We start from the raw sequence: 132,007 nt of genomic DNA on the forward strand, positions 1-132,007 counted from the left end.
TGGGGTTTTAGTTTCTTTGTGGAGATAAACACGAATGCTGCTTAAAACTGGACAAGCCGGAAAATGTAGCCGTACACCAAAGCTAAGTGAGCTGGAAAACCTTTGATGACATTTTAAATATTGGCGTGTACTGACAAAATTGAAGCCGTGTTAGAAAAAATCTGTGAACACTGGTGACGATAAATAATTTTGATAATTATCATTATCAATCCATTTGGTTGAAAAAAAAACCTCTTGTCGGTTTTTTTGGGAAGTTCTTGGATTTAAAGGAACACCGGTTAACAACGCATGTTAAGAGAAGATGGTCTAGTCGAGATCTGAACCTAGATCGGATGATTCTGTGTGGTTGAGTCGTGCGTTATCGAACTGCACCACTTGACTAGCCCAAACAGCAAGACGCGAAAAACAAACAAGATGTACCGCTTGGTGCAACAACCCGAATAGTAGAGTTTTTAGTGTGTGGCGCGTTTAAGTGAACCGTGTTAATCTTAGTTTAATTACTATTGACAAACATTGTGTTGTGCGGGCGAGTGAAAGTGCAAATAAGGTCTTTTTGTATCTTGTTTTTTGTGGTTTTGAAACTATTAACCATGGAAACGCTGGCGGAAACGAGTCTTCCGGCAGGATTACGACGCACGGAACCTTCCTCCCTAATTCCGACCTCGCCAGATGGTGAACAATCGCCACAAAACAGTAACCCCGGCTCGGTACTGGCCAATATCATCGGTACCAGTCCGGGGGGTAGCAGCAGTGCGCACAACCTGCTCGAGGATCATTCACAGTCGTCGCAGGAGGATAGTGGCAGTATGGTCAGTCCAGTGCCGCATCCCGAACCGGAGGAAACGATCGAAAACATTGAGAAGGAACTGAGCGAATCGTGCGTGGATACAGATTCACAACCGGCGTTGGATACTGGTCATGGGAAACGGACCACTGCAACGGCCGAACAAGGAGCAGCAGCATCAACATCCTCCCCAACTACATCTGCTACTGGTGGAAAAGCAAGTGATGCCAACGGGCGGTCGACTGTTGCTATTGGAATGAGTGCAACGGCCACGGCGGGTACGACATCATCCGCAGTGTCAAACGGTAGAAGCTTACCGAAGGTGACACCGAGTGGTGGTAAACCGATGGCGATGCGTAACTTTGACCGCAAGATGAATAAGGCTCGGGGGCGACCGAAACGCAAAGCAATTGTAGCCTTGTATCAAAGTCAGGTGAGTTGAAAAGCAAGCCGTTTAAATTAGAAATTACCCCATTACTAAAAAATATCCTTCAGAAATTTGAAATTTGTCTTCAAATGCCAAGACAATTATCTTCATAGTGTAATCTTTATTGTTTTAGGTCTGCTGTAATAAGATATTGCTCAAATCTACCTATTACAATATTCCATACCTAGTCGATAGATAAATATCGCAGCGAAATACACAAAGCCATAAGGATCAAGAAGCCGAAGCGATTTGCACCAAGAAGTTAAGCTTGAAACATTTTTGTTTATCGTGTCACTAAAGAACATCATCGAGAGAATGAAGCCTTGCGATGCATTACTATGCAAGTTAACATGTTCAACGCCGCATCACCTAAATTTGGGTGAAGCTCTGGATTGCATTGAAGATTTTGACACGGCGTTGAAAAGGTTAAGGATATATTGGACATACCCTGATGATTATACGACACTAAAAATAAATACTCATGTTCATAGAAGTGATCATTGATCACTTGAATCATTGAATGATTGGTAGAAAATCAATTAATTGTAGGATAGTTTATTTGCTTTGTTTCAAACCTTCAAACTATATCAAAGTAAGAACATTATTAGACCAATCAATACCACTCCACTCAAGCAACTTTTAAATGTTTTTCAGATAATTTTTCTTTACATCAAGACTAAAAGATTTTTTCTGCTTTGGATGTAAATAACATCCCACTGGAATATCTATTATTTTGGATTCGTTATGTTCCACCGCTTGTTACCATTCATCTCTGATTAATTGATATATTTCGTAACGGCGTCGGTCTTCACACGACAGGACCAGCATATCGGAGGATCAGAATATCCAGCTTCGGTTACATAAAGCCAAAGAAAGCCAGAAATGGCAGGAACAACTTGGGATTGTTGACCGGTAAAAAGATGTTCTGATTAATGTTCTGATTTCCTTGATCGTTAGACGCGACAGTACAATTAGGTACTCGTCCAGAATGGATAGTTGCGTAAGTGATATGCGAAAATTATAATTCGCTTGTTCTATTTATTGCAAATATAATGTGCTTCTTAAATTACGTAAACCACTGCCACTCAATTTAGTATCCATCATTTTCACACTCTACCAAATTTTCCGCTACGCAACCCTTCTTAGCATCATCCCAACGATGTCCTTCGGGGCAGCTGAACAATTCTACACATCCCCACCGACAGCCAAAGTATTTACCGCAGTCGCGCGGATGTGCCCAATAGGCGGCCTCCTGCTCTTCGGTAATGGTCGGACAGTTGGGATGAATTTTCTGTTCCGGTTCAACGACTGCCGGTGTTTCGCTCGGAACAGCCGATGGAGCGCCCGAACCGGAACAGTCCACATTTTCCGGATAATCACACACGCTGATCGCGGTATTGAAATTCAACCCAGCGGGACACACAATCTCGAACGCAACACCATTATCACACATGTAGTACTTTGAACATTCCGTTTCATGACGGAACATCACTGGATAGTATCCGTTTCTGGTGGGACACTTAGGGTGATTACGGATTACTCGTTTCGCATTCTGACAGACGTGACAAGACGATGGCGAGACACCACCGTGACTGCCACCAGTAGACCCGGCGGAAGATTCGGTGCTCATTGCGGGTCCGGAACAGTCCACGTTCCGCGGATAGTCGCAAACATTTAGCCGTGTGTTGAAGTGTAATCCTGCTGGACACTGAATGAGATAAGCTGTGCCGTGATCACACTGGTAGAATTGCGTACAATCCTTAACGTTCCGGAACATCGTTGGATAGTATCCGTTGGTTCTCGGACAGTTAGCATGTCGTGGGATGGATTGCTTAGCCTTGCGGCAAATATTGCACGTTCGGTTCTGTCCTGCTCCACTAGCTCGCGGAATCTCGTAGTTATTGTCGCTGGGATTCACACCCGAACAATGCACCTTGGAGGCCTGTTCACATACTTTGGTGTCCTCGTTGAATGCTAGTCCTTCGGAGCACAGGAACTCGTATGCGGTACCCCGATTGCACTCGTAGAACTTACCACAGTCTTGGCCATCGCGGAAGTACTTCGGAGATCCGTTCCGTGAAGTACAGTGCGAATGGGACTGGATCTGGTTTCCAGTGCGATAACCGCATCTGTTACATGAGTCTCGAAGATCCGATCCGGAAGCCAGCGTTACCAACACCAGCAGAAGTATTATGGACCAAGCTAAACAAGAAAAGGAGGAGGATGAATATTCTATCACACAAATTATGCTACAAAGCTCTTTTACCTGGAATCATCTTGGGATTGGTTTTAGGACAAGTGACTACTGCGAGTGTTGAGCCGAGGAAGTGTTCTGTTATGGAATTGGAACGGTTGTTATTTATATGCAGTCTCGAGCCACTGCAGTCAATACCGCTTTGCAAGGTGACCTGATATGTTTGGTACTCTAAATAATTTCAACTACCACTGTAACACCTTCACGTGTCGCTAGCTTTCGCTCTACAATCCACTGCACGTGTGGTCGGATGGCTTTGATGCTTTAATCCCGCTACCATTGGTGGGTTCAATTAGTAGCCATTTTCCGACAGCGTGTCCTGTTCAAGTGCCTTCAACAGTAGTTCCTATCATCGATTGTTCTCTAATATAAAGGCCGCTACTGATCACGCTTTGGCCATAAATCGAAGACACTTAGTAAGACGCGGTTCGTTCATATTTGATTACCTACAGCAGATCATGGATTGTAAGATCACTCTTTTCTGGTTATTAACGGTGTAAATTAATACGTTACGATCGTATCCTTTCCAGTAACAGCTGTATTTTCACTGGTTGTATTATGCTTGGGTTCGGTAACGGCTACCGATCAAGTAGAATCCCGTGCGAATGCCCCGAACTGGCTCGCGGTAGTTCCAAACCATTGGATGTGCGCCGGACACAATGCACCGGTGTTCTTCCCGCACGATACGGATTGTTCCCGCTACTATGAGTGTGTTTGCGAAGATGCGTATGAGTATGCGTGCGCCAAGGGATTACGCTTCAACTCGCAAACGCTGCACTGTGATCAATCGGATCGAGTAGCTTGCCAGGTTGAGGATGGAGATGCATCGATTGCTCATCCATCGGTTAATACGGAAGGTTCCATTGAGCAACCGGCAATCGATCCACGCTGCCCATCGCTGGAAGCGACCAAATATTGGTCCGATGAAAGCAACTGCTCGAAGTACTATCAATGCGTCCGTGGGGAGGTTAAGGAGTTGCAGTGTCCCGAATCGTTGGTGTGGGATAATGCAGCGAAGAAGTGTAACGCACCTAACCCGAACAAGTGCTGTGCGCCCGTCCCATCGGCACCAACTCTGCAGGAACAATCTGTGAGCCTGTGGGATCGGTTCCAATCATGGATGGGATAAGCGTGGATTAACGGTGAAACGGGACGCGTATCAATTCGTCAATAAAAAGACTAAACAATTAACGTCAATTCTCAACAGCATTTGTGGTGAACACGTTCCGTTAGGGAAGCAAAAGAAATAACGTTATATGAGCTGGTTTTACCTATCTGATAATCGCTTCTGTGCCGTGCGGCAAGCTTATCTGCTTTACAATGTGAGCATGACTACTTGAGAGGATACTCGAACTGCACTTTTCGACCGCAAATCTTTTGTAACCGCAGCAGATCCAACTGGCTTCCAAGAATGACGAGCTCTCGGTGGAGTGAACTAATATTGTGGTCAGTATGTGTATGCCACTGCTTGATTGAGTCTGATTATTTGCGTATTGTTTTCAATCTTGGGGAAGTATTTTGTTTGCCCTTTTGGTTTAAAAGATGTTACAGCACATACTATTTCGTCACTGACTGCAATATAGGTTTTTGAGGTCTATAGAACCGGCCGCAATCGGTAAATGCTGACATACAGAAGCTCTAATTTAGTATTTATTTTAAAGTTGACTGACAATACAATTTTTTTCTGAAAAATTTCGCTTTGACAATGAATAATCGCTAAATCGAGGTTTTTGATTCATAATCATAATTAAACAATGTATTACTCCTTTAGTACGGAAGTAAAACCACTTTGAAAATTTCATCAAATGTTAGTCGAAGGTTTCTAACCTCTAAAATTAGGATAAATAGAAGTAGTAGTAGTAGCTGGCCACACATTCGGTGCCGGTGGGATTACTGGGCAGCATGGTGAGTTGCCATAAATATCACACTGCTTTTGTACATCGTTCCAGTATAACCCGCCCGGACATTGGAAGTTTTGGACGCAGTTTTCCAGGCAGCCCAGATACCTGGAGCAGTCGGAGTGATCTGCCCAGTAGTTTGGTTGTGTGGCGCCAAATGGTGGACAGTTTGGCATTGGTGTCACTTCCGATTGTGGTGGACGATAGGTGGTAGTAGCATCCGACGCCGGATTGGGAGTTGTTGTGGAATCATCCGGCGTTGCCGTTGTTGGGGTATTCGGTGTAGGATTAGGAGTTGTTGTGGAATCATCCGGCGTTGTATAAGAAGTTGGTGTTGAAGGAAGATCCGGCGTTGGATAAGGAGTTGTAGTTGTAGTAGTAACAACCGTCGGTGGAGGAGCAGAAGTTGGTGTTGTTGGAGGATTCGTAGGAACAGTCTCAGGAGTTGTTGGTGTTGTGTTAGGCGTGGTCGTCGTACTGGTCACTAGCGATGTTGTGGGAGGGTTCGTTGTGGTACCCGATGACTGAGGCTCGCACTGAGCATTTGCAGGATAATCACACACATCGATTTTGCTGTTGAAATGCAATCCCCGCGCACACTCGAACTCCCAAGCATCTTTCTGTTTGCACTCGTAGAATCTGCTGCAGTTCGTTGGATGCACAAAATATACCGGCCTTGGTCCCTCGTGCTCGGGACAATTCGGATGGTTAGGGATCCGGTCGCCCGGGTGTGCTAGAATGCTGACAATCAGCACTAAACCTAGCGTTATGTATTTCATTCGAGGTTCTGGAGGAGATAATAAAATTGATAGAATTCATCACTATTTTCCTATAGTTATACGCACTACTGCTCACGAGACCTAAGGTTATGCAGTAATTATAAGGAAACGTACCGATCATGATCTTGATCACGTTTAAACTACACACGATCACCGTAAACTGCGTACTGATACTAAACCCGATAGTGTTCTAGAGATATTTATAGTTCCATTGCCCACTGGCCATTAAAACCGTACCGATATGATGTACTCCGTATCTCGAGTGGTATGAACAGCCAATAGGAAATTAATTGTCAGGCTAATCTATGATGTTACCACTGCTTATCAAAAGGGGATTCCACCGGTATAAAAAGAATATCATTAGTACAATGATTGGACCAAGTGATGATAAATGTTTGCGCATCCTTGCAAATGTGGAAAGTGCACCAACAGATTTGTGAGGTTATATCAGCTGCGTTACGCTTAAGAGCGAGGTCTTATCGGTGCGTTCCTAATCGAATTCTCTCCATTGTTAGAATAGTGAGTTATGATTTTATGGCCAAGGATGACAGAGATTTTTTGTCGTTTTGAAGTGTTCACTTCAGCGTGTAAGTGAAGGTAACGTAATGCTGATATTTAATCCCATTACGCTGCATCGCAACATCGTTCGATACAGTTCATCATCTTCAAACCCGATCGTTCAAGAATGTGCTGATCATGGCCATCTGCTGCCTCACATAAGTGTTGTGTTTGTTTTGGAAGAAACATTGTATTGAAAATCTTGAACCACACAGTTGCGTGAATTGCTGATCTATTTGTTTGTTAAATCTATTTTTTTGTTTTCAGATAAGTGAAAATAAAATCGGCATTAAGCTGTGTATAAAGAAAGCATCTGATGCAACAGTACAACCAAAGAAACCGATCCGCAAGCGTGCCCGTAAACCCAAGAGCCTTAACGAGGATAGCTCGGATGAGACGTCACCGGAGAAGCGAAACCGTCGCAGCGAGAAGCCGCGGAAAACGAACAACAACACCGAGAAGCGAAGTGCTGAGGAGGACTATAAGCCACCGGAAGATCAAAGTGTTTGGGCGAACGAAGTACCGGATCCGGTACTGCATGCGGTAAGAAAATGAAAACAATAATGAAACATCGATAGCGTTATTAATGCTTTTTCGTTTGAATTTTGCTATCAATTAGATCTTCAAAAACGTTGTCCAGGATGAGGGAAGCTTACCCACACTGCTACGTCTGTCGAGAGTTTGCTCGAGCTGGTACAAAATGTCGCAGAAACCTTCCTTATGGCGAACCGTTGATCTTGGCACGTGGACGAAAGATCGGTTCAAAACGGAGCCGAAGCTAAAATGGCTTATCGAGAACCGTCTTAAGCAGGCGACCGAAGTGGGTTTGGGTAAGCGTGAATGAACGTTACAGCCTAAGCAACTCGCCCTAATGTCTACTTTCTCGTCTACAGCAAACTGGAAGGTAACGAATGTGCAATGTGTGCTGGATAAGCTACTCGAGGCAGCGCCCGGGCTTGTCAGCATAACGCTCACCGGCTGGAAGGCGTTATCCTCCGATCATCTGCTTTTTCTAGTGCAAAACTTTAAAAATCTACAAAGTCTCGATCTCAGCTCAATCAATGTAAGAGATGTGAACTCCTATATATCGTTGATCAATATTGATCGTTTTTGTTTTCCCATTTCTCCGTACACAGGCTGAAGTAAACGCCAATAAAACGGCTGTTGGCCAAACGTCCTTGTGCAATGCCATTACGGAAATGGGAAGCAGGCTTACTCATCTTCATTTGGCCCACAATCGGCTCGGTGGTATCCCGCAAATTGTGAAAGCCCTCTCGGTAAGTGTGTCAAGTGTGGGTGCTTAAAGTGATTTCAGTGATTGTTCACGATTGCGTTGCCTACGTATACGTGTTGTGCCTTGATGTGAAAATGTTAATGTTTTATTTTTTCGTTTATGGCATCATTTAGACGAACTGTCCGAATCTGGTGCTGCTGGATCTGTCCAACGTCAACACGGTTGCCATATCGCACGGTATACTGCATATCGAGCAGCTTCAGCACGGCTGCCAGAAGCTGAAAGTACTCCGGATAACGAACTCACACATCAACCTTAGCACCGCATCGTTACAGGAGCAGGTATGTAGTCTTTCAAACCTTCAGTTGTAGAATAAAGTGTCATCTATATCCTATACCGTTCTTTGTTCATTACAGATGGAATCACCAGGTTTCCCCGAACTAGAAGAGCTTTCTGTTGCCTCGCTCGCGGATGAAGCGCGTCTATTTAATGACGAGTTTCTGCAGCGCATTCTTAAAACCAGTACAAAGCTGACGCTACTAGACGTCCGTGGTTGCGCCCGCCTTACGCACGACAGTCTCATTCGGTTGCCGACCTGGGATTTGAAGCATCTCTTCCTATCTGGATGTTCCATCAACCGAGACATGGGGTAGGCAGTGATCGAATTAGTAACTGATCGTATTGGTTTAACACAACCTTGGTATATTTTTTCTCTATCTCCTACCGTGCAGGGCTGGCCTAGAGTTAATTGCATCGAAATGGGCGCACAGTTTAATCGAGTTCGATCTGGCATGGGCAAGCGCCACCAAACCGCTGGACGATGCACTAAAAGCCCTCGCGGACAAGGGTTCCGAATCGCCATTGAAGTGAGTTGGTGTTACAAAGAAAAATGTTCCGGCGCAACGTTCGCTTGTCCGAACGATCTTTTTGTGGATTTCCTTGTTTGCTGGTACGATATAGAAGCCGTTAACACGCATTACCCCTTATGTTCACAGGTACCTCAACCTCTGCGGATCATCGGTTTCATTGGAAGCGGTAAAGGAGGTGCTTGCAAACTGTCCACACATTAACGCCATCAATCTCGCCTCGTGCCGGGGGCTGCCGCGCGGTGTCAAGCGATTACTGCAGGGCGCACAGGAAATTGCGGAACTGCGAGAAAACCTGGGCGTTACGTTGAAGGGTGCATCATCGCAAACTTCCTCCTCTCCAAGCGACACCTAAGCGTCCTTTCTCCAGCCCACCCCAGCCAACGTGTGAGTGCCCTGTTATGCCCTGTTAATTTGGGGGGTGTGCCGAATGATGGCGAATCGATTTGCACATATAACCTACTCGTAAGGCAATTGTGTGATAGGCAAATGGCAACAGGGATTTCCGATTTGCACATCGAACACAATCGGTGGGGTTTGCGCGTGGACAAAGTAACCAAACTCCCAGTTCGTGGCATTAGGAGAAGGTAACAACAGCAGTAACAATAGTGGTACTAAGGGTAGGAGTAGTAGCAATAGTAATAGTAAATAGTACCACCCCTTCCCGCGGTTGTCTTTCGTTGCTAGAAGCGCGACCTCATTGTTGGCATTTTGTAACATAATCATGCGCACGAACGTGTGCACCATTTGTTTGTAATTTTCTTTCTAGCCGCACTAGGGAATGGCAGGAAAGGCGCCATTATTATTTTGTGCTAGTTGCCGCTCGTCTGGACAAGCTGGAAAGACAAACCTTGTTAAACTTTGCTACCTTTACTGCACGTTTCACGTCTCACGCACGCAGATGCATATCGTCTGGCGTGTAAGTCGATTGTGTAATTTCCAAACGTTTACAGCTTCTTCGACAGATTGTACCTTGTTTATTTTTATATTTGTTTTTGGAACGCAGTACCTATTTCGGGCCATTTTCTTTGTAATCGCCACTTATTACCATACAAAATTGTACGCTCAAACCGATCTCAACCGACGTTAAAATTCATCGTTTTTTTATTGTGTTATAGAAGATGCAAACTGTGTTAAAAAATAGGCTTTTATAGGCAGACGCGAACAAAAGATTCTAAACAAAACCGTACATACAAAAACCTAACAAAAATCAGTGTAGATATTAAAAAGATATTGTCGCGCATACCTACGTTACAAATTCGGGAACGATGTCAGACCTCTACCTGGAATCTGTTGGGTTCGTACCATCATCGTAAAACGTATTTTAAACGTTCGCGTTAAAGGATATACGGCCGCTAATGAATTCCCCTCGACCTCGACAAACAAAAGTCTTCAGAGTCCGGTGCCGTATGGTGGTCAGTCCTTCACGAAGCGTTTGCATCGATGTGTGTGGTACCTCTTTTGTATGTTCTCCTATGATCTCTTCTCATAATTCCATCCCCACACTGTGCCTCAACGATACTTTTAAGAATCTCTTTACAAAATCTTTCATACCCTTTTTGTTTCGCTAATTTATTACGTGTTTGTATTTGAAATTATTGTTTGTTTTAATATTATGTTGTTGTTTTCTGTTTTGTTCAATAATGTGTATTAATTGTATCATAATACGAATTGTGTTTTTTGCAAAATGCAACAGCCACTACTTGTTGCGTGTCTATACCTAACCATTCCTGAAGGACGTCCAACCGGTGCCAATGCGATATTTTATCTTAAAATTCTACAAAACGTGCAAATGTTTTAGATATTCAAATTACTTACGCTTCGTGAAGGATGGAATCATATGTGCGATGGGAGGAAATTCAACGCTCAGTAACACAATGTTGCAATATACCTTGTCCTGTGAACGTAGTAATGCCCACAGTAAATGCATCATTTTTGCGTTAGGCTCGCTTATATCAGTTAGCAAATTGACGCGCGTGCAAAGGGAGTCTTTGAAGGAATAGTTTTGTAAACAATAGCATGAGAATGAGCTATAAATCGTTTATAGAGAAAGCATAAAGAATGTACCACATTAAATCTGGCTGGGTAAAATTAATAGCTGATCCCTGGGATTAGCGGCATTACGAAGTTACGAACACTGAGAGTACTTCCACCCTTCAAACTCTCTTTTAAAATCAATCAACAACAATAAGCGTATATGTGCGGACATTTTACATAACACTCGAACGACCAAGCTGTTGCCACATGCAACTTGCATCGCATCGCTTCCAAATGGTGGTTTAGAAGCATCCACCTGGAGCGATGCAATCAATTATTTGTTGCGGCCCGTTTAAATGTGGTACATTCTTTAAATTAATAAGAGGTAAAAATTGTTATTACAAAGTGATTGTAGTATTCATCTTCAGGCGGTCAAAGTGGGCACAAAACGATGAAAAGATTTTGTGTGAGAAATAGAAGAAAAAAATAGAAGAGATAGCAACAAAAAAACAACTCTGAACAAACGAAAAAGGCAATAGTGGATAAGCAAAAAGGTTTACATTCTTTTCGTAAAGTGAAACAAATAAATTTATAACGTTTTTTGCAACACCAGTGCAAAAACTAAACAAACAAAAACAAAGAGAAATGCGAAATGCACGATGAGTGAAACAAAAGGAAAGCCCTACCCCTAACAACAACAAGGTATTGAAGGCAGGAATCGAATAGCGCGCATTTTCGTAATACCGGAAATACCCACCACGATTCAACACCTTTCCCAAAATGTGCGATATAAAATGACAAAAATACGTAGGAACAAACCAAGTGTAGAGTGTAGCTAAAACTTTTCGTCCCCTGTTTTTTCTCCCTGATCGACCTCCCCTCCCCCCTGCGCCCTCTATTTGTAAACCTTCTCCTTCTCCATTCCCGTTTTTTACGACCGGAGTCAACGTGTTACAAAACCAGGTTCGCGCTCCGCGTTCGTTAACGTTGTAATTTATTTTGTTGGCTGCGCACCGGTGGCAATATTCTAACTACTAAGTATCATCATAAGTGCTTAAAAGCTAAGCGATACGTGGACGAGATAAAAAAAAAACGAAAAAAAGCTAAAGAAACAAACATGAACATGAATGAAGGATCAAAGTTTTCTTTGTTAGTAGTGTGTTTGTTGTTGCAGAAAATGGAAGAATCAAACAAAACATAAACATAAGGAAGGAGGTGAGGAAAATCCACATTCACACACACACAAACCTTTTGGCAAGTACTTTACGTGAAAAAGAAGTGAAAACAACAATATTAAACAGAAATAAGAAACAAACACACATCTTCCCCAGATGGCGACAATGAGAAAACAAAACATGTCCATCGGCGTATGTGAAAGGTATGCAAAACCACATGTATTAGAGAAAGAATAGAAGTGAATTTGTAAAAAAAAAACAACCAGTCACAAAACAGCAAACGAACATGAGTAGACAAGAAAGGATAACAAACGATTGGGCGCATTGGCGCAAAGGAAACCCAAGGCGAAACCAACAAATGTAAGCAAACAAAAACAATTCCCCACTTGTAAAGTGCGTGCGAGCATGTGTGTGTGTGAAAGAGAGAGAAAGAGAGAGAGAGAGAGAGAGAGAGAGAGAGAGAGAGAGAGGCGAAACAAGTGTATCAGGAAAGAGTTAAAAACAAAACAAAAAAAAACGGTTGCGAGAAAATTATATTATTATTATTATTATGATAATTATTAGCATAGTTTCGTTTAGACTTATTGGAAAAAATATATTATTGAATAAATGTGTTTTATACAAAGCGAACCCACGAATGAACCGAACCGGCTGTGTTGTGTACGGACACAATGTAATGCGCTCGAAATGGATGACTCGAGAAAAATTGCAAACACAGTCTCAGGTATGTACTTAATTTAAAAAAGTTTTATTTATCCTGTTAATCGCTCTTTCCAGTCAAGCGCATTTTAATAAAATCTAATCGAACGGTGCCCTTTGCAAGCTCCATCACAAACGATAGGTTGCACTAACAGCGTTTTCGTTTTCTGTCTCTTTTAGGGGAGTTTTTTCCTCACTCGATCGACGATCGATCGCCGATCGCCACGACACGGTATCAATAAATATGCACTGCCCATATTGGTGACAAATGCTTTGAAAGAGAAAAAAAGGCAGTCGATGGAAGGTTTGTTTCTCGTCAAACCTTGGCGTCGTCGTGTGCGTGCTGTGGCCGTGATCCGTTTTGATGAATTCGCGATAGGTTTTCCGCCTACCGATATAAAATGGTAAAAAAGTGGCTCACGAAGGACGACGTTGGGTTGACGAGCGAGAGAAATGGGGACCTGGCTTAAATGCGCAGGTTCGGGTTGCTGTACTTCACGTACTTCAGCAGCGCATCGTTCTCTTCGCACACCCACGGCTTCACATGGTGGCAGGCGACATCATGCCAGTGGACACCGTCATCGTAGAAGTTGTTCAAGATGGCCAAACAGTTCTCCGATGCACCGCCCTGGATCAGTTCGCGGTTGTCCGGCTGTGGTTTGCCGATGCCGCCACCCTCGGACCAATCGTTCTGGTTGCGCACCGTCGTTGGGGCGAGCTTCTGCAGCTCGGCCGTCCAGAACCATCCGTTTACGTTCGTCGGCTGCAGATCGGGACGGTCGCATCCCTTGAAGTCACACAGCCGCCCGCTGGTCCAGATGTACTTTTGCTGATGGGGTAAAAACATTCGAATGGAAGGGATTAGTTTAGGCACAATTCATTATTGTCTTTAGATTAGATATTCGATAGCTTATTAATTATTAGGACATCAATTATTTTTGCAAGACGAAATCAAAATTCTCTCAAAAGCTTTCTCTTTTCACACATTTTAAATGCTTCCCAACATGACGGAAGGAAGAGTCAGTCGGGAGAGTTTTGTACAGAATCAATTCCGGTGTACAAAAAGTTCAACAAAAAGGTTGACTATGTAAAATCAACTAATGTTGTCGTCTACCTCAACATATTCCAGTTCAACTGCCAAAGAGTCCAGCAATAGCCATATTGATCAACTGCCAGATAGTACTGATCGACGCTATCGCTTTTTCAATTTCCAAATTTGTTCTGATATTTACAGGGGTTTTAAACTTAGCTGACAAAGTTAGATCCTAGAAATCTCCTAGACGTAGATCTGAGTTCCTACCCATAGATATTATTAATAATTTATTCAACTACAGTGCGATACATTCGTTTAGTCGCACCCCCATATTTTATAAGCTTCTCAGCGAAATGTTCATATCCGGAGCATCTTATCTGCTAGATATCTACAAGACTGATTTCGAACACTCACTGAATTGAGTAATTCGTGGATTACCCGTATGATTTAGCTGTTTTCTGGCAGGATAATGCCATACTTCATACATCACACCATTCAAAGGCATGGTTGAAGTCAAAAGAAACGAATGTTCATGAAGGGCCAGCTTGCAGCTAGGATTGTGACCCTATCAAGAATCTTTGGAGAATAATGGCATGCAAGTTTTATGCCTCCTGGGGACCTCTAAGACCTCTAAGTTTGCGTAAGGAAATGCTAATAACAAATCCGCTCTCAAACATTCAAAACCCCTGGTTCCGTAATGTTCCAATCCCAATTATTATTCCTATCTTTGGAGTAATTAAAAACGAAAAGAGAAATTACCAAATACTAAATAATATAAATTCAAGTCAGTTTCACTGTTTTTTTCTTGGACTTTTTTGGCGCTGTGGCTAAACGAATGCAACGCCCTTTTTTTAAGGTTTTTGTGATTTAAACTTGCTAGAGCAAGCTGTTGTTAAAGGATTTTTTTTAATAATATGACTTTGAAAAGTTAGCAAACTTATAGAAAAGTTAAATTCAATCGGACATCATTTTACTGAGAAACATATCAATATATGCATACAATAATGCATCGCATTGTAGTGCAACTTGTATAGTTCCACCTTTACCACTTGATCCAGAAAACACCCCATTTATACAACGCAGAGCTTATGCAAATGCTGTCGTGATCATATTATCAAGTTCCGTTCTTTAGCAACACATTTATTGCTCTCGGTCTTGAGAGGATGATGCTTTAATGTTCGTGAGCCATTTAACCAAACATGACCGCTTTCGTCCAACAGTTACGCCCAATAATCTCCTTTGCCTCCCATAGGGATTATCTTCCTTGCATACTCTGCCTGGCGGCCAATATAACGATGCGCTACAACAACGGCAACGTTTCTTTTTTTTTGCAAACTGGTAATTAACTCACTCACTAGCCAATGCCCATAACGCCCCTTGCGAATTGTTTGGCCACTAATCTTCCCATTACATTACACTTTTCGTCGCTCAGTGGCGCTGTGGAAGGAATCGACTGTAAAGTGGTCAAACCATCATCAACAGCAACGGCAGCAAAAAAAAAACGCATCTTCACATTCCCAACCAAGTCTTCTTGGGCGAATGAGTCGTCACCCTGCTCGCCCTCTCTGTGGATTGTCGTTAAACTAAACCGATCGGCATTCCCTGGTCGAAACACACCTTGCGGCCATCGGAGTAACGGAGTAACATTAATCCAGTTGGATGATCGGGGATGGTGCGGCGCATCTTCGCGGCCTGTTTGCATCTGCCGGACGAAAACGAAAGTTTTTCCACCGGCATCTCTGGCGGTGGACACGCCTTTCCGCCTTGTGTCCCTTCCCTACTTCCTCGCGCAGTAACAAGCTGCATGATTTTCATGAGCTCATAATTATCATCTCGCCCGGTTTTGGGTTGCGTCATCGGCCAGTCGGTCGGTCAGTCAGTCAGTCAGACTGAAGAAATTTCACAACACGCGTGTGTGTGTGTGTGTGTTGTGATCGTTTCCGCCATTGGCCGTACTGGTACCGGTGGCCTGGATTAGTGTCATCGTTGGAATGTGCGTTTTATTGATATGTTGTTCCACTCCCTTCGATGTGTTTTTCTTCACAAACACAATCCCTTTTTGTTGTGGCCACCAGGGGGTGGCATTCGCTCCACGGGCTCGTCGATTTCCAGTGAAGCACCAGGGAGGTAATGGAGGTGGTAATGGTTTATCGAGCGCGATCGATGCTGTGTGATGCGTAGGCAAATAGAGAAGGTTCGAAGTATAAATAAAAATCGTTTTTCTACCGTGCACGCAGGAGGGGGGTTTTGAAGTGTGCTTATCCGCACTGTAAGATGAATGGTGGCCCAACACAACACAAGCCAGCAAGGAAACATTTAACGTAACGGTCGTGCAACAAGTGTGTGAGGCGTGTGAAAATTGACGAATAATAATAGGGGTTGCTTCCTTCTTTATCGTTGCATGGTTGTGTTGCAAATATTGGCCCGGTGCCACATTGATAAGATTATGTTTTGTAGGAGAAATATTAAATGGCGAAGGCAGGAGTTTTCTTTTAAATAATAAACTTTAAATAGTTTAGTCCGAAAATACGGCATTGCCGTCATAATATAATTTAAATAAAAAATAAATAGTTTAGTCCCATATGTTGCAGACATGGGTCACAGTTTGATCAAGGTCTGTGGTCAAAGAGACAACTTTGGATTAAGTTATATCAACTATTTGAGCTAATCGTATCTTTCGCATTTTACTACTACTCCTAACAATAAGTAGTTGGAATAACTTTAGTAAACTTAAGTACAACAATATTTGGAACCCTGTAACCTGTAACCCTGGAATATTCAAGAAACTTATGAGGATTGATCATGATCATCATGATTCGCTTGATCATTCACTAATGCCAATATCAATGACTTTTTTTGGAAATACTCATTACGCTCATCATGAATTCTAGGAGCAAGATGGCCAGAAGGATTTTTAGCCCTGTATGTGTGAGAGGACAATGGAGGATTCGCTACAACTACGAACTGCACGATGAATTTACTGTCGTACAGCAGACTCATCAGGTTTCGATGGGATGGTCACGTCGTGAGAATGCCACCGGACGACCCAGCCTGTAAAGTCCTTTTAGGTCGTCCCCATGGAAAGAGGAGACGTGATAAACCCAAATTGAGATGGACTGATGGCATAATTTTTACGAAATATTAAGTATCTTTATAAAGTTTTTTTTTCGTTAGAACGGCCTGGCCGTATCGACTTATTTTACCACGTAGCCGGATAGTCAGTCCTTGCTACGGGGGATTGGTCCGGATGGGATTTTGGTCCGGGCCGTTCGTGTGAAGACCGGCTCCGCTACCATCATGCCACCAAAAGGCCGCCCCAAAGTCGAGTATTTTTATAAAGTTTTTTATTTGAAGAAATATTTTAAACGATTCCGAGAACTCGACAACGGAAAAAGACTGGATGTTGATCAAACTTTCATCCAATCGATCATTTCATTTTTATTATTTAGTTGTTAGTAGAGAGTAGAATCTTTGATTATTTGTTTTTTGAAATCTTTACACCAATTGTTCAATTGTTTTCATTTTTAATTCTATTGTTTCCAGTTAGGATCTTGTTTTGCAAAAGAAAGTAAAAGTTGTTACATTTGCCATAAAAATTCAATTTTTTTAATGCATATCTTCAATTAATTGCAACAGAAGAAATTCTCATAAACTCTTCAAACAGAACAATGAACTCAATGTAAGCCGTTATTTAAGAATATTATTAAATTAAACAATTACCCTATAAACTTAACGCATCATCATCCTCATCAATTCCAATTATAAACTTAGAAGCTTTGTTCGTTTTGGCTTAAGGGTAGTTCTATTTATAAATTTTTTAAATCGCATAAACCTTTCTTACAGATACTCGGTTAGATACGATCCTTAAAAGGTTATGAAGGGATCGGGACTCCAGACGAGAATCGATCCATGACCTTTCAATGATTAGACCCAATGCTAACCATCGGTCTGCCTTCGTAACCCAAGCAAGCTCATTGCATGCACATAAAAATGCACACACTCATTAAATATAAAGTAACCATTCGAATTTAAAAAAAACCGCACAACATGAAACAACGGCAAAACATATGGAAACATAATTGTTTAACATGTTACGAAAACTCCCGGACACGAAACGACTAAAAGGAAACGCAGGGTAAATGAACAGATGTTTAAAGCAATTTACAAACTAGAAAAAAGGGAAGAAAAAAATCACCAAAATCTCACAACCAACAAAACTGTCCCGATTACGTCGAGCATGAATAAGCGATTAGCTTGCCAAAGACAATCCAAGCAACACTGTTGTTGTTTGTCATGAATATGCAAGCCGTGCGAAAGAGAAATAAAGCTCCACTTGTCATAATTTACTGACCAAACCCCCGCAGCCTACCACAGCGGACATCGGAATCGAATTGTGTATTTGCGGGAATTCGCACAATCGTCTCGTTGAACAACCAAAAAAAAGAAGAAACTAAATCGAAAATCATGTTCCCGCCATCGAAGGAGGCCAGACCGAGGGGGTGGAAATATCTGCCCCCGCCTATTGAACCGGTTTAAGGGAAAGTGGCCAAAGTTATGATAATGATGGTTGGTGATGATGAGGTCAAAAATTACACAGTCCTTACGTGCCGGTTCGTGTTTTGCTGAGGGTGTTGCAAGAATTGGCCGCCATGCGCGTGCGGGTGCGCGCCAAATCGTCGCTTTCACTGGTGCACCCATCTTCCTTTTATTAAACCGTACGCAGTTATGCGGTTCCCGGTGTCTTCGGAGGGTGAAGTTAAGCCAAAAATAGTTACTCATTAAAACAACAGCACCGTCGCTAACGAAGCAATCGGGCAGGGAATCAGGGGAGAAACAAGGCAGGAAGTGACAAATTTATTATCCTTACGGTAGACAGCAGGCCTGCCGGCATACAGGGTGGAGCCACCCGAACGGGTGCATCACTGCAGTTCCGTTTTTGCTTTATCTTGCGTCGTTGAGGTAAAATAAAGGAAGAAAAAAAGTGAAAGCCAACCTGAACCTTCCGAGTGGAATGACGACCTTCCGCAATACGCACCTAAACTAACATGAGCAAAAACTAGTAACGCACAGCCCCATAGAGAGACGTGTGGCACACATTGTTTGGTAGGTTGTTGTTTGAAGACAGAAAGACCGATGCATCGTTGCCGCGACGTTGGATGCATACCGATGTGTGACATCATCACTGCGGAGGGAAACCTTACGGAGGCGTGCAGACGTGCAGAATGCAGATGAGCTTGCGGATGATCAGTATGCGTACGCATGGTCTCCCAGTTCCGGCCCAGCGTTCGGTTAGTGGTTTGTGAAAATTATGTACAAAAACAAACCGCGGTGAAGCAGTACGAATTAATTAAGATGACTTAGTGAGTAAGATTACTTACTTAGTCAAAATATTCCAAATTTATGTTGCATATATTTGAAGCTTATAGCTTCAACAACTCATGCTAAAAATTCCTCATTAGTACTTACTGACAATTAACGAATTTAAATGCCATGATTATACATATTGCCAAGCATAATGAATTATTAATGAAACGCGTTGTTCTTAAAACAGCAGTTTGCAAATCTGTATCCAGAAATCCTTGAACACCTGAGAACAGACACTCCTTAGACAATTTACTAGTATTTGACATGACATCTGACATTTGACATCCTTTTATAGCCGGATTGATTTCTTTACTGTTTTGCAGCCACAGAACACTGACAAGTTATCCGTTGAATATCGATTTTCCGTTACTCTAAACATCCGCCGTTGTGATTTAATTCCGAATCAACATATGAACATTTGAATACAAAAAAAAAATTCAATAATTTCTGAAGAACCAAAAACGGGTAATGCTTTTAAATCCCTATAGTGCCCTTTTAAAACCCCTATGAGACGATCATGACTTTTCTTAAAATTGTTCTTGAGTTTCTATACTTTCTTGTAAAAATAGTCTTAATCCGATAGTTACGGTATTTTCCATATAGAAATTCATCACAAAATTGGCATTGTTCCCGAGTTTCCTAGTATATATCACCCCTTAAAATAGAGCAAAAATATTCAAAATAATTGCTTATAAGCTGTTTTTGGTGCAGTTTGTAGTCATGGATTGGATGATGACGGCGCTCGACTGCAGCAGGCCATGACCGAGCGAAGCGGTTGTAGCGCCTGCTAAGTTAAAACCATGCCGTCGGTGCAGGTGTGACATAATTAATGAACTTTTGACTATTAAAAATAGCTACCCATATGTATGGCGCCATTTTTATTAGACATTCCTTGCCAAAAACCGCTCCAACCTCTATGCTAATGAGTTGTGCGGTGCCATCATATGCAACTCCCCGAAAGAGCTCCCTATCGAACGGTCAGTTTCAACGTTTTGTTTTCCGTGTGACGCAATGTGAGTGCCGATAGTGTGAGTGCCCCCACCCCAAACAGAAACACGATCCCCATCGCGTATCATCGCGATCGGAGCTTCCGGAGGTGGGAACAGCAGCGTTGTGCATCAAGTACACCGATCGGCATGATAAGATCTGCATCAAATGTCAGATACGACACTGACCAACCAGCCGGAAGCAACAATGGGCCAATGAAATTGTGATTTATCGATGACAGTTGAAACGATTCGGCCCGAAACCCTCCGGGCATCCCAAGGCTTCGGAGCCGATCTTCTTCCGGGTCCAGAACTACATGCAATTTCAACGCACGTGTGTGACGGTCTGGTTCGGTGTAATGCAGCAGATATAACTTACCCGTCCTTCCACGATTCTCTGCTTGATCCACTCATTTTCCGGGCTCGTCTCAACGGACACACTGTCCATGCAGCGCTGGCGGCAGAAATTTCTCGCATCTAGCCAATCCTTCTCCACGCCCCGTAGTGTTGGATCGCGCCAGGAGAAGAAGTAGCTGAAGGGAGGGACAGATAAAAAATGGTGTTGAAAACACATCCGATGATACAATCGATTGAATTGCGAACAGGTCAGAGGTGAAAAGTGCAATTTGCTGATGGCACTCCGTGGCGGGTAGAATAAATTGATCATTCAGATGTTGTGAAGTAAATTTACTGTTTAAAAGGTTAAAGAAATTATTTAAGTTTCTCTTTTTAATACCATTTGCTTGTTTTTTTAATGCTGAAATGTTCATTTATGTAGTTTATTACCCACCCTCCAGTAACAACATGAGGATATTCAACACAACAAATGGATAAAATTGAATTTGAAATGCGTCGATATCAAATTATGTTTATCTTAAAGTTAAATACAAAATGAATCCAACTATAAGCAATTTTTCAAACTGCATGAAATATATTAAGTTCTATTAGAAATACTAACTTTAAGAGTTAGTTAGACTGTATCAAAAACGGTACCGTCATCGGAAAGCGTCTAGTAGCTTGTTTGTTATTCAGAGTTTCAAGCAAGTTTGGCAAATCGCTCAATTATGAGAGTTATTTGAAATTGCTCTTCAACATTTCAGCTTTTTATCGGTACAACAACTCCAAGAGGTCTAGAGGCCTGCCATTTCAGGCTTTCTTTAACTTTGTTTATCCGTTGCTGGATAGTCAGTCCTGCAAACGAAACTTCTGTTCGTTTAACTCTAACTAATTTATTGTCCGTTGACAGATCTCTTCATAAGCTCTTATTTCTTATCATTCTTCATTATTATTAACGCTATGCTGTTACTATATCACTTCAGAATTTACCTTATTAGTTACCAACGTTTCATTGACTGCAGCAGCTTGTATTTGATTATATAATAAGTAAGCGTTTATTTAAAATAAACAAGAACATCTTGACTTATTCAAATTCAGAATGAGAATTTTACAGACAAATCAGTTCACAGGTTCTATAAATTCAAACAATCGTTAAAAAATCAAACAGTTCTAATAGTAAGTGCACTACTGTTACGGAAATCATACTGCTATAAAACAGCGTAACTATTTCAAAAGGATTGTTACATCTGTTCTCATAACACACAGACGATGGCAAGACCATGATCAATGTTTCATATTTACCTCACTGTTTATCCAACAGCGTAACATAAAACCCTTTAAAAGCCCATCGCCTGAAGATGGACCTCACCTCAAATGTCAATAAACCTATCCCGCCAGCTCCATCAGTTCTCTCGCTCCATCGCTTACACAACGCCACGGTCCGAGAACCAGGTTTATTGATGCGGACCCAGAGACCGCCGAGTGTTCAAGTGATTTAACATGTTATTCAAAGGCAACGGGGCAACCCATTACCATTTCCTTCGCTTGCTGGCATTGAACTTGCTGTGCTGGTCGACCAGAGGGGCCACCGTTTACCATCACAACAGGTTCTAGGAGCCGTAAGGTATGCGTGGAGAAAGTAGCTCAAGATTCTGATCGATCGGACAGCCTCACGCTCTGCGGTATGATCATGTGTTCAAGCTAACAAGAATTAAACTATATTCTGTTGCGGATGGGATGTTAGTATTACGATCTTCACTAGCACTTTTTTTAAAAAATGTAAAAAAGTACGTTGTATTTGATAGCAGATGAGATAATATTAGCCTTTTTACGTATAAAAAACTACCCCACCGCGGCGGTTACATGCGTATCAGCAAATTTTCTCACATAAAACTTTCCGAGTGACATTTTGCGAGCTGGTAAACAATGATAACAATCTCATTGAAAAGCACCAAACCGGGGAAGCGCGTGCGGGTTAAAGACGTGAAAAACGTGCAATTAAGAAATGCGAGAGAGCGCAAAAAAAAATCAACAACACCCGGCGCTTGAGAAAAACAAACCACCTCACCATTCCCATTTTGGCTGCGATCGTCCATTCTGTAGGTGATCGTAACGAAATTCTCACGATCACGGTTGGATGAGGTTGTTGTTGTTGTTATTGTTTTCTTATGTCTCTTCACTTTCCGTACTATTTCTTGCCGTTACCATTCCGATCGCTTTTCACTTCTCCCCCCCGCGGTACGCTGGTGGGGGTGGAAAAACAAAACCCGCGCACACGCTCTTACCGCATAATGTACGCGGCGGTACGGACGTACATTGCGCAAGCGGGAAGGAAATTTATTAGGATAAGGCGGTCGGGTGTTGCGATGCTGGTGCTTGGAGCCAGCAAACAAAAACAAAACCATCCGAAAATTCGCTTTAAATCCTGTGTTTGAGGAACACTTTCTCCGAAACAGCGGCTTCGCAAAACAACGGCCAGGTTCGTCGCCTGGCGTTGAAGTCTTTTGTTTTTAAACGGACGCGCGCGACTGCTTACCCTTTGCCGTCCGGTGCACGCTCGTGGATGATGCGGCTGGCGCACAGGGCTGGATTGGGTGCATCGAGGGTTCTGCCGTTCGGGAACTGGGCGGCCGTAAGACCGACGAGGGCAACCGCCATCAGCACGAACTGCTTCATCGTGATTCACGGTGATTTGCTGGTGATTTTATTTGGAAATGCAATTTTCTGCTATTGGCACCGTTCACCAAGGTGTATCGATGTAGAACGAGAATCGAAAACGAAAACAAAAATACGAAAAATTAAGATCGAAGCAACGTACTTTATAAATTATCACACCGCGGCGACATTCTACTGTTTCAAGTAGGCCATAGAGTTCACTGAATTTCTACAAAATTTGGTGAAAATAAACTACAACCAAAACAAATCACTTCACAATTGCCACAATCGCCACAATGATAAACATCGAACGGGGTGTTTCACATCTTCTTCTCTCTACTTCACAACGTACCTTCCACTTGGCGGCACGATCCAGCGCAAACTGAGCTGAACGTACCCCACAAACCTTTATTTATAGAGAAGAATCGTCGCGGCCGTCCGGTGTCGGTGGTACACACGATGAACCACACCGGCAAGTAACGGAATGGAGGAGGGAGAGCCAAACGAAGGAGAAGAAAACGCAGACACGAGACATCGCGGTACAGGGACGCGGTATGGTCGCTGGCACCAGCCTGGGATACGGGATGGAGACAAGATGGACTTCGGAACGCGTAAGACAATGAAGGCCCCGGCGAAGACGACTCCGCTCGATGGTGTCTGTGTTTTGATCCGGCTTTCCCGGTTATATGGTGCGCCCGGCCGATGATGCTGTTCCGTTTGGTGGTTAGAGTTTTATTTGCCTCCAAACCGATGCCGATCGTTCCATCAATAATAATGTTTCAAAACCGAACCGAGCGGGGCAAGATGCGAACTCAATTGTATTTGTAAAAAGCTACAGCTACTTCCAACACTAACAGCAATCCATACGATCAAGCGTGAAAGCATAAATTGATAAGCAAATGAATCATTAATTTCTATTTCCCAAAACACACCCCCGAATGGCACGATACTTTGCAGTCGGTAACGGAAACTGGCCAAAGTAATGGGTCAAATAAAACAAATGACACCGTCGTTTACCACTCGGCGCTTTACCAGGCAAATGATGCGAATAAATGGTGACTCAACGCAGGGGTGTGTATGGGATGATAGCGATAGCCACGGCACGGTTGGAGGATTTTCACATTTTATTAGATGTTCAATTAACGCGCATGTTTAACACATTTTGCAGTCCGTTGCCTACTTCCGAACCCTCGTTGAAAGTAAAAGTTGCTAAGCGGAACCAGCCATACATTGTTGGAAGGGCGCTGTTTTTGTTGATATGAAGCGATAAGTTAGATAAAATGGAACATATATGAAGATTTTGTTTGTCTGAAGTTTGAATAGATTAGTCTTGAAAACAATAAAAAAATGGGATTATTGAAATGAAATCTCACCTGTGCCCTATATTTAAAAACGATAATAAAAAAATACTAACGTTATGCATTAACATTTACAAAATGCAACATATAAAAACAACTAAAAAAAATTATGAAAAACAGAAATTAAATAAGGATACGAGAAAATATATTTTTCATTATTTCTCATTATTATAACATAATAATAAAAAAATGGTCTGAAGAAATAAATAAACGTAATCAAAAATTAAATAACCCAAGATTGAAACAAATTAAAGTTAAAACAATGAAACAAATATGCAAAAGGGATGAAAATTTCGCAATTTATAAAATAAACAAAGGAATTGGGAAATGTAAATCAAAAAAATCACAAAACAAGGGAAAGGAAAAGAAGAAGAGTTTATAAAAATGATAAGTGATTACAGACTGACAAGAGACATTAAATGAAACTAAAAGAACATTTTCCGAAGTTATTTTACGAATTTAAAAAAGTTATTCAAAAGTTAGAAAATTATTCCGAAAAACTTTAATCGTTATCAAACACCCATAAACAAAACACAACATTTTCCTAATAGAATTCTTTCCCGTCATCAAGGTTTATACGTTCGTCTCATTTATCACTGTTCTGCTCAAGTAAACTCACACCTAAGCATGCTCGTCGTAACCTCCATCAGCAAACAATTGACAACCTAACGAAGTTTCTAGCGTCCTCATCTAACAAGGGACCAATTTCCGTCCAGCAAACCTCCTCCAGAAAAAAAAATGAATGCTATTCTTCCCGTCATGATGAAGCGTGTGATCGCTATCTGTGACGGATGATCGCCCTTCGACCGTTCGATCAACAATGCGCCATGGGATTCCTTTTGTTTTGACCCGATCTATCGTGGCACTGTCGAAGATGCACCATCACCCGGGTTGAACTTTGACGTAATCTGCAGTCGTCCATCATCGGCGGCAGTCCTGCTAACCTGTTTCCATTTCCCGGGCGTACGTTTCCTGTGCCCTAGATGACGCGTTTACCTTGAAAAGCTGCGGCAAGGCATGGCTATAAACATGAGTATCACGCTGCGTTTGATTCTTGTCATGCAATGAAGGAAGATTTCACTTTCCCCCTTTTTTCGTCGTCTAGACGCATGGCATTACGGAAGAATTCAACCTCGACCGTACTGTGGTGCATTTGAGTCGTTCTGTTTCGTGAAGAGACGTGAAAAAGAATTCATCAAAGGAGAAGAAAGTTTTGAAAAAATACATAAAAACACCCCACACTCACACACACGTGTGTTGTATAACTGGTCAAATATTGCAGACGTAAGAGACGAGGGAGACACAACGAAAGAAACAAACACATCGAGTGTGATCTGCTTTCGGCGCTCTGGGGCAGTCCATCAATCTGAGATCAGCCGGACGTCAGCGGGAGTTGCCCATTCCGCACGATCAAGGTGTGAATTAATGAAGGCAACATAGCCTCGATGTAGAGATAATTGCAAGGATAACAAGATGAAGCTGAAGCCAAACTCAGCCATCCGCAACAAAAAAGGTGGCCAACCATCCCGTTGGAAGCCGGAAGCTCCCAAAAACTTCCCAAAGTTCATTCCATTTCGTACCGATGTAGATGTGCCTTTTTTGTGCTCTCCAGGCCTGAAATTGGATTTCAGCTTGTCGGACGATCCTTGACGATGTGGTCGGAATATATTGTCAACCGTAGGCAGTAGGGTAGCAGAAGAAAAGACAAAAAAATGCAACACACTATCGTAATCGACTATGGAACCGAACCGACCAGCTGGCTGGGAATCGAGACACATCCTCGCCCCGGACGGACGAACACCACATTATCATTTAAAAGCATCGGTACGAACGAAACGCCCAGCGGCCCCGTTATCCAGGTGAAAGTGGATACAAATATTTAAATCACACCATGGCGTCTTGGCGTATTGGCGTGCTGGGGAAGACGATGGGACGGAAGATTGGAGGTAGTGTACGTTACGGTATCGCCAAATATTCGCGTTCCATCCCATCGTTCCCAACGATCGACCCACCCGACACACCTGACGTCCTGTCGGTAATGAAACGCTTCGGCAGATGGTTGGCACCATGAGCGCACGATACGCAAACACTCCAGCCGATGTAACGAAGTGCGACCGTGCAATTTTCCACCTTCTTCACAGTGTCTTTACAGTGGCTTTTGGGTGGCCTGAAGGAAGGGAAGTGACGAGAGGATGCTATTTTTAATGAAGAAAAAATTACTATTTGTATGAAAATTGCTTCAAAGATCGTATGTTTTTTTTTCGTTCCAACATGGCTTGGTTGTGATTTATATTTACTTTTGTTTTATAATCAAGTGTAGGTGCTTTATTTAATTGCATTTACACATTTATTTACATTTCACACATTTATTTTTTGTTTTTAATGTTCAAATAGGCTCATGACAAATGTTTGTTATGAAGTTGATAGTAAAAAAAGTGTAATTTAAATTTTCCCTAACACAAACGAATAGTACTACAAAAAAGTAAGAGAAATAAGTTTTAAATAAAGTCATGGATTCAAGTAATTGTAGAAAACACTGCTCTACAAAACTAAAATAGAAAAAACAGAATAAAAAATTTAAAAAAATATTCACAAAATAGTAATAAATAATGAAAAAAAACATAAAATTACGTTGAAAACCTAACAAAATGCGTTAAACTGACATTTAAAAAGAGAAAAATGAAGTTCAAACAAAAGTGTGACAAAAAAAATAACAAAAGAGGAAAAACAGATAAGCAAATAACGCATAATGGACGGAACAATCGTTTTGAATTCAAAAGAGTAAAAGAAAACATAAGATGCGATAAGAATCATCATCAAATTATAGGAAATAAACCGATCAAATTAATCAATCAAATCCAATCAGGCGAATTAAAAACAAAAAAAAACAAAAAATAATTTAAAGATAAGAGAAGCCAAAGTCAAAGTTAAGCTCAATTTGGAATAATTATTAATAGTAATCCTATTAAAAGAAAATACAACTATGATAATGTGCAGTTATATCTTTAATCGTGATAAATTCTTTCGTTTTACTGTTGAAACTTAGCGCCCTGTGATATCTTGTCACAAGTTATTCATATTAATGCAAGTTAAAAATAACCTCTCGGAATTATTATGCTTGTCTCTCCTTTAGCATAACGGTTCATGGTTTGTTTGAAGGAATTCAAAGGACGTTCTTTGCCGAAGAAAGTTAGCCCACACAATGCCATACCTTCTTTTTGTTTTGTTTGTTTCAGTGAACAGTCCGATGTGTGGAGTATAGGAATATTAAAAAATCCCATTAATAAACGGTTGTATTTCATGCAAATCCTATAATCTTGCGCTCGATCAGCGCTCCAGTGGAGTAGGTCGAACCGGCAATCATTGGTCACCTCTAGCGACTCGCACAACCAGTCCGTGTTCCAATCTGTGCGCCATGATCGACAAGCCTGATCGGCAAGCACGCACACCCGTCGATATGTGTTTAATAACACCGTTTGGGACATCTTCCCGGGGAGAAGATCACATTTCCGCATTGTTGGTGCTATTTTCTCTTCCCGCAACAAAACGGAAGCCTCCACCTTATGCGCGGAGGAGACCTTGCCAAAGGAGAGGGAAGTTTTACAAGTTTCCCACCTTCGATTATCTTCCGAGCGTGGCGTACCGGCCCACACGACGAAGGTGACTATCGATCGGATCGATAAGCGCGTTGGTTTCATTCCGGGTATGTGGGGAATCGTATGCAGGAACACCGTTTTGTAATCGTTCGCCTTTCTGTGCCATGCAGATGCGCACGATGCGACTTGCAGCAGCAGTCGAAAGATGGACTGGTCGGCTTGGGGGGTAGTTCCGAGTAGAAACCTGTTCATCCTACGGGGTAGCTAACACTTACATCATGTAGGTCAATATTATGATCTAAGGGCGATGTATTGTCCAACACTGCCTTTACACTGTGATACACTTAGATATTCTTGAACGAAATGGTGTCAAGGTAAAAGGATGGGCGATGGTCACAAAAGTACCGTGCAAGCCCCTGGCCTTACCGACCATTCTGGTTGCATTGGAAACTTCTCCAAACCTTCCTAACCTCTAAACAATACCATTTTGCCATTTGTCATCGCGCAACTCTACCGCGCACCACCACAAAACGATCTTCACGCTCGCTGATATGCATGCATCATGCGTGATGGCGCTGCATCGCACCAAACGCACCGAAATGCATCAAATTCCGTGTCGCGCGACGAAGGTGCGTGTTTGCTGTTCCGTCACGTACCCAAGCGCGTTTGTGTGTCCGTTTTTTCTCGAATAAATATTATTCCACTCACCCCTGCCACGACTTTCGCCCATCGTAGCACTGAGGATGTGCAGAGTGGGTAATAGCTCATCGCAATCGGATCGTCCTCGAAACGTTTGTGTCCGGTACGCACGTTTGTTCCGCACCCGTTCCTTCAACCGCCGGGAATCCCCGTACCCTTAACGGTCAACATCCGTCCGGGCTATGATTTATGTAAATCGGTAAACTGGAGTTGCATAACGATTGGTTCGAAACTTCGACGCTGCTCGCGGTGCGCGATGCTTCGATTCCAATTAATGCAGCGCATATTACATGCGACACCCTGGGCGCACGCGTGAAGGCCGGCTTTTGGCCAAAAACAAGAAATTGGGGAACGCTTCCGAGGATGGTAATGTCGCGTGGTGGCAAATTTGGCGACGATTTTTTCCCGATCGGAGCGTGACACAGTTTCGATCCGGGAATGGGGAAGGTTTTGAGCTGATTTTTGGATGAGCCAAAAAATTTGCAACACAATTACCATGCGGGGTATCGCACAATGGCATTTCGGTTTTATGGCGCACGTTCTTTTTTGTGATCTTCTGTAGCATTTTGGTGAGCTGATCATGTAATGTTTAATCCGTATACAACGAGTGGAAACGTATAATTCCTTGCAAGATTCTCGTGATCGTCGAATTAGTTGATCGAACGAAATGTTATGATGGATTTTAAATTTATTATACAAAAAAATATCAGTAATTTTTAAATATAAATTGCATTTTCTCGGTTAGTTATAGTTAAAATTCGTTCTTCATCTACTCTTGGAACTATGCACTTTATACTTCGTAAATTTTGAGGCGTGATTAATTAAGAATAAATATGATGTTCCCTTATTGTAGTAATACACTAAAAATTTGCAGTTCAAAATGCTTATTACCTTCTTGTAACTGTCATTTCAAACCAACTGGTATAAACGGCAAATGTCAAAGCATCAATCAATATGGCGTCTGCCCACATGAGCTAACCTGTCATTTCCCAGGCTGTGCTGTCATTAAACGACGCAGTGAAAAATAATGCAATAAGCTTTATTTTTACCCAGTGAAACATTTGCTTCATTTTCACTGTATTCTGTGTTTCAGATCAATCCTTTACCATCATCCGTTGGCAAAGAGTGCTGGAAATCGCATACGTACAAAGTTATCCCAAAATTACCCACCCACGATGGGTATTCGCAAGTGCATCGTACCGCAGTGCCCGTCTACGTCGGCACGCGCGGAAGATCGTGGCGTAACGTACCACAAAATACCTTACCTGGATGATATGCAGCGCCTCTGGATTGCTGCATGCCACCTGCCGGATGACTATGTCGCCACGAAAGCATCGAACGTGTGCAGCCGGCACTTCCGGAAGGCAGATTTTCAGGATTTCAAGGGCAAAAAGTATGTGCTGAAGTTTGGTGTTGTCCCCACAATTTTTGACTGGACCATCGCGAAACCATCGGGTGATGATGCTACTGCCGGCAAGAGTACGCCGAAAGCGGCGAAAACGTCGAAAGCAAAAGATGACCCCGCAAAGGGACAGAAGGCGGATAAGCTTAACGAAGAAGTACCGCACGAAACAGGCGACAAAGATGAAAATATTGTGCTGAAAGAAGACACCAAGGTAACGGCGCTGATGAAAAATGAACAGACACAGAAGGTGCCTACAACAACGCCTGCTAAGAAAAGGTCTACTCCTGCATCGTCGAAACGCCCTAACAGTAGTAAGAAAGTTCCCTCAACACCAGCAAAGCAAGCGCGCATCGAAACGGTTGCATCATCCCCCAAGAAACAAACACCGAAGAAAGGATCAGCGGAATCGAAGCAGGCGGTTGCTAGCGATACGCAACTTAGTCCTGCTTCCGAAGAACACGAACCGGGTGGTGGAGTACCGGAAAAAGCAATCGATTTTACACCGGGAACAAAGATTGAGGCCCAAGATTTTAGTGGCACATGGCACGCGGCCAAACTGCTCGAAGTCGACACGGAGGACCGCGAGGTGTTGGTGCAGTTCGACAAGACGGACAAAATTAAATCGACCACACTGGAGGAATGGATATCGATGGATAGCGTGCGGTTGCGCCCGATTTCAAACACAAACTTTAGCGTAGGTGAAAAGGTGTTTGCTCGGTGGAGCGATTCGCGAAAATTTAAGGCCACCATTAAAAGCATTGTAGAGAACAATATGTACGAGGTGGTGTTTGATGATGGGTTTGCGAAGATCTGCAAATCGACGCACATTAGTCGCATCAAGCGGTCCGAGGATGCTAAGGCGGAGACAGCAGAAAAGGAGCAGGATGGTGGTGATATTTTACCGGATGCAACAATAAAGACGGAACCGATTGGACCGAGCGAGAACACTGACGCTGGTGTGAGTGCACTGTTGTCACTGAATCAGCTTCGTATTGCGCAGGTGACGAAATTGAGCGAATTGCCGGAAATTCCTCAAAACGGTGAATGGTGTTGCCACTGGATGAATGATTATCCGGTGGGGGAACCGTCCGAGGTGGATCTACCGGGCGGGAGAGTTTACACCGTGATCGTACCCGATTGGCGCATGCCAGAAGGATGGATAAAGCACATCTTTCAGCGTATCACAACGTACGGCAAGATGGACGTACTGCTGGTTAGTCCCACTGGGAAGGTGCTTCGATCGCGGCAGGAAGTAAAAACGTACCTGGAAGAAATAGGCGAAATGTACGATCCGAACAAGTATGACTTCGGGCTGCACATGAAGCGTTCGAAACAATTGGGATGCATTCACTACACCCAGGAGTACAAGGATAGTTTCTTCCCAAAACCATCACAGGAACCGTTGCTGCTCAACACCGAGGTAAACATTGGCTCGGTAAAGGTGAAGATCATTGACAATTTGTTTCAGTGTCCGGAGCAGGATTGTTTGAAAACGTTCCGAAAGGAGAACCATCTTCAAATACACATCAAGCACTACCACAAGGAGCTAGCGAAGGGTTTGGGTGACATTCCGAACATGCAAGATCTGGCGGCCCTTCGTACACCGATCGAGCTGCTTGAATCACCGAAACCGGTCAGTCGTAAATCGCATGCTGCTTCTACCCCGAAAGTGACAGCACCACCGGTAGTCGTGAAGGTAGAAAAGATGGATGAGGATGAAATGGTTGCTCCATCGGAAACCGTGGTGGAAAGTACGGTTGTAGTTGAAAACAAACCAGCTAAGGAAGATGGCTTGAAATCTCCCAAATATATAAAGCAGGAGATTGATAATAAACCAGCTACTGATAAGATCGAAGCAAAAGTACCTTTAGACGTGGAACCATCCGTTGCACAAGAAACGGTTGCCGACGTTAGTACGCCTTCCACGTCAACTTCAACCTCGGCCACCACCAAATCAAAGCCACCAAGTAAAGTAACAAAAATTAAGCTTTTCGCACAGAAAAAGACACCTGGGGACGTGAAGAAGATCCGACACGGATTGGTGACGAAGAAGAAATCGTCAAGATCGAAGAAATCGAAACGATCGAGACCAGCGCGACGATCAACGACGGCGGCACCGAACCGATCCGCCCCAGTAGTGCGTGCGACAGATACGAGCATGGGTTCGTACTCGTTCGGCAACTACAGTGGTGCGTTCCACAATGAGATGAGCGGTGGATTTTACGACGAATCCATTAATGCCAGTGTGGGTGGATCTACAACCGGGATAGTTGATGAGAATGGTGAAGTCATTAAGATCGTACGCATGCGAAAGGAGGAAATCATCAACTGTCTGTGCAAGGTGACGGAGGAGGACGGCCTGATGGTACAGTGTGAGATGTGTCTCTGCTGGCAGCACGCCATCTGTCAGAACATTCGCAACAGTAGCGAGGTGCCGGAAACGTACGTGTGTAGCATCTGTCGCTATCCTTATATGGGCCGCGCTTCTAAGCGCTACGCCCACGATCAGGACTGGATGTACGAAGGGAAGCTTCCGGTGGCAAAGTATCATGCGGCTAACTCGAAACACGTTCAGCGATTCGATATACTGAAGAATTCACACACACTGACGGGCAATCTGCTCGACCTGAAGCGCTTCATGCACAGTTTGCAGATGAAAATCAACATTGCGGAGAAGAAGGATCACCCGAAAATGTATCTGTGGTCCAAGAAGTGGGAGAAAAGTCCACCACGTGGAGATGGCAATAGCAGTATGGGGACGGCAGGCGACAAGCAGCAACACGGTGACGGCGGAGATCAGCAACAGATGCCTCAGATTCCGGTACCGGAAGCACCGATCGATCCGGCCGAATGCCAGGCCATTCTGCTGGACCACATCCAGAAGCAGCAAAACGATGCGATGGGACGATTGCAAGCGATTGAAGCACAGATAATAGGTATGATTGGTGTTAAGCTATTACTGAAAGCCATTATGATTCTGATGTCGTTTACTTCTTTGTAGGATTGGAAGCTTATGATGAAAAGGCGGACCTGTTGGAATCTCCCACTGCAAAGAACTATCCGAAAACGAAGCAAACCATCCACATGCTGCTGAACGATTTGCTGAAGATGAAGAAGATTGCCGAAATTCATTCGGATTTGCATAGTCTTACGCTGCAGTGAGCTGTTTGAGGAAGATGCAGCGAAGACAACTTTCATATAATCTACTTAACGTTTAACGCATTTTACATGAATTATGGTTACAATTTAGTTATAGTAAGTATAGCTACCCGTGCGCTGATACAGAATGTATAGCTGCACGAGCACAATTTAACAAGAAAGTTTGCTTATTCGAAGCTCTTTCTTCTGTTCCATTTTAAGAAGCAATTTAGTGTCGGTTTTAGAAGGTTTTTTTTTTAATTAGTTTGTATTGTTTTGAAGGATCGGTTGTGTTCGAATCCCACACGGTACAACAAACTAATCAGCAGGTTCAGGAAAGAACGAGTATTGGTTTAGAGTTGAATAGGAAGGGTTTTATTATTTGAAACGAAATGAAATGTAAAGGAAGCAATTTATTTTTACGTTTCGAATGTAATATAACAACAATATTCGAGAGGCTAGAGACAAACTCTAGCAATACAAATGTTGCTAGTTTTAGAACAATTTTCTATGCTGTTGATTAATTTCTGTCTTATAATATCCGAAATATTTTGCACTTTTGAATAATGAAATAATCTATTCACCTTCTATTTACTCCTAGTCATCCCTTCACATATCCTCACACAAATCAAAAACACAATCATTCTGTAGAAGGATCTTTCAAGCCGTCTGCTTCACTACTTGCTATCCTATTTAGGCAGGTATACTCATGATGCTGTATCTCTTCTACCGGGTCTGCAGGATTGCAAACATTGTTTTATAATATTATTATATTTGGCGCTATTGGTCTTATTCTTGACGAAATGACTATTTGTGTAATATATTCATATGGCATAACAGCCAAAACAACGCACAAGTTACCAAAATCTGCTATATCAATACATACAGTTGTTGACTTAAAATAGTAATGAAATGAAATACATGTACGTTTTGCAGGTAACGTGTTTTAGCGCTGCGGTTGCACGAGGCAAGCTTTTATTTGAAAGAAAGGAGTGCACTGCCCTATTACACAGGCAGGTATACTCATGATGCTGTAACTCTTCTACCGGGTCTGCAGGATTGCAAACATTCTTTGATAATATTATTCCATTTGGCCCTATTGGTCTTATTCTTGACGAAATGACTATTTGTGTAATATATTCATATGGCATGACAGCCAAAACAACGCACAAGTTACCAACATGAGCTACAGCAATGCACACAGGTGTTGACTTAAAATAGTAATGAAATGAAATACATGTACGTTTTGCAGGTAGCGTGTTTTAGCGCTGCGGTTGCACGAGGCAAGCTTTTATTTGAAAGAAAGGAGTGCACTGCCCTATTACACAGGCAGGTATACTCATGATGCTGTCTCTTCCAATGGGTCTGCAGGATTGCAAACATTCTTTGATAATATCATTCCATTTGGCCCTATTGGTCTTATTCTTGACGAAATGACTATTTGTGTAATATATTCATATGGCATGACAGCCAAAACAACGCACAAGTTACCAACATGAGCTACAGCAATGCACACAGGTGTTGACTTAAAATAGTAATGAAATGAAATACATGTACGTTTTGCAGGTAGCGTGTTTTAGCGCTGCGGTTGCACGAGGCAAGCTTTTATTTGAAAGAAAGGAGTGCACTGCCCTATTACACAGGCAGGTATACTCATGATGCTGTCTCTTCCAATGGGTCTGCAGGATTGCAAACATTCTTTGATAATATCATTCCATTTGGCCCTATTGGTCTTATTCTTGACGAAATGACTATTTGTGTAATACAGGAACGATGACACACCTGTTTTACTTCGGTCTGCAAAACATTAAACATTTTCTAATCCTCGGTTAGTTGATAACACATCATGGATATGTTTCTAACCTATTCCGAACCTGCCGATTCGATGCAGTTTTTCGAAGGAGAAAGGTTTTCCAGAAAGGTTCGAAGGAGAAAGTCAGATGGTAAAATGGCATCATCGGAAGCGTTTACCGTATCTGAAACGATTCACAAATATCGCACTGTGTTTATCTAAAACAATATAAAGAAAACACTTTTTGCGTGGCCGAGGTCAAAGGTGATAAATACAGGCACTCCCCGAGATACGCTATTATAGCGGACCGCTATAACCCGGGAAAAACCGCGTATCTCGAATTTACGCGTAAGTCGAATCCTGGTGCGATTTCGTTTATACCTCAAAGTCACCGAGACGACTTCCTTCTCTGCATTTAATTTATGCAGCGAATCAGGCGATTTTTAAAAACATTGCATTCAATTAAGTTAAAAACAAATGTTTTATGTGACATAGAAGGTATTTTCGACCAATTTTTCACCAATTTGCTTAAATTTTGTGCTATAAACTAGCTCATCTGTCAAGTTTTCAAAAACCGTGTATCTCCGAATCCGCGTATCCCGGAGACTGCATGTACATCAAAACGATTACCGGGTTGTACACCATCAATTTTGCGCATTTAACGCGGTTTGATGATGAAGAAATACAACAGCAATACGTTTTCCACTTCATTACACCATTGTTGCTTTTCTTGATCTACAGTCGTCTTCCAAACAACACTTTTCAATGACACGGTTGCAGATCCTTTCCATGTCAGCACAAAGCGCAAATATTTGACAGCTGACTGATTGCGCTTGGTGTAAAGTGAGCTTAATACCACTGGTGGTGAAGTGGTGCGTGGTGAATTACGACGCCGCTCATATATACGAATTCTGACTTCTAGGTTCATTCATTATCGGTCCGTTGTTTGCCGGTGCGGTACGGCAGCAGCAGCAGCAGCAGCAGCAAAACAATTCAGGCCAGCCAGCGGTGTCCGAATCCAATTATGCTGAATAATCAAATAATGTAGTGAGAAAACATAGGTGCCATGCCGGGCTGTGTATACATCTGTATGCGTTCCAAGTGATTGTGTTGTGTATTGAGTAGCATCGTCGCATCAGCTGTGATTTGTTGTGAAATTGTTGAACACACGAAAAAAAAAACAACAGGGAAGCAAACTAGCAATAACGTGGAGAGTGGATAAAATCTTTTTTCGTACGTGCGTTAGCATTCGTTCCCGCATTACGCCGATCGCGATTAGCGTTTGATAGGTGAGTTTGGGTGGAAACATGTGGATGTAAAAGTGTATCGTTGAGGAAATTACACGACAAAATGAACGTGCCCTAATCGGCGCCATCGGAAACCGAACCGAAAGTTAGTGTGTCAAACCGGAAAAAAAGCTAAAAAAGGGAAAGCGATCGCATTTGTTCTAGAACTATCCATTGCCGACAGCGTTGCTGAAGTTCGGATGTATCTTTTGAAGGGGACAAAACAAGCCAAAAAATGTTTCAACCGTAACGTTGGCAACAGCTTAGAACGTGTGTCCTGCGGTACAATACATTGGATACACCATTACGCGGTGCGGCGTCGCTCGTTAATCGCTTGGGAATGTGGCGGCGTCTTTCATTTGCCGGACTTTAACCTAACTTACCTGTGCCTCGGACGTAAAACACACACACTTCTGTCAGCCCGGTAAATACCAGCCCGGTGGTTTCCAACCCCTAAGCTCGTTCCGATCGGAAGTGGCACTGCACTAGAGGCGATGTACGGAAATCAAAGGAATCCCCAGTTTTAGTTTGTTTTGTGGTACGTTAGCGTGAGAATATAAAGATAGATCGGCGGAGCTGTGTTTGTACGTGCGAAATTGAGGACAATGTACGTACGGCGTGTGTGTAATTCGCTAGTGCAGTTCAACCGAGCATGTATTACATAAATACACTCGCAGATGTAAAAAGGGCTGATAAAAAGGGAAGCTCTTCTAATCGGTCGGTTAAAGAGCAACATTTTCTACAGTAGCATTTCAAGGCCTACTCACTAGCTACGAATCATTAAACAAAGTATCAGCTTCTTGGATCTTGTGGCAGACGTTGATGATCTTGTCATCAGTCGCGATCGTTGTTGATGCATGGGAACTTCCTACCATCTCCAATAATTCACACCATGTGTTTTTGCTGGTCAAGCGCAAGTCATGCCACAAGCGTACGATCCATTTGTACCGTATCCGTCAACAGTTTCATCGTTTATACGCCCTCCAGGCCAGTCTGCTCGGAACAGGTGTGCTGGAGGCGATGATATTGAATAATGTTTCCCTAATGGCCCTTTTGGTGTTTGCAATTATACATCGTTTGAATAGTGCGATACAAACACCGTATCGAACAACGTGAAGGGAAGAACTTCCAATCCAGTGTTGTCAAACTCATGCTAGCGATGGTGGTTTGACTCAAATTGTGCAAAATTTTGACAGAACTGACTATCTCGTTACGGGTTAATAATGTCGAAGAAATCCAAACCTGACTGGCTTAGACCTCTTTAGGAAGTTGTGCCGATAAAGAGGCAGAGAAGGACGGCCAGACCAAATGGCCATTAAGTGTAACTGATGCATGATGGGAGACATTTCCTTCTCCAAACCGGCGAAGAGTCCCTTAGCCTTCGAGTGTACTCGGTTGATTTTTTTTTGTAAATTAGTCCAGTAAAGGTTTTAGTATGTCAAGTGACAAAGTAGAATGGAATACTCTTTGGAATGCTTTTCTAATTTATATGAAGAAATTGTCAAATATTGCATTTTTTGGAGAGTTGCTTTTTTAATAATAATAAGTAATTATTTGGAGAGTTTTGTGGGAGAGGTAGGCACGATAATCTCTATGTTTTCTATGCGGCCGCGGGTGACATCGAGGGACCACGACCACCAATAACCTACACTAACTGCAAAGCCCTAAGAGCCCAATTGCAAAGAGGGCCTAACTGCCACTATCCAAAGATCATGGATCTCCAAGGAGCCTTCTCTGCTAGTGGAGATATTCGGTCAGGCATTTGTGCAAGGGCAATGGATGCTATACGTACTCTATGCGCTGACGGGCGACAGTGCCTGATCGGTATTCTACATCCATTCAAAAAAATCCACAACCCGAGAAAGAATCTTTTGTCGATGGATGAGTTTGACATCTCTGACCCTAAAACGTGACTGATGTATTGCAAGCCAGGTACGATGAAAAGCATGGAGAGCTAACAGTACTACCGCTGTATTGCTATTCTTTCCGGTGGCAATTTATGAAATCATGTGATGTGAAGCGTGGCGCTCAGATTATGAGGGAAATAAAGCTTGCTTTCGTTATTGTACCACTGATAGAATGTATACGTACATTGATTAGGTGAAAGCTTCTTACTATTTTAGGTACATTGCTAGTCTCCATCAGATCTTTCAGTGGAAAAATATGAAATATTTTATTCCGAACCATCTTCATTTCTTGCGTTTACACGCGTTTTGTGTATATACTAATGATGTTAGGAAAGAGGAAAAAATAGGAAACTGTCCTTCCTTTTGTCATGGCCAAAGATTGCAAACCATTTCCGATTCTCTCGTATGATACTCTTCCTATCGATTTGGCCTGCTCGTTGAGAGCGGAACAGTATGATAATGTGTCCTCAAACAAACGAATCAGCAATTAAAGTCTACCACATTTGCCACGAAGCTTCCTGCTTCCGAGTGAATATTTGCATTAAATGATAAACTAACACTTGTGCTAGCCTAGCAGCGACATACTTTTGGGACACTTGAAACCCCACATCGGAACTTGTTTACTAGACCGTGCGATTGCTTCCTTTCTGCATCGGATTTGCTGACCTTTTGTCTGTTGGACTTCCTGTAATATTATTTTGATAATGTCTTTTTTACTTTCGTACAATTAAACTGTCTAGAGCGTTTGCTATAAAAAGTCCATGGCTCACAATACACAATCCCAGTTTGATCCCACCAACAACAAGTTAAGCTCATTGATGATTTTATTCAATCTTTTTGTACTACTCAAACATTTTTGTTGTAAATTATTTATTTTTCTTGAAAAGAATGAGATCAAAATGTAATATTTGCTATTTGTGGAATAACTGAACGAAAAAAATTATAAAGACGACATCTTCACACAAAATCTTCCCGGGATTGATTTGCGGTTCTCTAATGCCAATGCGTTGATACTCTGGATGCTCGTCAATCTACAGATGATTGAAATTTAAATTGCCACAACAACAATAAACCATCGGCGCGGGAACCCGCAGTTCTCTCGCGCACGCCACATTAATTGGTTCAAACCTGCCAACGCTTGTGGAATGCGGCAGATGACACAATGATACAGTGTTGAATCTTATGCCTTGCACACATAATCAACGAATGCAACGAACCGAATGCATGCAAGCCCCACAGAACTAGGCACAGAATGTGCAAGTGCGTGGCAAATCGAACGAGGTCGAAACCGTAAAACGTGTACCGTAAGCGCAAATGTTGTTAAAACGATACGTTATCATAGGTGGTGTTTTCCAGCTATAATGCCCAACACATTTACAGTTCCATTTTGGCACGCTTCTCCCACGTCTAGATAACGAGATAACTGTAGCCGGTGCCCTGTATATATCATGATCATATAACACGGAAAGCACCCAGCGTGTGGCGATGGAATGATCAGGTAGCTCTCTAATTGTTACCACAGCCGAAACCATCCCATTCCGTATCGGAACATTCAGGGGGATGTTGGGGGTTGTTGGCAGGTGTTGTCTCAATATTCTGGAATAATCGTTTCCATAATCAGGCGAGACGCTTTATCAGCTTCGGCAGTCGAAAGTAATCAGCCTGGAGTCAATGCGTACGGGAGTCAACATTTAGATGTGAAGATGATGCAAATTTCGAGGGCTCCTCGTCCATGTGTTGGTGTCCAGAGTTGGTAGCATAAGTGCACGATAGTTCTAGAACGTAACCTTAAAACAATAAACATGTCACGGCATGGTGACACCCGATCAACGATAAATGTATCGCGCACAATTATTGAGGCTGTTGCAAACAGTGATGAAATTCGGCCGGAAGTTAATGTTGTGTAACGCCAATCTTTGACGAGCACGTTTTGACGATCGTTGATGTGAGACGAGCCTTTTTAGTGGGTTCATTTATTGGACAGAAGAGTGGTGGCGCTTACTAGTAAAATTCGGAAATATCTTTTCAAAGGTTTGATTGCTGATAAGATCGCTCAGTTCATTGAAGAAAAATGTCTCCGCAGTACGATTGTTTTGTTTTCGCACTAAGCCAACAATTGGTCAGAACAATTGAGATTCGTATCAGGAAGTTTAATCTTTTGATACTTCATGAGGACTTCAGCACTTCAAGTCACTCGAGATGGTTCTTTATTATGCACGTGAAATTGCACCCTATTTGACAATGATGTTTACCGAAGTCCTGTTCGGTCCTGTGTTCTGAAGTCCTGAGCCACACTACACACCTGGAAGAATGCGTACGTCTAAACGACCCTAAACAGCGAACAGCGAACAGCGCTCGTAGAGCGGGAAAGTTTGTTCAGCCATTAGAAATATGATCCATCGACAGGGCCCAGGGTGGTCGGATCGGCGAATTATCAGTGTGCGGAAGTACTCGTACGAACTAGACGAAGCACCCTTATCTCGACCGCCGGATGAGCAAAAAAAAAACCGAGAGTAAAAGAAAATCGTTAATGAGTTATGCCATTTTGACCTCCACCTACTCTCGGTCGGCGGACTTTTGGTTCATTTGCGACAAATTGGGATTAATTAGTAGGAGTATGATTAATTTTAACAGCTGCGTTCACACTAGCCACTTAACCCCACCCTCGGACCCGGTAGGATCGTGTCGCTTCGTGTCATTATCAGTCGGATTCCAAAAAAAACCTCAATCTTGCAATGAATGCTCATCCGGAGTATAATCAGCAAGAGGTATTAAGCCCCATGTGGTAGGGATATGATGTTATGCTATGCCCTGGTTTGCATTATGTGTGGATCTTGCATCAGGCAATCGTGTTGATACACACTACACACGCAAAGGAGCACGAGATAAGCATGATAATATACGGAGGAGTGCCTACCAGGGGGTGGACGTTACGTTTTTAGTTTGTTTGTTCTGCAATTTAATAGGACGACGGTTAGATTATAGCAAACCATGAGATAATGAGATTTGCATTCCACTGCTACTTGTGTTATAATTGTGTGTTGGTTGATAACACCTTTTAAAATTTATGCGTTCTCATATCCGGTAATCCCGGATTTTCATGTGGACACAACTAAAGCCGTCTAAAATAACTTTCGTTAGTAAGTGAGCATCTTGTGTAAAGATCTACTATTAGACTATGTCTAATATTCATTAATGATGTACTAGACCCAGTTTTAGCATTTGTTTTGATAGTAAGTTTGAAACTTCTCCATAGTTAAGTGATCGTTTAGTGACGTTGACCCATCACCCAGAATTGGTACCTAATTTGAGCTGGTCCAAGCGATCCTTAACCTTCAGTGTACTTGGTTGGACGCTTATGCACTAGTCCGTGCAATGGCAGATCAAGGTCCTAGGAGGCTCTGAGCAGAATGTTAGTTAGAACTCCTTCACCAGTAACAACAATCGAATGACTGTATACTCATTCGAGGTCTCTTAAACGGCGGGCCCTTAGCCAGATAGCAATAGAACATTCAATTTATTGGCCAAAAAGCTGGAAGTCATTTAAGCTGACAAACTAACGATCAGTATCTGCCTAGTCTGTGCATCTCTTGATCCATTAGAATATCCGCTTACTTTGATTGATGTTTGCGAATAAAACGAAAACAACAACCCACATGATACAAATACGACAGAATTAAGCCGAAACATTCAACTAAAATGCTATAACTCTATGCACTGTCCCTTGGGCAGATAATCCATCCCAGGTTGCACTCGTCTATCGATGTATCATATTTCACTTACACTACCCCTTTTATCGATTGTTATTCAGGCAAGGTGGGGAGTTTTTTTTAAATACTTAAACACAGTTACAAACCTATAAATCTATTTAAAGAACAGAACCCCATTTCGTTCGCTCTTCCGACAGGGAAACCGTCCTTTCCGGGGTAGGATCACTAATCGATTTAAAGTCGACGATAACATGCAGACAAATGGACGGTGCACTTGTTTCGTTTCGTGCCGCCAATGTTGAGGTTATGCCGCCTTTAGTTCGCGCTGGGGTCACATCAATCATCCAATGCTTGGAAGGGGGGGAGTGTTGTACATCGACATTGTTGTTAGTGTGGAAACTTTGCCCAAATGCAAAGTTCTCTCTCTGTGTGTGTGTAGAGGTCTTTTCAGGTGCCCCAAAAAAAAAAGCACTCCCACTAGCGTAAACTTTGAAACACTACACGTGCACTTCGATGGCCTCTGTAGTGTGGTACAGATGATTCCATCGCTCAATGAAACATGAATCAGCAGCATACAGCTGTGAACCGTTGCAGGGTAAAAACCCTTCGGGATTTAACGCTTAGCGGATTGATTGTCGTGCGGCGATAAGCGGATTTTACACACCATAAGACAAATCCATTAATTCGAAGTAGTATTTATCAGTATACTCAGTTTTCGTGAAGAGTGCATCCAACGGATCTGGCCTATTGCGGTGAAGTGGCTCCCTTTGGTTGGCTCATTTATTCAAATGGAATCAAGATGAATCACGGTCCCAAGTGTTGTCCCGCTATGTCTATAGTGTAAAGTGAGTTGCTACCTTGCCCTCTCGTCTAAGTACTCCGGAAGTACTCGAACGCGTTGCATTTCTTCCAGAGCGAGGCTTCTGTTTCTTGATGTAAGCTTACGACTTACATAGAACTGATTACATAGCCGGCAATCGAGCACGTGACCGAGACACAAATACCCAACCTTCTTCACGTCTGCAGGCACCTTCTATACACGACGTCTGATGGACAGGGTTGCGTCGCGGGCAAGGATCTTGCGTGTATGGAGATTGGGTTTTTAAAGAAAAAGGTTCTTTGGAGTTTGCGTTTCGTGCAGCGAAAGAGGATCACAGAGCAACGCTAAGCTGGTCTATAGAACAAACGAAACGAGCGTTCGATAGACCGTGAACGGCTTTTTCCAAAGGGTTTTGGTTTCGGTTTGGACAGTAGACGACGGCCTGTACACAACCGCAAAAAACGGAAGCAAAAAGTGAAGTTTCCGCACGAATAAACACACACCATACGTCGTCCGTAGTCGTTTGTGTACGTGCTCCAAACTAGCGGTCGGTGGAACCTTCACCTTAATTTTGACCTTCAGAATCAGCCGGTCTGCGATCGGTTCTGGCGGTGGTCCCGGCAGCAAGTTTGTTTACATTTGTTTTTATAGCTGTTTGTACTCAGTTGCACAATATAGGACGATAAAATGTGTTTATTTTTTAAAAGTTCACTTGCTTAAGCTTTTCAACGGTTTCTGTAGGTTCTTTCTCTATCCCGCACTGTTAGTGAATCACATTTACACGAGATAACCCAGGATGGCCTCTCGTGTTTCATATCAAAGTTCTACAACACATGGTGCACACACCAGTTATTCGTTTATTTTTGTGGAGAAAGAATGCATCCTCGGTAGCTTATCATCATCTGTGCGTTGTTTGTTAATGTTGCACTTGTTCGCCGCCCTATCAGTGTCTCCATACATTCCCCGTTCACATTATCAGCGGGTGTATTTTAGTGCGTGCATGATTCAACAAATATCACTGACGATTCTTGTTTTGTTTTTTTTTTTCTCACTGCCACAGCCACATAAACTCTTCCCCGCGATGGAAGCACAAAAGCGAAAAGACCGGGACCCGTGCCCGAGACAAAAGGCCAACTTTCTCTCCTACATCATATTTGGCTGGACGATACCGATCTTTTTCAAGGGCTACAAGAAGGAACTGAACACGGACGATCTGTATCAACCGTTGCGCGAACACAAATCCGACGGGCTCGGAAATCGGTTGTGCGAGGCATGGGAAAACGAACAGAAGCAGGCACGGTTGAAAAACAGAAAACCGAAACTGTTGCGCGCAGGATTCCGCGTGTTTGGGTGGGAAATTGCATTGCTGGGCTTGGTGCTTTTAACGCTGGAGATGCTCTTCAAGTAAGTAGAACGATTGTTTGCGCTGTAGGAGCTCTTAATTAACCGGTCTGTTTTGTATTTGCAGAGTAACGCAGCCATTTTTCCTGGGCAAACTGGTCGCATACTATTCCCGACAGTCCGGCGATCTTACGGAAGCGTATCTGTATGCGGGTGCGGTTGTACTGTGCAGTGCGATCAACGTTCTGTTTATTCACCCGTACATGCTGTCCCAATTGCACCTTGGCATGAAGTTACGTGTGGCTGCATGCAGCATGATCTACCGCAAGTCACTTCGGTTGAGTAAGACGGCTCTCGGTGACACGACGGCCGGGCAGGTTGTGAATCTGCTTTCGAATGACGTGGGTCGGTTGGATTTGGCCGTACTGTTTGTGCATTATCTGTGGATTGGACCACTGGAGACGCTGGTTGTAACGTACCTGATGTACCGGGAGATCGGCTATTCGGCCGTGTACGGTGTGTTGTTTTTGCTACTGTTTATACCGCTGCAGGCGTACCTGGGTAAGAAGACGTCGGAACTGCGATTGCGTACGGCACTGCGCACGGACGAGCGTGTGCGGTTGATGAACGAGATCATTCAGGGTATTCAGGTGATCAAGATGTACACGTGGGAGAAACCTTTCGCCGCGTTGGTAGCGATGGCAAGAAAGTAAGTGTTATTTATAAGAATTTATTAAGGTTAATGGCGAATTACTCAATATCCATTATTGTTATGTTCTCTTGCAGGAAGGAAATCAAAGTGATTCGCTACGTATCATACATCCGTGGTATTCTGCTGTCCTTCATCATGTTTACGACACGCGTATCGATCTTCCTCAGTCTGGTTGCATATGCACTTGCGGGTCAAGTTGTGACTGCGGAGAAAGCCTTCGCCATCACGGCCTATTACAACATTCTCCGTACAACGATGACCATCTTCTTCCCGCAAGGTATCGGTCAATTCGCGGAAGCGCTCGTGTCCGTACGCCGTATTCAGAAATTCATGCAATACGAGGAAATTGAGGCTGCGGAAGGCGTCTCAATGGTGGCGGTTGATGGAAAGGATGTATCGTCGTCATCGTCCGATCTGGAGGAGAAACCAAACTCGGACCCATTGGCGTTACCCAACAGCAAACTGATCCGCCACTCGGAATCGGACGGTTTGAAGGAAAGTGCGTTAAGCAATCATCTGTCCGATGCCGGTGTGATTGTGGAGAAAGCGGTAGCACGCTGGGACTCTAAAGCGACCGAGTACACGTTGGACGGGGTGGATTTGCACGTACAGCCTGGCACACTGGTAGCCGTCATTGGACCGGTTGGTGCGGGCAAATCCAGTTTGATCCATGCGATCCTTGGCGAGTTGCCGCTGGAGTCTGGCAGCATAAAGGTGAACGGAGATGTCTCTTACGCTTCGCAGGAACCGTGGCTCTTCTCCGGTACGGTGCGTCAGAACATTCTTTTCGGTTTACCGATGGAACGCGAACGCTACAAGCAGGTGGTAAAGACGTGCGCACTCGAGCGTGATTTTCATCTGTTTTCGGACGGCGATAAAACGATCGTCGGTGAACGTGGGGTTTCGCTGTCCGGTGGGCAGAAGGCACGCATCAGTCTCGCCCGTGCCGTCTACCGGCGGGCGGAAGTTTACCTGCTGGACGATCCACTGAGCGCGGTTGATTCGCACGTTGGCCGACATCTGTTTGACCACTGCATGCGCGACTATCTGCGGGGCAAGATCGTGATACTGGTTACGCACCAGCTGCAGTATCTGCAGAACGCGGATCAGATTGTCGTGATGATGCACGGCCGGGTGGAAGCGGTCGGGACGTACGATAAACTGCGCGAAAGTGGGCAGGACTTTGCCCAGCTACTGGCGGCACCATCGGGCAAGGAGGACGATAGTACCGATACGGAGTCGATCAAGCGATCGGGCAGTCTGTACAAGCGGCAGAACAGTGAATCAAGCATGGACTCGGCAGTGGCCGATGGTGATGGACCGGAAACGAAAGCGATGGAGGAACGGCAAAAGGAAGGCTCGATTGGATATGATGTGTATCGGGCGTACTTTAGGGCGAGTGGCGGCAACGTGGTGGTGCTGTTGATTCTGTTTATGTTTTTGCTGTCACAGCTAAGCGCTTCCGGGGGTGATTATTTTCTTACCTATTGGGTGAACAAAGCAGAAGAAAGGGCTCCAGCCGTTAGTGAGGAAAGTCGCGCAATGTTTAGTGCGTTGAGCAACGGGACGGATGAGGATGGATTCAATGCTACGACCACGTTCGAACCGCCAACGACGCCCGCGACAACAGTGGGTGGTATTGCCATGTTCTTTACCGCAATTCGGCAAATGTTTGCCACAGGAGATGAGGACGAGGATCGGTATATTGACATTTACATCTTCACAGCGCTAACGGTCGCCACGGTTGTGATAACACTCACGCGAAGCATGTTTTTCTTCCGGGTAGGTGGTGATTTTGCACTGCGTCCGTTTTTTCTCTTCTTTTTATTTTATTAATCGATCAATGTTTCTTTGCAGACGGCAATGAAAGCTTCTCGCAAGCTCCACGACGCAATGTTCAATGGTATCACGCGTGCTTCGATGTACTTCTTTAACACGAATCCGTCCGGCCGTATCCTGAATCGCTTCTCGAAAGATATGGGCCAAATTGATGAGTACTTACCGAGTGTGACGGTGGACGTAATACAGATTTTTCTTTCCCTGATCGGTATCGTGGTCGTGGTAGCGATCGTCAACCCGTACAATCTCATCCCGACGGTCATAATTGGAATTATATTTTACTTTATGCGCGCCTTCTATCTACTCACATCACGCAACATTAAGCGAGTAGAAGCAATTAGTACGTATTATGTTTCTTAAAATTGTTTTCTAACAACAAAGAGCTGTTCGAATTTTAAAACTTTTTTTTCCATTTTACAGCACGATCTCCGATCTACTCTCATCTCTCCGCATCGCTTTCCGGTCTATCGACAATCCGTGCCTTCGGTGCGGAAAAAGTACTCGTGCATGAGTTCGACTCACACCAGGACCTGCACAGTTCCGCCTTCTATCTGTTCATCTCGACATCGCGCGCTTTCGGCTTCTATCTGGATGTGTTCTGTGTGATCTACATCGCGATCGTCACGCTAACGTTCTTCATTCGTGGCGATAGTGGCGGTAACGTGGGTTTGGCCATAACGCAAGCGCTCGGTATGACCGGTATGGTGCAATGGGGAATGCGGCAATCGGCTGAGCTCGAGAACACGATGACGTCCGTCGAGCGGGTGGTAGAATACGATAACGTTGATCCAGAACCGGCGCTGGAAGCACCGGTCGACAAGAAACCCCCGAAAGAGTGGCCCCAGGAGGGACGGATTCGTTTCGAGAAGGTAACGCTACGCTACAGCCCCGAGTCCGACAGCGATCTGGTGCTGCGTGATTTGGAATTTGAAATTGAGCCACGTGAAAAGATTGGCATCGTGGGGCGAACGGGCGCGGGCAAATCATCCCTGATCAGTGCACTGTTCCGGCTGTCGTACAACGGTGGTTCGATATTGATCGATGCGCGCGACACGAACCAAATGGGTCTGCACGATTTGCGTGCGAAGCTTTCGATCATACCACAGGAACCGGTGCTGTTCTCGGGCACGCTGCGCTACAATCTCGATCCGTTCGATGAGTACCCGGACGAGAAGCTGTGGCGTGCGCTGAAGGAGGTAAAGCTAGAGGAGGCAGTAAACGAGCTGCCGTCCGGATTGTCGTCGAAGATTAACGAGGGAGGCAGTAACTTTAGCGTCGGTCAGCGGCAGCTCGTCTGCCTGGCACGGGCCATTCTGCGCGAGAACAAAATTCTGGTAATGGACGAAGCGACGGCCAATGTCGATCCGCAAACGGATAAGCTGATCCAGCAGACTATTCGGGAGAAATTCAACGACTGTACAGTATTGACGATAGCCCACCGTTTGAACACCGTTATGGATTCAGATAAGGTAAGTGTGAGATGCGACCGGTACATGTATGTGCAGTACTGTTATTCTTAATTAATCTCCTGAGAAGATGATTTTTCAGAGATTTTAGATTTTTTTTCATTTAAATTCTCTGAATCTGAATTATAATTCCCCAACACTATTATACACCTATTGACGAGTCTCTCTATTAATATCTCTTTCCGTGTGTGCAGGTACTTGTTATGGACGCTGGTCGTTGTGTTGAGTTCGGTACGCCGTACGAGCTGTTAACCACCGAAGGTGGCCCCAAAGTTTTCTACGGAATGGTAAAACAGACGGGCAAGAGTACATTCAACACACTGCTTAAGATCGCCGAGGAGGTAAGAAGGGATTGAATTTCAACGCATTGCATTTTTATTGAAAAAAAACCCTCATTCGTTCTCTTCCACAGTCTCACAATCAGAAGCTTAAACCAATAAAGGAGGCTGAAGCAACATAATAGATTCCTGCATCGTACCGGTGCCATCAGTAGCGATAGTTCGTAAGATGTATACAAGTTCCCAACGTGCGAATCTCTTACAAGTACCCGTAACGATTGTGGAGCGTTAATATGTGGTGCTCACCGGGAGGCGTGTGTTAATACCTCGTGCTTAAAAAGTGGCCTTTACTTAAAGTAATAAGTAATCATTTCGAACAAAATCTGTCCTTAGTGTAGTTATCGTGTAAGCAAACACGTCCTCATCTAGGTGGCACATGCTGATTATTAGGTGTATTTGTAAGCTAAGCAATATGGTTTGTGCATATGGTAGTTGTTTTAAATTGTTAAGTGGATGGTAGCAGGAAACTCCTTAGACACATCCGGATCTTAGATGCAGCCTTACTATTGCACGCAGAAACTGATTTAAGAAAGCAGTTACTACTGAAAGTTTATTGTGTCGAGCGTTTGAGATATTTGTATTTAAAAGTGTAAAAGAAACAAAAGGTGCCGGATGTGTTGTGTTGGCTGTATTTTTTTTTGCGTGTGTAGTTTTGTTCACTCATTTGGTGCCTTCAGCAACACGTCTCAGCGAACACCGTAGAATTAGTGCTTAAGTTATTCGATCTATGTGCGAAGCAGCAACAACAAAAAAACAAAAACACAGTAGCAAACGAGCGGACATGTTCCAATGATCAAATAAATCATATTTACACAGCTCATTGCTGGCAATCCCAGCAAACGGAGCGAGTGGCGAAGCGGTTATAACCACAGGTGCCCTCAAAATGTAGTTCTGTTTGCATCAACATTCCGAAAAGTGGTATATTAGTATGTTAATGAAAGCAAACTGTGTAGGTAGCAGCATAAAATAAGGCTTCGTCACACCACGGTGTAACAAAATGTTGATAAATATCGTGGCGCATTGAACATTGAAGCGTGTTAAAGATAGCATTATTATATACTTCAACTATTTTGCAATATAGCAGACGAAAGAAATAGCATTACAATTAGTGATTGTGTGCGGGATATGTTGAAGATGTTTTCAAGCATTTATGTAGCTTTTATTAAGCGGAAGTAGAATCGACTAGTTTGTGGCCAAACTACACCTTTATATACTCCATGTTTGAGATGAAGTTGGCTTAGGTAGAAACTATTTCCTGCTTAATATTTTAAATACCTATCGAAAGCCTCAATAGAACCCAATTTTGACGAGATACACCAAAGAGCCCAAATTTACGACGCTATTAATGTTGATGAAATGTTTACATCCGTCCTTGAAGCTGGAGCTTGAAGGAAATGTGCCGTTACTAATAGTCCATGTCCGTAAGCTTCGAGTTCGGATCGCACAGTGACGTAAAACGTCGCCTTTACGTCCCGTCAAACATATCCCAACCGTTTTGCGCGTTTTGTACTTTAATGAGACAGTTTATGCGTACATTGACTTGTTTCTTGTGCGCTTTTACGTACACACACTTGAGAATATCCTTGAGCGGAAGATTTATAATGTGCCCTTCCTGTTTGGAAGCTGCTTCTTCTGGTGCGGTGCGAATTCTCGATATGTGTGAACCACTATTATTAACCACTCGGAACGAGCTTGAAATAGAAACTGGCCCGCAAACCCGCAATTGATTACCGACGCGGCGGAAGTTCGATCGCACATGCCTAAACCAATTTCGCGAATGACACAATGTTTATGCGCGTATTTGATTCACAGACACGCGTGAGATGTGAACTCGATTTGTGAAAAGCAAAAAAACGGAACCAGCATGACCTTAAAGCCCGGCTTCCCTTTCACTTCATCTCTTCCATCCACTTCCGAAGGGGGGGGGGAGCGTTTCGTTTCATGACCCCGCTTGTTGTCACTCCGTTATGCTACCGAAAGTGTGAAGTTGGTTATTTTTTGTGTGTGCAATTGCCCCACTCGGCAGTTATGGCACACGGTGGTTGGTGGGCTATAGGAATTTTTGTTGAGGTAGTGTCAAGCAGCTGGGTAATCTGGAGGTTGTTTACATCGATACATGTGCGAAGATAATTAGGCAGGGGCAAGGTGGACACGAACACGACACAGAATGAATTACAAATCGGAACAAGATTTCGCCGACATGTTCGATAAGCTTGCTCATGTCTTGATCTATTCATGTGAAATGTTTCACATGTTACAACAAACATTTTGTTTGTTTCACATCTCCTTCTGATCGTTTTTGTTTCGTTCATGATGTGTTAACCATCAAGTCATCTTTGAAATTTGCTTTCTTTTAATTATCGCACATGTCGGCTCGCTTAAAGGCGTGCGCATTATTGTAATGGGTGATTTATTGTAAAGTGCCGCCACACAAAGAACAGGTTACAATACTGTGATAATTTTAATTGTTCTATCTTACGCTGGTACCAATGACGTCACTGCGTTTTAAATAAAACTCAAAAACCTTTCGATTCCCAAAGAATCGCGGAGTCTCGTTCGGACACACCCAGCCAGAATATGTTCTCACAGGTACGAGAAGCATGTCCATCGTAACCGACAGCGAAACGGCTTCGGTCAGAATGGCGAATCAAGTTGATGGACATAATTGCTGTGTAATTATAACCATTACGCGTTCGCTGTAAGCTATGCTGCGCTGTTTCGGCTTAATCATATTCAGTTAAGGTGAACATATTAATTACATTTTATTTTTTTCTCCTTCTTTATCGCTACAGGTGCAGCCATCAGTTTAACAGTGTTGTGTCATTTTGGCAAGCTTCTACTCTCTTCCTGGTTTTTTGAACGACGGTGGAGGGAAAAAATGCAGATCGTTTCCTTTATTTGCAAGCAAAACACCGCCGATGGTCAATGTCAATGTTGTAGCGCGTCAACTGCGACGACATCTGGGCAGTTCAGTCAACTCGGCAGATACCGGTGAGTCACACAAGTTTTGGGACGCTCATAACATACCGCAGCTAATTCAAATTTTCCTGCCCACTTTCAGACGAACTTCCAGACGAAATGGATGGTTCGGTTTTGGGAAGTTCAAAGCCGCAGGAAATATCCAACCGCAGCAACCGGTCCATGCTGAACGATCGCAGGTACTTTAGACCGATCAACAACAACACCGGTTGGTGGAACAACTGCAATAGTGCGGGAAATACGCGTTGCCCTCTTCCCGGCGTTTTTAATGGCAGGTGAGTGTGGAATGTTGCTGTTGGGGCTGGAGCGCATTAAAAAGGGCTGCCACCGTGTGAATTGATAAGAAATGTATCGACCTTGAAGAGCTTTTTACGACAAAGAGCCAGTTGGCTTGCGAGGATAGAGTGATCTGCAATTAATGTGTTTTGCGATCGTTTAACGATTTACATCTTTGTCGTTTTGTTGTTTCCTCCAATGTAGAACTATGTTGTATGCTTTTGCAGATGTAAGAGGCCCTCAAAGGTGAAGGTACTTGAAGAGATACGGCACATAAAGAGCTGCACCATAATGGTTACAATCATTCAAATTCTTTTCAATCAAATCAATTACCTCGTCAATGTGTTCTCGTAAATGGGGTTTTATCATTAATTTTACATAAAGCTGTACGCCTGCACTTTATGAAGGCGTAGTAAAGCTTGTGCGGTGTAAAACAAACGCACTCGGCTCGATGCCGTTTAATATCGGTTTCATACCGGAAAATGGCAGTTTCTTCTCTCTAGCCAATAATTGCATCTGGTCACTCGACTCGTCTGGATCAACACTGTTTAGCGGGTTATTATGCGAAAGGTGGGTTAAGAGCATGACAGTGAGGAAAAAAAATCTATTTATATGACCCAGCGTATATAATCATAAAACGATCAGCCTGGTATTGACACTTTACGAGCATATTCGAGTTTAATCGGATTCGTGTGATTGTACGATCTTGCGGGTGCTTTGGAATGTTAAAGCTGTTAATGTACTTTATGCTTGGCAGCATCGGCAATAGTTTGCGGATTTGTGCAAACGACCTTGGTTTACGGTAATGTTTTCGTTGAAAGGTAGGAAGTTGGTGCGTGGCCAGGATTAGAAATGAAATTGCACAGCACGGCAAACAGTGGAGAGGGTGAGATCCTGTTACCTTAATGGCGATGATTTATTCGAACAGAAGAGGGTGACTCGTGAGGTGCGGTGACCCATTTAACAATCAGTCAGATTAAATCGATTATGATTATGGATCTCGTTTCCGTGTTTTGCTTTTTGAGATGTAGCACCACCAGATTAGGCGCCTAATCACTGTGTAATGATCCGAAGGTGAAGGTAGCACCGAAATGAATCAACCTAATAGTTTCAGTCATCCGGAATGCCTTGGGGCTTGGGCTTCGTGATTGCACAAAGGATTGTGTTGGGTGCCCCGAAAGGGATGTCGAAATCCGCATTTAGTTTGACAGCATTTAAAAAGCCTCGGGAGTTTCGAATGGGAATGCATTGCTGGTGGCATAAAGTGTAGCAATTTACGACGCTATTGTCGGCCATACGCACTTTAATGAGACGAACACGTCTTGCACGCATTGTAGTGATCTTTGCATCACTGCGCTCTGGGCACACTCACTGTTTGCCGGGCGCATAATGAGTGGACTTCCTGGTGTGATTTCACCTCGGGTTTATCAATTCTAAAAAAATAACAACCACCCCCTCCTGACGATCTTACAAAGCTCTAATCGTCTGTTGTACGGGGGTGTCACGGTGAAACTGTCCCATTATGTAAATAGCGCACATGAAAAATTACACACAATCAAATTAAACGAACACACGCATAAACCAAACCTTTTAACTGGTAAGCCTCATGCATCGACTTTAAATCGAGCACCGAGTCGGCGAGCTCGCATAAAGATATCATTCTACGTCTACTGGTTCTACTGCTACCCAGCGGGGCGGCAAAATTAGTGTCCGCGGACGAAGTAAGTGGCATTAATAATTCTTCGATAGTGGGTGAGTAGGGTAGATTAAAAAAAAGCGACACCCCTCGGCCACCAGGATATGTAAATAGCTTCCAGCGAATCGTACTACCACCTGTTGGCGGATATCGATCGGCCACCGCGATCGAACGCGATCACTTCCAGCCCAGGGTGAGACACTTGCACAGTGCACTCTCCGGAGTGGCGGAGTTCCATATTGAACCACTTCTACTTGCATTAAGATGTCATCGAACGGACACGGCTAAGATGTAGTGCGGTCCGTGTAAACTCGGAACATCGCGATCGAGGGAACACCCCTTTTGCTTGTTGTCAAATATATCACCGAGAGTGGACACAATTTCTGGGGATTTTTTACAATGCTAATTGTCACGCGGTGTGACGCACGAATTAACAATTAACAAGTCCACACCTCGGTAAACCAGAAATCTGATTAGACGTGGTGGATTAACTGTGTGCAGCGTGTCCATAGATAGCCCATCGTTTGCTTACAGTTTGGGAATTCCAGCAAGTGGAAGAAGATGTTGCAAAAGTTTCCAGAGATTAAAAGCATCATCTTTGATATGTCTACTTAGAAGCTGGAATGTTGGGAATGATGGGATGAGTCAATTATTATTCCATCTTCTTGAGTAATGTAATGTTTGTATTATGAACTCTGTAAAGTCCAGGTTTTGCTATGAAAGATTCTTCTTTATCGACATAACAACCTCAAGAGGTCTAGGCCTGCCATTTCTGATATTCTGTGACTTAATTTACCCGTAGTCGGAAAGTGGTCTATGAAAGATTGGTCGAGATCAAACCACATCGTTCGGTATATTAGACCCATTTTCGACTCTCAACACTAGTTCTCTAGTTCCAACAGATTTCTTTGCAGAATCAACATTGCTTGGGGCTGCTTACAAGAAGCATCTCAATCAGAAGTATTTATGCGTGCCTTTAAGAAAAACACAATGGATTCGACTATTAAAAGGTGTTCTGATTAAAAGCTGTACTAATCAAACAAAACACAACGATTACGATGATCTCTACTTGAAGGACTTAGAATAAGGCGCCAACCAATTCTTCATGATCTTAAAACCTTTAGCCTTAGAGTGAAGAAGATCACACACAACCTTCATTCGGTGCACATCGCTTCGCCCAGCACGAAACAAAACGATTCAAATTAGACACAGTTTTGATTCTAATTAGCCTAATTCTTTGTGAAGCCTCCAAATTGGATATTAATGTCTTCGCGTATTTTACCTGGTAGCGATAGTTTCGATCTCGGATTCTGGCTGGACGATCGCGCTAACTTAACTGGCTGATAGAGCCTAGCGTACGTGAGGTTCGTGCGATCTATTAAAGCTCTACCGCCCGCAAGACCGGACCGGCGTGCGGGATGAGTGAGCTCGCTCAATTAAGCACAGTTCCCACCGGTGGGACGGAGTAGCTTATCGCATTCTTAGCATCAGCGCGCGCAAATCATTTGTCAGCACGGGTGGGCAAAACTTATGACAAACAGCAAACTGCTTGAAGGCTATCAAATCGTCCAACAAGCGTCGGTTGTAGAGCAACATAAAAAAAACACACACAGACTCGTGCCCGAAGGACGCCAGCAGTACGAGAAGGTTGCATCGTAATTTCCGTTGGCGGAGATTTACGTTGTCAGGGATGGTGTAATAAAAGGGAAGGAAGGATTCCGGCTTGCTTTAAAGTGACCACAGTTTTTGGGACCTACACGGGCGGTGGTCCGTTGACCTCCGCAAACCAAAAATTGATCACAATTATCGTGTACTGCGCCGTAACTCTAGAGGCGCGTGTCGCATGAAGACTCAAGCACAACAAATCTTGGGGGAAAATCCGGTAATTCGATTGTGGCCACACAGGACACAGGAAGCGAAGGAGAGCATTAGGTTCCACACCATTATCCACGCGGGGGAATTTCTTGGAGGATAATGGTAAGCGTGAGAAGATTAATCATCCGTGTCCGTACGTCCGTGGCGCGCAGGTTGGTCGACCCTTCGCTTTTCGGCTAGCGGACCTAACCGAACCGCTCAAGCGCAGGTGGCGCGCGCCTCGTACACCTTTTGCGCCGGCAGTGGGTGGTAGTGGTACCGAACATTGTGCGGTTCGGTCGCGTAACCGGCGCATTCTGGTTTTTCCAGCGCGACCGAACCGCACGACAAAACCAGCCCAACAACATATAAATACGAGCCACCGGAGGCTGCGATCGGTTAGTCTCTTTGCTCACCCGAACAGGGCACGTACGGTAACGCACAACATCGAGAGCGGGCGGTCTCTGTGTCACGTCTGGCGGGGTGTTGTAGTTGTGTTTTTATCATTCGGGGGTTTTTGTTTTTTGGGGTAGCAAGGTGTGATCGGTGATCCATTGAAGATAGTTACCTCCCGCGGAACGTGAAACCAGTGCGTCTGGTCGGTTAGCGCGTGCGAGTTACAGCGGACTACAAGCCGAACGCGAGAGTGTAGAAAAAGAGACTTGTTCAGGTGTTTACAAATCATACAGCCTCTACGGAGTGTGGCCCAAAGCGTACAGTGAATCGTGTCGAAACGGATTGGGGTCACACAGCAAATCGAAAGAAGCGAGAATAAAACGAACAGCACACAACAATGGTACCCTGCAGTAGTAGCCGTCGTGTGTTCCCAGGTGTTTTAGTAGCAGTGTAAGTGTATAAGGGGGGCCATTGATGATGGGGCTTTGCAAATGAATAGAATTTGAGGGTTTTCCAGTGGTACGCCGGTGCGTACGTGCACGTCGGAAATGGAGTCAAGCACAGCAGCAGCATCATGCGCGTATGTGCTGTGGCGAACGCACTCGCGAATGTTTGGAGAGATCGACGGGTGATCAACGGTGGAGGCGGGATTTTTGAATGCCGTGCGTTGACCATGATCTCTCGTGATCTTGTCTTGCAGGTTTCGTGTTAAAGCGCACTTTTGGTTATTGATTTATGAAGCAAGAAACAGACAACAACGCATACAAAAATTCGATAAATTATAGTCACGCTAAAGTGCGCTAAATGCCTTGCGTTTTATCTGGTTTGAAGTTCTAAATAGACATTAAAATATCTGCTGCAATAATGCTTCAATCGGAACACACACTCTCATTGAATTTCAAATCGAAGTGCAGTCGGTGTTTATTGTGGTTTTATTAGCAGTCGGAATCATTGAAGCGTGAATCCAACCGCCCAACGTCCGCAAACTTCGTAAATGATTTAATTCCCGATACAAAAAATAAAACCACCCCAAAACAGCACACCTTTGATCCGGCGACCAAACATTCGGCTCGGTGCGGTTCCGTCCGAGAGTGTGTTTGCCTTTCACCGATAAGTTAAAAGCAAAGCGAAAACAGAATGTCTCCCATTATTGGAGTGTAATATTCCACTGCGATGAATATAAGCAAGGGGGACTTCCTGCGGAGAGTTGCTTTGAGATATTGAGGATTTCTTAATTGAGTTCCGATACACACAAACTGAGGGATTCCCCGATCGTCTCAGAAGTATGTGATCTTGTGTGTTGGTCTTTAATTAGTCTCCTCCAGACGATCAGCGGCTATTACTATGTTGTCTTAACGGACATTTTAACAACCGCGCAAGCGAAGAGGAGTAAACAAATCAATTACCGATCCGATGCGAGCGATCTGTGGATTAAACAAAAAAAACGGAATTCCCCACTTTCGACCTTACGCTACACATTAATCGGTGATGGAAATTGCAGATACAGGTGACATCTTATAGCGTAAAGCCTTCCGTCAAATGGGGTTGAGCCGTAGAATAAATGTGTCTCACCTCCACCGCACCACTGGTGGACGGCACTCCGCTTCACATCAGATGTCAGGTTCAGGGTCCGCGTAACATAGGCGCGAAGCAACCCATTAGGAGGCTTTGTCACCTTGCCCAAGGTTTAGCATGCGGATGGTGGAATTCGACGAGCTTCCCGGCCCCAGCCCCGTCCACATATACCTGCCACCATTCCTAACACCACACAATGTTGTGCAAACATGTAAGCAGACCAATTGGTACAGCAATCGATTGCATGTTTTTGCTTTATTCAATTATACGTCCAACCCCTCGCTCCCGTTCCATTAATCACTTACCAAGGCAAGGTGGGTTAGGGGTGCGCCCGGAGGGGGGGCTTGTGGTGCTGCCAGCAAGGTGAGAAGTAATTCAATTGCGAAAACCCTGATACCGGACCGGACGTTTTGTGGAGAAACGATAATCAATAATTACCGATCGGTGTAATTGGTATCGATTGGATTTTTCGACACAAGCGTACGAATGGATTTTTGGTGCAAACGGCTTTAATGAACCATCTTTGAAGCATGATGAGAAGCGAAATAAATATTATGATGGATTATTTAGGTGGCAGATTACGGCAGATACGTTAGTAAAAAAAGGAGTAAGAATTTTTTGTCGTTTCGAGAATGATTATGATTAAGGTGCATATTTAAACAGCTTGCCCCGGGCTTCGTGAAGTTCAAGCAGCTATCGAGTGGTTGTTTTGTTGCACGAAAAGACATAAAAATATGCCAATAATCTTAACCAAACCGAACAGGTTTCGACTCACCTTGCGTTGATGGTGTTACATCTCGGACGCAAAAGCAGGTTATGTCGATATACCGCAAGGTAAAAATCATGTAGATCATAAATTGAAAACTGTTCTGTTACTGATGTACTTGGTTAAGTTTATCGCGGACATGTTTTTTTTCTGAAGTACGAAATTTAAAGCTGACTGGCTTAAATGTTGCTCAATGATATTTTGAACAAGTTTTCAAAAAAAAAGACACTAAAATTAATGATTTTTTTCCGTTTTTTGCATACTTGTATAAAAAGCAAACAGCATCATTAAGACATAACAATGTGAGAACTAAATTCACTTTTAATCTCACAAAAAATCACATTTTTAGCACCTTAAGCTATCGACATCGCGACGTCTGTGTTCGCGAATTAACACCCGTAAGAGTGACCTACTAAAGAAGAGATTGAGGTTAACAAAAAAAATAATCACATCATACACGTTCAATACCTACCGGATACTGCTGACCCTCCTGTTGCATCATCCCTAACGATCAAAAACACGCGTACGATCGTGATCGTGGTTAAACGACATTAAGTTACATAAACATGAAAGATGGCAATCTCAGCTCATGTCTAATTAGGAATGCTCTAGACAGTTGATCGTGATGCTTTCTGGTAGTTATTGAGTGACTTTAATGGGAAGCATCTTCAGAAGGAATGTCGGCTGTCTATAATTGTCCATAATGTCGTCCTATTAGAGAAGTGAATTTAAAAGATGTGCTTTAAGGAATTTTTTTGTACTTAAACTTCAAGAGATCAGTGTATAAATCTAATATATAGACTTCATGATGTAAATATCGCACACAAACCTTTTTAAATTGGCGATCATCCATCCTTTGAGCTACTACCAACAAGGAACCATTAACCAACGATCGATCATGCTGAAGCTGACAGCAACCTTCTGTGCGATAATTTAATTTAGAACGCGTCACTCATCGCTTGTCCAACGCACTTGCTATTACTGTCCACTCCAGCAGCAACCTGTTGTGACTGGTAGTACCTTTATCAATTATTCCCCAGTAGGACAAAGATTTAATGAAACAGCTACTGACGGTACACCTGTTACCACCCAGCAAGTGGTCTACGAAACCCGCTTGGTCAAACGGATAACCTGTGGAGTTTGGGTTGATTTGGTTTTTAAATTTATCGCTAACCACCCGCTCACGCAATACGGGTATCTAAACGCACCCGCTCCACAACAGTGTACGGGAGGGAATGCAAATGTTGTTCAACAGACTCTGTAGCCCCAATATTCGCACCGATCCGGTCCCAGGAGACAACCGAGGATACAACTTAACGCTCAGATCTCTCATGTGCCGGGCCCGGAAGGTTTTTGCGTGAGTAATTTTATTGGCCCCCATGCGGACCCGGCCTAGTCTTCTAGTGTACCGGATCGATAATTGATCGGTTGACAGCGTTTAGTAGGCGCAGGTGGCAATTAACGCGCTTGTCAAACGGACGGATAGATGTTTTGTTTGTTTTGTGCTGCGTTTAGAAGGGCCTGCTATCTGCTAGGCCAGACACTTCAATCTCGTTAACCTGCCCTGTCGTTAGTGGCTGTTGCATGCATGCACTTTAACATACGCTTCCGCTTTTACATTCCACTCCACAACACAGACTCGCCCTGATTGCGCTGACGCCGGCAGTAGAGGGCAGATTTGCGAGACGCTTTCCGTCCGATTTTCGCTTCGGAGTTGGCAGCTCCGCGTACCAGATCGAGGGCGGTTGGAATGCAAGCGGCAAGGGTGAATCAATCTGGGACCGGATGACGCACCGACATCCGGAAAAGATTGCAGACGAAAGCAATGGAGACGTTAGCTCGGATAGCTATCACAATGTAAGTATGCGGCTCTTTCTGCGGTGTGATGCAATTCAATCGGAAATTTAATTCTGAATTCTCACGATGCACACACAGTGGCGGAGAGACGTCCAGATGGTGCGGGAGCTTGGGGTGGATGTGTATCGGTTTTCACTCTCCTGGCCGCGTATCTTGCCGAACGGGTTCCTGAACAGTGTCAGCAAGGCGGGCATCGCTTATTACAGCAATCTGATCGACGAGCTCATCAAGTACAACATTACACCCATGGTGACGCTTTACCACTGGGATCTTCCGCATCGTTTCCAGCAGCTGGGCGGTTGGAACAATCCCGAAATCATCGGATACTTCCAGGAGTACGCTAAAGTTGCGTTTGAGCAGTTTGGTGATCGGGTAAAGATTTGGACTACCATCAACGAACCGTGGCATGTGTGTGAGCATGGCTACGGTGTGGACTTTATGGCGCCAGCCCTGAACTATCCGGGCATTGCATCGTACCTGTGTGGACACAATCTGCTGAAGGCCCATGCCGAAACGGTTCACATGTATCGAAGAATCTTCCAACCGAAGCAGCAGGGCAAGATTGGTATTACGCTCGACACATCCTGGCCAGAACCGGCCACCAACAGTGAGGACGATCGTATGGCTTCGGAAATTGCGGCCCAATTCTATGTAAGTAGTCAACCAATCCTACTCCTCTCACTAGCTCAGAACAGAATGTGTTAAATTGCCCATTCTTTCGACTACAGGTTGGCTGGTTCGGACATCCAATCTTCTCCGAGACGGGCAACTATCCGCAGATTATGATCGATCGCGTTGGTGCGATGAGTCGTCAGCAGGGCTACACCAAGTCACGACTGCCAACCTTCACCAAGGAGGAGATCGAACGCATCAAGGGTACGGCGGACTTCTTCGGCATTAACTCGTACACGAGCGTGCTGGTGCGGAAAAACGATCGCAACAATTCGGCCAACTTCCCGGTGCCGTCCTTCAACCACGATATGGGCGTGGTAGAGTCCGTCGATCCTGAATGGCCAAAGAGTGGTTCCTTCTGGTTGCATGTAAGTAGCTCCGAGTAGATCCAAACCGTAGTGCTGATTACTTGCGATGGTGGGCTTTGGTTGCGAGTGAAGGCCCACGGCTTGTAAGATTAATGACTGCAATTAGTTTGCAACTCGCCCCACGTATAATGAACCGGACACCGGAGTGACATTGTTTGTTTGCATGGAGGGCTTGGGTAATGTGGCACATACCGATCATATCTAACTCGACATCATTTTTGCCGTTTGTGCTGCATCCGGTAGGTTGTACCGTCCGGCATGAACAAGCTTCTGAACTGGATTCGGCGCGAGTACAGCAATCCGACGGTGTACATTACGGAGAACGGTGTGAGCGATCTTGGCGGGACGAACGATGTGAAGCGTATCGACTACTTCAACTCGTACCTGGAGGCCGTGATGGATGCGTTGGAAGATGGCTGCAACATTCAGATGTACATTGCTTGGAGTCTCATGGATAGCTTCGAATGGAAGGCTGGCTACACGTAAGTATTCCCCTACCGGGGTTTTTTCCCCATCTTTGTGGTCCAGCTCAGTTAACATCTGGTTTTCTCTGCGGTTCTTACAGCGAAAAGTTTGGCCTGTACCATGTCGACTTTAGCAGCCCAAACAGGACACGCACACCGAAAGCCTCCGCCAAGGTGTACGCCAACATCGTCCGCACGCATCAGATCGATTGGAGCTTCCGGCCTACGCCGGAGGTGTTCATTCTACCGCCGTCCCCGTACCAGTCGAGCAGCAATCGGTTGAGCATTACGGTACCGGTGGTGTGCTTGCTGGTGGCCTCCATTGGTGCGCTAGTCAAAGTTCTGTGCTGCTAACGCAGACGCGCGTTAAACGATCTCCCCAGCCCCGGATGGATGTGGAAGCGATGGTACTTGTAAGAGATTTATTTATGAACCCCCGCGTACGTGCAACGTGCGACTCATTGTGCCTTGTGAGATAATTAGATAGGGTATAAAACGCTAGACTATTGATAACGAAAATGCTACCAATAAAGACGTGAAAGTATTACACATCTGTGTGCGCCGGGTCGTTCTTATCGCAAGATTACCCTCAGGTCGTTGCTTCAATGCATCAGCGGAATTGTGCCAATGTGCACCGGTGCGGAGCAGGGACAGCTGACAGCGCCGTGCTTTAATTATTCAAAAACCAAAGTTGACAAATTAGAGATGCGATACGAGGCACTCACCCCAACGTGAGGTGGCACCCTGCGGTGATGGCACTCTGATGCCATCAAGCGTCAGGTGGATTTTTTGTTATTGATGGGTGTTCTTGATAACGATTACTTAATAGCGACTCGAGAGGCATCGGTCGGTGGTGGTGTGTTGTCGGACAGACAGAGAGAGGATGTTCTACTAAATAACCGGACAGCCTTCAAACCGCTATCGTTTGCATATAAAAATCGCGAGAGTTCCAGTAGCAGATCGCAATCGTCGCTGGAAGACGTACGGCGCTGAACCGTGATCAACGATGAAACGAATCGGTGTGGTGATTATGCTACTCACGTGTGTAATCAAATAGTGTTCGCTGGGTGGTTAAGAAAGGTGCTTACCGTTGTGAATTATGTTTTGTTACGGTTTACTTACAGCAACTTGCTGTTGGTGGTGGTGGTGGCTGTAACGGCGGAGCGCCAATTTCCCGCACACTTCCAGTTTGGAGTTGCCACCTCTTCGTACCAAATCGAGGGCGGCTGGAATGAGGACGGCAAGGGAGAATCGATTTGGGATCGGTTAACGCACGAAAAGCCGGACAAAATTGCAGATCAATCGAATGGTGATATTGCGTGTGACAGTTACCATCAGGTGGGGTCAATGCGTGTTTACCATTTGTGGTACTGTTTGGGCTGTCAGCTAGCTGTCATTGTGCTTTTTATTTCCAGTGGCAACGTGATGTGGAGATGGTGCGTGAACTTGGGGTGGATTACTATCGATTCTCGTTCGCTTGGGCCCGTATTATGCCTACTGGGATTAGTAATGAGGTTAATCGCAAGGGAATTGAATACTACAACAAGCTCATCGATGAGTTGTTGAAGTACAATATCACACCCATGGTCACTTTGTTCCACTGGGATCTACCCCAGCGGTTGCAGGACATGGGTGGCTGGACGAATCGCGAGATTGTAGAGTATTTCCGTGAGTATGCTCGGGTCGCTTTCAGGGAGTTTGGTGATCGGGTGAAAATTTGGGCAACGTTCAACGAACCAAAGCAACCGTGCAAGGAATCGTACGAACAGGACGCGATGGCACCGGGGTTGGAGTTCCCCGGCGTGTACAGCTATTTATGTTCCCATCATGTACTGTTGGCACATGCAGAGGCAGTGGATGTTTATCGATCGCACTTCCAGGACACTCAAAAGGGTGAGTTCAGTAGAACGATGAAGATCGCTAAATGGTTTCACTGTGTAATCTTCGTTTGTAAGGTATGATCGGCATGGTTGTGGACTCATCCTGGCATGAACCTAACTCGGAGAACGATCGCGAGGCATCTGATCGAGCGATGCAGTTCACTGTAAGTAAGCGATCGTCAAGAAATCGTCGGAAGTTGTGCAAGTGCTTATGAAAATGTATCTTATCAGATCGGCATCTACATGCATCCGATTTACCATGGTAACTATCCACCGGTTATGATCGAACGTATCGGAAATCTTAGCGCACAGCAAGGTTTCCATAAATCTCGCCTGCCTAAATTCACTGAGGAGGAAATCCGGAAGATCAAGGGTTCGGCAGACTATTTCGGGTTTAATGCGTACACAACACGCTTGGTAACGGACAACGGGGATTCCAACCCGAACCAGTACGCTGAACCTTCCTTCGATCACGATCGTGATGTGGCGGAATACATCGACCCGAGCTGGCCGTCGTCCGCTTCCTCCTGGCTGAAGGTATATCCGAAGGGGCTTTACAGTGCGCTGAAGTGGATTCGCGACGAGTACAATAACCCTCCCGTTTGGATTACTGAAAACGGTGTCAGTGATCGTGATGGGACGCGCGATCTGCAGCGTGTAGAGTACTTTAACACGTACCTGGACGCGGTACTGGATGCGATCGATGAGGGATGTGATGTGCGCGGTTACACCGCCTGGTCGTTGATGGATAACTTCGAGTGGCGTGCCGGGTATTCGCAACGATTTGGACTTTATTATGTAGATTTCAACGATGCTTCAAGGCCGCGGTACGCGAAAACGTCGGCTAAGGTGTATGCAAACATTGTGAAGACACGCATGATTGATCCGGACTATCTGCCAGATCCGGACGTTTTGATTCCGGATGGTGAATAAGGATATTTCGATATGTGTTATTGAAATCCAAATGTTCAAATTAAATAAATGGCAAGACAATGTTCTGTTTCAGGTATATATCTCTTTGGTAGTTTGTTATCGTTGCACAATTAGTACTCATCCTGTCCACCAAACAATTGCCAGAATATTATCGTCATATGTTGAAGAAGCTCTTTGTTATCTCAGTCGTCGCGGGGATTGTGTGAGCTCGTTTTTCAGGTTTTTAGATATGATCCAGCGTGCGACACACGTCAAGATAGCAACGTGTTCTATTGATTATTATTTATTGAACCGGTACAATGTGATAAAGACCCCTGGCAGAAGCCGGTATACCAGATAGTACAGTATCTATTGTCTTGGAGGGGATAGTATCATCTATTATTGGGTTGTGGGATTAGGTTGATAATAGGTGATATCGATGTTCGGAGGGGAGCTGATATGGGCTTTATAGCGATGCAGCTACCTGTTTCTTCTGACAGTCTGACTGTGAGGACAGCATGAAACACATCTGTACGGTGTAAGTCTGAAGTGAGCGTTGACCAGTTTCTTATCACGTTTACTAATACTGGTTGGTGTCTCTTGCACAGTGTACTACTACTAACGACCGCCGTCTACGGGCAGCGTCGGTTTTCGGATGACTTCAAATTTGGTGTTGGAACTTCGGCGTACCAGATCGAAGGTGCCTGGAACGAGGATGGTAAGGGTGAATCAATCTGGGATCGTTTAACACACGAACGTCCGGAAAAGATACTCGATCGAAGCAATGGAGATATCGCTACCGATAGTTATCATTTGGTAAGTTTACGGTTACTACTGTTTTGCGATAAGTGTTTAAAAAAAAAACAGAAAGTTTGCTTCCACAGTGGAAACGCGATGTGGAGATGGTAAAGCAACTCGGTGTGGATATTTACCGGTTTTCGATCGCATGGACGCGTATCATGCCGACTGGCATTAGCAACGAGATCAATGAACACGGTATCACCTACTACAACAATCTGATTGATGAACTGCTGAGTAATGGCATTACACCGATGGTCACACTGTACCATTGGGATTTGCCACAGCGTTTGCAAGAGATGGGCGGTTGGACAAACGAGCTGATCGTGGATCACTTTGTCGAGTATGCTCGGGTGCTGTTCGAACGGTATGGCGATCGTGTTAAAATATGGACCACCTTCAACGAACCATCCCAGACGTGTGAAAATTCGTACTCCAACGATGCAATGTCCCCTGGATATAATTTCCCCGGAATTCCAGCGTACCATTGTGCGCACAACTTGCTGAAGTCACACGCCGAGGCGGTGCATCTGTACTGGAACGAGTTTAAACCGTCGCAGCAGGGTTCGATCGGCATAACACTGGATTCGAGTTGGGCTGAACCGGCAACGGATGCGGAGGAAGACGTTAGGGCTGCCGATCGATCATTACGGTTCGGTGTAAGTGTACTCTGCAGACTCTTGGAGTCCGTTACTTTCCAAGATTTTCTACAGATGATACGTTCTGTCTAACATCCCCCTTTTCAAATGTGCATTCCAAACCAGCTTGGTTGGTACGCTAATCCGATCTTTTCAGCATCCGGAGACTATCCGCAAGAGATGCGCGAAACCATTGCCAATCTAAGCGCTGCTCAGGGATTCCCCTCTTCAAGACTTCCCACTTTCACGCCGGAAGAGATCGTACGCATCCGTGGCACGTCCGAATATTTCGGACTAAACACGTACGGTAGCTCAATGGTGCGGGCTAACGATGGTCCGTACAATCCGGCCGATAAACCATCGCACGGACACGACATAAACGTAATCGGTTTCAGAGATCCTAGCTGGCCTGTAGCAGCATCGCCCTGGCTGAACATCGTACCGTTCGGTATGCGCAAGCTGCTCAACTGGATCGCAAAGGAGTACAACGATCCACCGATCTGGATCACCGAAAACGGTGTCAGTGACTTTGGTGGCACTAAGGACGATGTAAGAATCGACTACCTGAACAACTATCTCGATGCCGTACTGGATGCGATCGATGATGGTTGCGATGTGCGGGGATATATTGCGTGGTCCTTGATGGATAACTTCGAATGGCGTGCTGGATATGTGTAAGTAGCCCCACGCCATTTAGGGCTCTAGTGGCAGAAAGTGTATACTAAAAAAGGTTTCGTACCTTAACTTTTTGTTTACGCAGTGAAAAGTTTGGCTTCTACTACGTAGACTTTGAAAGTCCAGAGCGCACGAGATATCCCAAGGCATCGTCCAAGGTGCTGACGAACATTGTCAAGACGCGTCAGATCGATTACGATTATCGTCCAGAGCCGGACATTTTCATTCCAGCACCAACGCAAGGAAAGTTGTAAGAATGAAATAATGTTGGGAATGATTTGGTTTTAAAGTTAAGATGAATTATTTGATGAATAAATTTGTTTAAAAATAGAACTTATGTATTGTTTAAACACTACAAACTAAATTCCATTGAGTTCCTGGTCCTATTCCTATGTACTACACTATGTTAATCGTGTTGGACTAAAGGACTTGATGGTGTATGGCTTGGTAGTCGTCTCACCTTAACGCCTCATATGGACTCGATACTTTCCAGGGCCTAGAAAACTTTTGATATCATAAAATATATTGCCCGTGACTTCTCTAACCCAATGTGTTTGAAAGCGCTGTTCTGTCTTCTGTCTTCTATGGTGAAAGATCTTTGCTAGAGTATAGCATTTACACGAACGGACCGGGACATAATCCCATCCGAACCAATCTCCCGTATGCAGGACTGATTATTCCGCTACGGGTAAATAAAGTTACAGAAAGCCAGAAATGCCAGACCTCTCTAGACCTCTGTTAACGATGTTATTTACTGCTCATTATTATCATCGTCCATGGATCTGACATTCGATAATACGTGCAATTGAAAGACACATAATAAAAAACCTGTAATAGATGAATCTCTCCATAGTATCTCAAATTGGACCGAGCATGATAGTACAATCTCTCCCGTGTGACATACTCCATTGTGGAACCAGTTTATCAAGGGGATTGAGGGACGGAATTTGTTCGCCCTACAAGCAGTGAAGCTTTGGAGCTTGAAACTGAAGGTGTTTCGCAGGTCGTTCCAGTAAAGATGATGAGAGTGTCGTTAAGCTGTGCGTTGTTTGTTCTGAGGTATGTTCAATCGGTACAGGAGAAGCGTTTTGTTGAAGAGTATATCGTTCTTCGTTTCGTTACGCGTGCTTCATTAGCGTTGTATCCTCTGGACACGCACAACGCAAATTCCCCGAGGGATTCAAATTTGGAGTAGGAACATCGGCGTATCAGATCGAGGGTGGATGGAACGAGGATGGTAAGGGTGAATCGATATGGGACCATTTAGTGCATAACTACCCGGAGAAGATCAAAGATCGAACCAATGGAGATGTGGCGTGTGACAGTTACCATAATGTAGGTTGTAGTGTAGCTTACACTTTAGAACAGGATCTTAACGACGCTTTGTCTCATACCAGTGGCGCCGTGATGTGGAAATGATTCGTGAGCTCGGTGTAGACATCTATCGCTTTTCGCTTGCCTGGAGCCGAATACTCCCCACCGGCATTAGCAATGAAGTGAACCAGAAAGGTATCGATTACTACAACAATCTTATCGACGAGCTGTTGAAGCATAACATCACCCCGATGGTGACGCTCTTTCACTGGGATACACCGCAGCGTTTGCAGGAGATGGGAGGATTTACGAACCGGCTTATCGTGGAACACTTCCGCGAGTATGCTCGGGTAGCTTTCGAGAGTTTTGGGGATCGTGTGAAGATCTGGACGACGTTCAACGAGCCACCCCAGACGTGTCGGCTGCCGTATGAGTATGATTCTATGGCACCAGGGTTAGATTTCCCCGGGATTTACACGTACCTTTGCACCCATCACTTGCTGCTGTCGCATGCGGAAGCGGTGGATCTGTACCGGAAGCAGTTTCAACCAACGCAGGGTGGACAGATCGGTATAACGGTCGATGGATCGTGGGCCGAACCGATATCGGAGCTGGAACGAGAAGCGTCCAATATCACGATGCAGTACTTGGTGAGTATGATCCGTTGCGAGCTAGTGTTGAGGTCCTGTCATAATCTTCGTTTGATTGCTCTTCAGTTCGGGATCTACATGCATCCGATCTACATCGGCGACTATCCACAAGTGATCATCGACCGTATTGGTAATTTAAGCATACAGCAAGGCTTCAAGAAATCTCGCCTGCCCACCTTCACTGCGGAGGAACTCACCAAACTGAAGGGTTCGTCGGACTTCTTCGGTTACAATGGCTACACGACGAATCTGGTGTACATGAATGATGCCGCCAATACGGCCAACTTCCGCGTACCGTCGTTCGATCACGATCGCAATACGGTTGACTTCCAAGACGATCGGTGGCCATCGACCGGGTCCTCGTGGTTGAAGGTGTACCCGCGTGGTATGTACAACGTGCTGAGCTGGATCCGCCGCGAGTACAACAATCCACCGGTGTGGGTTACCGAGAATGGTGTTAGCGATTTGGGTGGTACTCGGGATGTGGCACGGGTGCAATACTTCAAAGATTACCTAAATGCGATTCTGGACGCGATCGAGGATGGTTGTGATGTGCGGGGATACGTTGCCTGGAGTCTGATGGATAACTTCGAGTGGCGTGAGGGACTACGCGAACGGTTCGGCTTGTACTACGTGAATTACAGCGATCCGGGTTTGACGCGTTACGCCAAATCATCCGCCAAAGCGTTCGCTAACATTGTGCGCAACCGATGGATCGATCCGGAGGATATGCCGGAACCGGAACTGTACATACCGGGACCGGATGAGGCGTTTACTACTACAACTGTGCGCGTTCCAACTACCACCAACGACGGTGATGACGATGGTGGAGCGACCGGGGTGTTGGTGTCGAAGCTAATGATTATCGTAGCATTTATGCTGTTTGTGCTGAACATGTGAAAAGAAAAGAATATCTTGAACGAATGTTTTTAGTTTGCAGAACAGCCCACTATGCACTATGATTTTTAACATGCTCCACGAAACAGCTAGAAAGAAATGACTTAAATAGGGAAAACTGTAGTGTCCCAATTTCTTCTAATCAGCCCACCACGACGATCATCACGAGGCAATATGGCACAGTCTTTATGACCTATAAACCGAATTTTAAATGAATACACAAACATGTACACACCTCTGATTCATCCGAATTCAGTTGACCGGCTCACAAATACTTTAAATGAAAATAAGTCTTATCTGCTAATAGAGAATGTTGATTGATGCCTTGCAAGAGTAATTCAAAACTTTAAACAAAACAACATATATACTAACACACCTAACTCTCGCCCTGTGGTCACTTCTGGACTGTTACTGTCCGAGTGCTCGGCACACAATCTCTGCGGCCGGCAAAAGATTTAGCAGAGGAGCATTTCATTGCCACTGATAGTGTGAAGCTTCCATTGAGTGATAAGATTATGCAGCAAGCGTTAGCATGCGTTACCGGTGAAGTGTAGAGCGGTTCCGATCGCTGGAGTCAGTCCGTCTTGACGAGTGGTCGTGTCCGGGTTGTAGCAGCTCGTTGTAATGAAAAGTGCCTTATTGTCTTTGTATCGAGTGTGGTGCGGTTTAGCAGGTTTTATCGGTAAGCTGGTTTGAGGTGCTTTTTGTTAGCGTACAGCGGTTGTGTACTTTAGCTGCTGTTGGTTTGTTACAGTGCTACTCGCAACAACATCACTTGCGAGGGAAGATGCGTTACTGAGATCGTTTCCTGCCGAGTTCGAGTTTGGTGTTGGTACGTCCGCTTATCAGATCGAGGGCGGCTGGAATGAGGATGGCAAAGGTGAATCGATCTGGGACCGGCTTGTGCACGCCGTACCGTCCAAGATCGTTGATAAATCGACGGGAGATGTGGCGTGCGACAGTTACCACCAGTGGAAGCGTGACGTTGAGCTGGTGCAAGAACTTGGCGTGCAGTACTATCGCTTTTCGATTTCGTGGCCCCGCATCATGCCGTCCGGGTTGAGCAATACGGTGAACGTGAAGGGGCTGGAGTATTACAACAACCTGATTGACGAGCTGATCCGGAACGGTATCAAGCCGATGGTGACACTGTACCATTGGGATCTGCCGCAACGGTTGCAGGAAATGGGTGGATGGCTTAACCCGGACATAGCGCAGTACTTCCTCGAGTACGCGCGGATCGCCTTCAGTAGCTTCGGTGATCGGGTCCAGCTGTGGACGACCATCAACGAACCGTGGCACATCTGTGAGAATGGGTACGGAAGGGAGGAGATGGCACCGGGGTACGATTTTCCCGGCGTGATGGCGTACAAGTGTGGCCATAACGTTTTACGAGCGCACGCAGAAGCCGTCCATCTTTACCGCACCTCCTTTATGGAAAGTCAGCGTGGACAGATCGGAATCTCGCTCGATGCTCGTTGGCCGGAACCGGAACATATGAACTCAGCGGATGATTTGGAAGCTTCCGACTGGCAACTACAGTTCCACGTGAGTTCAATGAGTAGCTTTCTCGGAATGGTTTAGAGCCCATATTGAGGTGGTGTAATCTTTCTCCACAGCTTGGCTGGTTTGCACATCCCATCTTCAGTGCGAATGGAGATTATCCACCAATCATGAAGCAGCGGATAGCGAATTTAAGCACAGAGCAAGGCTTTCCACAGTCCCGACTGCCCGAATTTACACCGCGTGAGCTTAACCTGCTGCGAGGATCGTCGGATTTCTTCGGACTTAACACCTACACGACGTCGCTGGTGCGCAAGAATGATCTGAAGAATTCGGCCAGCTATCCGGTACCTTCCTACCTTCATGATATGGGCGTAGTAGAATTTTCCGACCCCGATTGGCCCACTGCACAGGAAACGTCCTGGATAAAGGTGCGTACTTTGGATGCTTTTTTGCGATGTTAAGAGCACTCTGATATATATTCAACAGATAGTACCGTTTGGGTTGCACAAACTTCTAAACTGGATCAAGGACAACTACAACAGTCCGATAATCTACATTACGGAGAATGGTATCGGTTCCGGTCCCGGCACGAAAGATCCACAGCGTGTGCATTACTTCAACTACTACCTAAACGCCGTACTGAATGCGATCGAAGATGGCTGTGACGTGCGTATGTACGTGGCCTGGAGCCTGATGGACAATTTCGAGTGGCGAGATGGCTACACGTACGTATATGATTCTTTCGTAGACATTACTATTCATAATTACGTCCTTACATTTCATTTCGTTTAGACAAAAGTTTGGCCTCTATTATGTGGATTTCGACGACCCGAAGCGTACACGGTACGGCAAGATGTCGGCCAAAGTGTTTCAACGCATCGTGAAAACACGCACCATAGATTTTACCTACAAGACGGAACCCGATGTATTCCTAACAGGCTATGAAGCAAACGGATTCTCCTCCTTGCTGCCGGATCTGTTCGTGTTTGGTTTGACAACCCTGTTGGCGATGTTTACGCGACGTATTTATGCGACGGTTGTCTAGCGATGTTTTCGTTTTGTGCTTTGTGTTGGTTTTGGTGCTTTCTTAACTGTTTATTACGTGAACGAACAAGTGAGTGTTTAAATAAAGTTTTAAAGTGAAAATTTTTAATGCAAACATGGGTTAAACATACAATAAAATGATGAATAAAAAATAAACTCAAAAAGGAATGAACTCTTTAAATGTGAAGCTACCGGCACTTACGTCCACTGGCAGTAGGAGAAAACTAGGACAGGTTTAATAAAGACGACAACTATTCGCTTGTCGTTTCAGTCGGGAGATCAATAGAGCGCCGGTACATGCAAAACAACGTTTCTGTCGCTCAAATTGATGGATGAAACTAATGTATCGGTAACGGTCGTCAAATCGTTCCGTGTTGTGCTTGGTATTCTTTTTCCTTCCAAGACGCTGTTTACCGGGAAAACACACACGAAAAAACACAATTGCACGGTGGGAAACTTCAGGACAATGTTTCGTTGGCAAGACATTATATTCATAATGTTATATGTTACAAATTTACTAACTTAAAACATGTTCTTCTTTTAAAAACATGTTTCTTTGTGTTTTTGCTATGTATTAGATATACAAATTATTTTAAAATTGAATTAATTTTAACTCCAATATTTGGTATAAGCGAGAAACATTCCTGTGTTCAATTGAGTAATCTAGAGTGCCTGAAAGTATGCATTTAGTATTAAATTTATATTTTTTTGTACAATATTTTCCCGAGTTACGCGATACTCGAGTTACGCAAAATCAAGATACGCGAATTTCAAAATTTTGACAGTTGTTGTAATTTTGTATGAGGAATTGAAATTGTAATGTGTCAAATTTCAAATTTACTCAAAAATACGTTACATTTTCATATTAGAAACATGAATTTTGGTAAAAAATTTACTCTAATTGTCCAAATAAACGTCAAAATATCAATTATTAATGTGACATGAATTGATTGAATGAAAAGAAGAAATAGATCCCTGAATACTAAATGTAAGCGATATTATAAAGGGAATTCGAGTTACGCGAATTTCTCTGGCACGCATTACTCGCGCAACTCGGGAAAAGACTGTACATACGTGTGTTATGAGCCACATTTTTTGCAAATTATGTAAAATATTAATATTAATTATTAGTATAAATCCCATTTGACTACAAATCCAAGCTTTATGACAATTTCCATCCTACCGTGCAGAGACGCGCGTGAAATGCATCCGGACGTGGCGAAGACGCTGTACAAGACGTGCCATACGTGTGTATACCAATGCAACAATGTGACCGGTTACTTCACTCGAATTCACATCCCGGATGCGTCTTCGCGACGTTTCGTTGTGTTTAACCGTTTCCAAACGATTGCGTACCGGAACCACAACCGGAACCGACTGCGTCTTCATGATTCTCCCCCGCCCAGCGAGAACTTTTCCAGTTCAGAAGGAATTGCAGCAACGAAACGAATGAGGTGAGACGAATGTGATTGTTTCTCTACCGCAAGAATTGTACGAAATGAGGACAGGATAAAAATTGCACCTTCCCATGCAACTGGATAGTGGCCTCCGAAGCGGAAAAGGGCAGACAGACAGTGCGGTGGGGGGAACCGAACGGTGTGCCGTTTGTGGCTGTATGTTATGTTTGCCTGTGTCTTTGTTCGACTGTCTCGGGCAACTTTACGCTGCTCTTGCGTTTACCACTTTTTACCGAACCCATGTTTGTTCATTTTCCTCGCTCTGCCACCAGTTGTTTGCCATGGCGCGGTGGGAGCAAGTGCATCTTCTTCCGCGGTTTTTACCCTTCATCCATGCGGCACCATGCGCCTCCATTATCCGGTTGCACTCCCTTCGGAAAGGTACGGCGGGAAACTTTTGCCGTGCTGGTGCACTGTGTGTATGTATTGGTAGATGCATTTCCTGCTGCTCCTTGACGAACTGGATCGCTCGGTTGCTTGCGTGCTTATCATCATGCAATAGACGGGGTGTAGTGGATGATAGGTGAGACTCGGCCCACGGGATGGGTGGGCTATAGAATACTTTCCGAACATAAACTTCTCTTCACTAGAATGCAATTGAATTGTACGCTTCGTGGGCGAGGAGAATTCATTCGCAGCACAATGGGGTAATAGTTTTTTTTGTTTGCGGGTGGGTGGCAGGTTGAGGCGGTACAATGTCAGACCGCGTTGTATGTCATGGTCTTTCGTCGGAAGTGACGCGACCTAGAAAGAGGAGAAACAAAAAAAAACAAGGAGAACGTTTTAATCGCTTCGCCATTTTCGTCAATTATCCAGCACCGTCCGGGGCGGTATCGGGGCGTTTGTGATCGTTACAGGTGCTGAATGAGCGGCTGTTATGATAACAAAGGAAACTGTAATACAGATAGTGTGCAGGTAGCGTAGTCACTCGAGCTGGAACAAGTGAGCATTCAATGGTACGATGAATGGGTTGGATGGTTAAAGTGTTTCGTTGTTGCGATGTGAGTGTTTGGTAGGATAAACAATTTAACTCTTTGTGAGTTTATTTATAGATGTTACATTTCTTGTCATATTGTTGTCGTTTTGTTTAACTGTTACTTTGTAAAACAAAATGCTTTGAAAGGATTTTCGCAGAATTCTTTGCGGTTGTGAGATTTTTCCCAAAGATTTTAGCTATTGGTGGAAGTTGCCGGTTGGATATATTATTTGAGTAGTTTACATAAAATCATAAAGTTTTCTAAATTATGTAAAAAAATAATGATTTTCATAAAATATTGGTTTGCATTAAAAACTTCAATGTTTATTCGTTGTGTATATTTTTCTGAAATACTCTCATGGAAATATGTATAAAGACACCCTTTTCCACACGCGTAACTAAATGAATGTTGCACCGATTTATCTTCTTGGAGTTTTTACTTAAAATATCCTTTAAGAACACTTTACAATCGAAAGATTGAGAGTTTAGTTGACTTTGTTTAAAAGATATAGCGTTTAGGAGTAACAATAAGAACATTTTTCGTTTTGTTCTATTAAAATGACTTTTAATATTACATTTCCAATTTTTGGTCGGTGGCGTGTGTCCTTACATTTATTTCCGTGAATGTATATTTTTTATTTCAACTGCTTGGGACTGTAAATGCACTCATAATGTTCTGTAACAGAATAATAATGGAAAATGAAATAGTTATTCGTTGTGAATAGTTGTGAAAGGTTTGATTTGATAATGATATAAAAATCGCAATACAGGTTAGATTGAAATAGCGCTGTACATTTATTGCATTCAAAAACTCGACAAATAAAATAAGCGAACAAACAAAACTCAAAAAAAAAAGAAAAGTTGAGAAATATTTTGCAGATATCAGCAACAACAGATAATGGATAAACAAACAAAAATATATCGATAGCCTAATAAAATCATTTTAAGTGTTTTTTTTAAATAATTACAGATGTAGAGAGATTGATTACGAAGTACAAAACTTATCTATAGGTTCGGATAATTGGTTGGATCGGTTTTGATTTTCCATTCCCAATTTACACAAATGGGTCTAGGGATTTATTATTTTTTTTGTAAATTTCGTTAAATAAAAGTGTTATTCTAAGTACACAAAAGCATCACCCATATTAAGGTGACACAGCATGGAACGTGATAAAATTAGACAATACGTTGCATGATCCTCAATTTTTTTTTTTCAAATTAGACCAGTGCGTCAAACAAAATTTAATTTTATTTTTAAGTCATTTTAAGCCAATTTTAAGTCAAACGAGAAGGTTGTACATAATTATACATGTTATTTTTAGGATACCTAAATGCTGTAAGAGAAAGATAAAACATCGAAACAAAACATTAATATATTTTAAAATCTGAAATATTTACAAATAAACGATATGATAACAAAGTGATTATCAAATAACAATAATAAAAATGAATAAAATGACGAATATGTGATATTAGTTAAACATAAGGCAGCATTTTTTAATTCCCATTTAGATATGGTATATATTTTTCAATATATTTTCAATTATATCTTTATTAAATCTTATTTATTACCTAAATTGTTTACCTTCCTTACCTCCAACGAAAGGCTCACTTTTAGACTGGGGATCTGAATGCGCACGCCTAAATGTATGCAATCTGCTGTAAAATTGCACTTGAGAGCTTGAAATCATCCGAAGGAAACTCATTTGGAATGCATAGAGTACAGTCATGCTACTACTGTAGGTTTTGACAAACAATCAAAGAACATAATTTGTTGCTCATTTAATATATTGCAAACTGTAAAATCTGATCAATACAGCGAATAAAAATAGTGTTTTTTGAGCATATCAACAACAACGAATCGATGCATTATTCATACATACGCGAGCATTTTCCTTTTCCATTCTATTGACTGCATAATTATCAACATTCTACAAAACATCTTCCTGCCTGATCTTCTGATGTGTAGCAGCGTAGCATCGCTATCCATGCATAAAATACTCATAATAAATACACCCATCGCATTGATTGCATATGATCCACCATTACGGCCCCCAAATGACCGTATCCATCCACTCTGCAGCCGTGCTGACGTTTGGATGGATGAATGAATTCGATTACCAAACCAACGGACACGGCTGGCACGGTGATTTGCCATTCGCAAGTGACCGAAAGCGCACACACACGTACGGTCGAGGGTCCCCGTCAGCAACCAAAACACACCAGACGCTCGCGCTCGGGTGTCGGATGGTGAAGTTCAGAAAAATGGATAAAGTTTTCCTACGCCAAAACCGTTCGTGGAAATATAGAAGCAAACGCAAAACCCGGCGGTTCATTTTTCTTCTCTTATTGCACTTTTCCCGAATCTTTCCGTCTCGGAATGCCAAAATTCCGTCTAGACGGTCTAGCTGCTGTGCTTTGGGGCCGTGGTTTTGCTAGGGGGGGACCCCGAGGCGTGAAGAGATGTTGCAGGAAGATAAATTCCAATTATAAAAAAAAATAGCATCGTCTGCAAGCGGTCGGGGTGCAGTGGCGGTTGGCATGCCGGTTGAACGTCGGTGTCCTCTTCCTGTTTAGCTTTTGGCATCCGGGTTCGGTCGTCCGGTTGTCGGAGCGTTTAAGCTGCTCACAAATCGTATCAGGTGCCGGTAACTGTACGGCAGCCCGATCTGTCACGGTTGCCGAAGTGAGATGGAGCCAGCAGAAGGACATCAGAGCGACCACCGACGCGCGAAGGCGAAAGCGAGAGTGAAGTTACATTTTACAACCGAGACGGAACTCCGATTAGACCGTCGTCTGTCGTGCTTGTCGTGCTGCCCCTGACTGCATCTCACTGCACGTATAGGTGTATATGTTCAGCGTTCGAGACGATAAAGGAAAACCCCTTTTTTCCGCATAAATTATAGCAGCGCCCAACGCCTGACGGTGAATATGCAACAATGGCAAATGCGGCGTCGATCGGGACGGTCGTCGGTGCAAGTCGACGGGCAAACGTTGGAAATAATCTCATTCGCGAAACGCGTGCAACGATGCATTGTGCACAACGGTACGCGGCACTACTTTGTACTTGAACGTGAACTTGTCGTACGCGCGCGTCGCTCCATTCCCGTGCGACCATTGATTTATTTTCGCCCATTTCGTGTCGGGCACGCTGAAACGGATAGAATCCGCAAAGCTTTGTTATGCTAATGGAAAGCTTGGCGGTTCTCGTACGTGATAGGTTTTCGAGGCAGTCCGAGGACAGCCCACGGAACATCCCGGAGTGGTCGTAAATCTAGTAATGGTCCGCATGTCAACGACAGCTGGCTCGATGACGGGCATACTACGCGAGGATGATTAGTTGTCGGCGTTGTTTCGGTAGTGCTAAATCTGTTCACTTTACGGCTCCCACGAACGGTGGGATTCGTGGTTAGGGTGAAACATGATAATCGGTACATGATGTAGGGTGCATTTTTGTATTTCAGGACAGATAACCGATCGATTGCATTGGTTGAGATTGGCTGCAAGTTGAAGTTCTTTGTGTAACATAATTTTGAGAGATGCGTCCAGAAGTTCTCGCTTCTCGGTTAGTGAGCCAATAGTTTGTCTAGCTATAGACAACCTGATTTCTTTGAGGCAAGCTCCTAGGGATCCATAATGGAGCGAGGTTCTTCATTGGGGTTACAGAGTCCTGGGAATTGGGAGTTCCTTCCCTTTCTGCACTGTGAACCGGTAGGACCGGACTGATACACGGAACGATCCATAATGTTGGTCGTGGAGTAGTTGCACACGAAGTAGTACGCATCCATCTGGCCATCCTTCCAGTACCACATGGAGCAGCCCACCTTCGTGCTACGATCACTCGCGATCTGCGTGAAGTGACCGATGGGTTTGCTGGGGGAAATTAGTCTAAATTAGTCAATTTAGTCTACCTTTGGCGGTTTCTTTCAGCATCAACCGTATCGTCGCTTACCCACTGTACGATGTCGGATACTTGGCAATGTGTTCCGGGCGTGCATCCAAATATTCACCCCACCAGCTCGAGATAAACTTGTGGATCAGGTCCTTCTCCGTAAACCGATAACCGAAGAACTGCGTGATGGCAATGTTTTGTCCCGCGTACGGGAACTTGTCCGTTGCCCGGCACCGATCATGGCCATAGTTACAGGAGCGCGCGTTCGCATCGGCCAGCTGAGCCAGCTCCTCGTCCCAGGTGAGCGTTGGCATTTTGACCGCCCTCGGGTAGGGCGGTATCCTTCCGAGCGCAATGTTCGAACGATTTAGATTGTGTTCGTCCATGATGAATGTGCGCAGTGCGGACGATAGTGGGACCTTCTTGGCGTTCTTCTTACTGCGGCAGGTTGGACCACCGGAAAAGGGTGGTGGGTTGCATCCGACGTGAGGACCTCCACGGGGGCACAGATCGCTTTGACAATACTTGCCGCCCGCATCAACCTCCGCAAGGACAAACAGAAGGACAGTGACTTAAAGAAAAAGAGAAAAACAAAAATATTGAAATCATTTGCAGAAAGAAACCGCATAAAATAAACTTACCACATGCTACCCAGATGGCCATTGTAACCGTTTTGATAAGACGCTCCATAGCTCGAGCAACATTTATACGAATCAAAGATTATCTATCCGGGAAAGCGAGCTGATCTCGTTGACTTGGCATCGCACAAACGTATCGAGAGATCGGTTCAGCTGTCCTAACAAAGCTTTCTCGCGCAATCATTCCTTCGTTTCAACACCCGAGGGTAAGTGGAATGGATTGAAGAGAAGTAAGATAAAGCAAATAAGCATTAACGCAACTGCAGTGTGTAGTGGAATTGTTTACTTTTGTACGATGATGATGATGATGATGAAGCTGTATGAAGTGAAATGTTTCATAGGGTAAACACGTTCCAATCCAATTGTTAAGAAACCCTTTGCATTGTTGCTGATCGTTGGTAGGTTAAGAAGAGGAAATAAAATGTTTCATTCATTTAAACCGTGTATTTGTACAGTATAAATTTAGGCGTTTAAATGCAATCTCCTTGACATGATTGCGTGCGTCAGACTCCGCTGCAATGCCCGGAAAATTCATTCAAATGCAAATAAAATAAATGAATACGCATTTCAATAGCGATAAAATTATCTGTAACTGCTGCTTCAAGAGCTTGAATATTAATCCACATTGACAAGTCATAACAAAGTTTAACCATGTTAGATTTGACCTCCTTAGAGTCTAGTCCACTAAAGTTCCTTAGCAGCATTCTTCCTCACCGTCGCTCTCATTCTCGACGCTCTTATCGATTACTTTTTATATTCAAACCTGATTTCTTTGCCCACTACTACATGTACTTATTTTGTATATTTGTATATACAAAATATATGCACAAATAACTTCCATTTCCGCCTATGTACGACGATTCTTGTTTAAACAATAAATGATAAATGAAATACTACAATTACATTGCTATTATACGTAAAAAGAGGGAGTGATATGGACAGAGAGTATTGCTGGCATAGATAAAGAATAATTGGACTTTATCCTTTATCTTATCTTTACAGTGGTTGGCTAATCACTACCTCTCACGTCTTCCTGTTATGTGATATCTTTTATATGTGAAATGATTGACCCATTGTGATTACAAATTTTTCAAATCTAAGGGAACAACCATTTACTACGTAACGATGATTGGGGGAGGGCGGATCTTGTTCCAGCTGTAATATAATGAAACGCGTTGATTCTTTTTGTACTTCTATGTAAAGGATTTTAAAATTTTGGTCAATAATTTTCCAAACATAAACTATTTTTGTGATCGCGTCAAGATGCCCTATCGAGATGCTATGTTGCCCTGAATCCATGGAGTTGGTTTTCATTCCAAAAATCCATTAACTCAAAATATACTCGTTTCAATTTCAATTTCAAATTATTAGACAGATCTGCCTGGAGGTTTAACCAGTTCTTATAATCTAACTGAGGGTAACAATAAAAATAAATAAAAGTAAATAAAAATAAATAATAACACTAGAGACCTGCAACAAAAAGAGCCTTGCTGCGCATACGTCTACACTCTAGAGAGTCCAAACCCAGAAGCTGGTATTGTTCAGAGTAAGGAGGGAGCGTAGCACCGGATGTCCGCCTAAGCACAATTCTAGTGAAATACTTCTGAACCCTTTCGACGTGATTCACCCAAGTTGAGCAGGTCGGGAACTCTTGTTTCACTTATGGTTGTTCTTAAGTCTATAGAACATATTGCAACTTCCGCAGTTTTTAATTATCGAGTTCTCGAAATTTTCCAAGAGTTTTAGAGCAAACGTAGGGGTGTTTCTTGCATCTTGGGTGGGGCATTATTGCTGACACTACGTAGCAATACGTCCTGCGAGTCAAACTTGGAGGTTTTCTTACAGTTTTGTAGCAACGTGTTTTGGGCTTTGTCGTTTACCTTTAATTAATAACATAAATTACCGATGTTGACAAATATAAAATTTTCTTTTATAATTAATACTAGATCTACCCGACTAGTCAGTTGGTTAGCCGCTTCAATTTTATCACATTAGTTTTGGAAGTTGAAAAATTCTAAAGTTTGCTTGAGAGAAGTATGGTAATTATATAGTACGCACTAAGAAAAATAATTACAAAAAATCCAGGTGTCAAAGTTTTGACACAACCTGCCCATCTAGAGGATCGGAGCTTAGAACGAATGACGGGAGAGGGCGCCACCATCAGTGCAAATAAAAATGGTTGCATTTCGAGGATCGAGCCCTATTCCTGCTGCAAACCAGTAAAAGACCAGTAATAAATTTTGAACGTCTCGAATGTAAACGAGGCTGTTAAAGATTTACTGACGAAATCCGAAACTTTGCAACACCAGGAATTAAAAAAACTGTATGCGGTGATGAATCGTGGAGAATATTAGCAATGGAACGAGAAGCAAATAGTAAAAATAAATACTATTTATTTGCGAATATGGATCGCTTTTATTTTAAGCGTTGAATGAGATGACAATTATGAACTAAATATTCACTTTAACAATTTCTTATTTTCTACCCAGTAAGAACCTACTGGGAATCAATTCGAAATTGCTGTCGGTGTAGAGTAAATGCGTTCCTGTATCGAACACAACCCGGGATATTGTCTAATGCCCCCGGTAGTGCATCCAGAGGCGGGAGGACCCTTCACGTACACCGGCTGGCCAACCATGTTGCCAAACGAGTAATTGCACAAGAAGTAAAACACATTTGAATCCCCTTCGAGCCACTGTTGAGCGGAACATCCGACTTTCCACGTACGATCACTAACCATCTGCGTGAAGTGGCCGATTGGGGGTCTGGAATGGCGAAATGTGGCAACTCATCGTACGTCAAATTAACTTTCCCAACTACGCATACTCACTCCGACTCTTCGGAAGGGAATTCATCCAGTTGTTGTTGTTTCGTCACGTTGTGCTCACTCCACCACCGGTTAATTTCCTTTACCACCAGTTCGCTGATGCCCTTCCGTGCGCCACTATAACTATAATAAGCGATGTTTTGTCCCACGAACCTAAATTGCTCCGTATTTCGGCACTCGTCGTGGTGAAAGTGGCAGGTGCGTACATTGTGGGCAGCCTGGTTGGCAAGCTCGATGTCCCACACGAGTTGTGGCATACGCGAGGCAGAAGCAAACGTACCCAACTGTCCGCTGGCTAGCAGCGAGCGCAACTTGTTATGCTCGTGTAGAATAAACGTTTGTCCAAACTGGGTGAGGTTCACATTAGATGCTTGCTTTCCACTGCATGCAGGGACTCCTTGTACGGGTGTGGGCATACAGCCCACATTCGTCAGTCCCGGCTCACAGTAATCCGCATCACAGTACGCATTATTCGTGGCAAGTTGTTGACCGCCGGGCAAGGCACCCAGCACCAACAAGGTGGCTGAAAGTAAAAGATACAGACGAACACTTTCACTATTATGCCCAATTTTCCACTGCTGCCGACCATACTAAGCAATGAATAAAACATGCCGTCTACGGTTGAAGTAACAAGAAAATGCAAGTAACGTTATGAGAGCACACCTTTATATGCAACCGCTCCGGTTTGTGTGTATTTGTGAAGGGTGTAGCGTTACAAATTGCAAATGCAATTTAGAGTTTAGTCATGGGAAAGAAAATACCACAGAAAGGGGAAATCGTAAAGATAATGAGCAAATTCCAATCACTTCAACGCGCTACCTTTTCCAACCCGGTGTTTAACATCGTTAAACAAAAAGGTTTAAAGAGATTTTGAATATAAATACGTGTAACAAATACAGGTTTCTTATCTTCAGCTCAGGTGAGTAAACGTAGCGCAAGCGTCTTCTTGAGTTTCAGGTAAAATTCATGTGGTTTTATAATAAAGTGAATATCTTAGAAGAATTCTCACAATTATAAATCCATTATATGTGCATCCAGAACCGAGTATGTCCGGAATAAGGCAATTTGTAAGGAGGAAATGCCTTGTAAAATTTGTAAAAGAAAAACTCAACACAACGTTATTGATAATACGACAAAAGCCGTCATATGGGCAACATTTTTCTATTTATTTTGGTATGGCGAAAGACGTCCAACAACTTCCATTGATCACCTCGCCATTTTGCGGAACTTCGTTGCCCAACATTCCAATTAGCCCAATGTCTGAAAAGTTGACCGGCTGTTTCAATTTGACACATATGTTTTGCTAAAGCTGTTCTACATGTTCTACATACTATTAATTCATGGAGATGCTTCGAACGGTGAGGGCTGCTCGACAACAGTTGTTTCAACAGTTGCTCCGGGCTCGGCGAGATGCAAAATAAATGTAATCGTGTTTATTTCAGCTCAAATTTGTCACAGTATATTCTGTCTTTTCACAGCAGTAGTAACAGTAAGTAATATTATCCAGTTATCGTTACTCAATACTTTTGGACATACGTCACATTCGTGCTTTATTGCAGTGCATTTGATTAGTTGTAAATAGGGACGATTTTTTCAGCCGGTGAGCACAATCCGCTTAGTGATGCCATCGGGTTGCGTCCCGTAGTACAACCAGAAGTAGCTTTTCCTGCCTTGTATACTGCAGTACCAACCACGTTCGTTACAGCATAGTCACAGACAAAATAGTACGTGTTAAACTTCCCATCCAACCAGTACTGCATAGCGCATCCAATCTTAGCGGTTTGATCACTTGCCATCTGGGTGAAATGTCCAATCGCAGGTCTAAAACAGATGCAAGAATGATGATTATCAAGTGACATCTTTTCAAAGTAGTACAATTATAACACACACCCCGTGTATCCCGATGGATAGCTATTAAGCTGAGATTGCTTAGTATCACTGTATTCTTTCCACCAGCCATTGATGGCTTCCATAATCAGCTGGGAAGTGGTTCTGGTCATGCCGTAAAACTTGGATAAGGCAATGTTCTGTCCGGCCCACGCGTACACAGCTGTGTTGCGGCATTTATCGTGTCCATAGACGCAGCTACGAGCATTGTTGCCAGCTTGCTTAGCCAGTTCCGTATCCCAGGTAATCGTAGGCATGCGAGTCGCTGGCAGGAATGGCGCCAACTGACCCAAGGCTAGCTGTGATCGACGTGTGTTGTGCTCGGAAAGAATCAAAGTCTGCAGATTGGAGTCCATTACCACTACGGCAGGACTCTTGTTAGCGCAACTAGCACCACCGGATGCTGGAGGGGGATTACAACCGACGTTGGGTACTCCTGGACGACAATAACTTGTGGTGCAGTAGTTCGTTTGCGCCTGTAGGCCACTGACCAAGCAGCATGCGATCGTCACTAACAAAGGAAGGAAAATGTTGATCACCTTTGAATATGTAATAAACCCATTAAGTATCGATCTACCTACCGAATATCCAGCTCACCATTTTGCTAGCAGTTAAGGGCACTTCAGTTTCCAGTACACTGTCTGGAGACACTTGCGTAGTTCGGTCGTTTTATATCGTTTTAAAACAAACAATACTTGGGCTCAACACCAACACACATTAAGCAGTTGTATTGTAATTTACGGTTTGTATGTATTTTGTCGTCTAGTATGATTACAAGTGAGTAAACAAGCTGAATTCATTATTGCTCCCATTTTCATGTCTGAGAGCTCTTCACGACTACACTCACCGCGAAGATTTTCAGTGAAGTGTAAATTCTTAGAATGTAAAGCTCAATTCGTGTGCTGTGCATTTCATAGGCCATCCAGAAATATTGTGAATGATAACTGTTTTATTAGAAAACGTTTGGCTTACTTATTAAAATCCACAATTTAAATGTTGTGTTTTCTTCTGGAAAGTGACATTATTGGTGCAGCAATAATTAAAGTGAAGTGGATTACTTTGTACATACACAGATCATAATATCTGAAAGAGGTGATATTATCCGCCTCCGGGTGACATTATCTAGTGTTATCCAGTTGTTTATCGTCGTGTTTATCCAGCATGTTGATGTTGTTGATTTACAGAGCAAAACGAAACAGACAATCGTCTACAACGAAGTACACTTACGACTACTCCATCCGTGAAAGAACCTAGATCCAAGGTATACGACTGATAATTAAACAATTTTTCTGAGAAACTGTGATAATGTTGTTGCAAATATAGATTAAGCTAATCAAGAATTCAATACACTATTTTCGTGGTCCAATTTGGTGATCTGCCATTCCAAACCTGATACATTTTACTTATTTGGACGATTACCTTTGCACCTTGCGGATTTGAACAAGAATGGTCCTAAGTCGAACTACATGTACATACTAGTGCTGGCGTTATGCTGGCGATAATGTACTCAATTCTACGAATTAAGTAGCAGGAAATTGAGTACAGATAATAGCCCATCCATTTGAGTATTTATCAATAATCTTAATCGACGTGAGCTTGCTTTCCTGGAAATCACAAGCTTCGCCTATCGATAATGTTTCGCTTATCTGCTCCGTATGAGGTCCAACGGAATGATTCAAGCGCCAGAAAGTAGTATAAATACTCCACGTCTATCCAAATGACTTCAAACCAGTTTCGGTGGGGTCCAGACGTGAGCCAACTCAGTACACTGCCAGCAAAATGTTCCGCTTTGTCCTAGGTACTGATGGCTTTTGTTTGGAGCGGTTCGGGTCACTGCTAATCCAAAACATCTTTCTCTTTCTTTTGCAGCATCACTTCTCTTGGTGGGTCTATTCGATCACATCTACTCGGTCGACTACTGCACGGCCAATCTGTGCCCGAGCGGAGTATCGAATGTCGGCTGTAATCCTCCGCCACAGACAGGAGGCCCCGGCTGCTTCGGACAATCTCCGGCAGTAGTGTCCATTACGGCGCACCTGCAAACAATCATCCTTGAGCTGCACAACAGACACCGTTCCCAGATCGCGTCCGGAGGAGTGAGCCCGTTCTTCCCGGCCCGACGCATGCCCACCCTGGTCTGGAATGCTGAGTTGGCCTCACAGGCGGGACACAACGCACGGTCCTGTGTGTTCCAGCACGACCAATGCCGCAACACGGAAGACTTCGCCTGGGCTGGTCAGAATTTGGCCATTAAGCAGTTCTATGGACAGACTCTCACCGTGGAGAGCCTGATCGAAGATTCCGTACGTATGTGGTGGGAAGAGCATTTCGATACGTCCACCGCGCACATCGATAGCTACCCGAGCAACCATGTTGGGTGAGTAATGGAAGACTGGCGCTGGAAGAATCGTATATGATGCTATGACGAGATCTCAATTTTCTCCGTACAGACCCGCTATTGGACACTTCACGCAAATGGCGAGCGATCGTACCTGGGCCGTGGGATGTGCCATGCAGAACTGGCTAGAGGATGGCATTTGGATCACGTACTACTTCGTGTGCAACTACTCGTTCACCAACATCGTGAATCAGCCAGTGTATGTTACCGGCGCTACTGCCTCGGGATGTACGACTGGTGTAAACTCGCACTACTCGGGTCTGTGCTCGGAGAATGAGGTAGTTCAATCGGTACCATAAACGGGTTTGACCTGCGCTATCGGAACAGATCGGATCATACTGTTGAAAATTTCAATGAAATTGCAATAAATCGAAGTTTATACGAAATAAAAAAGATTTAGCGAAAGAGCAGCATGGGGTGTTGCTACCCACACTAATCTGATTATTCGAGACCTTATCAGACGTCTACATATCTTGATCACTCTTTTCTTGGCTAGCTTGACTAGAAGCAGACAAAGGATTTGGTATTGAGCGGATGAAATTCGATGATAAGGTTTGTACTGTTTGTTTCTTGTTTGAACGTAAATAGTAAGCACCACTCTGTTGCGTGTTATTGGTGACACTACCATACTGTGGCATTTAGATCTCCCGCTCCTCATACTCTGATTAATAGGACAATATCTTTCAAATATAGGCCACATCCTATTATTACCAGAGATCAAAGGAGACCAATAGGACCAAAACCTTACAACGTTGCTAAAAGTACACCGAAATTGGGCTACTAACTCCGGGCCTGCAAGTCTAAACGACTGTACGTCGGGACTAGGGATGATGCTATAACTGTTTCCAGGTCTTGGGCTACTACACAAGTTAGTATGTACTATGTATACTACCGAGTACAACCGGGATGAGAAGCATCCGTAGGATAAGGGAAGGAAATGTGACTCATCTTCATAGCTATAAGTTTTTTTATAACATTTTAGATAATAAGAATAGTTTATAGGATATAAGTCCCGGCCGTTCTTCAGTTAATAAAGAAATACTGTTTCTGTCTTACAATTAGCAGGTTTATCTAAAGCTAGTAACACTGGTTGTATTGTATATTTTATTGACATAATTTTAAATTTTATAACAGAATATGGTCTTGCATAAGGAAGCAAGACAAAGTCGTTGTTAGCAATCCCGAACAATCTGTGAGAGATGAAGTCAGCTATGTGCATAATGCATATCCAGGGGTTAGTACAAAGCACCTCATTGCATAGCTTTCACCCATGCAGTGACACATCAAAAGGATCAGTTTCTGTAGAAGAGCACTCAACGCATGGTTGCTCCACTGTGTACTGGTTCGGTACAGGGTTTATCGACTCGTCCGGCGAACATAGCCCACTTAGCTCTTCAATTGGATTTGGCCCCGTAGTACACGCGGAGGCGACAGTTCCGTTTTTGTATATTGAATGTTCTAATGCGTTCGTGACGGCATAATTACAAACAAAGTAGTACGCGTCCGAACCACCATCCAACCAATGCTGTATAGCGCATCCAAGTTTGTCAGTTTGATCGCTTACCATCTGAGTAAAGTGCCCTATCGCTGGTCTGAAACAGAAGGAAGAATAAAATATCCAGTACGACATAAAAGCACTCGCTACATTTTACCCTTTGTATCCTGCCGGATAGCTATTGAGTTGATCTTGCGTAGTGTCTTTATATTCACTCCACCATATATTGATGCCGTTCTTCACCAGATCCTCAGGCGCCATTGTCGAGCCAAACTTTGACAATATTATGTTCTGTCCGGCCCACCTGTACACACGCGTATTTCGACAACTATCGTGTACATCGATGCAGCTACGAGCATTGTGGCCAGCTTGCTTTGCCAATTCCGTATCCCAGGTGATCGTGGGCATGCGAGTCGCTGGAAGAAAAGATTCCAACTGACCCATTGCAAACTTCGATCGACGTGTGTTGTGCTCGTACAGTATCAACGACTGGAGATTCGAGTCCAGTACTACTTCTTCAGCACTCTTGCCATCGCAGGCCGGACCACCGGTTGCTGGAGGAGGATTACAGCCGACGTTCTCCAATTCTACAGAGCAGTAAGTTGTGGTGCAGTAGTCCGTTTCTGCCTGCAGGCCACTGAGCAAGCAACATGCTATCGTCACTATCAGAAGACAAGAAGATATGTTTAACACAGTACGTTCAATTAGTGGCAGCAGAATGTATCGTTCTACCGAATATCCAGCTCGCCATTCTTCAAGCACTTGTTTCCCGTCGCCGGTTCAGTTAACTGCAGAATGACACTTGTGCAGCCCAGCGTTTTTATATCGTCTTATAGGAAATAACGAGCGTTGCTTCGAAACCGAACAAAGAATTGACCGTATTATTGAAATACACTGCATGTGTGCATGTGTTTTAACTAACATCACCATACGTTAGCACGACTGCAAGTGAGCAAACATTCTGCATCCAATATTGTTCCAGATTCGCGTTGTACAGCGTAACGAAAGTTCTGGAAGAATAATGCACAGCTTGATCCAGCGCGGTAGAACAGTGGTTGAGGATCGTTTGGTTAGTTATGAAGAACCAACGTAGTTTGAAAACTTCACTTGAGTAGATTAACTTGAAAGGACTACCTTGACAGGAGCGTTTATAGTGTGCAGTCTGATTGGTAAGCTCAATATCAGAGAGGCAGCAGCAAACTTTCCCAACTTTCCACTGGCTAACAGTGAACGCAACATGCTTGTGGAGAATAAACGTTTGTCCCAACTCAGATAGATTCACATTAGAAGCTTGCTTTCTGTATATCCTTCCTTCAAATCGTACAAAACAGCTAGTCCAGTCGTTGCAGACCGTGCGAGGTACTTCTTACTACCAAGACAAGATCTCCTCAGATGCTCTACTACCTTAAACCATTTACTCGTTCTTGTTATAATGGAGGTGTTATATTTAAGTCATCGTTGCCAGAACCGGTCTGCAACGCACTTCGCTAGCTTCCAGGTATTTCTAAGAGTTGCTCCTTTTCCCACGTCTTATACTCTGTCTTGGATCATCTAAGTTGCCCACCTGAAAATAGATGGGTGTTTAGGATTATTTTCTCATTAAAAAGGACTGGAAGTTAATGGCCTAATGTTTATCATCGCTTCTGAATGTTGCAGTATTGTTTCCAGCGTTCCTTTGTCCAGTTTGCGTGGCGCATCGACCTAAGTACCGATTGCGGTTTTCAATAATCTAAGTAATCTAATTGGGATCAAAGGTTGCTATTGAGATACGCGCTTGGGATCTGGCTACCAATCATATTTCGCACATATGTTCGCATTCAATTTGACACATATGTTTTGCTACAACTGTTCTACATGGCACTCTTCATGGAGATGCTTCGAAAACACAACGGTGAGGTCCGCTCGACAACAGTTGTTTCAACAGTTGCTTCGGGCTCGGCGAGATGCAAAATAAATGTATTCGTGTTTATATCAACTCAAATTTGTCACAGTATATTAGTTACGTTGAATTAGCTGATCGTTGAAGAAAATAAGATGATATGTCGTTGGTATACATATGCCATGGGTGGTATGATCGCGTGTTTCGATAAGATATTATTGTCGTACAAAATACAAGAAACAAAATACAAGATTATAACTTCAAACGATAGTGGTAGGAAAACTTGGATTGCTCGACTAATTCGTAGGGTTTTGAATAAACGTACATCATTGTATCATCAACTTTTCACACCAGTAGTTACAGTTAGTAATAATATCCAGTTATCGTTACTCAATACTTTTGGACATACGTCACATTCGTGCTTTATTGCAGTGCATTTGAGTAGTTGTAAACAGGCATTATTTTTTCAGCCGGTGAGCACAGTCCGCTTAGTGATTCCATCGGGTTGGGTCCCGTAGTACAACCGAAAGTAGCTTTTCCAGTCTTGTATACTGCAGTACCAACCACGTTCGTTACAGCATAGTCACAGACAAAATAGTACGTGTTAAACTTCCCATCCAACCAGTACTGCATAGCGCATCCAATCCTAGCGGTTTGATCACTTGCCATCTGGGTGAAATGTCCAATCGCAGGTCTAAAACAGATGCAAGAATGATGATTATCAAGTGACATCTTTTCAAAGTAGTACAATTATAACACACACCCCGTGTATCCCGATGGATAGCTATTAAGCTGAGATTGCTTAGTATCACTGTATTCTTTCCACCAGCCATTGATGGCTTCCATAATCAGCTGGGAAGTGGTTCTGGTCATGCCGTAAAACTTGGATAAGGCAATGTTCTGTCCGGCCCACGCGTACACAGCTGTGTTGCGGCATTTATCGTGTCCATAGACGCAGCTACGAGCATTGTTGCCAGCTTGCTTAGCCAGTGCCGCATCCCAGGTAAGCGTAGGCATGCGAGTCGCTGGCAGGAATGGCGTACAGGACGCACACGGCGCCAACTGGCCAAGGGCAAGCTGTGATCGACGTGTGTTGTGCTCGGAAAGAATCAAATTCTGCAGATTGGAGTCCATTACCACTACAGCAGGACTCTTTCCAGTGCAGCTAGCACCACCGGATGCTGGAGGAGGATTACAACCGACGTTCGTTAGTCCCGGACGACAATAAGTTGTTTTGCAGTAGTCCGTTTGCGCCAGTAGGCCACTCACCAAGCAGCATGCGATCGTCACTAACAGAAGTCGGAAAATGTTGATCATCTTTGAATATCTGGATGCTCCTCTCGGTATCGATCTACCTACCGAATATCCAATTTGCCATTTTCTTAGCACTAAAAGGGACCTGAGTTTTACTGCCTGGAGACACTTGCGTAGTTCGGTCGTTTTATATCGTTTTAAAACAAACAATACCTGTGCTCAACACCAACACACATTAAGCAGTTGTATTGTAATTTACGGTTTGTATGTATTTTTAGCATACGTATGACGTAACTACAATGTAGTCTGATTGTTCCATTATTGCTCCCATTTTCGTAGTTGAGAGCTCTTTACGATTACACTCATCTCGTCGAATTTCGATGAAGTGTTATTTATTGGAAAAGCAAGCTCAATTCGTGTGCTGTGTTTCGGGGAAGTGGTTGTGAATGATAACTGTGTTTTTAGTAGAAGTTTTAGCTACTTAATAAAAGTAGTTTATTGTGTGAGTTGTTCTGGAAAGTGACATTATTGAAGCAGCAATTTTGAAAGTAAAATGGATTACTTTGTACATACATAGATCATAATATTTAAAAGAGGAGAAGTTATCGGTCTGATCTAGTCTTATCCAGTTGTGTATGGACGTGTTTATCCAGCATGTTGATGTTGTTGATTTACAGAGTAAAACGAAACAGACAACCGTCTACAACGATGTACACTTACATGACAGAATTGAGATCCAATTGCTGATTCAATTATTACGTAATCCCCCCCCTTTAAATCAATCGCTATACAAATTTTTGTTGGAGGCGATGCATAACGTTTCCATGGTAACATAATTTCCCACACCCATGGATCATTTTTTGTGTGGAGCATTTTTGATTTCACATCTCTTCCTTAAACTTCTTTCTTACAACGTCTTCTATGATCCTCTCGCCAGCAATTTATTTTTCCATGAATACTATGGTTTTAGCAAATGGTTTAAAAATTCTCTTAAGTAATCTATGTAATATCATCGTATTTTGACTAATACAAAAAGAAACAAACATACTATCTAATAAATTTACTAAGTACTCACGCCAGGCTGACTTGCTTGATTGTTGCTAATAATTTAAAGCAGTTTTAGAACCTACTTCAATTTATACAGCTACGACTCTGCATACTTCATTAACCATGTTTGTTTTCAAGCTGTCCGTATCTTTCATCAATATAATTGGTATCATTGGCATATACCAAGTTAACTAAAGTAAACGAGATTATGGATTGGCTAACGACGGCGCTCGAACGTAGGTGGTTTAGAAGACTCTTGCAGCAGGCCAAGACCATGAAGTGCCGGAAAACTTAAAACTCAATCATTAATTTAGCATGTCAATAAAAAATTGCATTTGGTTTGGAAAAACACGGTTAAATTGAATTGATAAGCATCGTAAAATGCAGCACCATTAACATCAACCATTTTAGCTGGTATGCTGAGTTCAAACACGGCCATACAAACACCGATCACAATCGCACGTTCACGTTCACGTTCTAGTTGGCAAAAGTTATTCACTGTACTGTAAATGAGCTTCCGAGCACTAAATGATATTGGATAATTAACTGATGTAGGGGTAATGATTGATGTATGATTATATGAAGCTCTTTACGATAGTGGATAACTTGGATGCATCATTCTGAGTCTGTTTAGAGCTTTTCTAGTTCAATGTAAGTTTTAAGAGTCGACGATGCTTGCTATGTGGCAATGGATGCAAAATGGATCCACTACAACACACAGGAATCCAAAATCACCATCTGAGTAGACACCAGAAGTTCTCAATGAGTGGGTATAAGAAGATCAAGAGACTTGACCTTTAATCAAACGACAAGTAGATAGATAACATGGAATTTGTATAAAAATTCTTAAATAAGTTAATTTTTCATATATAGATTCAGAAGCGAGAATCTCAGTATAGTCTTATTTTATGTTACGTAACAAAAAGCAAACCCCTCCCCTTCACCCCTATATAACGAATCGTAACGCTGGTACTGACCCCCTCCCCAATTTGAATAACATGACTCACAGTGTATCAAGAAATAACCCAAAGGCTTTGTTAGTAATCCGGAAAATTTGGATTGATTTTGCACCTGGGAGAGATGCACTCAGCTAGATGCACTGCTGATATCGGCAAGTTACTACAAAGCATCTCATTGAATAGTTTTCATCTTGAAGTATCTTCAAATTTCGAATTTATTAACCAAATATTAAAATTGAATCTAATCTCAACAGTATCAAATTCCATACTTCTGAACAGCATATGTCACAGTATGCGGTTATGCTGCAGAATTTGGAAGTGGATTTATCGACTCCGACGTCGAACACAGTCCGTTCAGTGCGGCAATTGGATTTGGTCCCGTTGTACATCCGGAGGCGACAGTTCCGCTTTTGTATACAGGACAACCGAGGACGTTCGTGACGCCATAATTACAAACTAAGTAGTACGTGTCCCATTCTCCATCCAACCAGTACTGCATAGCGCATCCTAGTTTGTCAGTTTGATCGCTTGCCATCTGAGTGAAATGTCCTATCGCAGGTCTGAAACGCAAGAAAGAATTCAAAAATCCTGTACGACATATAAGCACTCACCACATTTTACCCTTTGTATCCTGTCGGATAGCTATTAAGTTGATCTTGTGTGGTGACGTTGTATTCACTCCACCAGGAATTAATACCTTCCTTAACCAACTCCTCTGTCGTCTTTGTCATGCCATAAAACTGTGACTGAGCTATGTTCTGTCCGGCCCACGCGTACACAGGCGTATTACGGCATTTATCGTGTCCATAGACGCAGCTACGTGCGTTGTTGCCAGCTTGCTTAGCCAGTTCCGCGTCCCAGGTAATCGTAGGCATGCGAGTCGCTGGAAGAAAAGATTCCAACTGACCCAAGGCAAGCTGTGATCGACGTGTGTTATGCTCGGAAAGAATCAAAGACTGCAGATTGGAATCCAGTGCCACTACTGCAGAGTTCTTTCCAGCGCATACAGGACCACCGGTTGCAGCAGGAGGATTACAACCGACGTTCGGTTTTCCAGAGCGGCAGTAAGTTGTGGTGCAGTAGTCCGTTTGTGCCTGCAGACCACTGGTCAGGCAGCATGCGATCGCGACTGTCAGAAGACAAGAAGAGATGCTCGTAACATGACTTCCAATAACCACCATCAGAATGTTTCGTTCTACCGAATATCCAGCTCGCCATTCTTCAAGCACTTGATTCCAGTCGCCGGTTCACTTAACTGTAGAGTGACACTTGTGCCATCCGGGCTTTTTATATCGTTTTATGCCACCAACATGTGTTTTACTTCAAACCCGAACAACGAACGAACCGTTTGAGTTAAATGCATTAGGTGTATGGGTATTACCCAAAATTAAACCATACGTTAGTACGCTTACAAGTGAGTAAACATTCTGCATCCAATATATTTCCCGATTTCGCAGAATTGGTACTTCATCTGGATGGAAGCTTCGCATGCTACAGCGAAACACAAGTTCTGGAAACAGTACGAAAAATTAGATCCAGCGCGGTAGAACAGTCGTTGAGGATGGTTTGGTTAGTAATGAAGAACGACAGTAGTTTTTAAATGCATCTACCGTGAAATATTGAAGGTGAGATGTATTTGTTCAACCTTTTCTGAATGAGCTAGTACATGAATAGAACCAATCGATTGAAACATATGACTTTGTTTGTAGCATAGTATGTGGAAAAACAAAAACAAACCTTCTGCTCAATGCCAAGGTAATAATTACAGGATGTTTATATTTGACGAAAAACCTTCCGGAAGCAGTTTGTTTATCTTTCTGTGAGGGTAAATGTTCACTTCAAGATTACTAGTCAGTACTTGTATGAGGCATTAGAGGGGGTCAGTACTTGTATGTTACGCTGAAGGGTTTATAGCATCAGAAAAATCGAAGGACCTTGTTGTTAAATAACCTTTAAAAAAATTTATGATTATCATTTTTTGGAGTTTTTAAGTAATTACGATAACTGCTGTTTCAACAACAGGAGTTTCTTTATTCATACTGCTTAGATATTACATGACAGTCATGGCCTACTAAGTCGTTAAACCAAAAATAGGAAAGATTTCATTACGAGTCTCACGATAACAGCGCCCTCTATTGGAAAAAATACTTGTTGCGGACAAGATGATCGTTTCTATTGTCGATTGAAGTCAATATAACAGTTAGTTCAATTCATTTAAGTCACTACCGAAGTTCCAAATTGGTGTTCTAATAGAATAAGGGGAGTCTTTGTAATAGAGTAATAGAATAAGGGAAGTGTTTGTTTTTGTAGATGTTTATCTGCGTTATTTTGAACTGTATACAAACAGCATCAGATTCTGGGCAAACATATGCATAAATATCATGGTAGAAATAAGGTCGTTTAGAGTTTTGACTATTCTTTTTATATATTCTATAGTAGATAACACTTCTACAGGAAAACAAGAAGCAATAGCAATGTTTGTTTCGAAACACAAAATGTTTCGCTCTTTATTCGTAGATTCCAATACAATCGACCCGTGCCTTGTAGTCAATAGAATTTGTGTTTGTATCAGTTCATTCACAAATGTCGCAAAGTAACCCATATCACCTTCATCACTGGTATCCGAAGGTAGGTATCATTTTAGACCAAAACAGACGAAAATTACTCCACCCAAAAACAACTAGCATTCACCACCACTTCTTTGACGCACAGCTCACGAAATGAGTTTTTTGTTCCGAGAATTCACTCAGAACACCCAACTTTTGTCTAGATTCGGGACCGACTGCGAAAATGGGAGCAATAATGGATGCAGATTGTTTGCTCACGTATAAACGTTCTAACGTATGGTGTTGTTGATTCGCGTTGAATACATACACAAAGTGAGTTTGAATAACATGCTTCATGCGGTGTTCGCTTTTGGAACAACGCGGGTTGTTTGTTCCTAACTGATATAAAACGATCGAGCAACGCTAGTATCACTCAACAGTGAACGGAAGCATCGACTGGAACCAACAACAAAATGGCGAGCTGGATATTTGGTAGGTAGAACGATTTACTAAGTAGGTATTAGATCGCCTGGGTTGATTATTTCCTTTTCTATTCCGTTAGTGGCGATCGCATGCTGCCTGGTTAGTGGACTACAGGCGCAGACGAACTACTGCACCACAACCTATTGTAAAGCAGGAATACCCAACGTGGGCTGTAATCCCCCTCCCGCAACCGGTGGTACTAGCTGCGCTAACAAGAGTCCTGCCGTAGTGGTAATGGACGCCAACCTGCAGACTTTGATTCTTTCCGAGCACAACACACGTCGCTCAAAGTTTGCCTTGGGCCAGATAGCGAGGTGTCCATCCTGTCTGCCATTCCTGCCAGCGACTCGCATGCCTACGATCACCTGGGACGCGGAACTGGCTAAGCAAGCTGGCAACAACGCACGTAGCTGCGTCTATGGACACGATAAATGCCGTAATACGCCTGTGTACGCGTGGGCCGGACAGAACATTGCCATGTCACAGTTTTACAACATGAACAAAACCACTTCCCAAATTGCTCTGGAGGGTATCAATGGCTGGTGGAGTGAATACAACGTCACCACACAAACTCAGCTGGACGGTTATCCATCGGGTTATACGGGGTAAATTCCGCGACTGTCGTACAGGGTAACGATTTTTATTGTCATCCGGTTCGTCCTTCCGTTTCAGACCTGCAATTGGACATTTCACCCAGATGGTGAGCGATAGAACTGACAAAATGGGATGCGCTATGCAGTACTGGTTGGATGGAATCTGGCAAACATACTACTTTGTCTGTAACTATGCCGTTACGAACGTCGTCGGTCATGCAGCTTACACGAATGGAACTGTCGCTTCCGGTTGTACTACGGGACGCAACCCTATTGCTACGCAGAACGGACTGTGCTCAACGGCTGAAAAAATCGTCCCTATTTACAACTAATCGGAATTTCGGTTACCGAAACAATAATATTAATAAAGCTCAAATGAGACAATTCTTGTCCAAAATGAAAATCTAAAGTGAGATCTTATTATAAATTATTCCGTTCAGCCATACAATTAAGCATAGATACACATTCTTTATGGCATGTATAGACATGCTATAAAAATCCCAAGATTTCATTGAAATTCGCAATAATGGCAAGACAGAAGACAGTTCAATGGGGTGGCTTTGTATTAACTACCGGATATTTGGATCGTTTACTTACAGCTGGGAGGAATAACATAAACAAGTGTTACGCCATGAAACAAGTTCCAAGTTCAAGATGCTTTCTTGCGGTGATCACAAATCTATCTAAAGATGTGTTGATCGAAGCCAAACACCTTCGTAGCGTTCTGTTCACAACACATATTATGACCAGCTTCGATACTCACAATCGGCTTTTTAGATAAGCCTACTAAGTCACAAACAGCCGGAATCTTATCATTGAAATCCATTCAATAGAGCTGTACTATGAAAGGCGATCCAGACATACGGTCGTCGGTGGTGATACGGTGACTTAATAATCAGATAAGAAGCAAAATTCCGTGCTAATCTTTTGTTAATTCCTCGTTATTTCATTGATTTAACACATGATTTATTACAATTTCGTTGAAATTTTCAACCGAACGATTATCGGTACTGATATCAAACACGACAAACCCGTTTATGGTACCGATTGAACTACCTCATTCTCCGAGCACAGACCCGAGTAGTGCGAGTTTACACCAGTCGTACATCCCGAGGCAGTAGCGCCGGTAACATACACTGGCTGATTCACGATGTTGGTGAACGAGTAGTTGCACACGAAGTAGTACGTGATCCAAATGCCATCCTCTAGCCAGTTCTGCATGGCACATCCCACGGCCCAGGTACGATCGCTAGCCATTTGCGTGAAGTGTCCAATAGCGGGTCTGTACGGAAAAAATTGAGATCTCGTCATAGCATCATACACGATTCTTCCAGCGCCAGTCTTCCATTACTCACCCAACATGGTTGCTCGGGTAGCTATCGATGTGCGCGGTGGACGTATCGAAATGCTCTTCCCACCACATGCGTACGGAATCTTCGATCAGGCTCTCCACGGTGAGAGTCTGTCCATAGAACTGCTTAATGGCCAGATTCTGACCAGCCCAGGCGAAGTCTTCCGTGTTGCGGCATTGGTCGTGCTGGAACACACAGGACCGTGCGTTGTGTCCCGCCTGTGAGGCCAACTCAGCATTCCAGACCAGGGTGGGCATGCGTCGGGCCGGGAAGAACGGGCTCACTCCTCCGGACGCGATCTGGGAACGGTGTCTGTTGTGCAGCTCAAGGATGATTGTTTGCAGGTGCGCCGTAATGGACACTACTGCCGGAGATTGTCCGAAGCAGCCGGGGCCTCCTGTCTGTGGCGGAGGATTACAGCCGACATTCGGTACTCCGCTCGGGCATAGGTTGGCCGTGCAGTAGTCGACCGAGTAGATGTGATCGAATAGACCCACCAAGAGAAGTGATGCTGCAAAAGAAAGAGAAAGATATGGTGGATTAGCAGTGACCCCAACCGCTCCAAGCAAAAGCCATCAGTACCTAGGACAAAGCGGAACATTTTGCTGGCAGTGTACTGAGTTGGCTCACGTCTGGACCCCACCGAAACTGGTTTGAAGCCATTTGGAAAGACGTGGAGTATTTATACTCCTGGCGCTTGAATCATTCCGTTAGACCTCATACGGAGCAGATAAGCGAAACATTATCGATAGGCGAAGCTTGTGATTTCCAGGAAAGCAAGCTCACGTCGATTAAGATTATTGATAAATACTCAAATGGGTGGGTTATCATGTGTTCATGCTATTTATTCGTAGAATTGAGTAGATTATCTCCGATAACCCAAACAGTAGTATCTACATGTAGTTCGACTTAGGACCATTCTTGTTCAAATCCGCAAGGTGCATAGGTAAACGTCCAAATAAGTAAAATGTATCAGGTTTGGAATGGCAGATCACCAAATTGGACCACGAAAATAGTGTATTGAATTCTTGATTAGATTAATCTATATTTGCAACAACATTATCACAGTTTCTCAGAAGAATTGTTTAATTATCAGTCGTATACCTTGGATCTAGATTCTTTCACGGATGGAGTAGTCGTAAGTGTACTTCGTTGTAGACGATTGTCTGTTTCGTTTTGCTCTGTAAATCAACAACATCAACATGCTGGATAAACACGTCCATACACAACTGGATAAGACTAGATCAGGCCGATAATATCTCCTCTTGTAGATGTTATGATCTATGTATGTACAAAGTAATCCACTTTACTTTCAATATTGCTGCTTCAATAATGTCACTTTCCAGAACAACTCACAGCAGAAACTACTTTTAATAAGTAGCTAAAACTTCTACTAATAACACAGTTATCATTCACAACCACTTATCCGAAACACAGCACACGAATTGAGCTTGCTATTACAATAAATAACACTTCATCGAAATTCGACGAGATGAGTGTAATCGTAAAGAGCTCTCAGCTACGTAAATGGGAACAATAATGGAAGCAGATTGTTTATTCACTTGCAATCGGACTACATTGTAGTTACGTCATACGTATGCGAAAAATACATACAAACCGTAAATTACAATACAATTGCTTAATGTGTGTTGGTGTTGAGCCCAAGTATTGTTTGTTTTAAAACGATATAAAACGACCGAACTACGCAAGTGTCTCCAGGCAGTGAAACTCAGGTGCCTTTTAGTGCTAAGAAAATGGCAAATTGGATATTCGGTAGGTAGATCGATACCGAGAGGAGCAGCCAGATTTTCGAAGATGATCAACAATTTCCCTCTTCTGTTAGTGGCGATCGCAAGCTGCTTGGTCAGTGGCCTACTGGCACAAACGGACTACTGCAAAACAACTTATTGTAAGACAGGAGTACCGAACGTCGGTTGTAATCCCCCTCCAGCAACCGGTGGTAGTAGCTGTGTTGGAAAAAGTCCTGCCGTGGTGGTAATGGACTACCAGCTGCAGAGTTTTATTCTTTCCGAGCACAACACACGTCGATCAAAGTTTGCCCTTGGCCAGTTGAAGCCGTGCGCGTCCTGTACGCCATTCCTGCCAGCGACTCGCATGCCTACGATTAAATGGGATACGGAACTTGCAAAGTTAGCCGACAATAATGCACGTAGCTGTGTCTATGCTCGTGATCGTTGTCGCAACACAGCTGTGTACGCGTGGGCCGGACAGAACATTGCCGTAGTGAAGTTTACCGGACGGATCCTAAGTACTTCCCACCTGATAGTTGATGCAATGGATGGCTGGTGGAATGAATATAGTGTTACTAAGCAATCTCAGCTTAATAGCTATCCTTCGAATTACACCGGGTGTGTGTTATAGTTACTCTTATTTCTAAGATGTCACTTAATAATCATCTTTCTTTTACATGTTTTAGACCTGCGATAGGAAATTTCACCCAGATGGTGAGTGATCAAACCGCTAGGATTGGATGCGCTATGCAGTACTGGTTGGATGGACAGTGGAAAACGTACTACTTTGTCTGTAACTATGCTGTAACGAATGTGGCTGGTTCTGCAGTATACAAGACTGGAAAAGTTGCTTCCGGTTGTACTTTCGGACGCAACCCGATTGAAACACTGAGCGGACTGTGCGCACCGGCTGAAAACATAAAGCCCGTTCCTAACTAATCCAATACACTGCAATAAAGTTCGATTGTGATGTTTGTTCAATTTTTGTGGTTAACTTGTTGTTGAAAGCGTCTTAATCGTATTAACTAATTTCCGAAATTATGTTGTACATGAATCTACAAAAGTTTCCACATTTAAACAACAACAAAATTAGTTTCAATTAAATATTCTCATAAGACGACTAAGCTACAGAAACAAATAAAAACTGTTTAAAAATCTATCATTAGTTTATTTACTATACATATTGTAATATTTCATAATTAACATTAAAATTCCCATCACTGGAGTTTGCAAGCACATTATCAACGATGTAATTGTCAATGTTGTCATCCTCGTCATCACTATCTGCATAAATTGTATCATTCCGAGTGCCAGAATCAAAAAAATATTTTAAGTGTATAACGACCCCTTTAATCTGACTTAGGCCATATTTTAAGTAATTATACCATATTTTATTTCAGGTCGATGTACACGCTGAAATACGGCACAAAATGGCACAGCATCCTAACAGCGAACTATGCAAATGTGTTGAAAGCATAGCACAAAATTTAAACGGCTGTAAAGCTAGAAATAAAACTATTTTTGATAAATCATTAAAGATTATGAAATAAAAATGCTTCCATTTAGCATTCCAATGGAACCGGAGCTAAAAATCATAAATGCAAAATATTGTCGTTATTCAGTGCTTACGTTCAGTGTGTCTTCAACAATGATTTTGATCAAAATTTTCAAAACGATAAGCTAAAACAGCATGGAAAGTTGTGTTAATCTTAAATAGGAAATTCATCCTGTAAGCTTATTTATAAGAATCAGGGACTACACTACGAAGTATTGTAATTATAAAACAAATCATTGAGCATCGCATGTCGATTAGGCATTTTTATTTCATTGCTTTTATAGGTTACTGTTCTGTCCGCTTAGTTTCTAACACTTATTCTTCACTGCTGATTGGGTTTTATAATGGACTGGAAAAGGATGCATCTACACTTAAAATGGTCTCGTCATTATTGCCAATTTATAATTTGTGCTTCATCAAAGATCAAGTTCAACTGGCTACAATCCCTACAACGCACGGCATCAGTACCAGTGATGCAGTGATCAGTGCATCAGTGATGTGATAATAGAATCCTTAAAGGGATTAAAAGGATTCTTCGAGCCCGAATCCTCGAATTCTTATTCGAATCCCAATCCCTCATTATGGTGTTTTGGCATGAAGACGCTGCGTTTCACTCCTTCCATTGTAATTAGGAAGGAGTAGACCCACTTTTGATGTTTTACACAAATTTACCTACATTTTGTAAAGATTGGTCCCATATCACATGCGATCCCATATCACAAATTCCAAGGCCTTGCAAAATGGGAACAACAGCTTTGCTTTGAAGTAATGTCACGTTGCCTGAGTGGTTGTATTCAGCCATACAGCGCACAAACACACACGCATACGTTCATGTGCCAGGCTATTCTGCATACACCACTCAGTCTGCGATCAACTGTCCACGGCAAAGGAGTGTTCCTCGGATGCGATCAGTGTTCATACTGTGATACGAGTACATGTAATACGTGATAACTAAGAGTTAATAAAAAATAGATTGCCAAGCACAACCAATATTGAACAAGTTCTCTGCTACGAAGATGGGAGCAATAATGAATTCAGCTTGTTTACTCACTTGTAGTCATACTTGACGACAAATACATTAAAACAGTAAATTACAATACAAACCGTAAATTACAATACAACTGCTTAATGTGTGTTGGTGTTCAGCACAAGTATTGTTTGTTTTAAAACGATATAAAACAGCCGAACTACGCAAGTGTCTTCAGGCAGTGTACTGGAAATTCAAGTGGTAGGAAAATGACGAGCTGCATATTCGGTAGGTAGATCGATACCGATTGAAGCTTCCAGATATTCAAAGATGATCAACATTTTCCGACTTCTGTTAGTGACGATCGCATGCTGCTTGGTGAGTGGCCTACTGGCGCAAACGGACTACTGCAAAACAACTTATTGTCGTCCGGGACTAACGAACGTCGGTTGTAATCCTCCTCCAGCATCCGGTGGTGCTAGCTGCACTGGAAAGAGTCCTGCTGTAGTGGTAATGGACTCCAATCTGCAGACATTGATTCTTTCCGAGCACAACACTCGTCGATCAAAGTTTGCCCTGGGCCAGTTGGCGCCATTCCTGCCAGCGACTCGCATGCCTACAATCACCTGGGATACGGAATTGGCAAATCAAGCCGGTAACAATGCTCGTAGTTGCGTCTATGGACACGATAGTTGTCGTAACACAGCTATGTACTTGAGGTCCGGACAGAATATTGCCTTTACCATGCTTAAAGGCATAACGAAAACCGCTGCCCAGCTGATTAAAGAATCCATCAATAGCTGGTGGAGTGAATATAGTGGCACCACGCAATCTCAACTTAATAGCTATCCATCGGGATTCACGAGGTGTGTGTTATAATTACACTACTTTAATTTCATTTCACTTGAAAAGATTTCTCTTGATAATCACCGTTCTTGCATCTGTTTTAGACCTGGGATATCACGTTTCACTCAAATGGTAAATGATCAAACTGCCAAGATCGGATGCGCTATGCAGTACTGGTTACAAGGACAAGAGAAAACGTACTACTTTGTCTGTAACTATTCTTCTATGAACGTGTTTGGTACTGCAGTATACAAGGCAGGAAAAGCTACTTCCGGTTGTACTACGGGACGCAACCCGACTGCGGCACTAAGCGGACTATGCTCACCTGCTGAAAAAATTGTCCCTGTTTACAACTAATCAAACTCGTGACAATAAAGCACGAACGAGATGTATGTCCTTAGTTAGCGTAAATTAAGTATATTATGTTTTTAATTAATAGAAAGAACCGGCCGAGTCGTATATCTCATAAACTATGCTTAATATCTAGTATTCCTACTAATTAACTTATTGATCTGTGGTGGGAAGATATTTCCACCATTGGGAAGCAACTTATCCAGGGTGGACTCGGTAGAAATAGTTCTATCCCTTCAGAATCACATAATTTCCTCCTTTATGTGACGGATGATTCGGGTATTCAGGTATTGATGCGAGAATGCTTTCATGGCAGTAATTTGTAAATGCCATCTTCGTTGTCCCTCGTGTGGACAGGTATATACAAGATGTTCTAGGTGTATTGAACAGTTACGGTACAGTTCCCGCGGTTTATAATTAGTGTCAAAGTTTTGACACAACCTGCCCATCTGGAGAATCGGAGTTTGGAATAAATGACGGGAGAGGGCGCAACCAGCGATGCAATAAAAAGGACTGCATTTTGAGGATCGCGTCCTATTCCTGTTGCAACGAAGTAAAGAACGATAATAAATTTTGAGCGTCTCAAAGTATAACGAGGCTGTTAGAAATATACCTTTATAATCCGAATTTGCAACAATTAGTGATTGCCTTGACATATCAACACAAGCGATACGTCAATCGAAAGCAAACGTTGTATCGCTCGAAAGGTGAAAATTTTTGAAATGCGGCAAAATTGATCAACCCGCCTTAATTGTGGAAACATATCACGTCTGCCAAACAATCTGCCTACATTTCTCTCATGTGAGTATCCTAGAGATAAAGGATCTTGCAATGGGAACGCTGTAAAGCTTCCCAAACACGACGAAACCCCGAAACAATCGCTCCTTCGAATGTGACTTCTTTTGAGCGGGTACCTTTATACACCTTCTTGTCATCTATGTCAGAAGAGGTGTATAGAGGTTTGACGTCCCTCCGCTGGTGTCAAAATGTTATCCGGACCAAATCCCCGTAGCAACGACTGACCGTGCGGCTAAGTGCCGTAGCATCATCCTGGCCGTTCAACTATACGGCTATAAATCTAGTAAGCTAGAAATCCAGCATGTCGTAGTTAAAATAACATTTTGTTTCTGGAAACAGATAAAAACAACGACGAGCTTTTCGACACACCTACAAGTAAGCGAGAAGGTACGGTACGGTCAACAAAGGAAAGGGATAACACGATGCACAGCACGATAGTACATAGGTAACTGGTAAGCTTTACTGTTACGTACTTTTACACTTTGAGCACTAGTATACTATTTGACACACAACACTATTACTGCTTATCGTCGATAACACTTCAATACGGACAGCCATTAACTTTTCGGCTTTCGAAACCCGATAATCTATGCGATCTGTTGCGGAGCATGCAAAACATACGTCTGTTCCGAACGACGGTTGAAGACAGAATGGAGATGAGTAACTTTTACTGGATAATATTACTAACTGTAATTATTACTATAAAAAACATGTTAGTTGTTGTTAGTTAATTGAAAATTTTACGAATTGAAAGAGCGCCCATGAACCTCAGGGCGGTACAATAGACATTATTTTCTTAACAATTTTAAAGATCTTCACTTTTTGGGAAGGTATTCTAAGTTTTTCCTACCACCGTCGTTTGGGGTTATAATCATTACTTCTTGTATTTTGTACGTCAATAGTAGTAAACCAACGAAATATCATCTTATTTTCTTAAACGATAAAAAAATCTCGTACCTTGAGTAAATTTGAGTTGATATAAACACGAATACATTAGGTTCATGTTTCTTGCATCTCGCCGAGCCCCTACTGTTGAAACAACTGTTGTCGAGCGGACCTCACCGTTGTGTTTTCGAAGCATCTCCATGAAGAGTGCCATGTAGAACAGTTGTAGCAAAACATATGTGTCAAATTGAATGCGAACATATGTGCGAAATACGATTGAACTGATTGGTAGCCAGCACCCAAGCGCGTATCTCAACATCAATCTCTGACCCAAGTTAGATTAGTTAGATTATTGAAAACCGCAATCGGTACTCTGCGCCGGTCGATGCGCCACGCAAACTGGACAAAGGAACGCTGGAAACAATACTGCAACAATCAGAAGCGATGATAAACTCTAGGCCATTAACTTCCAGTCCTTTATAATGAGAAAATAATCCTAAACACCCATCTATTTTCAGGTGAGCAACTTAGATGATCCAAGACAGAGTATAAGACGTGGGAAAAGGAGCAACTCTTAGAAGTACCTGGAAGCTAGCGAAGTGCGTTGCAAACCGGTTCTGGCAACGATGGCTTAAATAATACACCTCCATTATAACAAGAACGGGTAACTGGTTTGAGATAGTAGAGCATCTGAGGAGATCCTGTCTTGGTAGTAAGAAGTACCTCGCACGGTCTGCAACGACTGGACTAGCTGTTTTGTACGATTTGAAGGAAGGATATACAGAAAGCAAGCTTCTAATGTGAATCTATCTGAGTTGCGACAAACGTTTATTCTCCACAAGCATGTTGCGTTCACTGTTAGCCAGTGGAAAGTTGGGAAAGTTTGCTTCTGCCTCTCTGATATTGAGCTTACCAATCAGACTGCACACTATAAACGCTCCTGTCAAGGTAGTCCTTTCAAGTTAATCTACTCAAGTGAAGTTTTCAAACTACGTTGGTTCTTCATAACTAACCAAACGATCCTCAACCACTGTTCTACCGCGCTGGATCAAGCTGTGCATTATTCTTCCAGAACTTTCGTTACGCTGTACAACGCGAATCTGGAACAATATTGGATGCAGAATGTTTGCTCACTTGCAGTCGTGCTAACGTGTGGTGATGTTAGTTAAAACACATGCACACATGCAGTGTATTTCAATAATACGGTCAATTCTTTGTTCGGTTTCGAAGCAACTCTCGTTATTTCCTATAAGACGATATAAAAACGCCGGGCTGCACAAGTGTCATTCTACAGTTAACTGAACCGGCGACGGGAAACAAGTGCTTGAAGAATGGCGAGCTGGATATTCGGTAGAACGAAACATTCTGATGCCGCTAATTGAACGTACTGTGTTAAACATATCTTCTTGTCTTCTCATAGTGACGATAGCATGTTGCTTGCTCAGTAGCCTGCAGGCAGAAACGGACTACTGCACCACAACTTACTGCTCTGTAGAATTGGAGAACGTCGGCTGTAATCCTCCTCCAGCAACCGGTGGTCCGGCCTGCGATGGCAAGAGTGCTGAAGAAGTAGTACTGGACTCGAATCTCCAGTCGTTGATACTGTACGAGCACAACACACGTCGATCGAAGTTTGCTCTGGGTCAGTTGGAATCTTTTCTTCCAGCGACTCGCATGCCCACGATCACCTGGGATACGAAATTGGCAAAGCAAGCTGGCCACAACGCTCGTAGCTGCATCGATGTACACGATAGTTGTCGTAATACGCGTGTGTACCGGTGGGCCGGACAGAACATAATATTGTCAAAGTTTGGCTCGACAATGGCGCCTGAGGATCTGGTGAAGAACGGCATCAATATATGGTGGAGTGAATATAAAGACACTACGCAAGATCAACTCAATAGCTATCCGGCAGGATACGAAGGGTAAAATGTAGCGAGTGCTTTTATGTCGTACTGGATTTTTTATTCTTCCTTCTGTTTCAGACCAGCGATAGGGCACTTTACTCAAATGGTAAGCGATCAAACTGACAAACTTGGATGCGCTATACAGCATTGGTTGGACGGTGGTTCGGACGCGTACTACTTTGTTTGTAATTATGCCGTCACGAACGCATTAGAACATTCAATATACAAAAACGGAACTGTCGCCTCCGCGTGTACTACGGGGCCAAATCCAATTGAAGAGCTAAGTGGGCTATGTTCGCCGGACGAGTCGATAAACCCTGTACCGAACCAGTACACAGTGGAGCAACCCTGCGTTGAGTGCTCTTCTACAGAAACTGATCCTTTTCATGTGTCACTGCATGGGTGAAAGCTATGCAATGAGATGCTTTGTACTAACCCCTGGATATGTATTATGCACATAGCTGACTTCATCTATCCCAGGTTGTTCGGGATTGCTAACAACGACTTTGTCTGGCTGCCCTTATACAAGACCATATTCTATGAGTCATATTATTAAGTTTAAAATTATGTCAAAACATGTATACTATACAATACATCCAGTCTTACTAGCTTTAAATAAACCTGCTAATATGAAGACAGAAACACTGTTTATTTTATTAACTGAAGAACGGTCGAGATTTATATCCTATAAACTATTCTTATTATCTAAAATGTTATAAAAAAACCTATAGCTATGAAGATGAGTCACATTTGCTTCCCTTATCCTACGGATGCTTCTCATCCCGGTTGTACTCGGTAGTATACATAGTACATACTAACTTGTGTAGTAGCCCAAGACCTGGAAACAGTTATAGCATCATCCCTAGTCCCGACGTACAGTCGTTTAGACTTGCAGGCCCGGAGTTAGTAGCCCAATTTCGGTGTACTTTTAGCAACGTTGTAAGGTTTTGGTCCTATTGGTCTCCTTTGATCTCTGGTAATAATAGGATGTGGCCTATATTTGAAAGATATTGTCCTATTAATTAGAGTATGAGGCGCGGGAGATCTAAATGCCACAGTATGGTAGTGTCACCAATAACACGCAACAGAGTGGTGCTAACTTTTTCTGTTGAAACAAGAAACAAACAGTACAAACCTTATCATTGAATTTCATCCGCTCAATACCAAATCCTTTGTCTGCTTCTAGTCAAGCTAGCCAAGAAAAGAGTGATCAAGATATGTAGACGTCTGATAAGGTCTCGAATAATCAGATTAGTGTGGGTAGCAACAACCCATGCTGCTCTTTCGCTAAATCTTTTTTATTTCGTATAAACTTCGATTTATTGCAATTTCTTTGAAATTTTCAACAGTATGATCCGATCTGTTCCGATAGCGCAGGTCAAACCCGTTTATGGTACCGATTGAACTACCTCAAAAAAAAGAGAAAGATGTTTTGGATTAGCAGTGACCTCCAAGCAAAAGCCATCAGTACCTAGGACAAAGCGGAACATTTTGCTGGCAGTGTACTGAGTTGGCTCACGTCTGGACCCCACCGAAACTGGTTTGAAGCCATTTGGAAAGACGTGGAGTATTTATACTCCTGGCGCTTGAATCATTGCGTTAGACATCATACGGAGCAGATAAGCGAAACATTATCGATGGGTGAAGTTTGTAATTTCCAGGAAAGGGGGGTGGGCTAGGTGCATTCTGGTGCAAAAGGGTTATCAATTGATTTTCTTAATCACAATACTATCTCGATTGTAGATTGAACAAGCAATTATGAGTTTGTTCGAACTTGTATCCGACCTCTTTTCCCAAAAAAAGTCAATCTAAGTGGTTTTGATAGCAATCCACATTTTTAACAGGTGAATCGAAAGCTTGAACACATTTTATTGGTTTCATTACATCAAAAGAACACATCACACCTGAATTGAATGACATATAATAGAGCATTACACTGTATTTGATTCATAAGGTGATTCAGGTTTAATGCTAAAAAAATTATCTAGCACCTGCATGCATTAACCGTTTAGTATTCGCTTTCCTGTACAAACATTTGATGAGTTTCATTAGTGTTTGCGCCATGCACAAAACCAAACACAGGACACCGCATTCCACGATAAAATTGCTCTTGAATACAGCACCAATTAAGGCTACCGATGAACCGTATCAGGTCACCGCACCGTGCTAAGCTTTACGCTAATTAATTTGTCACCGGGCGGAAAATCGAGGAAGAGTTCGCGGTGATGTTGGCGGTCAATTTACAATCGATCGTGATTGGCCACAGGCTATTAACGAAGCTTCCACGGTCGGCATTTGGTTGCTTTGGGTGCGAGTAATTCTGGTTGTAATTTCGCTGTATGGATCCGATTTTACACGCCGCTCGTTGTTTAGATGAATTTCGTCAGCTCCATGCACAATGAAACCATCTAAATGGCCGCTGGCGAACAGCTGCATCCTGCTTTGTCGGCTCAGCAGATGGTGTGCTGTTGTTTTTTAATGAACAGCAACTAACGACTCCATCGCATCGGGGTGTATGTGAATCGGAACGGGCCATTCTCGCGCCTCGAGGATCAATAGGACCGACTGACGTGAGGGTTTGACTATTTATGAGCGAATTATTGCGTTCGTTTCATGCCGGTTTATGACAGCCGCGTACAGTGTGCTTTAGTGGTCGGTGCACCATCCTGTCGGTCTGTAGGAAATTCTCCGCGGGTACGAAATTCGTTCGTATGCTCAGCGTACAAGATGTGACCCGATAACTCGCGTCCCGGATTTATGAGTTGCATATAAAAATTAATCACAATCCACGGGTAACGACATATGACGCGGGCAGGAAACCCCCAGGAATCAATAGTGCCGTGGATGGGAGATTTGAGTACGGGGCTGTGCATAAATATTATTGCGCGGGATTATTTTGTGACAGACAGCAAACCGGATCCGTACCGGAGATACTTATCTGTGGGCCGTCCATAAAATATTTGTGCAGCAAAACGGACGTGAAGTGGTGCTCGAAGAAGAGATGCATTTGAAGAAGGTTGAGAATTTGGGATTTGTTGACTGATAACTTGAGTGGAGCAGATTCGCCCCTCAAACTAAACTGCAGAAATGGGACAATACGGCCTATATAAGTTAGTAGATTATTTCATTCAGGAGTATCTCATACCTGACCTAAGTTATATGGAATTATTACAGTCAATAAAAAACCTCTCCTAACACTGTTGATATATTCGAGTTAAAAAAGTATCCACATTGCTTACTGATCGCTCTGCAGAACTTTAGAAATTAATTTCAAATATTTATTTATTTATTATTATTTATTATTTATTTATTTTTTTTTTTAAATTATTTTTAAAATTATTTATTATTTTTATTTATTAAGAATTTCAAGGCACATAAAAGAAGAAAACAAATATCTCTGTTACATTTTACGATGTATTATAATGTAATAATAATATATAAATATTGCTGTAAACTTTTCCATATGTTAACTCGTCGTATAAATCTGTAAATAAATCTGTTTCACTTCTCGCTTTAAAGCACAAAAAAGGAGCTTTCACCCTCAATAAAAGGGATGCACACCGAAAAAGCACATTTTATTGCACATTCCATTTGCTCGCTTCCACCAGTGTGGAATTCCGCAGAAATCCGCCACCGATTTGAGGATGGGATAATAAAATGACCCTCCTATCCGTCTTTTTCCCTTGTCTTAAGCAAATCGTGCATACTTGGATGTGTAGATAGAAGAAGAATAAAACCAAAAAAAAAACGAAAAACAAGCCAGAAATCGTACGGAAGTCAAGCCAATAATCGGATTGCTGAAGATATGCACCGTGCGATGCTGTAATCTGTTGGGGTTTTGCACAGTTTAATATGCCGTTTGTAGCACCGATGCTTTCTCAAGCAAAATTTGATCGAAAATCTGCTTGCGTTGATAGAAATGTTTGCAGGTATGGGAAAAAACTTTGGCCCTCCCACAAAGAACGTGAGTCGATATCGCAATCGTCTGCATATCGCAGTTTATTGTACCAGCAGAATAATCTGCTCGTTACAAAGCGAGTTTTATTCGCGTTCTTACGCTTAAAGAAAGAGCCCCCGCCTCCCCGAAAAATGGAAAGGTAAGAAAAGCATTTCTATCATGCACCATTAGGGGTTATGAGCAATAAAAAGACAATCGGAACGGCTTGCGGGACGTTCGGTTTAAACTGGGCATGCTTTTTCTTAAACGGCGTCAAGCGGATGGAACAAATCAAGGGCTGTACATGCTAGGTGCTTATTTCCATTTATGTCCCGGAAAGCGATGAACGAGTCTCGGAAGAGTTTGCCACGGAGGACACAAAGCAATAAGAAAACGATGCAATTTCCTCACCTTTCCAATGGCAACTCGACCGGTCAAAAGTCACGGCGGAAGTTGATGGGTAGCGTGTGGGTCCTTTGTTGCAACACGGTGTTTCCACCACCGGACACCGGCAAGTGCCTGCTGTTGGGTGTCACGCAAAGGTGACGATAAAATCCAAAATCCGGAACGAGGACGCTTCGGTTCGGGGTGAAGCCGTTCGCTGCTGACGGCTCTTTATTCAGCAGCTAAATTTGGCAAACGCGTCTACGTTTCCCGTTGGCCACCGTGTGTTTGACTGTTTGTCTTTGTTTACCTCTCCAGACGTGGCCTGATCGATAGTCGGTGCACCCAGGAGTGCGCCGTGCGCTGTCTGTCTGTCCTTTCTTTGTGTCGGAAGGACGAAATGGCAATGCATGGAAGGATCCGATGCTAGTGATGCTGCTTCCTAGTCGTCTGTTCCTGTTTACCTTAATCCATAATTCTAGCCGGGTATTTGTGGGGCAGGTCTTTATGTTTGGAAACTAACCCATGCTGAGGACCTTTTTTTTGCGAATTTTCCATGAGAAAGCTTTCTCCCTATCGAACATGACATCCGCACGATGGATGGCTGTTCGCACGTTTCTTTCACTGTTGATTCAAATCAGCTGTCAATGAGCGGGATTTTGGGATGGAGCAATCGAGCACGGTCACACATCGTTGTACGAGCTGGCAGAACGAAACTAGAGGTCCACATTGTCCTAAACGGTGGACGTCTATCGCCATCGCCGAATCGTATTATACGGCAGCGCTGTAAACTGTTTGCTTAACAGACGACAAACATGAACATTCTCACGAGATCTTGCCATAAACAAAACAAAAACAGAATAAAAAAACAAGTATCAACAGCAAGCTAAATGATGTTACATGTCGCTAAGGAAGAAGCGGTCCCCCTTATGTCGCATCTAACCAAACCGTGTCGCATTCCAAACCCGGCAAACCCGGTCGATGAAGCGAACGGAAGCATAAGCAGTGCACGAGCATACTCGCGGGTGCGCGAAATCTAATCTGCTGCCGGGAATTACATGACTCGTAAAAGTAAATTAAGTTGCATGCACCGTACTTTCACGTCGCTGCTAGACAGCACCATTTTACCACGGTTCCCATCCCGACCGACCATTAGTATTGGACGGGCAGCGAGGATAGCGAGAACAGCCAATAAAATGTATTTCATTTTGACGAATTAATAAAAATTATATTAAACCAAATGGTTCGGCTGCAAGCCCGCGTTCGATTGCTGATGATTGCGCTTGCGGAGCGTCCGGTGTGGACGCTAGATTAATAGTAAATATTAAAAGCAATTGTGTTCGGTCCGAACTGGAGTCTGAACATCACGTTCACTGTACCGGATCGGATTGTGTTTGTGTTATGCGGTAATCAAATTATGCATCGCCATAAATCGGAGTGTGTTGCCTGCATTGTACACGAAGGGCATCCTTTCCTATAAGGATTAGTATTATGCTTTGATAGAGATAGCAAAAGAGAGAGACAGAGAGAGAGTGTTGGATCTGCTCTGATCGAACGGAACATAATCATGTCGGTTTTCAAGGTTATATTCTCGCAACAACATTGTTTGTTCATTAAATCTTCCAACCCCTCGTATCGTGTCCGATAAGGTTTGCTCCGAGAAAGTTTGCTATTCCGCAGCGTTTGCCGTGCCCGTTTGTATGAAGCATGTGAACAACAAAGTGCACGCCAAATTGCATAATTAATTACTCTAATAAATCAATCAAATAGAAGCATTGTGGCACACTTTCTTAACGCCATCAGTCAAACATAACTTTATATCGCAAAACTTTACATCCTAAATCTTTTCTTTTGTGTGTTTCACTTGTATTAAAGCAAGAAACTATACTCGATAAAGAATGCCCTTGGCTTTTTCTCTCGAATAAATTTACTGTTTGAAAACTTTTCCCTTTTGTAGCGTGCCACGATAGTGCATTTGCAAAACACCAACCTTTAGCTGTTTATGGGATATTATCCGTTGTTGCTGTCGTTGTTATATTACGTATTCCTGGGATTTTGTACCTAGTCGTACAGTGGAGTGGAGTTTTGCATCGTGTTGTGTGTACGTTACTGTTTCCGTATTGAATAAACTCGGCAGCGTAAAGGGAAGGGGTTGGAAAATGGGAAGCAGATGATGAAAAGTGTCCAGTCCGACAACCATTATACCGTAAAGTTCGACTTCGATAATAAAGAAGCTGGTATACTTGCAAAGAGATGAACAACACAACAAGAGTGTAAACAAGGGCTGGTTCATGCGTCGTGTCGGTGATGCGTAGGCAGTGGTCTAGTACAAGACCGTTTATTTGCTTGTTTTATTGAGCACGTTTCATGAGAGCAATTAATTTCAAATGCTTCTAATTGGTATTGAAAAATATTAATGCGGTCTAATCACTATCACAAAGTAATATTAAGATAAACGAATTTTACTTTTCTTCAAGAATTGCTGCATGCTTAATTTATAAACTATAAGGATTGGAGTACAAAGAAGCAAGCATTATATTAGAAGAAAGATTGCTTCTTAGTTGTGTATTTTATAAGATTTTTTATGTTTTATGGGATATTGCATTAATCGAAAACCCTTTTAGACGATCAATTATTGAATATTTACATCTGAGTCCTTTGCTGTACGTCTCCATTCCGTGGTACTTTACGTACTTAATTATTATAAGTTCTTTTTACAATTGTTCAGTACATCTCTAAAGAAGTTCTTCTACTTAAAACAGTGTCATAGTTTGAGTTGTGTCTTTGTGTCTCACACACCTTCACTCCATGTTAGTTTGGATGTAACACGTCTCCTTCGTAGAAGTAGATGGCGTCAAAGTTCTTAACAGGTTGAGTAGTGCATTAGTGCGTAATTTCAAATATTGTCAATCTATTGTCAACCCAATTTTTGGTTTCTTCTTACAAGCACCTAAACAGATAAATTCCTGACATCATTCTAACATTTAGATGGCGTTCGATCAATATGATTTTGGAGTTCGGCCAGGGATCACCGATCAGGGATAAAAAAAAGTGAAATCACCCAGGCTCTTTTTGGAAAACGTTAAAAATTGGCAACTTTTTGTAACTGGCGATCGAAAATAAAAAATATTTTAGAATTTTTATTTGCAAAATCTCTGTTGCAATAATGTTTGCAACCTGCTAAATGCCGATTTTTCCTTGTCGAAAATGTTCCATATCTTTTAGAGCCATTTTTTTTCGGTATTCTCATATAACAGCAATAGCCGGTCAGCAGATTTTGTGCCATCGAACGGAATAGGTGATTTTCGGATTGTGCAATTGCAGAATGCAGAGAATACATAAATAAGTGTAAAATCCCTCGTCTTACTGTCTTCATGCGGGGTTTCAACGCACTAGCAATAAAAGAAAAAGCTTTGCCATGTTACTGAATGATTTCGTTCGAGTTCTATGCCTTATAATTTTATGTAATTTACACCGATCTAGTCCCACCAGTTAAACGCTCTTGGACGTTTAGGTACTCCTGCATGACGATTGTAAGCATCATCAGCAATTCTGTTTTAAAGTGACGATACTACTTCCAACTCTTCATTTCACTTGGAAAATTATCTCTATACTCACATACCGGTTGTTGATAAGCGTCATGATATACTGTATGACTTACTTTTAAAAGAAAATATCCGGTAAATATCGACTGCTGCAAATGAATACAGTTTCATTGAGGTATCCATACTGAAGGGTATAAAATTAAAGGAACAACAAAATGAACAAAAGAGTAAAATCAAGCTCCAATGAATGCCAGCTAAACCAATTCAACAATGGAAGTTACTTAGTTCCGAACCTAACTTAGTTGACTTAAAAATTCTCTCCAGAGAAATATAAATTGTCGACTCTTTTCTCAAAATATATGCACAGACCACCACCTAACGTTTACTATCTATTACAGCCGAAATGAACACCAGTCGGAATTCATCCATCAAACCCGGCATCCTTTGTTGCTTGTTTGGTTCCGCCATCGTCTGTTATTGCCATCTCTTCGCTATGCTCCTTTCAGCCTGCCCGCACACACGGTACCGTGAAAATCCATTAGTAAGTTTTCCATTCCTGTTGCACCCAAGCCCACCATCATCTTCACCGGCAGCGATCGGGTTTTCCGGCGATAAACAAAAACTCGCCGGTCTTCCACCGTCCCGGTTCGGGTTTTCCGAGTGCATCCACGCGCATTCGCGCCCCAGGTGGCATGGTGTGACGGAGCATTCATTCGCGCTCTTTGTACTGCCGCACGAAGTTCATCCTGCCATCGGTAAACGCGCGAGCGGCACACACGTTTCGGAATGCCGCAAGCGATCGTCAACAAAACAGGCCCGGACCGCATCCGAGCCGTCTGTTCTCACGGATGCCGGTCAGTCATTCGGTAAGCGACGCCGCGTACGGACGCTTTTCGCACAAACGGTCGCAAAGGATTCGATCGCTCGGCATTATTCTTTAACAGTCGGACGATTGTTGACGTGCGAACACGTGCGTTTTTGTGTCTCCCACCCAGCCGAGGGAGGGTATGCGCGTGTGTACCTTGCTGGTAAAAGTGTTTTTATAGCGTTGTATGGTTTGGTCGCCCAATGCAGTAGCGAAAGAAAGGACCGAATTTGTGTGGTTTTTAACATTTAAATCCAAAAAAAGGGAAGCTTTTCCGGTTTTTCTTTTTTACAAAAGGTGACCCTTATTCGTAATCTCACACAGTATGCTCTAAGTATTCGGGAGGAGCAAAAGTGCAAAAAAAAAAAAAATGTTGACCCTTCGGTTCCGGTCCTTCCGTGGCCGCCGGGAAGTCATTACGTTCAACAGTGAAGTGTGAAATTTAATTACTTTGCCTTCGCGGAGAGGAAGAAATGTGCGGCCTGCCCTGCTTGACATCGAAACAAAAGTAATGATCTAATGCCGCTGTGAATTTGCACCATTCGCATGAATGTGAACGTAAGTGAAGAGAGCTAAAGTTAAGCGGAAAGGTTTACAGTAGGAAGATAGTAAAAAAAAAATAAAACAGTTTGGAATGTAAAATGTGAAGCAAAAGATACACGAATCCACCAAGGTCAGCAATACAACAGTTGAAACAAACCAAACCTACTCGGATAGTGTTGTTTTCGTGTCCGTCTTTTGTCGACAAACAACATACACACCGTTTCGGTTGTAAAAGAGTAACAAAAAAAGGCATGCAAAAAAACATAAACTGGGACAGACAGTAGATAATAGCAGTAATGAGAAAAGTCCGTCCAGTCCGGTTAGTGACTGCAGACGAATGTTTTCCCCCAAAAACCCATAAAAACTCGCGAAACGCGTGCAGCGGTGCCACATACCGGAAGAGATAATTTAGCACAAGTGACGCAAATAACAACAGTTGTCCACTGCGGGGTTGCCACCACAACGATGCATGCGGTGTGCGCTGTGAAGGTGTTGATGGTGCGGGTGTTGAACACACGACTAAATAAATTCATCGACAGACGATCCTGAACACGGTAACGGCACCGGTCCGCATTAAATAGAGCACCGGGGAAATTAAAAATAAACAGTTCCCCTTTCTTTTGGTGTGCTTTCTTGCTGTGTATGTGTGTGTGGGGGCGCAGTTTGGTTTTGTTTCATAAAAAGGAGGGAAAGAAGCAACACGGACAAGAAACGGTTCACTAATACGCTTTACCGCTCCGGGATAATGGGGGTTTCTTTACTGTTTTTTTTGGTTTGGTTTCGCTGAATCGACGGTCAATCGTGTTCGATTTGGAGCAGACGTTCGCATTGTGGGTTTCGTCGTCGCTTATTGGAACAATTCTTTGTCCGTGGAGTGAATTTGTTGTTTAGTTAAAGAGATGACATGATTGATTGGCGACGTTCGGTGATCTATATATATACATAACTATTCCAGTACATTTTATTGTTGGTTTTTATTAAATTTACGGAAGAGAATTTAAAGAATAATAACTAAAATAATAATATACCGGATTTACTAGCGGATCGTAATGATTACATGACAGTTACCATAAAAAATGTAAAATAAGATGTAAAATAACATTATAAGTATTATGAAACTGCTATTTTGATGAATTTGGAAATCGTCAAGAGTCTTAATAGCTTAATTTTAAATAATAATTAAAATTAGATAAAACAAAAAGTATAATTAGATAGGAGAAACAAGAGACCATACGATCATCCTAAAATTTAAGTTTTATAATTATTCTTCAATAGATCGTTAAAGGATTTACATTTTGTATGATTCACAACGTTCTAAAATCTAACTTTTATTCAGATCTTCATATTAACAAAAAAAACTAAAAAAGAAACAATATCCACCAATTTATTTAACATAAAATAGAGACAAATATTGAAAGTTTTGGCAATTGGTAACGTTTTGTCAATCTTAATGTCTAAATTTTGTGTCAATATTATGTACCAGTTTTATTCTAGAAGCAGAAACCCTTTTAGAGATAATGTAGTTTTATCAAATGAATCAAAGCAACCACTGATCTTTAAATTAGGGCTTCAGAATTAATACATCTAAGGAGACGAGTCTTCCAAATCGTAGTCGCCTGTTGGGAAGTACTTAAGGGATGCTTCGGCATTATTTTAATTGTGATCATTATAGTTCTAATAGCTCCCCAATACAAAAGGAAGTCATCAACTAATCCCAGCTGTAAAGAAGCTGTGGAACCATGTCGTGGTTCATACGGGACAGGGAGAAGAATCATCAGCAACACAAGCGACTGGGCGCCTCCATTGCACCGTGTTAATTTATACAAAACAGATTCTCGGAGAAAATAATCTCCTCAGTTGACTTAGATCAAATGAACGCTGGCACGAAAAGCCTATCTCTACCATCATAAGATGGTTAGAAAAAAAGTGTATGAAAAATCTTTAAACAAGTGATTTATTTTGACATACTTATGACTGCTATTTAAAACATTGTACTTAGACTTGCGAGGTTATGCTTAAATCCACATGCTGATTGGGCTTGCATTTTTTTGCATAATCCTATCCAAGCCTCCAAACATTAAATACAAAACATAATAATTGAAGTTTTCATAGTTCCCGATTCCATTATTGATGGAAACAATTTTTTTTTAATATACTCCAATTAATCTCTAGTCCGATGTTAATGCTATTCAATGATAGTCCAATATTTGACATTATTATTGATGTTTTACTTCTACTCCAACGCACGATTCATCTAAGTCACCGTATCACTCTCATTGGAAGCACCTTAATCATGATCGATCTACATTCGCAGCCGAGTAAAAGATCGGGCGCCTCCATTATGGCACGTGTTCTCCAAACTGCTTATCTTCTGATTTAATATTTGTTCGCAATTCTTTCTGTGTGTGTATGTGGGTATGTGTGTGTGATGGTAAAACTTTTCCTAAACATATACTTTTATGTGTTGTTTGTTCTGTCCATGTTCTGGACGACGGCAAAAGCAAATGTCATGGCGGTACCCTGGGCGGTGGTGAAAACTTGCCCGTATCTGCTTGTCTGGGGGTCGGCATTTGAATTCACCGAGTGACCGTTGCCCCGGCCTAGGTAGATCAACTTTTGGTAAGTCCCTAACGCTGGCCCTACGTCCATTTTCCTTTGTGTATTGATTAGCCGGAACAAAAGGTTGAAAACTTGGCCGCGTGCAACAAATACAGCGTAGCGTAGCTGAAACGTTTCAGTGAAAAGTGCCACCGTATATCACGTCCTGCGGCCAGCTGCAGCATGATGAGAAGGAGTGTATTCCATGATCTAATCATATACAACTTTATGGTCAGCTTTTTGGGCTGGTGCAGTGCAGGGGAACCCCTATGGATGAGTAATCGTATGCGAAAATCAAGCACATTTCAAGCTTTTCCGCTGTGATGAAAAAGCATGGAGTGCTGTTCTTTTTTCCATTCTCCAGCTAGCAATTGTTCGAATGAACTGAACACATTTCATAATTAGCTTTAGCCCAATTGCATTAGTAACTAAAAACCATAGTTTGCATCACTTCAGCCTGGATAGCTAGTTAGGGGATGAATAGAGCCAAACATGAAATCAATTGTAAGCTGCTTACACATGCATTAGGCGGGGAAATGCTGGGGCAAATCATTCGCAATAATGGGGCAAATCACGGTGTGCAATAATGCGAATTAAAATTGAAATAAACAGATTTCGCTGCAAAACAACCATGGAAACACGATTCGGATTGTGTACCTTTTGTACACCATGGTTGGTTTTGGTATTGATCGATCGTTGGTAACGATCAAGTGCAGCATGTTTTGCAAAATAAATCAATGAATGGCTATTTTTTTTAAAGTACCGTATTTTTACCTATCTGTAAGTATCAGTTCATTTTCAATCAGCCACACAATGGAATGGATTTATTTATCAATAGAAACAGCTGAAATACAAGATATTCAATTTAATTACACACAACAAAGGGAACCACACAAGACACCAATCGTTTGCGACGAACCGCATCGAAATCCCGATGCTGCTTTGAAGCCGATGCTTGGAACGATTTTACGACGCTCGAACGGTGCTGACGTTTATAAAACATCGTGAAAAACTGTAGAGGACACGTTTATTATCATGAGAATGTGTGTAGTAGTTGAGGGAAGGCACACAGCTGGATGCGAAGTAAAATAAAGTTCGAAGGGGTTTTGTGGTAGAAATTATGTCACCTGAAGAAGGTTTACAACATAATCTCTTTATTGTTTATATGTGCGAAGGATGTGTGAAAGGGCTTTTGCGGTGCTTTATGAGTGCTCAATTAAGAGACAGGTGTCTTATTTAACAGTTTTAAACCTTTTTTCCAATTTACTTCTTAGTTTGGTTATTGAAATTTTGTGTTTCCTCCGTTTTAACACGTTCGTCGCTCAGCGCGATTCAGTAACGTTCCCTTTGAGCCATGATATTTCCCTACCGATAGAATCATAATTAGCAATACGGCCTGGCCGTTCCAGAGTAAATAAAAAAAAAAAAGAATCGTAATTGTTTGCGAAATGGATTCTAACACTAAAACAACTTTTAAAAAATAGAAAACATTTTAATGAAATGCTATTAAATGATCACAAAAAATCTAATTATGATATTTATAATATTTATCCATATTTGGGTAACGCGAGCCCCTGAAAATGTTTCACGTCATCTATATGCGGGTGACGTGGTACGGAAAACGTGGTGACGTGTTGTGTTAAAAGCAGTAGTTAAACAAAGTACAAAAAAAAACATTGCCTACTTGATTTATCCACCAAACATATGCATCCGGTGGGGAAATGTGCAATTTCCCACGGTTGTACACCTTTGAACAAACATCTTGCAGATCACGTACAATTTCCATCTTCCCTTCCACGCATATGCAAACGCAAAGGGAATTTTCCAAACATAACCACAAAACCACGTACTGTTTGCGCAATTGTTTTGCAACAATTATTTATTCCTCCCACAAAAGCGTGGCATGCGTGTACATACCAAACAAACATATTGTACAGGTCCTGTGGAGGGTTCTGTGGCGTAAGAAAATGGCCTTGCCCGTTGCGTGTGACATGGGTTTCCCGAAATTGTTTTCTTTCCCACAAAGTGAAGATGGTAAGAAGACAACAACAAAAAAAACAAAAACAAACTCCCAAAAGGTTCAGTTACATTTTGTCAGGTCGGTTATGGTTGAAAGGGTGCAGTTGTTTTGTGCCGCTTCCTAAAAAATCTTCCAGATTTGACATACAAAACTTTTCCAAGCAATTATTATTCTGCAATGAATTGAGTTTGGATTCAATTAATTTAAGCAATTTTGTAAATAAATTTGCAAAAAATGTGCACGTGTTGAACACACTCGAGCCTGAAAACCATGTCGATTTATTTTAACGCCCATTGCGCACACAACGCAACACAATCGCAGCAACTTTGTGAGGTAAAATTACTTTTCATCAATTTTATTTGTCTTTTTTTTGGTACGTCGCTTTTTTCTTGCCACTGCGTCACGTTCTACGGCTAGCGCGGCCAATGGTAGTACGGCGCGGAGTTTATTGTCGTCGGAAGGTGTGCAATATTTGCTGAATTTATTAACTGAGTTCCAACACTTTGTGCGCCTCGTGGGCACCTCTGGTGGGTTTTGTTGCAAAACGGCCTGTGAAACCAATCAGCCAGCCTGATTGATTTAATCGATTGACCTGATTGAAGTGTGATTGTGCCCGTGGGAAATGGAACGGTGTGTAACGCACATTGTCAACCACATGCGAATGATATGGGGGTACGAAAATGGATGGAAAAGTGATGATCACGTGTCGGATGTAGCGTCCTGGGTGCCTGGGAATTACATATATCCACTAGGATGGAGCTTACGTATGTGACCGTCAGATGGCATATGGTAGGAAAATCGTTCGGTACGAACGTACGCTTAATTGCTATTGCATTAGCAGGAAAGATGAATCACATCACAAAATGGTATGCTTTTGCCAAAATAGAGTGATTGCTTTTTATTTGAAAATATCGTTTATTAATGCATGCGCCGAGTGATTTTTGAAGGTCATGAATTGCTAATGACGATGATAACTCTCACTTCGTATTCGATACATCAAGCTGCAAAGGATGGAATTACCTTTGAGGTATTTTTAAAACACTGTTGCTCAATCCAAAAAGTGATTAACTCCTTGTATGACCAACTAATTTCCAATTCTCTTTCCCTAACGCCCTTTTGGTATAGTCAGTGTTAACGCTAAACGTTAATTGAACTCATATGGCGGAATTATTAGAAAGTATGAGCATGTAACTATTTTTCAAACAAGTGACTGCTGTAGTGACAGCAAGCGAGCGTGCTAAAATAAAAAGTAAGGAAAAGAGTGACCATATCCAACCGAAAAACAGGATCGTGTTTTTTTATCCTAAGCAAACCGCAGATATATCACGAGTCCAAGTATTCCCGTTCTCATCTGTCAGTGCTCTCAGTATTCCAGGATGGCAGTAGCCTACTATTCCTCAGGGCATCACAGTACATCATCTGGCCAGACTAACTGGATTTTAAATTTTTAGAACCTAAACGACCACTCACGAACAATATCAAATTGTATAATGTTATATGTGCTTGAAGTAATGGGTGTTTTTAACGTTACCAGAAAGGGAATTTGATATTCTCGGTTTATCTGTTCTCCGAGTACGCTGTCATTGATGCTCCGAACTCCTGACAGTCCTCTTTCATAAATATCGAGTTAACAGACAATTCATAAACTCATGAATAAATAAAATGGCTTCACTGAAATCCATTGTGGTAACCATGAGGATAAATATCGTTTATTTATTTAGGCTTATCGCTATTGTCACGATTGTCAATATTGCAACCAATGCAGCGTTGCCTTCAAGAGCTCAAAATTAGGAGAGCATACATGAAAAAAAAATATGGAACCGTTTAGTTTTATTTTCTTATTATACTACATTCAACTGTAATTTGTTATAAATTGAAGTTTTTACGTTACAAAAGTAGAGTAACTGAATTTTCAACTACTGATGTACAGCTCATCAATATTGAATTGATTATTTCTTAGCATCGTGCATCTAGCATTACTTCCCGCGAATTATGGACTTATATCCATATTTCTTTCAAACGAACGACAACAAGTCTCAAACACAGCAAATTGAAAGTCTTTCCAATGAAAATGTATGAAAAAAGGTGGTTTTGATATCTGGAAACTTGGTACGTTACTCAAAGCGCAGCACTTCGTTTGTAGAATCTGCACTGTACTTGACACACCATTTTCGCTTTCATACCAAGAGCTTAACTTGAACATTTTTGTCCGATTAGAAATGAGAAAAAGAAACTTGGAATTCTAACTTTGAAGGGTTTTTGTGATAATACTTGAAGCTTTTAGCTGAGGTTTGGATTTTAAATATTACTTATAATTTTTGCAACATCATATATCAACTCCCTGATGGTTCATAAATCTTTGCTGTCCAAGATTTATGCTTGGCCTCCAAACATTATATCAAACTTCTTTTAAGGGCAATATTTTAAACATCGCGTCAAATTTTATAGCAATACATTATTTGTGTCTTTCCTTGTTAGGGATGTTAATCACATGCAGAAACTTTAGACATCGCAGAACACACATTGAATATGGTAAATGAATAAATTAACACTACTCTTATTATTTTAAACAATTTAAATAAAATATCCTGTAAGGTTATTTAGGCTTCCTACTACAAAATTCATATGCACGCTTCTTACTAAACAAATAGATAACAAATTAACTTTCTTAAAATATTTTATATTAAATATGTAATAAAATCAAGTAAAAGTTATTGTTTTACTGATTAATATGAAAGTCACATCAAATCAAGTATGTGCCAACTGAAAATAACAACTAACAATATAGGACATATCATTATTGTGCCTGCATCGTTGGGGTTTCCGTTTGGGGCTAGCTGTTGTGATATATTTCCAGTCTAATCGAATAAAAACCCACTTCTTGAACTCTTGATAACACACCTTTCAACAGCCTCCAACAGCCGTTTCCGGGAACCATAACATTGCACACTGTAGTGGCGATAACTTTAAAAGAAAAACATAAAACATGAAATCACCAGCTTCTACGTCACACATTAAATCATGATCGCACCCGACAGCAAAGCAACAAAGCGAGTGCAAGGAGGTTATAAAATTGGCTTCTTCGGTACGCCCACCTTTCAGTCGGTTTGCAGCGGGAAACGAATACCTTCCGATAGAACCAAAACACACAAGCCGCATTCTCTTCCTGTAGTTACCGTCGCCATTTTTTTCTCGGGAAAACATTACACCCACCGAGCGCAGAAACAAAGCGAATGCAGCACGATCGCGTGGTGCCGGTTGTAAAAATAACAAAAAAAAAAGACTCCCGGCAACATCAAAACGGAAGTTACCGGATTTTTTGATGACAGGACGACATGCGGGAAAACGATTTTAGCAGACAAATGCGCTACAGGGTGGGGCGTAAGTTTGGGAGTAATTGGAACATTCGACCGAAAGAGCTCTGATTGCGGGGTATCGATATTTTGGAGACGGGTCAAGCAGACGCAGGTGGGTGCAAGGGAATAAAGGGTAAAAGTTATAATATATTCAGAAAACTATCCATTCCTGTGCTTGTCCCACCGGAACCAACCGTTTTGTTCACCGTTGCCGATGTAAAGGGACGTGGCCCTTCTGTTACCCTTAAAAAACAAAAGTACTCCCAGACAAGCAGACGAACAGATGTAACTGAACTGTAACAAGCGAAACCCTGCGGAGTTAGACGAAAAAGGGCTGTTTGTGATGAATTTATGTTTCTTCATCTACATCGTCTGCTGCTTGCTTCCACGCTATGAATCCATCATACGCTTCCCCGGTCTGGTGGCTTTGCTCTCATGCCGTTCATTGTGCTTGCGCCAAATTATGACAACAATTTACGAACCCACTTGTAGCCTTTGTCTTGCTTTCTGTAAACTGCACCACAACCTCCGCCCTATAGTACAATGCGTCTTTCCAGTGGTCCAGATGTATTAAATATTGCATCGTTCAAGGCTAAAGTGCCGCTGTAATTTAATTGTACAACGGACGTATTAAAGCGGCAAGGAATAATGGAACGCTGTTCTTCAGGAGAAGGATGCGCATTATGTTTAATTCATATAGTGATTTTAATGTAAAGAAAATGTCGTTTTTTGCCATACATAAAAAATAACGTGATTTTGCGCATCGCAATTAAAGCGATTAAATGCAGCATTGAGCTTTGGAAGTAATGCATTATCCTAGTGGCATGTTCACACGTCAACTGTATCGGTTTTTTTCTCTGCGAAACCAACACTAATTCAAGCATATAACTTGTTAGGAAATAATGTCGAATTATGTTTAATTTTGAACAACGTTAGAACCTTTTTGCTTAGCTTAGCATTACGGTTTTATAATTATTTATTATTATTATTTATTTCTTTATTTATTTCCTTGTTTCCTGTTATTTATTTCCTTGTGATTATACAGTAATAGTTTATATTTTTGTTTCCGTTTTCTTGATGTTATTTTTTTGCGTAAATATTTGTAATTTATAGTTCGAGCTATCGAACAAGCTGGATGATTTTTTAAATAAATAATAAATATCTGGTTTTCATTTTTCCAATTAAAACATCAATTAAAAATGGTTTCCATTGGTTTGCCGTTTCAATCATAAAAATAATAATTAACGCAACATTTTTTTAACCAACTATTTCACCATCAAGGTTTGCTTTGTTTGTTTTTTTTTACAAATGTTTTTTTCCTACAAATTCCAATGCTTATTCGATGCACGGTTGTCGAACACAGGGTGGTTGTGTCGTTTCGTGGGAATTAATTATCGTGTGGTGGTGAAGTGATCTTTTCCCGGAGATGAATATTCCGATTTTTACTCTATTTAATGGCTATATAAAAGGCATTATCCTGTTTGGTTGGAATATTCCCGCGTTCGCTGGAATTATGTTTTTCAAAAGAACGCAAAGCTTCAGTTTTCACATTTTTCTTTCGAATAAAATAATGATAATAAAAAAAAACACCACATCACTTTTTGAAAAGCCGTTTGATGAGATAACTCACTCGGTACCTATTTATATCACGTTAGGAAAACAACATTTGTTTATCTTCACCGAGCGTCTTCATCCTTTGGCCGGCTGTTGCTGGCGGTGAAAGCAAAAACCCTTCGCTAAAAACCCTCACTCGATAAAGTCAAAAGTTTAAATCAACTTCGCCCACACCGAGACAGCTGTGGGTTGAATCTTAATGTTGCACCGCGAGGGAACGAAATTCAAGCACTGCCAAACCAAACATCTAAGCTGTCTCGCAACGAGCTTTACGTTCGCCGAGCTAAGCACCGCTCACGAGCCGTCGCGTCGCGTGGAGGAGCGTGACGGGTGACGGTGCAACGCTACTGTGCGACTCCTCTTGCCCCAAATGTGGGAGCTGATGCGTGTCAGACGCAAGCTGGTGAACTTTAATAAGTTCTAATTGATGTGGCGACAGTGTAATTTGATCGTCCAGTGCTGAAATTGGTGGAAGTCAATCGACCGAAGCAATACTGTCGCTCCGCGAGCAATTGAAGCGCTACCGTTTGCGGATTGATTACCTTTTAGCATTGGTTGCGCTGAAGAAGCCGAAAGGACAACGACCACCGGGTGCATTTGTTTGGTAGATTGCGAGAGGGAGAGTTTTTAATTTAAGTACGTAATTTTTTAACGCAAAAATATGTGTGATCATTCGGAGACAGATTGGAAACGATCGTTCGGTTACGGTCGAGATTGTATTGCTTAGTTTTGTGTTGATTGAATATTTTGTTACATGTTTGATCATTTTACGAAATTAAACAGTATAAATACGAGAAATCAGGAACTCACATGGCTTGCTTAAGATATGCGATAATACTTTTTTAAAAGCTAAAAAAGAATTTAATCTTAGAAACACGACGAAAACGCACAGTTACTTAAGCGTACTTTAAGTACAAACAGGATACGCCTAAATGCAGGATTTTAACATGAAATAAACATGTTGTTTTTTTGTCACTAAGGGGAAGATTCCTTCCTTTGAAGATAGAATGATACATAACAAATGACCAACTTTAATCGAGCAATAGCAAACAACTGCGCAATTGATGATTGGTCTTTCATCGCTAACTTTTAACAATGTCCTCTATTTTGTTACTTTTACGTACTCTCCACTCTGTTGTGTGTGAAATCAAATTCCAAAAACCACTTAAACTTCTTTGTCTATAGATAGGAACAGCTCGATCGGTAACTTTTCCGCTCCCATTTAGCGAGCGGCATTTTCCACCAAGGAAAACATTTCTCGTAACCTACGCAATAACACAAAATGCCGCACGAAAACTTTTCCATTTCCCTGTACCAATAATAGTACCAAAAACCCGAGACCTGAACCGCACCGCACCGGTAGACTTCTCCGCTGTTGTCATAAAGTTTGTATCAAGTGAGAACCGAAGTAGTAAAGTGCTCCGGCCGGGCGACGGATGTTCTGCGATATTAACAACACCGGATGTGGGTTGGAAAATTAAATCGACAATTGTTCTCGCGCAACCGTGCAACGCACTTCAAATGGACTGGTTTGAAGAAAAAAAACCGGTTATAGTGTACAGATTCACCATAACCGGCGTGAAACATATCAACGGCTGGCTGGAATGAAGAACCCTGCAAAAGGCAAGCAAAACCCCGGTACACGATGTTGGGAAAGTATGTTCTAATGAACATTCCATTCGGTGTCGCTCTGCCACTGCACACAGCTTTTTTTCTCTTCCCCCAGCTAGTGGAGCATTGTTTCACTCATCCAAACATTTATCTTACCTTTTTGCTCCGACATTATGCTATCATGGCCGGTGAGTGGCATTGGTAATGGTTGGGTGTAACACTAGCGTTGTGCGTTCGTTGCTGCTCAAATCGTCGGAATGTCGATTTAAAACCGCTTCAGTGCGCCAGATTTCTTAACGTTTGCATGCCAACAAAATCGGGTGCGATGATTTTGAAAATTTCATTTTCCAGATTTTCATTCCACTTTCTTGCAAAGTTTCGGTGAAGCTGTTTAATGGAATAGTAAAATTTATTATTCTAAATCCGTATTTATGTTTGTTTTAAAGATTTGGGATCTTTTGGCAAGTTTGGGATCTTAGGTATAAATAAATAATATTAAAAATGGGTTTTGTACCAGTTTTTCTACGATTGTTTTGTTTGCAATTTGTGTTTAAATTCAATTAACTTTTATACATATATAAGTAAGCCTGATAAGTGTGTTGAACATTAAAATTTATCTTAAATCTCTAAGATATAATGCTATAATACAAACAATAATGTTGTTTTTTGCCATTCAAAAGGGATGTTTAAAATAAAACGTTTGCTGGCTTTTAGATCCTTTTATCTTCGCGGCGTATACTAGTGGAACATTGTGAGAGAAACCCACATTAGCTAAATTAATTTTCAATGGTAATTGTTTATTCAACATTTATTCATAATCCATTGGCACAATTTGATGTATCGATTAAATCGTTCTCAAATAAAGGCCTTTAATTGCTAAATCGACATTCACACTCAGACCATTTATGTAAAAAAGTCTATTATCAAACATGAAATTCCAAACAGTCAGCGAAAGAACCTGTAACCTTTCGCCCGGTCCCAGACACACACACACATCCGCCGGACCGGTTTGTTTGGTTAGCATTTTACAGCAGACATTAAGCAAATTATAATACCGTCAGCCTTTAAGCGGATGCTTAAACAAACTGCACCGAAATGGCAAAGTGTATGGTATAAATGTTTAACCTCCACTGCGGGGACCGAATGACGGTGATGCTTCGTCAACATGCCGGTTACAAGCCAACGATCCATAAACAATATAACCATGGTAACGGGGGCGCTGTTGTTCGATGCGCTTTCCGAAACATACGCCACACACACTCGCACCCGCATACGGGAACGCGCACGGCCGGGAAAAGTTTCCATTGCGAAGCACGTTTTTCTTGCGCTAGCTTCGCCCCACACCCGTAGGGTTAGGGAACATTCTTTTACTATCACGGTTGAGTTGGGGCTGTAATTGATATGAGCTTTCAATTACAAACTGGCATGACATTGGCCGCTCGACAACGACGCTGAAGTTCTTGGCTAGCAACAACAGCATTGCATCGGTTGAAATCGTTCCGAAAGTTGTGTCCCAGCTCCGGCAGACATAAGAGTTTTGTGATTTGAAAGGAAAACAATTTATTATAGCAAACCAAACAATTCTGGCGGGGTGCGATCGGTGGCTGAATGCTGCGAATAGTTCGATGCTGGAATTATTGAAAGCGAAAGAAAAGCAACCACTGGTGGAACATTAGATCCTCATTACGTGTTCATTGTGGCAGCTGCTTCGAATGGAGTATTTTGTTCTCACCCCTCAGCCCCTGTTTGAGTGAAGTAATTATCTTGCATTTTGTTCAATATCACTGATAATTCCGTGTAATTACGACAGCCAGACCTGTGCCTGTCTGCGTGTTCTATCACGCTAAACCGGGCGGATGTTGAAAATAGTCCTAATGATGGACACATTAAGACATCCCACTTATCCGCTGAGCGCGTTTCGCTGTGTATTGATTTGCTCAACGGCCAGCGGCCGAACCGGCAGAAAAGTGATTTCTTACATCAACAAACAGAGCCAACAGCAACAGTCGATGATTGCTGGCGGGTAGGTTAAGATTATCTGGGGGTGTTGTTTTTACCCCAGCACTCGGGAAACCCGTTCGATGGTTGTGAATGGAAATTTATCCTTTGACGCACGGTGAACGAGCTTCCGACAGTCCTCATTCTATCGCAGAAGAACAAGACCATGATAGCAAAAACAACAATGGTTCAGAGGCAAAAGTATGGTTGAAAATTTCTTACATCTGAATGAAAACAGATATTTTCCGACAATATATTATGGTATTTCGAATGTCCGGGTATATTGAGTACCAGTGCAACATTGTTTATACGTAAAAGTTATATATAAAGCCTGCTTCCTGATTTGCTCGTAGCGCAATCAACATTTTAAGTAATATTTAAATAAAAACACTAATTAGCATCAAAATAAAGTGATTGTGTTCAATTACAAGGCGTCATAAACTATGTTTTAATTAAATTGATTGAATTAAGCACTAAAAACTAAATAAACTGTTTTTCAAAATATATAAAATATTATATAAAATGAATTTAGTATAAATAGTATATGCCGTATGTCAAGTATTCCGTTGCTCAAGGAATACCTTTATCGTCATATAGGTAAAAGTATTTTTAATATTTTTGTTTACTATATTTGGAATATATAAACATATAAATATATATATTTTTATAAACTGTTATAAAAATTTTCCCTAGGAGTCCAAAAATGCTTTCATTTGGATTGTTGTCTGTTGTTAAATTTAACGATTATTGCATTTTAACCGAAAATTTCAGATGGCAATACCCTATTCAGTTCAAAGTTATTTGTAAAAGAAGTTGAGTTATGACATTATTAATAGTTTTTCTTCGTTATATATGGATGTCTCCTAGACATTTTCGCGATGATTGTGTTATTATTTACTGTATTATTACCAAATCAAGAAATAATAATAATTTGCTAAGTTATTCAAACCTATTAATTAATAATTGATACCAAATCCAGAAAGAATATTAATTTACCAAGTTGTTCAAAAATATTATACTATAAAAATAAAAATTTATTTAACAAAAAACATTTTTTAATTAAGGAAATAAAGCACACATTGGAATAACTGTACAAGAATTAAATGAGATTATATAATTTAAATAAAAAATGTGCATCTAATGGCTGTATTTTTTTAAAATAAATCATTATTTCTCATCAGTTGTGTGTTAAATAATAAAAAAAGGGCAAATAAATGGTGAATATACGAAATACGGCACCGTACGGGATGAATAGTCCCTTGGCAAAACAATTGTGCAACAGATTGAAAACGTGCCATGCTAATTTAATGATAACATCTTCCTGAAATACGGCAACATTTAACTCCACGCCACGCCAAATTCCATTTTCAATTTCGCTTCACTAGAATCAACTTGCCGTGGCGGTGCTAGAACTAAGGTTACAATAGAACTGGTGAATGAGTGTGTGTGTAGCAAAGCAGGGTGTGATGCGTGGAAAATACTATTTCCGTGCATACGTGTTGCTACACCAGCTGGAACTATTACCGGTAGTGCCGAGCGAACTCGAACGTCGCGGCTAAAAAAGGGCGAACACAATTGCCACGATATTTATGTGCCGTACTTGCACGTAAAAGCGGAACAACACACTCCCGCCGGTTCTACCTTTCACCCGGCAATGCGTCCATGGTGCAGTGTCGATGTTGCGCGCTTTGCATACGCGGCATTGCATCATCCGGTGTAAACACTCCGTCGTCTAGTTTGGTCCACCGTCGGTCACCAATGCTGTGGGTGCTGGTGAGGGAGAAAACCCCAACCGTGGTGTTCATGTACGACCCGCGGAATATAACTATTTGCTGGAAATTGTTAGCTTCATGGAATAGCCGGCTAATGAGCAGGGAATGGTATACAGCCGAAGGACTGCAGTGCATATCACCCAAGACCCGAAAGCTATTTATTTATCCAACAAACACGCACATCAAAATGGTCGAAAATTTACCTCGGTGCTTAAACATTTCAAGGGTAGGACAGTAAATTCTCCAAAACTGCATACGATCGAAATGGCAATTCGGTACCTTAACACTTCCGAATCGTGCAGCTTCCCCTCACACGTAAGGTTTACGGTTAGAAACTGTTAAGCAACTCATTTTCAGTTTCGTTTATTATTTGCAAGAATGGCTGTCGAGGGAAATGTTACATGAGTTCCACATAGGGCACATCGTAAAAGTAAACCATTTTGAAGGATTTTCAACCACTTGAAGCAACTGTGTACGGAAGGGTGGATCTTTAAACTTTGCTAACGACCATTATGTTCAACCAACCTGGTGGTTTTGTGCCAAGTGCCAAGTGATGCCACATGGGCGAAAACTGGATGGAAGTATTTTTTCTATAAATTTTGCATTCAATAGCCGGAAATGGGAAATATTCCTCCGAAATGGTTTAGTCCTGTTGCTCGAACCGAAAGGGGCAGTTGGGTTGAGGTGACGATGAGGTGTGATACAACCAAAAAATGTCATGGAGAGGGTGTAAAATTGCTAAAATAGTCTATTCATTTATCACATGAGACATAGCATTCTGTTCTAAACTTGTTTATACTTTCAGAAAAATAGTCGTTCACTCGATACAATAAAACGAAATAGTGTAATATTATTAATTATCTAAATTCCTAAATTATCTTTTTAGATCAAGGCTCGTTCAACTCGTTTTGCTTAATTAGGTCTTTTCAATAATCTAAAGTCCTTATCCTTTTTGGTGTTGAGAAGTTTTAAGTATAATAAAGCCTTTTAACTGGCTTGGTTTGGTTAATTAATTTGGTTAACTTCTGTTCCTTTGAAACAGGGTGTACCTTATTTTGGTGAGCTTTTGATGGTGTTTTTTGCTTCTTTTTCTTATTACTTAAACACCAACTGACAGATTACCATGTTCGTTGGTGATTTAAACACGTCACTTTAGTACACATACCACATACCATACGAGCGCTTCGTAAGAAGACAACCACAAGGAGTGAGTATGGACGTTGCAGTTCATCAACAAATTTATGACTTACGTGCTCAAACCGATCTAAAATTGCTGGGTGAATAGCTATGATTTGTGTACATCGCTCCAATCGCTTGGTTGGGAAGTTGGGTTACTAGATTTGGCCGAATAAATCGTTGAGCTACAAGCAGT

The 132,007-nt window shown here is 42.6% G+C and overlaps 23 protein-coding genes across 23 annotated transcripts; 13 read left to right on the top strand and 10 right to left on the bottom strand.

Annotated features, from left to right (window-relative positions):
* The first annotated feature begins 590 nt into the window (after positions 1-590).
* Positions 591-9,491, top strand: LOC128301167 (F-box/LRR-repeat protein 6). The gene is made up of 9 exons (XM_053037516.1): positions 591-1,217; positions 6,968-7,243; positions 7,320-7,530; positions 7,594-7,763; positions 7,837-7,977; positions 8,108-8,275; positions 8,351-8,583; positions 8,666-8,800; positions 8,930-9,491. Exons 1-9 carry the CDS (start codon positions 591-593, stop codon positions 9,153-9,155), a joined length of 2,187 nt encoding a protein of 728 aa, XP_052893476.1. The 3' UTR covers positions 9,156-9,491.
* LOC128301168 (protein obstructor-E-like) lies at positions 2,302-3,533 on the bottom strand. The gene is made up of 2 exons (XM_053037517.1): positions 3,478-3,533; positions 2,302-3,413 (listed from the first exon to the last, which is right to left on the bottom strand). The coding sequence occupies exons 1-2, from the start codon at positions 3,485-3,487 to the stop codon at positions 2,302-2,304; spliced, it is 1,122 nt and encodes a 373-aa protein (XP_052893477.1). The 5' UTR covers positions 3,488-3,533.
* On the bottom strand, positions 5,034-6,298 carry LOC128301169 (mucin-2-like). The gene is made up of 2 exons (XM_053037518.1): positions 6,257-6,298; positions 5,034-6,150 (listed from the first exon to the last, which is right to left on the bottom strand). The coding sequence occupies exons 1-2, from the start codon at positions 6,261-6,263 to the stop codon at positions 5,288-5,290; spliced, it is 870 nt and encodes a 289-aa protein (XP_052893478.1). The 5' UTR covers positions 6,264-6,298; the 3' UTR covers positions 5,034-5,287.
* A 3,626-nt stretch (positions 9,492-13,117) lies between the features above and the next one.
* LOC128301879 (uncharacterized) lies at positions 13,118-23,046 on the bottom strand. The gene is made up of 3 exons (XM_053038542.1): positions 22,907-23,046; positions 20,414-20,567; positions 13,118-13,480 (listed from the first exon to the last, which is right to left on the bottom strand). Exons 1-3 carry the CDS (start codon positions 23,044-23,046, stop codon positions 13,118-13,120), a joined length of 657 nt encoding a protein of 218 aa, XP_052894502.1.
* Positions 23,047-29,853: 6,807 nt separating this feature from the next.
* On the top strand, positions 29,854-33,701 carry LOC128302054 (uncharacterized). Its single transcript, XM_053038769.1, has 2 exons — positions 29,854-33,019; positions 33,085-33,701. The coding sequence occupies exons 1-2, from the start codon at positions 29,854-29,856 to the stop codon at positions 33,243-33,245; spliced, it is 3,327 nt and encodes a 1,108-aa protein (XP_052894729.1). The 3' UTR covers positions 33,246-33,701.
* Positions 33,702-36,102: 2,401 nt separating this feature from the next.
* LOC128305926 (probable multidrug resistance-associated protein lethal(2)03659) lies at positions 36,103-49,365 on the top strand. The gene is made up of 8 exons (XM_053043568.1): positions 36,103-36,302; positions 43,797-44,140; positions 44,205-44,786; positions 44,864-46,571; positions 46,647-46,968; positions 47,049-48,097; positions 48,289-48,435; positions 48,507-49,365. Exons 2-8 carry the CDS (start codon positions 43,818-43,820, stop codon positions 48,552-48,554), a joined length of 4,179 nt encoding a protein of 1,392 aa, XP_052899528.1. The 5' UTR covers positions 36,103-36,302; positions 43,797-43,817; the 3' UTR covers positions 48,555-49,365.
* A 6,404-nt stretch (positions 49,366-55,769) lies between these two features.
* Positions 55,770-61,854, top strand: LOC128305146 (myrosinase 1-like). The gene is made up of 6 exons (XM_053042464.1): positions 55,770-56,083; positions 59,612-59,831; positions 59,910-60,482; positions 60,560-60,871; positions 61,115-61,353; positions 61,437-61,854. The coding sequence occupies exons 1-6, from the start codon at positions 56,031-56,033 to the stop codon at positions 61,687-61,689; spliced, it is 1,650 nt and encodes a 549-aa protein (XP_052898424.1). The 5' UTR covers positions 55,770-56,030; the 3' UTR covers positions 61,690-61,854.
* A 461-nt stretch (positions 61,855-62,315) lies between these two features.
* LOC128305147 (myrosinase 1-like) lies at positions 62,316-64,158 on the top strand. Its single transcript, XM_053042465.1, has 5 exons — positions 62,316-62,376; positions 62,460-62,673; positions 62,751-63,228; positions 63,291-63,379; positions 63,447-64,158. The coding sequence occupies exons 1-5, from the start codon at positions 62,342-62,344 to the stop codon at positions 64,146-64,148; spliced, it is 1,518 nt and encodes a 505-aa protein (XP_052898425.1). The 5' UTR covers positions 62,316-62,341; the 3' UTR covers positions 64,149-64,158.
* Positions 64,159-64,645: 487 nt separating this feature from the next.
* On the top strand, positions 64,646-66,492 carry LOC128301287 (myrosinase 1-like). Its single transcript, XM_053037684.1, has 5 exons — positions 64,646-64,665; positions 64,736-64,943; positions 65,012-65,584; positions 65,690-66,237; positions 66,324-66,492. The coding sequence occupies exons 1-5, from the start codon at positions 64,646-64,648 to the stop codon at positions 66,490-66,492; spliced, it is 1,518 nt and encodes a 505-aa protein (XP_052893644.1).
* Positions 66,493-67,256: 764 nt separating this feature from the next.
* Positions 67,257-69,102, top strand: LOC128302568 (myrosinase 1-like). Its single transcript, XM_053039418.1, has 4 exons — positions 67,257-67,297; positions 67,375-67,573; positions 67,636-68,202; positions 68,269-69,102. The coding sequence occupies exons 1-4, from the start codon at positions 67,257-67,259 to the stop codon at positions 69,100-69,102; spliced, it is 1,641 nt and encodes a 546-aa protein (XP_052895378.1).
* A 587-nt stretch (positions 69,103-69,689) lies between these two features.
* Positions 69,690-71,745, top strand: LOC128305636 (myrosinase 1-like). The gene is made up of 5 exons (XM_053043191.1): positions 69,690-69,781; positions 69,854-70,647; positions 70,719-71,033; positions 71,092-71,330; positions 71,398-71,745. The coding sequence occupies exons 1-5, from the start codon at positions 69,724-69,726 to the stop codon at positions 71,648-71,650; spliced, it is 1,659 nt and encodes a 552-aa protein (XP_052899151.1). The 5' UTR covers positions 69,690-69,723; the 3' UTR covers positions 71,651-71,745.
* A 5,782-nt stretch (positions 71,746-77,527) lies between these two features.
* LOC128305637 (antigen 5 like allergen Cul n 1-like) lies at positions 77,528-78,705 on the bottom strand. Its single transcript, XM_053043192.1, has 3 exons — positions 78,616-78,705; positions 78,035-78,545; positions 77,528-77,955 (listed from the first exon to the last, which is right to left on the bottom strand). The coding sequence occupies exons 1-3, from the start codon at positions 78,662-78,664 to the stop codon at positions 77,706-77,708; spliced, it is 810 nt and encodes a 269-aa protein (XP_052899152.1). The 5' UTR covers positions 78,665-78,705; the 3' UTR covers positions 77,528-77,705.
* Positions 78,706-81,118: 2,413 nt separating this feature from the next.
* On the bottom strand, positions 81,119-82,049 carry LOC128304193 (antigen 5 like allergen Cul n 1-like). The gene is made up of 3 exons (XM_053041354.1): positions 82,031-82,049; positions 81,443-81,962; positions 81,119-81,377 (listed from the first exon to the last, which is right to left on the bottom strand). Exons 1-3 carry the CDS (start codon positions 82,047-82,049, stop codon positions 81,119-81,121), a joined length of 798 nt encoding a protein of 265 aa, XP_052897314.1.
* An 837-nt stretch (positions 82,050-82,886) lies between these two features.
* Positions 82,887-83,947, bottom strand: LOC128303367 (antigen 5 like allergen Cul n 1-like). Its single transcript, XM_053040300.1, has 3 exons — positions 83,908-83,947; positions 83,330-83,837; positions 82,887-83,260 (listed from the first exon to the last, which is right to left on the bottom strand). Exons 1-3 carry the CDS (start codon positions 83,924-83,926, stop codon positions 83,008-83,010), a joined length of 780 nt encoding a protein of 259 aa, XP_052896260.1. The 5' UTR covers positions 83,927-83,947; the 3' UTR covers positions 82,887-83,007.
* Positions 83,948-85,105: 1,158 nt separating this feature from the next.
* Positions 85,106-86,023, top strand: LOC128304484 (antigen 5 like allergen Cul n 1-like). Its single transcript, XM_053041678.1, has 3 exons — positions 85,106-85,124; positions 85,196-85,703; positions 85,777-86,023. The coding sequence occupies exons 1-3, from the start codon at positions 85,106-85,108 to the stop codon at positions 86,021-86,023; spliced, it is 774 nt and encodes a 257-aa protein (XP_052897638.1).
* Positions 86,024-86,988: 965 nt separating this feature from the next.
* LOC128302863 (antigen 5 like allergen Cul n 1-like) lies at positions 86,989-87,982 on the bottom strand. The gene is made up of 3 exons (XM_053039709.1): positions 87,952-87,982; positions 87,377-87,881; positions 86,989-87,316 (listed from the first exon to the last, which is right to left on the bottom strand). The coding sequence occupies exons 1-3, from the start codon at positions 87,968-87,970 to the stop codon at positions 86,989-86,991; spliced, it is 852 nt and encodes a 283-aa protein (XP_052895669.1). The 5' UTR covers positions 87,971-87,982.
* A 1,539-nt stretch (positions 87,983-89,521) lies between these two features.
* On the bottom strand, positions 89,522-90,482 carry LOC128302864 (antigen 5 like allergen Cul n 1-like). The gene is made up of 3 exons (XM_053039710.1): positions 90,458-90,482; positions 89,862-90,387; positions 89,522-89,792 (listed from the first exon to the last, which is right to left on the bottom strand). Exons 1-3 carry the CDS (start codon positions 90,474-90,476, stop codon positions 89,522-89,524), a joined length of 816 nt encoding a protein of 271 aa, XP_052895670.1. The 5' UTR covers positions 90,477-90,482.
* Positions 90,483-92,656: 2,174 nt separating this feature from the next.
* LOC128302865 (venom allergen 3-like) lies at positions 92,657-93,591 on the bottom strand. The gene is made up of 3 exons (XM_053039711.1): positions 93,558-93,591; positions 92,980-93,487; positions 92,657-92,918 (listed from the first exon to the last, which is right to left on the bottom strand). Exons 1-3 carry the CDS (start codon positions 93,574-93,576, stop codon positions 92,657-92,659), a joined length of 789 nt encoding a protein of 262 aa, XP_052895671.1. The 5' UTR covers positions 93,577-93,591.
* Positions 93,592-95,377: 1,786 nt separating this feature from the next.
* On the top strand, positions 95,378-96,312 carry LOC128304379 (antigen 5 like allergen Cul n 1-like). Its single transcript, XM_053041560.1, has 3 exons — positions 95,378-95,396; positions 95,467-95,992; positions 96,060-96,312. The coding sequence occupies exons 1-3, from the start codon at positions 95,378-95,380 to the stop codon at positions 96,310-96,312; spliced, it is 798 nt and encodes a 265-aa protein (XP_052897520.1).
* A 703-nt stretch (positions 96,313-97,015) lies between these two features.
* LOC128304855 (antigen 5 like allergen Cul n 1-like) lies at positions 97,016-97,933 on the bottom strand. Its single transcript, XM_053042095.1, has 3 exons — positions 97,915-97,933; positions 97,336-97,843; positions 97,016-97,262 (listed from the first exon to the last, which is right to left on the bottom strand). The coding sequence occupies exons 1-3, from the start codon at positions 97,931-97,933 to the stop codon at positions 97,016-97,018; spliced, it is 774 nt and encodes a 257-aa protein (XP_052898055.1).
* Positions 97,934-99,080: 1,147 nt separating this feature from the next.
* LOC128304319 (venom allergen 3-like) lies at positions 99,081-100,022 on the top strand. Its single transcript, XM_053041495.1, has 3 exons — positions 99,081-99,105; positions 99,176-99,701; positions 99,770-100,022. Exons 1-3 carry the CDS (start codon positions 99,087-99,089, stop codon positions 100,020-100,022), a joined length of 798 nt encoding a protein of 265 aa, XP_052897455.1. The 5' UTR covers positions 99,081-99,086.
* A 1,852-nt stretch (positions 100,023-101,874) lies between these two features.
* On the top strand, positions 101,875-102,808 carry LOC128303750 (antigen 5 like allergen Cul n 1-like). Its single transcript, XM_053040808.1, has 3 exons — positions 101,875-101,893; positions 101,964-102,471; positions 102,556-102,808. Exons 1-3 carry the CDS (start codon positions 101,875-101,877, stop codon positions 102,806-102,808), a joined length of 780 nt encoding a protein of 259 aa, XP_052896768.1.
* Positions 102,809-105,804: 2,996 nt separating this feature from the next.
* On the top strand, positions 105,805-106,798 carry LOC128302866 (antigen 5 like allergen Cul n 1-like). Its single transcript, XM_053039712.1, has 3 exons — positions 105,805-105,835; positions 105,906-106,410; positions 106,471-106,798. Exons 1-3 carry the CDS (start codon positions 105,817-105,819, stop codon positions 106,796-106,798), a joined length of 852 nt encoding a protein of 283 aa, XP_052895672.1. The 5' UTR covers positions 105,805-105,816.
* The last annotated feature ends 25,209 nt before the right edge of the window (positions 106,799-132,007 follow it).

This window comes from Anopheles moucheti, chromosome 3 (assembly GCF_943734755.1).
Source record: "Anopheles moucheti chromosome 3, idAnoMoucSN_F20_07, whole genome shotgun sequence".
In the NCBI taxonomy this organism is placed as follows: domain Eukaryota; kingdom Metazoa; phylum Arthropoda; class Insecta; order Diptera; family Culicidae; genus Anopheles; species Anopheles moucheti.

What these genes read in the sequence shown, in the direction of transcription:
- LOC128302568 (XM_053039418.1), top strand. Translation starts at nt 67,257, where the DNA reads ATGATGAGAGTGTCGTTAAGCTGTGCGTTGTTTGTTCTGAG. An exon ending in TGTGCGTTGTTTGTTCTGAG is followed by an intron (nt 67,298 to 67,374) that starts GTATGTTCAATC and finishes GTGCTTCATTAG; the next exon opens with CGTTGTATCCTCTGGACACG. An exon ending in ATATCACGATGCAGTACTTG is followed by an intron (nt 68,203 to 68,268) that starts GTGAGTATGATC and finishes ATTGCTCTTCAG; the next exon opens with TTCGGGATCTACATGCATCC.
- LOC128301879 (XM_053038542.1), bottom strand. Translation starts at nt 23,046, where the DNA reads ATGAAGCAGTTCGTGCTGATGGCGGTTGCCCTCGTCGGTCTTACGGCC. An exon ending in CGTGCACCGGACGGCAAAGG is followed by an intron (nt 20,568 to 22,906) that starts GTAAGCAGTCGC and finishes CCCTCCCTTCAG; the next exon opens with CTACTTCTTCTCCTGGCGCG. An exon ending in AGAGAATCGTGGAAGGACGG is followed by an intron (nt 13,481 to 20,413) that starts GTAAGTTATATC and finishes TTACCCCATCAG; the next exon opens with CAAAAGTACATCTGGACCAG.
- LOC128304855 (XM_053042095.1), bottom strand. An exon ending in TACCCGAGCAACCATGTTGG is followed by an intron (nt 97,263 to 97,335) that starts GTGAGTAATGGA and finishes TTTTCCGTACAG; the next exon opens with ACCCGCTATTGGACACTTCA.
- LOC128304193 (XM_053041354.1), bottom strand. An exon ending in TTCCCTTCCGAAGAGTCGGA is followed by an intron (nt 81,378 to 81,442) that starts GTGAGTATGCGT and finishes TCGCCATTCCAG; the next exon opens with ACCCCCAATCGGCCACTTCA.
- LOC128305637 (XM_053043192.1), bottom strand. Translation starts at nt 78,664, where the DNA reads ATGGAGCGTCTTATCAAAACGGTTACAATGGCCATCTGGGTAGCATGT. An exon ending in GGCCATCTGGGTAGCATGTG is followed by an intron (nt 78,546 to 78,615) that starts GTAAGTTTATTT and finishes TTTTTCTTTAAG; the next exon opens with TCACTGTCCTTCTGTTTGTC. An exon ending in TATCCGACATCGTACAGTGG is followed by an intron (nt 77,956 to 78,034) that starts GTAAGCGACGAT and finishes AATTTCCCCCAG; the next exon opens with CAAACCCATCGGTCACTTCA.
- LOC128304319 (XM_053041495.1), top strand. An exon ending in TATCCTTCGAATTACACCGG is followed by an intron (nt 99,702 to 99,769) that starts GTGTGTGTTATA and finishes TACATGTTTTAG; the next exon opens with ACCTGCGATAGGAAATTTCA.
- LOC128305636 (XM_053043191.1), top strand. Translation starts at nt 69,724, where the DNA reads ATGAAAAGTGCCTTATTGTCTTTGTATCGAGTGTGGTGCGGTTTAGCA. An exon ending in CGGTTTAGCAGGTTTTATCG is followed by an intron (nt 69,782 to 69,853) that starts GTAAGCTGGTTT and finishes GGTTTGTTACAG; the next exon opens with TGCTACTCGCAACAACATCA. An exon ending in AGGAAACGTCCTGGATAAAG is followed by an intron (nt 71,034 to 71,091) that starts GTGCGTACTTTG and finishes TATATTCAACAG; the next exon opens with ATAGTACCGTTTGGGTTGCA.
- LOC128302866 (XM_053039712.1), top strand. An exon ending in TATCCGGCAGGATACGAAGG is followed by an intron (nt 106,411 to 106,470) that starts GTAAAATGTAGC and finishes CTTCTGTTTCAG; the next exon opens with ACCAGCGATAGGGCACTTTA.
- LOC128305147 (XM_053042465.1), top strand. Translation starts at nt 62,342, where the DNA reads ATGAAACGAATCGGTGTGGTGATTATGCTACTCAC. An exon ending in CGTGTGACAGTTACCATCAG is followed by an intron (nt 62,674 to 62,750) that starts GTGGGGTCAATG and finishes TTTTATTTCCAG; the next exon opens with TGGCAACGTGATGTGGAGAT. An exon ending in ATCGAGCGATGCAGTTCACT is followed by an intron (nt 63,380 to 63,446) that starts GTAAGTAAGCGA and finishes GTATCTTATCAG; the next exon opens with ATCGGCATCTACATGCATCC.
- LOC128304379 (XM_053041560.1), top strand. An exon ending in TATCCATCGGGTTATACGGG is followed by an intron (nt 95,993 to 96,059) that starts GTAAATTCCGCG and finishes CTTCCGTTTCAG; the next exon opens with ACCTGCAATTGGACATTTCA.
- LOC128302863 (XM_053039709.1), bottom strand. An exon ending in TATCCGGCAGGATACAAAGG is followed by an intron (nt 87,317 to 87,376) that starts GTAAAATGTAGC and finishes CTTCTGTTTCAG; the next exon opens with ACCAGCGATAGGGCACTTTA.
- LOC128301287 (XM_053037684.1), top strand. Translation starts at nt 64,646, where the DNA reads ATGAAACACATCTGTACGGT. An exon ending in ATGAAACACATCTGTACGGT is followed by an intron (nt 64,666 to 64,735) that starts GTAAGTCTGAAG and finishes TCTCTTGCACAG; the next exon opens with TGTACTACTACTAACGACCG. An exon ending in CTACCGATAGTTATCATTTG is followed by an intron (nt 64,944 to 65,011) that starts GTAAGTTTACGG and finishes TTGCTTCCACAG; the next exon opens with TGGAAACGCGATGTGGAGAT.
- LOC128304484 (XM_053041678.1), top strand. An exon ending in TACCCGAGCAACCATGTTGG is followed by an intron (nt 85,704 to 85,776) that starts GTGAGTAATGGA and finishes TTCTCCGTACAG; the next exon opens with ACCCGCTATTGGACACTTCA.
- LOC128303367 (XM_053040300.1), bottom strand. An exon ending in TATCCATCGGGATACACGGG is followed by an intron (nt 83,261 to 83,329) that starts GTGTGTGTTATA and finishes CATCTGTTTTAG; the next exon opens with ACCTGCGATTGGACATTTCA.
- LOC128305146 (XM_053042464.1), top strand. Translation starts at nt 56,031, where the DNA reads ATGGTACCCTGCAGTAGTAGCCGTCGTGTGTTCCCAGGTGTTTTAGTA. An exon ending in CCAGGTGTTTTAGTAGCAGT is followed by an intron (nt 56,084 to 59,611) that starts GTAAGTGTATAA and finishes TCCACAACACAG; the next exon opens with ACTCGCCCTGATTGCGCTGA. An exon ending in AAATTGCGGCCCAATTCTAT is followed by an intron (nt 60,483 to 60,559) that starts GTAAGTAGTCAA and finishes TTTCGACTACAG; the next exon opens with GTTGGCTGGTTCGGACATCC.
- LOC128302054 (XM_053038769.1), top strand. Translation starts at nt 29,854, where the DNA reads ATGGGTATTCGCAAGTGCATCGTACCGCAGTGCCCGTCTACGTCGGCA. An exon ending in GATTGAAGCACAGATAATAG is followed by an intron (nt 33,020 to 33,084) that starts GTATGATTGGTG and finishes ACTTCTTTGTAG; the next exon opens with GATTGGAAGCTTATGATGAA.
- LOC128302865 (XM_053039711.1), bottom strand. An exon ending in TATCCGACAGGATACAAAGG is followed by an intron (nt 92,919 to 92,979) that starts GTAAAATGTGGT and finishes CTTGCGTTTCAG; the next exon opens with ACCTGCGATAGGACATTTCA.
- LOC128305926 (XM_053043568.1), top strand. Translation starts at nt 43,818, where the DNA reads ATGGAAGCACAAAAGCGAAAAGACCGGGACCCGTGCCCGAGACAAAAG. An exon ending in ACGCTGGAGATGCTCTTCAA is followed by an intron (nt 44,141 to 44,204) that starts GTAAGTAGAACG and finishes TTGTATTTGCAG; the next exon opens with AGTAACGCAGCCATTTTTCC. An exon ending in TAAGCGAGTAGAAGCAATTA is followed by an intron (nt 46,969 to 47,048) that starts GTACGTATTATG and finishes TCCATTTTACAG; the next exon opens with CACGATCTCCGATCTACTCT.
- LOC128303750 (XM_053040808.1), top strand. An exon ending in TATCCATCGGGATTCACGAG is followed by an intron (nt 102,472 to 102,555) that starts GTGTGTGTTATA and finishes CATCTGTTTTAG; the next exon opens with ACCTGGGATATCACGTTTCA.
- LOC128301167 (XM_053037516.1), top strand. Translation starts at nt 591, where the DNA reads ATGGAAACGCTGGCGGAAACGAGTCTTCCGGCAGGATTACGACGCACG. An exon ending in TAGCCTTGTATCAAAGTCAG is followed by an intron (nt 1,218 to 6,967) that starts GTGAGTTGAAAA and finishes TTTTGTTTTCAG; the next exon opens with ATAAGTGAAAATAAAATCGG. An exon ending in GGCGACCGAAGTGGGTTTGG is followed by an intron (nt 7,531 to 7,593) that starts GTAAGCGTGAAT and finishes TCTCGTCTACAG; the next exon opens with CAAACTGGAAGGTAACGAAT.
- LOC128302864 (XM_053039710.1), bottom strand. An exon ending in TATCCATCGGGATACACGGG is followed by an intron (nt 89,793 to 89,861) that starts GTGTGTGTTATA and finishes CATCTGTTTTAG; the next exon opens with ACCTGCGATTGGACATTTCA.